This window comes from Myotis yumanensis, unplaced genomic scaffold (genome assembly GCF_028538775.1).
Source record: "Myotis yumanensis isolate MYYU_CA2020_CCGP unplaced genomic scaffold, mMyoYum1.0.hap1 SCAF_7, whole genome shotgun sequence".
NCBI lineage: Eukaryota > Metazoa > Chordata > Mammalia > Chiroptera > Vespertilionidae > Myotis > Myotis yumanensis.
Genome location: NW_027223758.1, coordinates 2,500,997 through 2,638,205, shown reverse-complemented (window position 1 = coordinate 2,638,205; position 137,209 = coordinate 2,500,997). Strand labels below are relative to the sequence as shown.

The 137,209-nt window shown below is 57.1% G+C and overlaps 4 protein-coding genes across 23 annotated transcripts; 2 read left to right on the top strand and 2 right to left on the bottom strand.

The window, feature by feature from the left end:
- Positions 1-24,651: 24,651 nt before the first annotated feature.
- YTHDF1 (YTH N6-methyladenosine RNA binding protein F1) lies at positions 24,652-36,991 on the bottom strand. Of its 2 annotated transcripts, none has more exons than XM_070419623.1 (5): positions 36,733-36,991; positions 36,480-36,504; positions 35,480-35,559; positions 28,608-30,137; positions 24,652-25,918 (listed from the first exon to the last, which is right to left on the bottom strand). In XM_070419623.1, the coding sequence occupies exons 1-5, from the start codon at positions 36,757-36,759 to the stop codon at positions 25,892-25,894; spliced, it is 1,689 nt and encodes a 562-aa protein (XP_070275724.1). In that variant the 5' UTR covers positions 36,760-36,991; the 3' UTR covers positions 24,652-25,891. The 2 variants fall into 2 exon arrangements, with proteins under 2 accessions (XP_070275724.1, XP_070275725.1); XM_070419624.1 differs by having other exon boundaries at positions 28,617-30,137.
- A 31,867-nt stretch (positions 36,992-68,858) lies between these two features.
- Positions 68,859-81,246, top strand: ARFGAP1 (ARF GTPase activating protein 1). Of its 6 annotated transcripts, XM_070419616.1 has the most exons (14): positions 68,859-68,999; positions 72,673-72,736; positions 72,945-73,054; positions 73,234-73,405; positions 73,850-73,950; positions 74,621-74,707; positions 74,973-75,069; positions 76,371-76,427; positions 77,039-77,071; positions 77,948-77,977; positions 78,805-78,861; positions 79,288-79,347; positions 79,861-79,937; positions 80,618-81,246. In XM_070419616.1, the coding sequence occupies exons 2-14, from the start codon at positions 72,677-72,679 to the stop codon at positions 80,958-80,960; spliced, it is 1,284 nt and encodes a 427-aa protein (XP_070275717.1). In that variant the 5' UTR covers positions 68,859-68,999; positions 72,673-72,676; the 3' UTR covers positions 80,961-81,246. The 6 variants fall into 6 exon arrangements, with proteins under 6 accessions (XP_070275717.1, XP_070275719.1, XP_070275721.1 ...); XM_070419618.1 differs by lacking the exon at positions 77,948-77,977; XM_070419620.1 differs by lacking the exon at positions 79,288-79,347 and having other exon boundaries at positions 79,867-79,937.
- Positions 81,247-82,869: 1,623 nt separating this feature from the next.
- On the top strand, positions 82,870-112,366 carry COL20A1 (collagen type XX alpha 1 chain). Of its 8 annotated transcripts, XM_070419608.1 has the most exons (39): positions 82,870-82,906; positions 83,745-83,836; positions 85,711-85,821; positions 88,945-89,088; positions 89,391-89,555; positions 89,799-89,915; positions 90,862-91,020; positions 91,339-91,458; positions 92,188-92,352; positions 92,795-92,959; positions 93,200-93,369; positions 93,672-93,801; positions 94,449-94,594; positions 94,680-94,803; positions 94,976-95,115; positions 95,568-95,697; positions 95,916-96,058; positions 96,201-96,336; positions 96,739-96,881; positions 97,058-97,187; positions 98,173-98,211; positions 99,285-99,423; positions 99,716-99,858; positions 100,056-100,165; positions 100,611-100,769; positions 100,875-100,952; positions 101,367-101,453; positions 101,996-102,049; positions 102,748-102,843; positions 102,943-102,996; positions 103,082-103,135; positions 103,416-103,469; positions 104,086-104,157; positions 104,774-104,809; positions 104,921-104,987; positions 105,182-105,301; positions 105,903-106,013; positions 108,425-110,545; positions 110,822-112,366. In XM_070419608.1, the coding sequence occupies exons 2-38, from the start codon at positions 83,755-83,757 to the stop codon at positions 108,466-108,468; spliced, it is 4,137 nt and encodes a 1,378-aa protein (XP_070275709.1). In that variant the 5' UTR covers positions 82,870-82,906; positions 83,745-83,754; the 3' UTR covers positions 108,469-110,545; positions 110,822-112,366. The 8 variants fall into 8 exon arrangements, with proteins under 8 accessions (XP_070275709.1, XP_070275704.1, XP_070275702.1 ...); XM_070419603.1 differs by lacking the exons at positions 82,870-82,906; positions 83,745-83,836; positions 85,711-85,821; positions 88,945-89,088 and having other exon boundaries at positions 89,423-89,555; positions 97,034-97,187; positions 100,059-100,165; XM_070419601.1 differs by lacking the exons at positions 82,870-82,906; positions 83,745-83,836; positions 85,711-85,821; positions 88,945-89,088 and having other exon boundaries at positions 89,423-89,555; positions 97,034-97,187; positions 101,370-101,453.
- CHRNA4 (cholinergic receptor nicotinic alpha 4 subunit) lies at positions 107,442-122,506 on the bottom strand. Of its 7 annotated transcripts, none has more exons than XM_070419611.1 (6): positions 122,295-122,506; positions 120,916-121,067; positions 118,406-118,450; positions 118,218-118,351; positions 114,752-116,129; positions 107,442-113,102 (listed from the first exon to the last, which is right to left on the bottom strand). In XM_070419611.1, the coding sequence occupies exons 1-6, from the start codon at positions 122,362-122,364 to the stop codon at positions 112,977-112,979; spliced, it is 1,905 nt and encodes a 634-aa protein (XP_070275712.1). In that variant the 5' UTR covers positions 122,365-122,506; the 3' UTR covers positions 107,442-112,976. The 7 variants fall into 7 exon arrangements, with proteins under 7 accessions (XP_070275712.1, XP_070275713.1, XP_070275710.1 ...); XM_070419612.1 differs by having other exon boundaries at positions 118,218-118,327; XM_070419609.1 differs by having other exon boundaries at positions 118,218-118,450.
- Positions 122,507-137,209: the final 14,703 nt, after the last annotated feature.

The window sequence follows — 137,209 nt, the reverse complement described above, 5'->3', positions numbered from 1 at the left end:
TCCGCTAGGCCCGGCACTTCTCTGCCGCTCCAAATGCTGCGAAGTACTTGGAAGAGTGTGAACTCTGCCCTTGTTTGGTGAATGTTCTATTCCCGTTGATCAGGTCAGTGTCGGTAACAACTTGTTACCTATATCGTTGCTGTCGTCTGCTTGCTCTACCCAAGCGTGAGAGACAGAAGGTGTGCGTCTCCATGGTGACTGCGGACTAGCCTGCTTCTCCGATAGTCACGCGGCTCTGCCTCACACGCTCGGAGCTCTGTTATCGGCGCTCCATGCTGGCGACATGTGTTGCGGACGAAGCGAGCTCTTTCCAGCCTATCTCTGGCGATGCTCCCTGTTCGGTGTTGGTGTAGCCACATCAGCTCTCTCATGCTCATTGTTTGCCTGCAAACGCTTCCCATCCTGTTCCCTCCAGCCTCTTGGGACCTGACCCAGAAAGCAGGCAGGGCAAACCTGGCCCTCCCCTCTGGCCACTCCCCAGGGACTCAGCCCTGCTCTGCCTGCGGCTGGGCCTGGACGCCCGTCTCCTAGGCTGTGTCCACTTCCCAGTGGGAGCTGCTCCTTCTAGGTGGGACACGAGCCCCGCCCACCACTGTGTTCTGAGATGCATTTGAGAAAGTCTGGTCTGTTTGATGAAAGAATGGGCGACGTTAACTGGGGACCTACTATGTGCCACATATCCAACCTCGTCTCCCCGACTCACGGCTCACTTGTCAGATGAGGAGACCAAGGTGGCGAGGTTACATCATTGCTTCCAGGTCCCGCAGCTGTCAGGCGTACGAGGAAACACCCCAGGCAGTGGCCCTGAGCCAGTGGCAGCTGCCCACGGCCTCATTCCTCCCGGTTAACCTGAGCTTCCCACTTTGCGTCTGAAACACGGCTGGGTGCCCTCCCCGCCCCTGCTCTCCCTGCTCCCAATGTCTCCAGGTCTAGGCCCACCAGGCAGCCGCTCCAGCTGCTGCTGAAGCAGGTTTTAAACTAGCACCTGGACCCACCTGGGTGTGGCTAGCCCCAAGCACACCTGAGGGAATGCAGGGGAGCCTCCAGCGGGGTGGGCCATGGCCAGATCGCCTGTGCCCGGCCAGCCACACCCCATCTGACCAAGATTCCAGGGCAGAACCATGATTCCTGGGGGATCCTGCAGCACCCCACTCTCCAGGCCTCTGATGCTCCAGCCGGCTTCTGAGAGCCACACGCTCAGCAGGAGAGATGGATGGGATCCCGTGTGCTTGGCCTCGATGGCCCGAGGGAGGCCTTGACGTGCTGGGAGGTGGGCGTGGCAGCCTGGTCAGGTCTGCCCCGGCCAGAACAACAGCACAGCACCGCGCCAGGGACGTGATGTGAGGGCAAGTGTACAGAGACATTCTAGAGCGTGCTTCTAACTCAGATCCTGGGGACGCAGGTGAACTGCAATAAAAACAGTGCGGTCCTCCAGCACAGCCAACTTGGCAAAGCATCCCTTTTTCAGAAGTAAAGTGCAAAATGATTGTTTTGCAATAACAGTAACTATGAGACTTCAGAGGTCAATTAGATGGGCTGAGGGGCACCCTCAATGGAAAATGACTAACACACCCCCAGGCTCCTCCAGAATTCCTTTCCCAGGACACTGTCGGGAGGCCTCTGCTGAGCACAGAATGGATTCCTCTTAGAAGATTTCTATGCACTCTCTCACTGGGTCCCTCTGGCTGCGGGATTTTTCAGTGCCGTCACCGTTAACAGGGATTAACCGGCATTCCGTGTGACCTGAACGTGTTTGGGCTGCAGACTGTGGCAAAACAAGGAAAGCTAATCACAACCACAGCAGGAAGTGCCCAGCTAAGACACTGATGCACAGAGAGGCTAAGGGACTTGTCCGACGTCCCGCAGCAAGTGTGTGGGTAACTCGTCCAGGATGGAAAACAGGCTGAGGCTGAGAGGTAGCGGAGCCCACCGTCTCCTCTGCCCCCTGGGAGAAGGTGTGCTGGCGGCAGGGGGGCGGGGGGGTGGGGACCACACTTGCTGTGTGACCTTGGGCACGATCCTCAGCCTCTCTGTGCCTCAGTCTCCTGTCTGCAAGTGAGGAAACCGTAGGTCACCCAGAGAACTGTTTGCAGGTGAGCTCACGTGACACCAAGCGCGGGAAGCTGGTGCTGCAGGATGTCCCCGACCCTGCCCGGGGGCCACCATGACCTTCGCCCAGGAAGGAAGGCCAGGCAGACTCGGCCCGCTCTGGAGGCCGGTGTTTTCAGGCCCGAATTTAGTCAGGATGGGAATCCCATTTTGCTAGTGGCTAAAACTTTGTCTCGTTTTTATTAATGGTTAAAATAAGTTTATTGCTCATTTGCCCTCTGTCCTGCTGGGACTTGGATCACAAAGTGATTTCCATAGACAATGATCAAGATGCCACTCATGCTGGGCCGGCCACTTACCTGCCAGTGGAGGCGAGGCCGCTGGAGGCCGTGCGACTGGAGTTCGCCTCTAGTGACGATACACTAATACCGGTTTCAGACACTCCCATTTACCGAGTGCGGTTATAATTGGTGACCTATTTTAAGCGATTTAATTTCCCCGTGACCTGTTTTCTAAATTGACGTGGTAATAAAGGCGGAGGGGGCAGAGGGCCCTGGGAGGTGCGAGGCCTATGCCTGCGTTAAAGGTGACTCCCCCGTTCTCGTGTGGGGAGGCGCTGGGTTACGTAAAGGCTCTGTCACAGCCAACTCGTCCCACATCTTCAATCCATCAAAGAAAATGAGCAAGGACAGCGTGAGGATCTGTGACGTCACTATCGCACCCTCCCCTGCGGAGGGCCCATCCCCTCAGCAGGCGAATGCCCTCTTGCCGAGATCCAGTTGTCCTAACAGGCTCCTCTGGCACCCGTGGGGGTGGGGGGCCTGCACAGCCACAGCCGGGGACACACTGCCCAAGGCTGTTCCCTCCTGCAGCTGGACCACGAAGGATGGGGGAGACCAGTGGGGAGGGAAGGAGAGGAAGGAGGACGGGGGGTCGGGGGAGAAGCGTGTGGGAAGAGGCTGTCCCCCCTCGTGTCTGCCCTCTGGCTGGCAGGACCGCACGTGTCTAGGCTGTGGGTGGCCATGGGGAAGAGCTGGCTGAGACCGTGGCTCTTGGGGTGGCTGGAAGATGCAGGGCTCGGGGGGACGTGGCCTCGTCTGTGGCTGCAGCACCTCCGCGTGCTGCCTGCACAGGGAGGAGTGGGGGTCCCATGGCTTCAGGTGAGGATACCTGTGACCCCCACCCTTACCTGCAGCCCACCCTCTTCTCTAGTCTCCCTTCCCCCTTCTGACCCCAAGGCCTCTTCAGCATCTCCCTCCCCACCCACCCCCAGTGCCTGCTGCACGTTGGCTGCAGCTCTTGGGCCCTATTTACAGAATGTCAGGGCTCTGGCCTCCCAGCTGGCCACTGTGAGCCCTGGTCCCCTTGACCTTGGGCACTGTTCTCTGAAGGGATGTCGGGATAGTCTCGCTCGGAGCTGGATTGATTTCCAAGGACAAAGCCTGCCGTTTCCGGGTGCTATCTGTGTGCTGTCGGCCCCAGGGGAGCAGGAGGGGTTACAAGAGGACCACAGGGATCACTGACTCTACCCTCCACCCTGCTGGCTGCCAGGCCGGCTGGCTGCCCCCAGGCACATGCCTCCCGGAGCCCAGACCAAAGTGAGCACCCAGCCGTGCCCCCCTCGGCAGGAAAGGCTGCAGCCCTCTCCTGGGTCCCTTCGGGGGGTTCGGAACTTCTGTGCCTTGGTGGCTTACAGGACCATGGAGGACTCCGCCCAGAGCTCGCCCAGACCTGTCAGCTGTGGGCACCTCTGGGGGCGGCGCGGGGCTCCGGGACCCCAGGCTTCGGGGGGAGGGGGGCTCCTGCCCCAAGAAGGTTTGTCTGGCTGGAGAAAGAGCACCCCCTGTGCTAACAATACACTCCGTCCAGACAGGGTGGATACCTAGGTTTCTCTTCCGAACACACCTCGTTCCCATGGTAACTGCCTCTTTCCCTCAGTTTCCACATCACACCACTGGGGCCTGGCCAGGCACAGCACACGAGACAGACTGAAGTGGCCGCCAGCTGGGCCTCCCCTCCCAGAGGGCTGGCCACCCTGAACTCACCAGCCATGTGGGGTGGGGCCTAAACCCCAGGCAGGGGTCCCTCCCAGGCACCACAAGGGTCCACCCTGGTCCTGGGTGCCCCTCCCCCCCTGGAGGCCTTTGGAGAACCGGACACTCTAGGTGACCAGCTGGCCCTCTGCAGCCGCCTGTCCTCCTCCTTTTTTAAAACGAATGTTTTCTATTGATTTCAGAGAGAGAGGAAGCGGGAGAGGAAGAGAGAGAGAAACACCCATTGACTGCGATTGAGCTCACAACCTGAGACTGAACCTGTGACCTTTCGCACAGGACGACGCTCAACCGAGTCACACCCGCCAGGACCTGTCCCCCTCTTGGGGGTTGGCCAGCTGCTGGCCCCTGAGGGGGGCTCTGTGCCTCAGGAGGAGGGGAAGATGGCCAGGCCCTCTTGGGGGCTACTAACCCAGGCTCCCACCACGCGTGTCTCCATGGCGCCCAGCTTCCTTCCACCCAGCTCCTTCCTCACACCTGGACCTGGCACCTGGCCATGCTGTGCTGACTGGCCAGAAACCCCCTCTCCGGCTGCCCCTGCGCCCTGGGGGGGTGGGGTCTGGAAAGACATTGGGAGGACGAGGCACTGGACCAGGAACTGACCAGGGCTCCCTCCTGCCCCAAGAAGGTGCCACGCTACTCAATCAGCGTGGAGGGGGGTGCTCCCCACCCCACCCCTGCACCCCGGCTTCACGTCCAGAACAGCTGCGCTCCGGCCCCGGGCCCCGGGGGGGCTGACTCCCTCCCCAGCCATTGATGGAGATGAAGTCAGAGCAGCTTTTCACTGGAGATGCCGCCTGTTGAACGGGGAGGTGGACGGGGATCGATGCAGGCTCAGGATTTGGCTTCTGCTGGTCACCAATGTGCCATATCGGTTCTTCGCTATCCTGAAATAAAGGAAATGTAAGGAACCCCATGGTGTGGGCTGCAGTTTCTCACCCACCCCCTGCCAGGAGAAAAATAGCTACCCTCCCCACTTCTTTTTGAAAACGAGAACCAGCCGCCCACCAGCATTGTCCGTGGTCAGGAGCCCCTGGTCAGTGGGCTGCCCGCTCAGGCCCTGCTCTCCTGGCCTGTCCTAGGCAGAGCAAATGGGAGCCCTCGTCCCCGATGACCTGCCTGCCGCCTGTATTGGTCCTCTCCCAGACATGGGTGTCGCCATGTCAGGGACCGGGGGACGGTGCTGGTGGCCAGGCACCTCATCCCACATCCTGGAGGTCGCCCAGAACAAGCCGCTGGGTGGCCTCCGAGGGCAGTGGGCGCCCGGCTTGCCTCTGCAACCCGGGGTCTGGACTCGGAGGTGCCATTGCTAGCTTCCCTGGTTTGAACTGTGCCTTAAACCTTTTCTAAGCAAAAAATAAGTGGAAATACCAAGGCCACCACTTTCTTCCCAAGGGGCTAGTCCAGTGGTCGGCAAACTCATTAGTCAACAAAGCCAAATATCAACAGTACAAAGATTGAAATTTCTTTTGAGAGCCAAATTTTTTAAACTTAAACTATATAGGTAGGTACATTGTTATGAACTTAATTAGGGTACTCCTAAGGCTTAGGAAGAGCCACACTCAAGGGGCCAAAAAGCCGCATGTGGCCAGCGAGCCGCAGTTTGCCAACCACGGGGCTAGTCCCTCAATGGCACTAGGTGCACCTCCTCTGGGATTAGCCGAGCCAAGCAGGTGCTTCTGATGCCACCAGGCGACGGGCACCAGCACCTTCACGCACCCTAGCGCCGTGAGCCTGACACGCTGGTCTGAGGCCTGTACAACCACTGGGCAGAGCCAGGCGTCGGCCTCCTTCCTTCCCCAGTGAGGAGCGGGGCCTGAAGGTCTGCCTGGTGCTGCCTGCCTGTGGGGGTGCGGGTGGGGGTGGTGCTGGTGGGGGATGCAGCAGGCACCCAAGGACATCCCCCTGGGCCAGCAGCCCATGTCCCCTCCGTTCTCCCAAGCAAAGGGTGCACTCAGACAGTTTGGGCAGGCGAGCCAGGGCAGTTTGGGGCACAGAAGCACCCCGAGTCCCTGGATTCTGCTGGGGGAGAGACATCCCCTCCCAGCTCTTTCTTTGCACACACGTCCACAGGTAACTGTACCCGTGTGTGTGAACACCCACCGTGCGCACACGCACGCCATGGCACATTTTCCACCCTATGGATTTTTGGCTTGAGCTTTAGGGGAAAAAAGAAGAAAGGGAAGAATTGCTAGGCAACCAGCCAGGGGTTGCTATGGCATTTCTGAGAACAGCTGGGCCAATCAGAGCAGAGTGTGGGCTACTGTCAGTCAGCGCAGGAGGAGGGGTGTGAGGCAGGCATCAGCTCCTGGTGGCAAGCTGCGGATCAAAGCAGATGAGGACAGCACACCTCATGAATATTCATTAGGCTGATTGAGGCAAAGCCAATTAACAACTTGGAGGCTCGATTTTTCCCGGATTTGTTCACTGTTTTTCTTTCTTTAAAAAAAAATATATCTATTTTTTTATTGATTTCAGAGAGGAAGGGAGAGGGAGAGAGCGACATCAATGATGAGAGAGAATCATTGATTGGCTGTTGCCTGCATGCCCCACATGGAGATGGAGCCTGTGTCCTGACTGGAATCTAACAATGACCTCCTGGTTCATAAGTCGACGCTCAACCTCTGAGCCACACCAGCTGGGCTCATTCAGCATTTTTAACGTTGGCCCGGGGCAGGCATGCTGCTCCCACCGTGCTGGGAGTGCTCTACACCAAGCAGGTCAAACTCAAAGGCTAGCACAAGCCAAATAAACGAGGCATGCGGCCCTCGGGCCGAGCATTTGACACGCTTGCTCTACACGATTAGACTCCTTGCTCCTGCCAGTCCCAGCCCGGACCCAGGGTGTCCCCACCACCCTGCAGTTGGCCCCCTGGTCCCCCCACAGGACTCAAATTCCCACCAGGAGCCAAGCACTGGCGCAGTGGGGTTCCCATCGGACACATCCAACCACTCACTCCCTCCCTGGCTCTTCGCTCAGACAGGGGAGGTGGCAGAGCAGTGACAGGCCTTAGCCAGCCGCACCAATGTCACCGTCTTCCCAGAGCCCCAGCTCCTGTCTCAGCCCAGCCCCCAGAAAGCAGGTCTGAGGCAAGGGTCACACGCCCCAGGAGCAGGGACCAGCAATGGGCAGGCCAAGGAGAGCCCCTGCAGGAAGTTTTCTAAGAAGAGCAGGTCCTCGGTGGCCCACCGAGGACAGGGCTCCTCGCCTGGTCCCTCCAGCCTCCCTTTCCCTTGGGTCCAGGTACACTTTGACGTGTGCCCCCGGGGGCCACTCGGGAGCCGGCTCCTTCCCTGTGGTGTGGCACTCCATCCTTGTCTGGAGGTGGCCAGGTGAGCTGCTGACCAGGAGAGGGGGGAGGGCGCAGGGGCCCAGGCTGAATCGCCCAGCACCTCACAGCCCTTTGCATGTTCAACACTAGATATGTCCGTTCAACTGTTCCATCCAGGCCTGATCCCCAGCCCCAGCTCCACTCTCCAGGGGGAGGGGCCTGACACGTCTGTCACCGCCATGCTGGGGCCCTGGCACATGGATGTTCAGCCCTGTCACCTGGGCAGCACCTCGACAGCTCCCAGACAGAGCCCCAGCCCACCCACACAGGGCAGAGTGCTGGGTGCACCTTCAGGGGTCCCCGTGCCCCTCCTGAGCCGGGGGGGCCACCAGCATCTTGGTTCACCCGGTGACCCAGGGTGTCCTGTCAGGGGCAGGAGTGGGAGAAAGCAGCAGCCACCCCATGCCCCGCACCCTGTCCTCATGTCCCGCACCCCTGTCCTCACGTCCCGCACCCCTGTCCTCACGTCCTGTATCCCTGTCCTCACATCCTGTATCCCTGTCCTCACGTCCCGCACCCCTGTCCTCACGTCCTGTATCCCTGTCCTCACGTCCCGCACCCCTATCCTCACGTCCTGTATCCCTGTCCTCACGTCCCGCACCCCTGTCCCCACGTCCCGTACCCCTGTCCCCACGTCCCGTACCCCTGTCCACACGTCCCGTACCCCTGTCCTCACGTCCCGTATCCCTATCCTCACGTCCCGTATCCCTGTCCTCACGTCCCGCACCCCTGTCCTCACGTCCCGTATCCTTGTCCTCACGTCCCGCACCCCTGTCCTCACGTCCCGTATCCCTGTCCTCACGTCCCGCACCCCTGTCCTCACGTCCCGTATCCCTGTCCTCACGTCCCGTACCCCTGTCCTCACGTCCCGTATCCCTGTCCTCACGTCCCGTATCCCTGTCCTCACGTCCCGCACCCCTGTCCTCACGTCCCGTATCCCTGTCCTCACGTCCCGCACCCCTGTCCTCACGTCCCGTACCCCTGTCCTCACGTCCCGTATCCCTGTCCTCACGTCCCGCACCCCTGTCCTCACATCCCGTATCCCTGTCCTCACGTCCCGTACCCCTGTCCTCACATCCCGTATCCCTGTCCTCACGTCCCGCACCCCTGTCCTCACGTCCCGTATCCCTGTCCTCACATCCCGTATCCCTGTCCTCACGTCCCGTACCCCTGTCCCCACGTCCCGCACTCCTGTCCTCACGTCCCGTATCCCTGTCCTCACATCCCGTACCCCTGTCCCCACGTCCCGTACCCCTGTCCTCACGTCCCGTACCCCTGTCCCCACGTCCCGTACCCCTGTCCTCACGTCCCGTATCCCTGTCCTCACGTCCCGTATCCCTGTCCTCACGTCCCGCACCCCTGTCCTCACGTCCCGTATCCTTGTCCTCACGTCCCGCACCCCTGTCCTCACGTCCCGTATCCCTGTCCTCACGTCCCGCACCCCTGTCCTCACGTCCCGTATCCCTGTCCTCACGTCCCGTACCCCTGTCCTCACGTCCCGTATCCCTGTCCTCACGTCCCGCACCCCTGTCCTCACGTTCCGTACCCCTGTCCTCACGTCCCGTATCCCTGTCCTCACGTCCCGCACCCCTGTCCTCACGTCCCGCACCCCTGTCCTCACGTCCCGTACCCCTGTCCTCACGTCCCGTATCCCTGTCCTCACGTCCCGTATCCCTGTCCTCACGTCCCGCACCCCTGTCCTCACGTCCCGTATCCCTGTCCTCACGTCCCGCACCCCTGTCCTCACGTCCCGTACCCCTGTCCTCACGTCCCGTATCCCTGTCCTCACGTCCCGCACCCCTGTCCTCACGTCCCGTACCCCTGTCCTCACGTCCCGTATCCCTGTCCTCACGTCCCGCACCCCTGTCCTCACGTCCCGTACCCCTGTCCTCACGTCCCGTATCCCTGTCCTCACGTCCCGCACCCCTGTCCTCACGTCCCGTATCCCTGTCCTCACGTCCCGTATCCCTGTCCTCACGTCCCGCACCCCTGTCCTCACGTCCCGTATCCCTGTCCTCACGTCCCGCACCCCTGTCCTCACATCCCGCACCCCTGTCCTCACGTCCCGTATCCCTGTCCTCACGTCCCGCACCCCTGTCCTCACGTCCCGCACCCCTGTCCTCACGTCCCGTATCCCTGTCCTCACGTCCCGCACCCCTGTCCTCACGTCCCATATCCCTGTCCTCACGTCCCGCACCCCTGTCCTCACGTCCCGTATCCCTGTCCTCACGTCCCGTACCCCTGTCCCCACGTCCCGTATCCCTGTCCCCACGTCCCGTATCCCTGTCCTCACGTCCCGTATCCCTGTCCTCACATCCCGTACCCCTGTCCCCACGTCCTGAAGCTGCCAGGCCACCCCGTTGGCTCAATTGGGGCACCTCCTTCGTCCTTGTCCCTCACCCAGTCCTGGTGAACACCCAGACTCTTACATAAGTGGGGCCCCTCAAGGTGGGAGGGAATGCGGTTCTGAGTGAACAAAGCTTCCCAAGTGTCCATTTTCATGAAAATCTTACTTTCACAGAAACGGCGGCAAGTCCGTCCTCCCTTTCCGCTCCGCAGGGACCAGGTGCTGCTCCGTCAGAGGCGCACTCTCCGGTCTGGCTCCCGGGACCCACACTCAGGCCACAGGACACTGGCTGGGTTTAAGGGCAGCAAAGGTGACAGAGGCTGTCCCCAGGGAGAAACGCAGCCCCACTGCCCCCCTGCTGGAGGCCACACCCCTCTCAGTTGGCCAAATTCCAGGGGAGTGAAGAGCAAGACCAGGCCCCTGCAGGAAGGACCCCGGGGCGGGCGAGCAAAAGGTATCAGGGGAGTAAAGTGACAGCAGAGGGAGGGGCCGGGGAGGACGGGGAGAGTGGGGAGAGGCAGGAGCCCCTCCCAGCAGGACCTTCCACTTTCAAGAATGGTTCACCAGTACAAGGAGGCAGCAGTGCAGGGTGTCCTCCTGTCTGGGCATTAGCAGTCATTGGAGCTGATGGTTCACTAATCTTAGTAACATTAGCCTGGCCCTGCCAGCAGCCCGGTGCTCTCTGAGAGCCCTGTCCCTGTGGGGGTCTGGGCACAGTGGCGGGACGCCGGGCGTGGTGTGGCCTGCTCTGCGTCACCTCTGGGTGGAGGACAGAGGGGGTGTGGTTAGAGTTGTGTGGGGTCCCACAGGGCCTTGTCCAGGTCTGGCAGCCAAGGGGACCCGGGCAAACTCGGCCCATCAGTGCAGAGAGCACAGCCTTGTGCCCTCCCTGCTGCTGCCCGCCCACCTCTGACCTATTCTCAGGGACGTGGGAGCCTATGCAGTCCTGCTCCCTGTAACCAGGGGTGCAAGGGCTGTGGCGTGGCCTGGGAGGGGCCTGGGCCTGGCCTGGGGCCGGGGCAGCTCCATGGGGCCAGGTCAGGGGAGACAAGCAGGATGACCATGTGGTTTCTCGCCTTTGGAAAGAGAGAAAATGGTCACCCAAGGTGGCCCTGAAGGAGACAGTGTCCAGGAGACAGGACATGGGCCAGGAGCCCTCCACCCTCTTCAAGGCAAAGCCACAGTGTCAGTGGCTGGCAGAGGCTCTGCTCGCCCAGACAGCAGTCTCAGTGCCCCCGAGCCCCTGGCCTGCCCCCACTCCCCAGGAGCTGGTTCCAGACACCGAATGGGGAGCAATTTGACTCCCTTCCAGGCACAGCCAGGCAGTGCAGCTGGGCCTCAGCCCTCAGCCCTGAGCACCCTCGTCCTTCTCCCCGACTCCCCACCTCGCAGATGGGGTGTGGGCTGGGGAGCTGGCTCTTCGGATTAGGGATTACTTAGCTGTCATTACTGCCCCCTGCCCCGAGGGTGGGCTGGACGGGAGAGGAGCTGGCAGGCACAGGGGTCCCCTCCCTGCATGTCTGGGTCAGCTCTGAGCTTCCACAGTCACCATCAGCATGGCGGGGTGTCCAGATGGGGTGCTCAGCCCCAGCCACCCTCCCCCTGCAGCACCGCACTCCCACCCGGAGGCCCAGCCAACCCTGTCAGATGGGGCTTAGGAAGGACCAGAGGCAGCGGGGTTCCTCCCCACTTCAGCCACCACCCACTCCCTCCTGGGGCTCCCCAAGCTTGCTCCCATGGTACCCCCTTTCCTCCCATCCTTTCTGAGCATCAGGCTCATCTCTCCCTCCTGGTCATGGGGGCGGGGGTCTAGGGGTCTGGGAGGCCTCTCGGGGCCCAGAGTCTCTTGCTCTGGTTTGGGGGCAGGAAAGCCTGTCATTCATTCCGTCCTTCCCAGTGAAGCCCATTGGAACCCTGGAGGCGAGTAATGCATCCTGCAAGGCGGAGGAGGCGACACTAACTCCCTCCTCCTGCAGGTCTGCAGGCACCTCCCACTGCCAAAGCCAAGGGCAGTCCGAGGCACAGAGCCCACAGAGGGAGCATGTCACAGCCGACTGCAGCATAGAGAGGAAGCTGATGGCTGCACACTGGAGGGAAACAGCAAATATTGACAGTCATTCACACCTTAGTGAGAATTGGTATCTGAGACACTTTCCAAAGGAAGTGGTAGGAGAGGCCGAAAAGCAGAGCTCTATGAAGTAGTCCCAGAGGCCAAAGGGGTGGTGACCGGTGCCCAGCAGATACATTCAACTCCATGTCCCTGTCCCTGTCCCTACAAGCAGACAAGTCTCAGAAGCTCCTGGGGCCTCTCCAAGGACCCCCCCCCCTTTCCTTTTCCTGTTGGAATCACCCAGAAGCAGATGGCAAGGACCCTGGAGGAAGGTGTGGGTTAGGGAGCCAGAGGCTCTCAGAGGTGGAGGAAGGTGGAGGGGAGAGAAGCAGAGATGGGGTGGGAGGAGGGAGGAGAAAGGGAAGGAGAAATGGGCCAGTAGGAGAAAGCCAAGGAGTGAGAGACAGTGGTGTGGAGATGAGCTGTGGGAGAAAATCCTGAACTGGAAAAGCAGGAGGAATTAGCCCAGAGGCAGAGGTGGCGGACCAGATGGAGCAGTTGCACCTCTGGGGATGTTGGACCCTGAGTCATCTGTCCCTCCTTGCGGGGTCGGGCTAGGCCTGGCTAGGCCGGGGTAGGCAGGGAGGAGGGAGCAAGGGGTCTTGACAACCTCATTTCCCTGCAGAACCCCCTGTCCTCTGAGCGCAGGGTCTTGAGGCCAAGAGCCAGCGGTTCCCAGATGTGTCCATGGCCCCGCCCCTATTTGGAGGAATGACAAGTCTGGTGCCCAGGAGGGAGCAGCGGTGTGACTAGGAAGCAGGAGCAGAAAGGGCGGGGGCTCTTCACGGGTTTCTGTGCCTTAGTTTCACCCCACGCTACTCACTATACACTATTCACTATACACTATACACTATTCACTACTCGCCGGCTTTCACGCTGGAGGGAGGGAGGGGTGGGGTCCCGGACAAGTCCCTCCCTTCCTTCTCTCCACCCCGCTCCAGGGAGCCACCTGACCTGTACCCAGGTTGCTGGCCTGCACGAAGGGCTTTGTGCACACGGAGGCCGCTGCCTGGAACTGGGAGCCCTGAGCCGCCAGTTCCTGCGCCTTTCACTCAAGCCAGGAGTCCCCTCCCCACATGCTGGGAGCCGGCAAATAAATAAACCCACAAACACAGACTCCCAGTGTGCTGGGAAGAAGGCCAGCGGGTGACGCTGGGTGCCCCCTGAGCCCACCAGAGCGGTCACTCGCTGGGCCTGCAGCAGGAAGTTGACCTTTATGGCACCTACAGATGCTCCAGGGCCACCGGGAGGCGCCCAGCTGGCACAGAGGGCGGACAGGCTGAGGCTGGCGGTGGCCCCCTTTCCCATGCAGCACCCACAGTCAGCTCCACCCCCAGGCCCAGGGCAGCTCTTTGTCCCCGGGGCCAGGGGAAGCGTTGGGGCTGAGGGTCGCTGGGATTGGAAGGGGTGAGCTCTGGCCCCATTGATGCCAAGACTCTGAGAGGTAAAAATGGGGAAAGAAAATGCCTACAGGCCGGGCTGGGGATGTGCACAAAGCTGGTCTGGTCCAGGGGAGGCGTGCCCACTCCTGCCCGCCTGTGGAGGGGGCTGCCGGTGGTGAGGGAGGCAGAGTGTAGGTGCTGGGCCAGGAGAGGGAACAGGTCTGTGAAGACCTTCCCGTGGCCCCAGGAAAGGGCATCTGAAGAGAGACTGGGGGTCTGTAAACCTGAGGAGACCTCCCCTTCGAATGCAAACCAGATCCAGGGAGCTGGAAGCCAGAGCAGGCCTGACCCTCTCCGGGGGGAGGGAGCATCTGCCCCGCTCCACCGAGACCCTGGCCCTTCAAGGGACAGGACTGGGCAACGAGTCCAGCGGGAGGTGGGAGAAAAATGAGACTGGGGTTCAAGGTTGGGTTTCAACACCATGGACAGCGGACCCACTGTCTGGGGACCCTCCCACATCCACCTCCCCTCCTGGGCAGAGGCAGATAGGAACACACTCTGATGAAGCTGGAACTGGGCTGCCCAGTGTCCCCTGCCCTCCACCCCCACCAGTGCCAGCATCCGGCCTGTGTGAGGCTGTGGCTGCCAACCCTGCAGGCTGGGGGTCGCTTCCCAGGCTCTGGCCTGAGAGTGGGTGGTGATTTCGCTTCTGTGCCGAGGAGTGGGGGGCCTGCAAATCCCCTGCCAGAGAAAAGGGCATGCCTGACACCGGCAGGGAATGTGGGCTGGTAGGGTCAGACCGAAGCCCACCAAAGGGGGAGGGGTTTCCACGGCAGAGTCCCAGCCTCGCCCAGCGGCGCTCTTCGGGGTCCCAGGGGCTGGAGAGCTGAAAAGGAAGGAAGCAGGCTGGTGCGCCCACTGGAGGAGGGAGGGTCAGCAGGCTCCACTCAGAGGGCAGATGGTGCAGGGTCTGGCGGCCTGAAGGGAAGGCGGGAGGCAGAGGCCTGCTGGCCGGGCCTGGGCCTGCAGCTCCTTCCGTCTGCGCGGAACAAAAGCCGATGGAGACGTGAGGTGGGTAGCTCAGGGAAACTGCAAATCCTTGGCCCTCGAGGGCCCAATCGGGGTCAGTCCTCAGAGGGCACACTGTCTGGGCAGCCAGGCCACCAGGTGTGGCCGTGCTTCCTTGATATCCGGGCAAGAACTCCTACCCCAGTCAACACAAAGAAACGGGGGAGCAGTGTTTCACTGGGTCACGTCTCCCTCCTCGGTGTCACCACCAGGGCAGGGCCTACAGCGGGGAGGCCTGGGCAGGAGCGATGTGCTTTCTCTGCAGGTCCCTTCCTGGGGCCAGAGGCGCCTGGGGAGTGACCCGGAGCTCAGCGGGGGTGTGATGGGGTAGGTACAGCCTGAGTGTGGAGGTGTCCTCGGTGGAGCCAGGCCTGCTGCCGGCCTGGTGTGGCTGTGGGTGCCGATGGGCTCCCGGAGGGGCTGTCGCTGGTGGGCGGCAGGAGCCGCATTCTCGTGGGCGCGGGTGGGACTCAGGAGGGCTCCAGTGTGTGTGAGAGAAACAGGCATTTCCATGGCCGTATGTGCGGGCGCAGGGCACCGGGCTCGGTCCTGGGCGCTCAGGGTGTCCGTGTGAGCAGAGGAGCACCCAGGGTGGGACGCGCGAGGGTGCGAGGGAGGCGCCCGCGCAGTGCGTGTGTGCGCGTGTGTGCGCGTGCGCGCGTGTGCACGGCCCTCCGCAGTTCTCAAGGACACCTCGAGAGGCGGCGGCAGAGCGGTGTCCGGTGACGTCACCGCGCGCCCCAGTGATAATCTCTCCGTGCCCGAGCCGCGCTCGGAAACGCACGGAGGCAGCTGCGGCGGCGGAGGCGGCGGGGGACAGCGGCGCCCCGGGGCCGGCGAGCAGGAGCCGGGTGCTGAAGCCGTGACTCCAAGGACTCGCCCTGCTCCTTTGGCGGCGTCCCCCGCCCTCCTCCACCCGGGGCAGTGGCGTCCGGGAGGCTCATGGGCACCGAGGAGGCGGCGGAACGGGCTGCGCTAGGAGCGGAGGCAGCGCTGGGAGCGGAGGCGGCGGCGACAGCTCCCGCCCGCGACGGGTAACTGTTCGGGCCCGGCTGGGGCGAGCCCGGGAGCGGTTCCTCCGGGTCTCCCCGTCTTTCTCACCACCTACAGCTCGAGCGCCTTCTTGCCGCCCCGTGCACGGGGAGGGCGAGCTCGCTGGGTTGTGAAAAGACACCGGTTTTCATCTGTGAGCATCGAAATTCTTTCCTTACCGCATTGGCTGCGCGCTCGTGGGTCGGGTGGAGAGGGGCGCCGCAGGGGGGCGCTCGCGCTGCCCGAGGAGCAGGCTCTGCACCTCGGGGCGGCCGCACACGCCCGCTCACCCCTCCCTCGCCCACCTCGGCTCCGGCGCCTCCTCGCCGCGATGCCGCAGGGCGCCGGGCCGCCGGGCCGCCTGGAGGGGCTTGCTGGGCCCCTCCCCGATGCGAAGGGGGCGAGGACGGGGTCCTCAGAGTTGGGGGCGGGCCCGGGCTGGAGGCCGAGCAGCACCGTCGGCGTGGCGCAGCGCCCCGCCCCGCCCGCCCGCGGCGAAGACGCCGGAGCGTTGGCGCCCTTCGCGCGAGGACTCCACGCGAGCCGGAGTCACGGCCGCAGCCCCGACCCGGCCCGCCCGGTCGCCCGCCGCAGCCCTGAGGGCCCCTCTGCGTGTTCACAGCGGACCTTGATTTAATGTCCATACAATTAAGGCACGCGGTGAATGCCAAGAGAGGCGCCTCGCCGCTTCTTTCTCATGGAAATGGCCCGCGAGGCCAGCCCGCGGCGCCCCTCCCGCGGGAGGAAAGCGAGCCTGGCCCCCGGCGGCCCCTTGCGCGCCGCGGACAAATCCGGCGAACAATGCGTCCTCCCGGAGGGCGGCCCAGCTGCGGGCCGGGGACCTGGCCGCGGGACACAAAGGCGTCGCAGGCGGGCGGGGGCGACGGAGAGGGAAGCCTGCGGCCACCCGGCCTCGGCCCTCGGCCACGTGGGTCTGCAGCACCGAGCGCTGAAGAGCCTGCAGCGGGCGCCGGAGACCGGGAGGGCGTCCGGGAAAGCGCGGGGACCGGGAAACAAAGGGAGGGTCCGCGGGGAGCAGCGGAGCGGTGGTGGGAGCCGCCGGGGGCTGGGGGCGCCATGTGCTGGGTAAGGGGTGGCTGGGAGGCTGGGTTTGGGCAGGTCCGGCCACCTTGCTGGCGGGTCCGGGAGCTGACCGCGGTGCTGGCGGTGGAGCGGCCTCACAGGACAGGAGCACAACGGGCGCGAGGCCAATTGTGCCCCGAGGGCCACTTGCCCAAACCGCAGGACTGTTGCTATGACAACGAGGAAGGGAGTAGGGTCTGAGGTCACTGCAAAGTCTGTCCTCCCTCAGTGGGCTGGGCCGCGGGGTGGGGGTGGCCCTCACTGAGACCCCGCAACTGCCGTGAGCCTGGAGGACGAGGTTCAACTGGGGAGGGGGGAGGACAAGTCTACACGTGTCCAGGGTGCAAACAAGGGCAGGTCCATGCGCCTGAGCGCATCGCGCCCCAGGCCTGGCTCTGGACTATGCGGGACTCAGGCACGTGAGGCTCCGCAGCGAGGGGGAAGGTGTCAAACCCCTCCTCCGCCCTCAGCAGCCGCAGTGACACCCACTCGGGTTTGCTGCAGGCATTTTTTTCTGTCCTGGGGAGCCAGCGCCACCTGCTGGTAACGTGGCACGCGCTCTGCCCGCTGGCTCCTGCCTCCCTGCCCCCATCCAGTTCCCTGACTGCTCCTGGGGTCCGTCACTGGGCGAAGATCAGTGGCAAAGGCACAGGAAGGTGCCCACCCTCCCCCTCCAGCAAGTCCTCAACCCTGCTTTGCAGTTGTGCAGTTTTTCCTCTTAATGGCAGCTGGGATGAGCCCCTCTGGCCAAGTAGGGCCTTGAGCAGGGCCTTGGTTCCCTCCAAATTCCCCAGCCCCTGAACTCCAGGCCTGGAACAGAAAACCAGCACAGAGAGGACCACTTAGGTGTCAGGCCTGGCCTCTTCCCCTCCTAAAGCCTCCCCACTCCTCAGCCCAGACCTCCAGCCCCCCTCCCTGAGACAGCTGCAGGCATGAGCAGAAGCCAGGGCCCCCATGTTCCTGTGCCCACCCTGAGCCAGGCCCCTGTCCCTCCATCTCCTGCCCCCGTGGAGCACAGGGAAGTGGCAAGGATGCCCCAGCAAGCCTGGGCCTGACCATGGAGAGGCAGAGCTGGCCCCCCAGCACTGGCCTTGGGCATGATGGCCTCTCCCCACTCCTTCCTCTGTGAGGGGTGTGAACAGCACCCACAGAGGCACCTCCGGTCCGGTGTGTGGAGGGAGACTGGGGGAAGCCCTGGGCCTGATGTCCCTGCTGGTGTGGAAGGAGCCAGGCTTTTGTCCAGTCTGAGCTTTCTCTTGGGGCTGCTCAGAACCTCCCTGAACCCCATTATGGACCCTCCCTCTGAGGGAAGCTGGCCCCTGCTCCCCTGGCTCTCTGGGCTTCATGCTTGCCCACCTCCCTTCATGGGGCTTGGCTCCTGACCAGATGAGCCTTCTGAGTGGTTAGCCAGGCAGGAGGAGGACACCTGGAACTGAGGGCCCCGGGCACTGTCCTGGGCTGGTTGGTCTCTGATTAGGGTTCCCCCTGGAACAAATTTGGGAACACCCTCCTCCTAGAACCCTCCCCCAAGGAAGGCCTAAAGTCACTGCACCCTGCCCCAGGGTTCCTGGGCCTCCCCTGAGCAGGCCTCGCTGGATAACTGCCGCAGTGCGGGCAGGGCTACAAGCCCAGACCTCATGGCTGAGCCCAGGACCTGCGCTCAGTACCCAATGCAGCCCTGCGTGTCCATGCTCAGCCTCCCTCCCTCCTGCAGTCACATGCTCCACACACACCCATGCTCAGACCACTGACCCCCTCCAGAGGCACCTGACCAGGGCCTGGTCCACCAGACACACCCTGCAGAGGTGTGGGAGGCATGCTGAGGGCAGCAAACTTGGACGAGTATGCCGAACATCCCTGAACTCCAGCTGCTCACTGACCTGAGGCCCAGCCCAGGGCTGTCCAGAAGGGGGCCACCTCCAGTGTGGGGCCAGGGAGGGAGACACAAGTAGATGACTATGCCCCCCATCTTGACCCTGCCCAGGGCCTCTCTGCTCTGAATAAAACCTAATAAACAGTCAAGGCTGGAGCCAGCTGCCCATAGCCTCCTCCACAACTCCTCCAGGTGTCCCCTGGACACAGCAGCAGAGAAGGAGATGCTACAGGGCCAGGTAGGGGTCAGCCAGCACCAGGCAGCCACACATCCCACCCTCCTGGCTCACCTTCCAGACCAGGCCCCTCAAGTCCAGGCCACAGGCTGGGAGCTGGGCTCTCCAGGCTGTCTGCCCCAGCAACCTGATTAGGGATATAAGCCTGGACACTGGTGGTGGGTGACCCTGAGAAATCAGACCCTTGCAGCCCAACCTGCACCTCTGGGCTCCCAGCAGCTAGTGGGGTAAGAATGTTTGGAGGTAACTCAAACTGAAGAAATAAAAATGGTGAGGTGCTGTTCCCCAGCTCATCAGAGGGAGAAAGGACGGCCAGTATTTCACCTGGAGGTGACGAAGGAAGGGAGAGGTGCACACTTGTGCACCTCCTCACCCCTGTAGCGAGGCATAGAACTGGCTGTGGAATCTGGGAAGCAGGAGCCACCTTCCTCACCCCCTCCCTGCCCTTGGGCCAGGAGCTGCATGTCCGCACCCCACCTGGATACTGGCCCACCTCCCTTCTCAGCATCCCAGTCCCTGTGGAACTTGTTTCTCTGCACAGAGGAAGGAAAGCAAACCCGTGCAGCTCCCAGGGGTGGGCAAGAGAGGCTGCCCAAGTGAGCAGAGTCCAGGGCTGACCGCCCTGGGGCACGTGTCAGGAAGAGCCCGGAAAGGACACATTTGCATGGACACCTCACCTACATTCCTATAGCTGTCCTTGTCCCCGCAGAGGTGACATGTACAGACCACCAAGGTTCCCTTGTGGGGAGTCAGCAGCAGCCAAGACAAGAATGGCTACAGAGATGGGCACACACCTGCTCTTTCCAGGTCTACTCCCACCCCAGCTGGCCAGGCTGATCCCCACACCCCCCACCACCCAGAGAGCTCACAGCAGGAAGGCAGGGCAGGAATCACACCTGTACTGGGGAATGGGAGCCAGAAATGATTCAGAAGAGGCCCCTCTACAAGCCATTGCTGCAGACACTGATGGGGGTGGGTCCTGAGAGAAGCCAATGGCCACTGAGCCACTCCCCGGGGCTGAGTAGGAAACTGAGCAAGATGGAAAGGCACAGCCCCTCTAATAGAGAGCAGGGCTCTGCGCATGGGCTGCAGGTTGGTCAGGCTGCCCTAAGATGCCTGTGGTCCCTGCAGCTCCTCCTTTCCACGACTCCCTCCCCCAGGGAACACAGTCTCCTGGCAGGACCTGACCCCAGGATCACACGCAGTGGGGACACCACTCTGGCCCCAGAGTCCAGCGACCTCAGCAGGCTTGCACCTCCACACGGGTTTATGCCAGGGCCTCCAGGCTTGGGCGAGCACCTGGCTGTGTGTGTGTGTGTGTGTGTAATTTATTTCAGTGAAGAAGGGAGGGGGGAGAGAGAGAGAAACATCTGTGTTGAGAGAGAATCATTGATCGGCTGCCTCCTGCATGCCCACCACTAGGGATCCAGCCTGCAGCCCACCTGGCTGTTCTCGTGTGGCAGCTCTGGAACCTCCTGAGAGCCCCAACCTGGGACCAAGCCCGGGAAGTAGGCCCTGTGAGCTCTCTGCACCCACAGGAATGGATAAGCAACAAGACCAGGCCAGGACACTCCCTGCCCCGGCTGTGCGCTGCCATAGTCAAAATGTGCAAATGGTCAACAGTCTGCAGCAGGTGTTGTCTGCGTGGGGTCAGGATGGGCTGCTCCACAAAGCACACACACCAAGCTCAGGTGGAGTCTGAGTACAGCCAGCCCACAGACCCTCCCTTCAGGCTCATCTGTGAAGACCTGACTCTGCACCCGCCTCCTGCAGGTGCCAGTGCTCACCAGACGAGGGTGCCTCCAAGCCACTGCAGGATTGTGCACCTGGACAGGACCAGTGGGGACCTGAGCACTGGAGGGACAGCAGAGGCAGACCCCCTCCTCCTGGGAGACTGCCCACTGCCCTGACTCCGAGGGAAGGAGGGACACCCAGGCCCACACAAGAGGCCCCTGCACACCTAAATGCTCTTCATTCATTCAACAAATATTTCTGAGTCTCTCACAGGGACCAGGCCACAAGTGCCACTGAGGTCAGGGCAAGCCTGCTGGGGATGAGACCCTGATGGGCAGAGAGGGTAACATAGGTTCCTGCATTCTGCCCAGGGACCCGGCTGGAACTGAGTCTGGGACAGAGCAGGTGCCTCTTGACAACAGCAGGCAGAAGGTACCCTCCTCCCTCAAGCCATTGGGCCTCAGCTCCCTGCGCCTTGGTTTCCTCATCTCGGGCTGCAGAGTGAGTTAAGACATGTTCATTCAGTACATGTGAGCAGTTATCATCACCATCTCTACCATCATCATCATAATCACCACCACCACCATCATCATTACCATCACCATCAACACCGTCATTACCATCACCGTCAACACCATCACTCTCACCGGATGGGGACCTATTTTCAGTTACTTGAAGCGGAATGGAAGATGCAGACCCACTGGAACTGTGGTCATTCAGAAGACCCATGTGCTCCTAAGAAGGTGGCCGCATGCTGAAGGCGCAGGAAAGGCAGAGATGAGAGTTTAGTGAAGTGTGGGGTGCTCAGTAACAGATAGCTGGGGTGTGATATCAGGTCCCCAACCCCACATGAGGAGAGCTCTCTCCAAGCCATCAGTATCTAAGAAGCCCCAGTCCCAGCCGACACTTGGGCAGTCTCCAGTTTCCCCACAATCCTCCAAAATGTCAGGGAGACCAGTCTCGGCACCTCACATCTCCAAACCACTTCACACCAGAGCTGTGCAGAAACCCTAGGGCAGGGGTGGGCAAGCCCTGGCACACGTGCCAAACATGGCACGCCAGTAACTTTTGCTGGCACATGAAACCCTCTCTTATAATCTTCCATTTACAATTTTTTTCTTAATATCGACTTTTTTATTTTTCAGATAAATTCAGTGTAGGTGCATCTTAGATAAATAAATAATTTACATAACAAGTAATCTTAAAGACCATAGACATGGATTGACGAGAGAGGGGAAGAGCAATTTCTATGCCTCTGCCTTAACTCTCCCTGCCTTCCTAGATCCAACCAGTGTTTTGGTTTCATCCACATACGCTTGTGAATCTTTGTTCTCAGTGATGAATTTTGTTAAGTCTCGTAATAGGAGTAGCCTGACGGATGATAGTAGTAGCTTGTGCATATCTCTGAAGGTCACGAAATATAAACCTGATGTAAAATCTCTGTCATCAGTGATGCAGCAGCAAAAGTCCCACTGATAATATCAAACGGAGTCATAAAGTTTTCTGTTGGACTATCAGTGTACATGTATACATTAAAAAATAAACGTATTTTTTCATCATCATATACTGTGTTTTTGTCGCTCGAATGAATTTTATTATTTCTTCAAGGTTCTTCACATACGTACACCTTAAGAGATACCAAGTAGAGTAACATGTTCTCAAAAAATTAGGGTTGGCACACAGAAGAATTTTGAGTCAGAGATTTTGCTGGTTTTGGCACGCACTCACAACAAGGTTGCCCACCCCTGCCCTAGGGGCAAGCCATTCTGCTTCCTGTTTAGAAGGCACCGTCTCCCTTCATCCAGACCCTCTTCTTGGGTCCTTCCCAGTAAATAAAGATGAACTCTGAGAAGAAACAGTCTACTGGGTGTTCTTTTAGCACAAAAATTTCACCATGTGACTCTCATCCACAGAATGATTACAGTAAAACTGTGGTACAGGATAGCTGTGCAAATGCCTTTTCTAACATGTTGCTTTTGAAAAAATAACTCAACTCACAAATCGCAAAAGCAACTGCAGGCTGCAGAGAAGGGATTGTGTGGGGTATGGGGCTCATGCATGGAGGGCATAGGGGCGGGAGGGGGCGTAGGAAGGTGCAGGGAGGGGACAGGGAGCATAGGAGGGCTCGTCCAGAGGAGGTGCAGGGAGCGCATGTAGGGGGGACAGTGCTGGGAGTGCAGGAGTAAGTCAGGGCACTTGCTGCTGTAAAACAAAACTGCTGCTGGTCCCTGGCTACTGACAGGCACAGTGAGGACCAGATGAGAGCCAGGACAGAGGCGAGTGACCTGCCTCCATCCTATGAGTAAAAACTCCTCAATCCTGGATGGCAAGAAACCTGAGGGACAGGATCCTGGCTGAAAAGCCAGCCGCTGAGCCAGTTCCTTCCCATGGTTCCCTGCCACAGACACAGGGACCTGTGAGCTGGGCCAGCAACAGTGACACACCAGACGGCCTGCAAGGATGCTGCCTGTGCCCCTATCGTCAGACCCTGCGAGGAAATCCTGAGCCAGAGGGACTGAGAGCACTCGTGGTGGAACTGGGAGTCCGCGCAGGGCGTGCTTGGGGTGGGACACGGGAAAGGCCCACCCAGTTTGCTTTGGAGGCATGTGCTACTGGCAGCATCTGGTACACATGAACATGACATCCCTCGAACCCTCCACACCAGGCCCGGCACCCTGGAGTGCCAGGAATGCTGCGAGGCAGCTCCAAGGGTTTGGAGGAAGCCTTCAGAGCGGGTGACTTTTAAGGACTCAACACACAGCCAGTCAGTAACTGATCCTGTCGGACCGAGGTGTTGTCAAGGTCTGTGCTCCCTAGTCACCAGCCACACAGTCTCCTCCCACGCCCACCCCGGAAGCCCCCAACACAGAGGGCCACATCACTGCAACTGCAGCACCCCCAGCGCACCACTTCACAAGTCAGGGACCACATCATGTGCACTGACCAAACCGACAAACGGCAGGCGAGGAGGCTGACACTCCAGGTCTAACTCTTCCCAAAATAAAGCCAGAGAAGCAACTGAGCAAAGGCAAAGCTACACGTCTCCTGGCAGATCAGTCCTCAGGCGGGGGACACCCTCCAAGTGGCATGTCCTGGACGTTCCGCATCCCCTTCCACCCAGGACTGTCCCTGCCTGGGTGCAGGGGAGGGGTTCTCTGGGATGACACTGATGCTCTGGCTTGGTCATGCTTGTCAAGGCTGTAACCAAGAGGAAACCTGGCGAACTCGACTGTACACCAAGTTCTCTAGAGGGCACCCCTTCTGCAGTTGGACAGGAGGGATTGAGGGGGAGAGACCTGTCAGCAGCTAAGTGCTGGAGGGGCAGTGGGCCCAGGCCTCACAGCATAATCCCTGTACTTCTGCTTTTCTCAAAGGCTTACGGCAAAATGAAGGGAACTGTTCGTTCTGAGTTAGAACTGGGTCTTTCAAGTTCCTCTACATCCAACAGACTAACAAGGGTGAGGAAGGACTTAGGGGGTCATCAGCTCCCCGACAGACCTGTGGGCTTTAGGGCAGTGGGTGACCCTTTAACTGGCTTTGCAGCTAAAGGGTGTCCCAAAATTCACACAAGAAGTAATTTTGATAGAAAACACAGGTTTATAATTAAAAATTGTAAATTTTTTTATTGATTCATAAAGTATACAGTATAGGGTTATGTATGGAATAGCATATAGGGTAAATGGCCTCCACGGCTTTGCTGGCACCTACGCATGATCTGGGCAGCCAATTCTGATCACCAAAACGGGAAATTACACGACCAGGAAATGACTCATGCAGTAATTGAATTGTTTCTAGGGCTGTATGGCATGTGGCACCATCTTGTTGAAACCACATGTCGTCCACATCCATATCTTGCAATTTAGGCACCAAAAAATGGATTATCATGTCACGATAGCAAGCACCATTAACTGTTATTGCCTAAGCAGCCGCATTTTCAAAGAAGAATGGTCCGATGATGCCTCCAGCCCAAAATCCGCACCAAACAGTGACACGTTGTGGATGCATTTGTTTCTCAACAATCACTCGTGGATTTTCTGAGCCCCAAATGTGACAATTTTGTCGATTAACCAAGCCATCAAGATGAAAATGAGCCTCATCGAAATTCAGCCACATTTATGCAAAACGGTCATGGAAAATTTCAACAAGTGTGTGTATGTGCCAGCAAAGCTGTGGAGGCCATTTACTCGATATGCTATTCCATACATAACCCTATACTGTATACTTTGTGAATCAATAAAAAATTTACAATTTTTAATTATAAACCTGTGTTTTCTATCAAAATTACTTCTTGCGTGAATTTTGGGACAGCCTTTAAAAGCCCGTCAAGCAGGGTGAAGAATGAGAGGACACCAGGCGTGCTAATAGGATTGTTTATTAAGGCTTGTACTTTTCTCAAGGTAACAGTGTCCCACGTTGTCCATGACTCCATCCAAGCGGTAACAGTTCAGAGAAAGGGACACATTCTAAACACAAGTCTAAAGAATACAGCCTACCTACACTTGAACTCAGAGGGCCATTCAGAGTAAATAGTTTTTAGATCTGCTCTCTACACGGCAAGTCCTCTAGGGGGCACGTGTAGATGCGTGTGCGAGCGAGCGTGGCGGGCACGAGCACCATTTCCATGCTTCAACTCCAGGTGACAGTGAGGGCAACAGCCCTCACTCCACAAAACATGACCGAACACTCAGTGTCTAAAGTTTTTTTGTTTTCTTTTAAAAAACCAATTGACGGGAAAAAGAAAAGTAGCCACGCGGTGAGATTTACAGTGGGCAGCACCATCCATGACACTGTCTGCCACCAGAGCAGAGCAATACAAGCTCAGCATTACTGGTATAAAAACGTAAGATGGAATCAGGATTCTCAAGAGAAGATAAAGGGTTACAATGAGTTGCACACACTGAGGGTGCCTGAACCCTGGACCCTAACCTCCGCACGCCGGGTCCTGCTGTCACCCCGCTGGACAGTGCTATTCCAGTGCGGGGTTGGAGAGGGTGGGCGGCCCAAGGAAACACAGCCGTAACCAAATCTGGAAAACTAAAATTTATCTTTCTCTAGTAAAAAACAGATGGCAGAGTAGCCTCTTAGACAGGTAACTGATCATAAAATGGCAAACCAGCCCAACCAGGTGATTGCTCACTTGCACTTTGAAGAGAGTATTTAACACAAACGCTACATGACAAAACAACTCATGGTTCGATACATTCAAGACGAGGCAACAGGGGTGAGAAATAATCTCAAAGAAAGATGTTAGATGACTTTGAATATAAGAACAAGCACATAATTTCTGCCAAAAAAAAAATTCTTTGGGGGTGCATTAGGTTGTTTTTTTTAAAGATATTTATATTTCGCATTAGGTCAATCTGATTGATAAGCTGACGAAAACTTTATTAGTGAGTTCTACAATACTATAATACACAGAAAAAATACACATGAGTGAAGAGCCACCTGGGCAAAAACAAACGACAGAGAACGCAGAGAGGCAGCACGAGGCCTGCACAGGAAGACGGCTGGGCTGACCCAGGCACAGCACCAAGCACACGTTCTGAAACTCGGCTTTTCAATCAAACATTAGATCATAACAGAAACTGGCTCATCCTTATTGTTTGCTCCGATTCTGCCGTTCCTGTAAAAAAGAAAAGAGGAAACAAGTTTAACACCTGGGGTGAACATGTGCACCAACTCCCTCAAAACTGAGTCCCAGGCTGCCCTGGGGGCTGCAGCCACAGATCTGGACCCGAGCTCCACTGGGACTGGCCAGACCAGACCAGCACTGGATACTCCCCTCCACCAGCAGCTCCAGGCTTCAGGGTTCCAGCTGTGCAGACCAGGCCTGCCAACCACTTCGCCTGGCATCCACCTGTTCCAGGCAAAGCCCCTGGGGTTGGTGTGTCCCAGGGGGTGTGACAAGCTGTGACTCCCAGGGGAGCCTCCCCACTCGCTGGGTCCCGGTAGCAGGGGTCCTCACAAGGCTGTGACTATGCTTAGCTCGAGACATGGGGACGTGCCCAAGAGGAGCACCTGCCCCTGCACCCCGGTGCCGCCCTGCTTGCCCACTTCATCCTGCCCCGTCCGGTAGTGAGGACAAAGCTCCTGAAGGACACTTGATATGTGGAGCTGGTCGTGACAGAGTCCCCAACAGACAGGGTTACTAGACACTGAAAGGGTTACGAAACAAGATGAACCCCTTTTGCTAAAAATGAATTGAATGTGTCTTCAGGTTAACAACACACCTCAATTCTCTCCCCACATCCACCTCATCACCCAGGGCAGGGAGCTTGTCAGAGGCCCTGCGCTACTTTCTAACAAGCAACTGGCCCTGAAAGATGCACTGCTCTAGCACCAGCACCTCCTCCCTGCCGACTCGGAACCTGAGCGTCCCTGGTTCTCTTAACAAGGACCACCATCATAAACCATGCCCGGCTCGCCTGGTGCTCTGAAAGCCCTTGGGCTTTTGAGGCTGGCTGGCTGTGATGGGAGGAGCCGGGCCCTAGAAGCTGTCCTCACAGGAGATCTTTAGCAGCAAAACGGAAGGGCAGGCTCTCCCGGGGACTGACACTCACCTACAGGACCAGGTTTGATGCAGCTCGTGAGTTACTGCTCCTTAAGGAATCAGTGAGTCTCCAAATTTTAGCTTAGATGGGACGGCACAGCAGTCCTGCCAAACATCACCTGCAACTTACTGGCAAAAGACACCTCGATTCCTAGGAGTCCTGAGAGCCAGGCAGCCTAAGCACAAGCCTGGGTCTGAAGAACCCAAACACCTCTCAGTCCGTCTGTTCTTCAGAGCCCAGCGTCCGACCCCTGACGACCAGGGAACCCAGAGTGCCCTGCGGGAGGTGCTGGGGAGCAGGCAAGAACCACCCAGTCTAAGGCACAGTGAGCACGAATGTTAACCAGTCAGCCCCCGCCTGCCCCTCCATCGTGTAAGTTAAAAGTGGCGCTGACGCATGTGAGCTGGTGAGCGCCAGGTCTGGGAGGCATCTGCGGAGCATTCCGGGGATGCCCAGAGCAGCAACAGAAGCCACATTTGTGTCCCAGTGGAATTTCACAGGCCTGTCGGGCTGGCTGGGGGAAGGGCTCAAAGCTGAGTGCCCAGGTCTGACTGCAAGCTTCCACTTCCCAACACCCAACTCACTGACAGACATCTGAGGGTTTAGCTGCTACATTGCAAGTTTTAAGGCACTAGCACGTTCTAAACACCACACAGGTGAGGGGCAGAAATCTATTCCTCCGCTCACCACCTTTAGAAACTCATGATGTTTAGGGAAATCATCACAGTATTTAAGACGAACTGCACACACAGCAAGAACCAGCTGCAAGCCGCCTAAGGCCCTCAAATTGCATAACCAATGAGCTCTGTTCTGTCGCTGTGAATTCAGCAATTTTACTTATTTAGGTATTTTATGCTATACCTAAAAGAGCTAAAATACAGCATTTCAGTAACTGGAAATAAATGACAAACCTTTCTATTTTCTGCACAAGAGACAATGAGAGACCAACTTATTTTCCAAGTGCACTCACCGAGCTGACACCTTTAAGTATAAACTTTCACCACCACCAATGATAGGCCCAGTTTGCCGCCTTTCTGCTAAATGCTTTGGGACATTTGAAGCTCACAGGTGGGTGATGCTTTAACATGGACAACCAAAAAAGATTGAAAATGCATCGGATTACCAACTGACATTTCATGAAAGAAGGACATTTTAAAAACAAAGACACAGGAGAGAATCTCAGGGCAAAGTTGCCTCAGAATGTTTTGCTGCCCTCGTGCCCCCACTTTGGGGCCAGCCTGTGGGCACCTGCGTGTTCTCTCCAGAGCAGGCTCCACTGCAGCGGGCTCCAGGTGTCTCCGCATAATGGGAAGCTGGACCCTCAGAGACCCATCTCCAGGCCTGCTGGCTTGGGCTGTTCTGACATGTCTGAACCCAGTCTCCTCCCCCGCCATTCTCTCATCCACAGAGAGCTGGGTCAACTTTCCAAAACTGCAAGATACTGGGTTTTTGAGAAAAAAATAAACAACAACCTGCAGATCAGTGTCCTTCCCTCAGTGAGTGGGGCCTCGCAGCCCAGCAGCCTCGCTTTGGCCCCAATGCCCAAGAACAGAGCGTCCCTGACTCAACAAAGACTAGAAAGACCATGACTCAGAGAGGAAAGTGAGTCACCCTCAAGTCCTTCCCAGCAGAACTGTGCACTGTGGTCCCAATCACTGTTTCTTAAAAACTGGAAAAGGATCAAGTTATATCTGGCCGTTGTCCACTCTAACGTCACCAGGCTTTACGCTGGTGAGGTAAGGGCCCCGGACCCCAACTCACCCAACTCACCTTGCGCACCACCTCCTCTTCCTCCTGTCGCTTCTCATAGTGAGAAAAGTCATCAAAGATGGAAGTGGTGTGCTTGTAGGAGGCGATGATTTTCAGCACTTGCTTTGCTTTTTCTAAGGGCACCTCCTGGGTGTCGCGGGAGTTTGTGACCGGCTTGTTGTCATTGTTCTCCAGTCGGATGTGCCGGAGCTGGTTGTTGGGCACGTCCTTGACAAAAATCCACTTCACGTCAAACTTGCCCTTCCACTTGTCCTGAGACCAGACCCCAGCACTTGTGCCGTAGTCCACGGGCGACTTCATCTCCGCCACCCCACAGAAGTGGCCGCTGCCGTTGACGCTGAAGAGCAGGTAGACAGGTCCTTTGCTGCCGACGGAGCGGAAGGCACCATCCAGGCGCTTGTTACCATGCTCGGTGCTGCACCAGATGGAGTACTTGATGGAGCGGTGCACGTCATCCTCCGAGTAGCTCTTTATTATGAACACGCGGCCACTCCGCAGGTTCCAGTCAAACTCCTTAGGGTTGTAGCTGTGGGCAGCCTTCAGTTTCTCAAGGACTGGATGGGATTCTGCGCTCAGGGCAGAACCAGACTGGGTGCTTCCGGGGGAGTGACTGTTACCCCCAGTCCCCGAGCTCTGCCCAAACGCTGCATTCCTGTTGCGGGGGGCAACCCAGCGGGTTTGGGGCAACGGCTGAGAACTCTGATACTGTGGTTGGGCCAAAGGGGGGGGCTGAACTGACAGAGGCTGCACAACCGGTTGAGGCTGGGGGGCAGATTGGGGAGCCGGCACCTGCTGTGGGGCCAGGGCCTTGGGCACGGGCCCCTTGTTATCCCAGGTGCCAATGTCCATGTTATGCTTTATAGGCGGAGGGGGCAGTGCGGCCCCGATGACAGGTCCGCCCTTGGCTTTCATTTTCGGCTGCGGCTTTGCTGGCTTGCTGGCGATGGCAGCCCATGAAGTCGGCTTCGAAACCGGCATGTTTACATTTGTCCCACCATTGCCAGAAAGCACACCAGTCATTGCCACACTGCTGACAACTGAGCCCACTGTCTTGACTGCAGAGGTGGTGACATCTCCGATCTTCAGGCCCACCATGCCCTGCTCCAGGCTGTTCATCCCGGGGGCCTTGTTGAGGGTGTCGCTGTGAAAGCCCGTCTGCCCGTCCACAATCGTGCCACCCAGGGAGCTCGGTGGGTAGGTGTAGCTGCTCCCATAAGCAGAACTCTGGGCCTGCTGTCCCTGAGACCCACTTGTCCCCCAGGCTGAGAAGGCAGGGTTTTCAGGGAAAAAATTAAACCTGTGCTGATAGATGTTGTTCCCCAGGCCCCCAGGCTGTCCAAACACGGCGTCATGCATGAAGTGATGATCGCCATTGCTGAGCTGTCCGTAGGTGGTGAGGTACGGGATGGGAGGGTCCCCTCCAGTTGACCACGGTGCCTCATTAAGGGAGTAAGGGAATCCAATGGACGGCGGGTAATAGCTGGACAGGTAGGGGTCGGCCATGGAGGGGTAACTGTTACTCTGTGGAAACAACAGGGGATAATGAGTCAGACTATTCTCGGGGCTGGAGGAGACACAGAGAACGCCGACGGTTGGAATGAGACTGCAAAGCACCGGCCACACCAGCAGGACACAGCAGGTTCACTCAACAAGCTATTTGGAATAAGTCATCCTGAGCAGAAAGAAACCTGGAGATGTCAACCCCATGTGAAATTGAATGGGCTGCAGGTTAGGCTGCCATCCACACCACAGCTTCCAGCCTTGCCCTGTGAGGGAGGTAGTTCCTAAACTTAGAGAACTGACACTAGTGGACTGCAACCCACCAATGAAAACGCAGACATGGAGGGCTCATAGCTGACGTCCTCCCTGTGCCCTGGTCATGAGCTCCCCACACAGGATGTGACAAGAAGTGCTCCAGCCCAAACCCGCCTCAGCTTAGCCTCTGTACAGCCAACAAGCTGTCCCTTGGTCAACTGTACACCTGAGGTGGTGACCTGGAGTCCATTCACCAGGGACATGGTGCATAAACCAAAGGAGAACATATTCTTAGTGCATGACACCTGTGAGTAGGCGTCTTCTTCTAGAACAGTGATGGCGAACCTTTTGAGCTCGGCGTGTCAGCATTTTGAAAAACCCTAACTTAACTCTGGTGCCATATTACATATAGAAATTTTTTTATCTTTGCAACCATAGTAAAACAAAGACTTATATTTTTGATTATTTATTTTATACTAGGGGCCCAGTGCACAAAAATTTGTGCACTCAAGGGGGGTGGGGGGGTCCCTCAGCCCGGCCTGTGCCCTCTCGCAGTCTGGGACCCCTCAGGAGATAACGACCTGCTGGCTTAGGCCTGCTCCCGGGTGGCAGAGGGCAGGCCCAATCCCTAGGTGCAGCCCCTGGTCGGGCTCAGAGCAGTGCTGATTGGGGAGTTGGGGCACCGCTCCCTGTCATGCACAGAGCAGGGCAGATTGGGAGGTTGCGATGCCACCCTCAGTCACGCTCAGGGTAGGGCCGATTGGGGGGTTGGGTCACCGCCCCCTGTCACACTCAAGGCAGGGTCGATGGGGAGGTTGCGGCGCCACCCCGTCACGCACAGAGCAGGGCCGATCAGGGGGTTGGGGCGCTGCCTCCTGTCACGCACAGAGCAGGGCCCATCAGGGGGGTTGGGGCTCCGTACCCTGTCACGCACAGAGCAGGGCCCATCAGGGGGTTGGGGAGCTCCCCCCTGTCATGCACAGAGTAGGGCCCATTAGGGGGTTGAGGAGCTCTCTCCTGTCACTCACAGAGTAGGGCCTATAGGGGAGTTGGGGCACCGCCCCCTGTCACACACAGAGCAGGGCGGATCAGGGGATTGGGGCGCCGCCACTCTCACACTCAGGGCAGGGCCAATGGGGAGGTTATCGCTCTACCCTTCACACACAGAGCAGGGCCTGTGGGGGGGGGGGGGGGAGGGTTGGGGCGCTGCACCCTGTCACACACAGAGCAGGGCGATCAGGGGGTTTGGGCACTGGCCCCTGTCACGCTGATCAGGTGCCAAGAGGCCTCGTGGCTCCGCTGATCCCGGTGCTGGGAGGCATATTACCCTTTTACTATATAGGATAGAGGCCTGGGGGCTGGCTGGTTTGCCCTGAAGGGTGTCCTGGATCAGGGTGGGAGTCCCCACTGGGGTGCCTGGCCAGCCTGGATGAGGGGATGATGGCTGTTTGCAGCTGGTCACACACCCTTCAGGGTGGGGGTCCCCACTGGGGTGCCTGGCCAGTCTGGGTGAGGAGCTGAGGGCTGCTTTCAGGCTGGCGGGTGACTGAAGCTCCCAACCGCTCCTTTTTTTCTTTCTTTTTTTTTTTATTCTGGGCCAGCTTTAGCTCTGGCTCTAGCTCTGAGGCTTCCGCTGCTGAAAGCAGGTATCTGGTTTGTTTGCGTTCTATAATCGAAACAATGTATAACTCTAGCTCTGAGATCCCGGCTGGCTGAAAGCTGGTTTCTGGGGTTTTGTTTAGCTTCTATATTTGTTACAAAGTTTCAAACTGCCAGCTCAGAAGCCGGCAGCGCAGGCGGGGAACGTTGGAGTCCTCCTTCACTGCAGCAAGCAAGCCTCATGTTCGCTTTAAACTGCCTGGCTGCTGGCCGCCATCTTGGCTGGCAGTTAATTTGCATATCGCCCTGATTAGCCAATGGGAAGGGTAGCGGTCGTACGCTAATTACCATGTTTCTCTTTTATTAGTGTAGATATTTAAGTGCCATTTAACAAAGAAAAATCAACCAAAAAAATGAGTTCACATGTCACCTCTGACACGCATGTCATAGGTTCGCCATCACTGTTCTAGAAGGTAAAACCACCACACTTGGCACTTTCCCAGGAGGGACTGCCACTCAGGCCACACCCACTGACAGTGGTCAAGGCAAAACCAGCCTTCTGACTTAGAGAAGGAGCCCCAGGCGCTGAACTCAGTAGGGCATCTGGTGACTAAGTCAAAACTGTAAACAAATGGGCACGCCAAAGAAACAAATTCAAATAGTCAGTGACTATCCCTGGATCGTTTTCTTTGGGAAAACAAACAGTAAAACACAACAAAGCTTTAAATCTATTCTGGAATTAAAAGTTTTCAGCCCAGCCTGTGTGGCTCAGTGGTTGAGCATATACCTATGAACCAGGAGGTCACAGTTCGATTCTCAGACAGGACTCATGCCCTGCCTGGGTTGCCAGTTCGATCCCCAGTGAGGGGTATGCAGGAGGCAGTTAATCAATGATTCTCTCATCATGGATGTTTCTATCTCTCTCTCCCTCTCCCTTCCTCTCTGAAATCAATAAAAATATTTTTTTAAAGTTTTTCATATTTACAAAAATTTAACCACATTTTAAAAAAAACACTTCTCATTCTGAATGACCAGGTAAGTTTATTTTAAAGTTGAAATATCTGCTTCCTATATCCTTTTTTCTGAGAAGGAAGGAATTCTGAAATTACTCAAATGCTTTACGCGTTTCACAAACAATAACGTGACTCAGCCATCAGTGACCAAGAGAAGAAACTAGAGAGAAAACAAGGACCCTTCAGAAGCCCGGGGAACAGAACACTATGCCGAGAAGCATTTACTTTAAAAGGAAACAAAAGAAACTTGAATAAATTATGTAAAAAGAAAAGCATCAAGGGCAATTATGAAAACAGTGACAAAGTGACTGGACTCGCAGGAAACCAGCTCTGCCCCTTCCTTGGGCTCAGAGCTGTGACTTCAGCCTCCGAGCTCATATGGAGATGGCAGCTTGGCAGCCACAGAATTTCTGCATTTGCTTCCTGCCTGGAGGAGGAGGTTTGAGCACCTTGACAATGAGGGTTAATTCCTCTGGATCCTGCCAGCTGTGCTCAGGATGGCCAGCCTCTGCTACAGGCCCCACCCAGGGCAATGATTCCACTGCCAAGGCTCCCGACCACAGGCAGGCCTTGCAATGTCCTCCACGTCACCCAGTGTCAAGGCCATACAAGATAAAAGTAGCCTCTGACGGCGACAGCAAACATCTGGGTTAAAAGAAAAGCACCACAGGGCAAGGTGTGCATGTGCACAAGGGAAAGGCCTCCTAGAACTGCGCCTGCGCAGCTAGTCACACGTCCAGCTCACGGGTGCCACCACCGGGACTGAGCTCATTGCTCAGCCACTCCAATCTCTGTTTCTCCCTCACTAGCACCTGGCGGCTGGACACCCAGCACTTGCTCAGTGAGAATTGGGAACCAAGACGCAAAGAGCACTTTCCTAACAGGGTAACAGGAGTCTGCCTGCCAGCAGGGTCCACATGGCCAGGTTGCTGAGTCCTGACTGCAGGGCAGCTGGGCCCCATGGCCCTGAAAGATAGTGACCACAGACACAGGGACAGAGGAGAGGGGCCTGGCTCTGCACTGCCGAGCTCGACTGACTGCCTCTGCTCTTTGGTTTCTCCACCTGCAAGACCAAGAGCCCTCCTCTCCCTTCTCCCCGCTCCCTATCATCCAAACAGCTGGTGTTTCTGTGAAAACCAGAGCCTGGATTTACTGTTAAGCAAAGGCTGAAAAGTGCGTCTCTTAACAATCAAGACAAAGGGGCCGTTTTCAGGCTGTTCACACGGAGCTTCAACTACGAGGGTCTTTCCACACGGCTTCCCCAGAGCGACACAGAGCTGTGACCACTCCACTGACACCAGAAACCTAGTCCATTTTAACAAATCCTGAAGTAACATGAAAGCTCCGCTTCCTAGAATAAATTTCAAGCATAGTGAAGCACCCCTCCTTTTGGTTAAAATTACCACACAATATTTGCATAGTATTTAAATCACCTAAGAACAAATAAGACAATCAGAAAAATAAGCCCATTAACTTCTTGCTGTCACCACCGGAGGAACCGCCGAGGCTCCTGGTCCCCCAGAGGCAGGGCAGATTCTCGGGCCCAGCTGCCCACCTGTAGCACAGTAGGAGGAGGGCGGAGGGGAGGAGAAGTCCTGAGACACTTTAGAGAAGGGCAGGCTGGCTCTAGTTCACCACAGGGAAGAGGCAAAGCGTGCTTTTATTCTAAAGCAAACGAGCACAGTGTGTTTTAAAAGTGGGAGATATTATATTTATATGTTAAACCTTAACTCCAATTATCCCAAGTGGCTTTAACCAGGGCAATTTACCCCCAGGAGACACTTGGCTGTCACACTGGTGGTGGTGGTTGAGGCAGTTACTAATGGCATCTCATGGATGAATGCCAGGCAGGCTGCTAAACACCCTACAACACACAACACAAATTTCAGTCCTAAATGTCCACAGTGCCAAGGCCAAGAAACCTGAAAACCCTAAGCACACCAGGTGGCTACAACTCACTGGGCCCTGTATCGGCCCCGTCTCTGAGCTCCCTGCTCCAGCTCATGTCACCCCCGTCACTTCTGTGAGGCACCCACCACTGTCTGCTTATAGAAAAGGAAACAGGCGCAGGAGGCAAGCCATTTGAGGGAGCAGCAGTCAGTGGTGGGGCTGGGATTCTAACCCAAGGAAGGAGTTGGGCCCCAGAGCGGGGCTCCTAGCTGCTCTCCTGGACCACACTGCCCATCACCTGAGAACATCAGAGAACTTCTCACGCCTCCAACTGGTCCAAGGCAGCACGTTGCTGACCAAGGCCGAGGCCAGCTAGAAGTCAGCTCATGCCAGCCCCGGCGGGACTGCACGTCCTTAGAGAAATCCAGTGTCACTGCACTTTCAACCCCAGCTCGTCCTCATCAGCAGTCTTCCTATTACTTCCATACGCCACAGTCTGCTTCTTTGTCGTTTAAAATAATACAGCCGACAATATAGCAGTAAAGGCACATCACATAACGCAGTCAAAACTAATGTAGAAATACATGCTAAAAAACATAAACTCACCTGATTTGACTGTCCAGAAAGGTAGGGCTCAAAGTCATTGTCATGAACTGTATCCTTCTGATGCAAAGAACCATTTTGTACTAGAATAGCAGAAACAAATATTGTGTTTGCATTTTTAAAAATTACTTGTAAGTATGGAAATTAAAGGTAATAAAGTCTATGCACATCAATTTCAGTAGAAATTGCTTTTACTTAGAAATGGACATAAATAGCATGAAACTAATATTTATACAACTAGTTAGAACTTCCAGTCGCTGAGGTTATGCTTTCTGGATAAAGACTTCATCTTTATTTGATAGATGTGGACAAAACAGAGGCGCACACAAGATAGCGCCAGCACCCCGGAGCCAGGTTTTAATGAAGATGAAGTGGTCTAAGGTGTCAGTCAAGCCCAACAGCCTGCACGGGGCAGCGGACCTGGCCCCGGTCAGCACAGTTGCAGCTGGGAAACAGCCTGTGACTGAAAGATGTTTCTCAGCTTATTACCTGGCTCTGCGTATTTCCCACAGTCACTCGGCCCAACCAGAAAAGGAAAGAAAATGTAAGTAAAGTGCTGGGCCTTTTCCAACTGAAAACTCGAGGAGCCCTATTTGGTTCCACCGGAGTCACACACACACTGGTTAAAAGTGTCACTCGCGGGCTCTCGCAGTTAATTCTGGGGGTTTGCCCCGGGCCAGAAAGAACATGGCGAGGACCAGGGACGTGGGAGACAAGGGCTGGAAGTGCGCGCGGAGCGAGTCCCAGGGCCCAGGCGCTTCGCCCGTGGCGGCCCCTGACACCCGGCCGGGCTCGGGCTTCCGGCCCCTCGCCCCCCCACACCCCCACACCTTGCGACTCCTCTCACCACCCGCGGAGGTCCCCGCTCCCACCTGCCCAGTCCCCCGGCACCACAGCCCAGATGGAGTGCTCTCCCCGGAGCCGGGCAGTGCCCTCTCGGCGCGCTTCCCGGCCTCTCCCCACGGCCCTCACTCCGGCCTGCCCGGCCCCCGACTCCGCTTACCTTTATTGTCTTGTCCTTTGCTTCTCTGCACCGCCGCAGGCCGGGACGTACCAGCGGACAAACCCGAAGGAAAGGGAAACAAAAGTTATTTACCAGAACCGCTCGCGGGCGGCGGCGCGCTCCGGCGCGGACGGAATCGGCGGTCACACGCGACTCTGCCAGGGGCCCCGACCCCAGACCCCGTTCCCGCGACCCCAGGCCCTGCCCGCGAGACCCAAGCCCCCAACTCCGCGACCCCGGCCCGGCCCGCTACCTGAGGGTCCACGCTGGTGGCCGACATGCTTCATGAACAGCCGGCGCGGGGCGGGAGCGCCCGCCGCCTCGGCCTCCCGCGAGGCCGGGCCTGTCACCCGCACTCTCGCGGTCCCGGGCCCGCCGCCCCCTTCCCGGGCGCCGGCCGGGAGGCCGCGGCGGCGGCTGATGGGCGCGCGGGCCGCTCGCGGGACACGACGCAGCGCGGTAAGCAGGGACGGAACACACGGACGAGGGGCCGATTCCAATGGCGGCGTCGGTGGCAGCGACGGCGACGGCGCGGACGAGGCTGCGCGACGTCAGCGCGCGCGGGGCAGGCCGGGACGCCGACGAGCCGCCACGCGCCGCGCCTGCGCAGCGCAGCCCGGCGGGAGGGATCTCGCGCCTGGGTCCTAGCCTCGCGCTGCAGAGGCCGGGCCTGGGGCGGGGCGACCCCGGAAGGTGCTTGGGCTGCGGCGGGTAGTGCAGTCCCTCTGAGGCTCGTGCCGGTGCACGTCCCGGCCCCGATGGCACCCCGGGCTTATCCCCGCGATGTGAAGAAGCGGAGCCAGCGAGTGCGGCCACCGACTTAAAGCCACTTCCACAAGCTGGAGTCCAGTCTACCCTGCAGCTCGCTCCACACGCTCCACCAGCCTGCCTCGGAGCAGTGCCCAGGGTGTGAGCTTTGACATTCCAGTGATACGTTAGTCCTGGTTTCCTGAATTTTGTTCGTGGCCTCCCGCGTCCCTGAGGTTGCTGCTTTCTGGGCTCCCCAGTTTATACCCAGTTTGCATGTTAGGTTCTTGACCTGGAATTTGGCTCCAGGGGAGGATCCTTTGCGCCTCTCAGCTGCTGGTGGCCCCAGGCGTTTCCGGTGTTCCTTGGCTCTGTCTCGTTCGCCACCTGGCCTGTTTCCTTTATTGGGTTTGGGGTCCACCCTAATCCAGTGTGACCTCTTTTTAACATCATTCTATCTGCAAAGATCCTAATTTCAAATAAGGTCCTATTCACAGCTACACAATTTTGGGGGACACTAGTTAGCCCAGGGCAAGGATCACAGGTGATGTCAAATGGGAAGTTTGGAGAGCATCCAGGGGTTGAGCTGGATTCCACCCACAGTGTGGAAGGAGTGGCCCCCAAAAACCAGAGGGCTGAGGAGGCCCAGTCACGCAGGCTGCTTGTTAGGGAAGTGTAGGCAGGATCTGATAGTCAGCCCTCAGGCCACCAGAGCAGGGGGGGCAGGATGGGTCCTAGCCAGCAGCAAACCTATGAGTCCCAAAGCAACTTGAATGCGTGGACTGTGCATGGGCCCCGTGAAAGGGATGGGAAAACCTGCCCCAGTCTTGCCCTCCCAGGCCAGCTCCTCCAGGACAAGGAGGACTGGGCCCTGCAGGCTGGGAACAGAGCAGCTCCTGGCACAGAGAGGGTGTGTGGAGGCCTCAAGTGACCCTGACCAGCTCAGGCTTTGGAAGACCACAGGAACCTGAGGGGCAGGGGTGACCTGCCGGAAGCCGGTCCATCCTTGCTGCTTGACACAGTCGCTGCAGGAAAGAAACATCTGCACAGCATATGTTGCAAGGGACCTGGCATATATAGCATATTGTTCTTAATGTGTTTGCTCTCCTTAGCGCCATGTGTTTTAACCAAGGTCACCTCTCCGAGAAAGGTTGTTTCCCCAGGTGAGGATTTTTCCCTGAGGTTAGGGAGGGGATACAACCCCTTAACTAAGTGCCAGGTGGGTAGTTAGTCACTTTAACTACAAACAATCACGCTTAAGCTACATAATCTTTACTCCCTGGAATGGAGATAAGAAACGCCCTAACCTTTGGAATAGAGATTGGTAGGATTGGAATCAACTGGTATAAATACAGATGTAACAAGACAACAGGACACAGAACCTAGGGAGAGAACATGGCAAAAGATCCTGGACAGAACATGGCTACAGAATCTGGTGGGAGAACCTTGCTATGCTGATCAACTGAATGCAGCCTCCATGTCCTTCATTCGTTGCCTACTCCGTCCACACCTTTGGGGACCCTTGGACCTGCTGGGGTTGGACCCCAGCAGTGACCCAGCCCGGGGTCTGTGCTGGGACCAGTGGCCTCTCACCACTACCTGGGACACTACTTCTGCCCTCTCCACCTGACCCCTGTTCATCCTTTTGGCCTCAGGGGGAGCTGAGTCCATGCAGACGTGGCACAGGGGGTCTCCAGCTGTGCATGTCCAACAGCAGAGAGAGCCCACCCCATCCTGGGTCCGCCACCCTCGGACAGGCACCCCTCCTTGCCATATCGCTGCTGTACTCAGCCGGAACGGGATTTTTCTGAACATTGCCAGGATGAAAGGTTTGATTTTCTATTTATCTCAAGGAGTACAGGTACTTGGTTAAAAACCTCACCTTTGCCCTGGCCGGTGTGGACCACAAAAGGGCCACATGCCAACCTCACTAGCTCAGGGAAGGCCTGTGTGGCAGTTTTGCAAACTCAAACACCTAAAGTAACCACAAAGGATGGTCTGAAATTAAAACTTTAACTAAAAGCAGTTTATAGTGGATAGTCATGTCCCAGGCCAGTATCTTCCCTGACAAAGGTCAATCTTTACCTTAACTGAGCCTATTGTCTGTTTGCATCTATGATAACATATCACTGGAATGTAAAAGTAATTTCCCTTTTTCCGGACCCCTCAAAGCACAGGCATCACTCAGCAGAGATCATAAATCCCCTCATTGTTACTGTGTTAATTGTGGACTGTTAACTATCCTGCACCCACCTAAGTAAAAGAAGTGTATGTCTATCATTTTACTCTTTATCCAATCGCAGAGGTTTCCCCGCTTTGCTTTCTCCTGCCCCACCTAATCTATCACCAAGGGATTTCTTATGTCTCCTCCTTTGATTGGAATGTATAAAACAAGGTTAAAAACTGCCGTTCTCCACAGCATTATCGCAATACATTGAGATTCTGCTTTCCGGCAATTGTCAACAGTTTGGCTCAAATAAACTCACAAAAACTCTTTACAGGTTTCAGTGTTTTTATGTTTACACCGGTGTGGCTCAGTGGTTGAGTGTCGACCCATGAACCAAGAGGTCACCATTTGATTCCCGGTCAGGGCACATGCTCAGGTTGTGGGCTCGTTCCCCAGCAGGGGCATGCTGGAGGCAGCCAAACAATGGGTCTCTCTCTCATAGATGTTTCTTTCTCTCCCTCTCCCTTCCTCTCTCTCTAAAATCAATTATTTAAAAATTTAAAAAAAACACATCAACACCCCAGCTTTGAACTTAAAGGTACAAGGTGGGTGGCAGAAGGCACTACCCCCATCTACAGTCCCACTCCTGAGGGAGCTAGGGTTCTCGGTACCCTCTGCCCCAACTGCACGTGTAAGCACGGAGTGTTCCCCATTCCATTGTCTGGCCAGCATGTGGTTCTAAGTCTCACTGAATGCCTACTGCCCACTCCCCATGTCCCTCCCGTGGTCATTCCCAGGCTATTCAGGTTCCAGCCTCACTGTAGTGAGTGTCCTGGCCCTGATGAATGTGTACACCTGTGCAAGGACACTTGGCGGGAGGTTCCTGCAGGTGGGGTCACTGGGTCAAAGAGCACTCACCTTGGCCACCAATGATAGATCTGGCAGATCACCACCAACAGAGACTGGGCCCATGAGCCAGCTGGGAGACAGGCCTTCATTGAGCAGGGGTAGGGGGTTGTTTCTGAGTTCAGGTGACAACCCGACTGGAGCAAATCCCCCCTATGTGTTGGACACAGCTCAGCCAACAGCTGGCCACTGGGGACCTGCAAATAAAAATACCCATCTACCCAATAGTGATGAAGATGCCCACTCAGCACGGCCTACTCCAGGTCACCTCGGCTAAACTCTGGCTCATGCCTAATCCAGAAGCCCCTCCCTGTGCATTCTGAGAGCTGCTTGGTCCCCAACAAACCTTGCTCATGTTCTCAGGGCTCCTGCTGCTCCCCCTCCAGAGAAACCCTGCCTTGCTTTTATGAGTCACAGCACTTTACAGCTGTGAAAGTTCCTCTCTTTAAATATCTGATTGGGACAACTAAAATACAGAACAACCATCATTCAGACCACCTGCAACCTGAATGGAAATTCTACAACTAGAGAAGTAAAGAAGAAAGCACATCAAGACTGGTAGGAGGGGTAGAGGCGCAGAACAGGCTGGCCCGACACCCACATGTGGTGTTTTTTTTTTTTTAAATCTTTATTGTTGAAAGTATTACATATGTTTCCCTCCCCCCCCCCATTGACCCCTTCTAGCCCACCCCTGGCCTTCAGCACCCTGTTGTCTGTGTCCATGGGTTATGCATATATGCATCCAAGTTCTTTGGCTGATCACTTCCCACCCATCCATTTTCGCTCTGAGATTCCACAGTCTGTTCTATGCTTCCATGTCTTTGGATCTATTTTGTTCATCAGTTCATTTTGTTCATTAGATTCCACATATGAGTGACATCATGTGATACTTGTCTTTCTCTGACTTATTTCACTTAGCATAATACTCTCTAGGTCCCTCCATGCTGTCTCAAAGGGTAAGAGATCCTTCATATAGTACATATCCTATCTAATAATAGAGAAACATAGTAATTAGCCGTACCTCCGCTACCCTTCCAATTGGCTAATCAGGGCGATATGCAAATTAACTGCCAACCAAGATGGCGGCCGGCAGCCAGGCAGCTGAAGTGAACAGGAGGCTTGCTTGCTTCAGTGACGGAGGAAGCCAACATTCCCCGCCTGCCTTGCCGGCCTCTGAGCTTGCAGTTTAAGAAACATTGTTACAAATATAGAAGCTAAACAAAACCCCAGAAACCTGCTTTCAGCCAGCCTGGCTTCAGCCAGCAGGACCGCAACATTGTTCCAATTATAGAACAAACACAGATCCCTGCTTTCAGCCAGCCGGGATCTCAGACCTGGAGTGAGCAGGACCGCAACAGTGTTACAATTATAGAACCCAAACAAACCAGATACCTGCTTTCAGCAGCCGAGGCCTCAGAGCTGGAGCCAAGCCTCAGAGCTAAAGCTGGCCCAGAATATAAAAAAAAAAGAAAAAAAGGACAGGTTGGGAGCTTCAGTCACCTGCCAGCCTGAAAACGGCCCTCAGCCCCTCACCCAGACTGGCCAGGCACCCCAGTGGGGACCCCCACACTGATCCAGGACACCCTTCAGGGCAAACCAGCCAGCCCCCACCGGTGCACCAGGCCTCTATCCTATATAGTAAAAGGGTAATATGCCTCCCAGCACCGGAATCAGCGGAGCAGCGAGGCCTCCCGGCACCAGGATCAGCGTGACAGGGGGCAGCAACCAAACCCCCTGATCGCCCTGTAGCTCTGTGTGTGACAGGAGGCGGGGCCACAACCTCCCTATCCGCCCTGCTCTGTTCCTGACAGGGGAAGGAGCCCCAACCCCCTGATCAGCCCTGCTCTGTGCCTGATGGGGGGAGCTCCCCAACTCCCTGATCGCCCTGCAGCTCTGTGTGTGACAGGGTGCAGCGCCCCAACCCCCTGATTGGCCCTGCTCTGTGTGTGACAGGGTGCGGCACCCCAACCCCCCGCCCCACGGGCCCTTTTCTGTGTGTGACGGGGTAGAGCCACAACCTCTCCATCGGCCCTGCCCTGAGTGTGACAGTGGCGGCGCCCCAACCCCCTGATCAGCCCTGCTCTGTGGGTGATAGAGGCGGTGCCCCAAACCCCTGATCCGCCCTGCTCTGTGTGTGACAGGGGGTGGTGCCCCAACTCCTCTATCAGCCCTACTCTGTGAGTGACAGGGGGCAGCGCCCCAACCCCCTGATCAGCCCTGCTCTGTGCGTGACAGGGGGCAGCGCCCCAACCCCCTGATCAGCCCTGCTCTGTGCCTGATAGGGGGGAGCTCCCCAACTCCCTGATCGCCTTGCGGCTCTGTGTGTGACAGGGTGCGGCGCCCCAACCCCCCGCCCCACGGGCCCTTTTCTGTGTGTGACAGGGTAGAGCCACAACCTCTCCATCGGCCCTGCCCTGAGTGTGACAGTGGCAGCGCCCCAACCCCCTGATCAGCCCTGCTCTGTGGGTGATAGAGGCAGTGCCCCAACCCCCTGATCCACCCTGCTCTGTGTGTGACAGGGGGTGGTGCCCCAACTCCTCTATCAGCCCTACTCTGTGAGTGACAGGGGGGAGCTCCTCAACCCCCTGATCGGCCCTGCTCTGTGCATGACAGGGGGTGGTGCCGCAACCTCCCTATCAACCCTGCCTTGAGTGTGACAGAGGGCGGTGCCCCAACCCCCCAATCAACCCTACCCTGAGCGTGACTAGGGGTGGCATCGCAACCTCCCGATCCGCCCTGCTCTGTGCATGACAGGGGGCGGCGCCCCAACTCCCCAATCGGCCCTGCTCTGAGCCCGACCAGGGGCTGCACCTAGGGATTGGGCCTGCCCTCTGCCACCCAGGAGCAAACCTAAGCCAGCAGGTCATTATCTCCCGAGGGGTCCCAGACTGCGAGAGGGCACAGGCTGGTCTGAGGGACCCCCCCCCCCCCCGAGAGCACAGATTTTTGTGCACTGGGCCTCTAGTCCTATATAATAAAAGCCTAACATGCTAAGTGTCCAGTCGGCCAGTTGGCCGTTCAACCAATCAAAGCGTAATATGCTAATGATATGCTAAGGTCGCTCAACTGCTTGCTATGATGTGCACTGACCACCAGGGGGCAGACAGTTGACCTGTTGACCAGTTGCTATTTTTTTTTTTTAATATATTTTATTGAATCTTTACAGAGAAGAAGGGAGAGGGACAGAGAGTTAGAAACATCAATGAGAGAAATCGATCAGCTGCCTCCTGCACAGCCCCCAGTAGGGATGTGCTCGCAACCAAGGTACATGCCCTTGACCGGAATCGAACCTGGGACCTCTGAGTCCACAGGCCGACGCTCTATCCACTGAGCCAAACCGGTTTGGCGACCAGTTGCTATTATATACACTGATCACCAGGGGTCAGGCGCTCCAACCGGTAGGTTAGCTGACTGCTGGGGTCCAGCTGATCGGGACTGAACAAGACAGGCCGGATATGCCCTGGAGCCCTCCCGCAGTCCCTCCCAGGCTGGCCAACCTCCCACATCTCTCCCCGGCTCCAATTGTACAGTGGTGGGGTGCCTCAGCCTGGCCCAGCCGTGGGCAAACTACAGCCCTCGGGCCTGATCTGGCCCGTTTGAAATGAATAAAACTAAAAAAAAAAAGACCGTACCCTTTTATGTAATGATGTTTACTTTGAATTTATATTAGTTCACACAAACACTCCATCCATGCTTTTGTTCCGGCCCTCCGGTCCAGTTTAAGAACCCATTGTGGCCCTCGAGTCAAAAAGTTTGCCCACCCCTGGCCTGGCCTGTGCCCTCTCACATTCGGCCTGATGGTGGAATGACCAGTCGCTAGGACATGCACTGACTACCAGGGGACAGACGCTCAACGCAGGAGCTATCCCCTGGTAGTCAGTGCACTCCCACAGGGGGAGCGCCACTCAGCCAGAAGCTGGGCTCACAGCTGGTGAGTGCAGCGACGGTGACGGGAGCCTCTCCCACCTCCGCGGCAGTCGGACATCCCCCAAGGGCTCCTGGACTGCGAGAGGGCGCAGGCTGGGCTGAGGGACCACACCCCTGAGTGCACGAATTTCATGCACCAGGCCTCTAGTACATATATATTATTATATATACATATTATTGATTTCTGAGAGGAAGGGAAAGGGAGAGAGAGATAGAAACGTCAATGATGAGAGAGAATCATTGATAACTCCTGCATGCCCCACACTGGGGATGGAGCCCACAACCTGAGCATTGCCTTTGCTGGGAATTGAACTATGACTCCTGTTTCACGGGTCCATGCTCAACAACTGAGCCATGCTGACTGGGCGAGATCCTTCATTTTTATTGCTGAATAGTATTCCATGGTCTAACTGTACCACAGCTTTTTTATCCACTCATTTACTGATGGGCACTTGGGCTGTTTCCAGATCTTAGCTATTGTAAATTGTGCTGCTGTGAGCATAGGGGTGCATACATCCTTTTTGATTGGTGTTTCGGGTTCCTTAGGATATATTCCTAGAAGTGGGATCACTGGGTCAAATGGCAGATCCATATTTAATTTCTTGAGGAAACTCCATGCTGTTTTCCATAATGGCTGCACCAGTCTGCATTCCCACCAGCAGTGCACTAGGGTTCGCTTTTCTCCACAGCCTCGCCAGCACTTGTCGTTTGTTGATTTGTTGATGGTAGCTGTTCTGACAGGTGTGAGATGATACCTCATTGTCATTTTAATTTGCATCTCTCTGATGATCCGTGACTTTGAGCATTTTTTTCCAAATGCTTCTTGGCCTTCTCTATGTCCACTTTGACGAAGTGTCTATTTAGATCCTTTACCCATTTTTTAATTGGATTGTTTGTCTTCCTTTTGTTAAGTTGTATGAGTTCCTTATATATTTTGGAAATTAACCCTTTATCAGATGTATCATTGCCAAATATGTTCTCCCATACAGTTCCCTTTTCATTTTGTTGATGGTTTCTTTAGCTGTGCAGAAGCTTTTTTAAAATTTTGATGTAATCCCATTTGTTTATTTTCTCCTTAGTTTCCTTTAACCTAGGAGACATATCTATAACATATTGCTACAAGAGATGTCTGAGATTTTGCTGCCTATGGTTTCTTCTAGGATTTTTTATGGTTTCATGACTTACATTTAGGTCTTTTATCCATTTTGAGTTTATTCTTATGTATGGTGTAAATTGGTGGTCTAGTTTCTTTCTTTCTTTCTTTCTTTTTTTTTTTTTTGCATGTATCTGACCAATTTTCCCAGCACCATTTATTGAAGAGACTGGCCTAAATCCATTGTATTCTCTTGCCTCCTTTGTCAAATATCAATTATGCATAATGGCTTGGGTCCATTTCTGGGGTCTCTATTCTGTTCCATTGATCTATATGCCTGTTCTTGTGCCAGTACCAGGCTGTTTTGATTACAGTGGCTTTGTAGTATAATTTGAAATCTGGTATTGTGATCCCTCAAACTTTGTTCTTCTTTCTCAAGATTGCTGCAGCTATCCGGAGTCTTCTTTTATTCCATATAAATTTTTGGAGTATTTGTTCTATATCTGTGAAATTTGCTGTTGGTATTTTAATAGGGATTGCATTGAATCTGTAGATTGCTTTGGGTAGTGTGGACATTTTAAAGATATTAATTCTACCAATCCATCAACACGGTTTATCCTTCCATTTGTTTACATCTTCTTCTATCTCTTTTTTCAACATCTATAGTTTTCTGATTATAGGTCTTTTGCCTCCTTGGTTAAGTTTATTCTTAAGTATTTTAATTTTTTGTTGCAATGGTAAATGGGATTGCTTGTTTAGTTTCTCTTTCTGAGAATTCAGTATCCTATCTAATAAAAGAGAAACATGGTAATTAGTCGTACGGCCGCTACCCTTCCCATTGGCTAATCATTGAGATATGCAAATTAACTGCCAACCAAGATGGCGGCCGGCAGCCAGGCAGCTTGAAGCGAACAGGGAGGCTTGCTTGCTCCAGTGAAGGAGGAAGCCAGGTTCCCCGCCTGCCTTGCCGGCCTCTCAGCTGCTCTCTAAGAAACAATGTAACAAATATAGAAGCTAAACAAAACCCCAGAAACCTCCTTTCAGTCAGCCAGGCTTCAGCCAGCAGGACCGCAACATTGTATCAAATACAGAAGGTAAACAAAGGCCAGAAACCTGCTTTCAGCAGCCGAGGTCTCCTCAGAGCTAAAGCTGGCCCAGAATAAAAAAGAAAAAAGAAAAAAAGGAGCGATTGGGAGCTTCAGTCAGCCGCCAGCCTGAAAACGACCCTCAGCCCCTCACCCAGACTGTCCAGGCACCCCAGTGGGGACCCCCACCCTGATCCAGGACACCCTTCAGGGCAAACCAGCCAGCCCCCACCCGTGCACCAGGCCTCTATTCTATATAGTAAAAGGGTAATATGCCTCCCGGCACCAGGATCAGCAGAGCAGCGAGGCCTTCCGGCACCGGGATCAGCGTGACAGGGGGCAGCAACCAAACCCCCTGATCGCCCTGCAGCTCTGTGTGTGACAGGAGGCGGGGCCACAACCTCCCTATCCGCCCTGCTCTGTTCCTGACAGGGGGGAGCTCCTCAACCCCCTGATCGCCCTGCAGCTCTGTGTATGACAGGGTGCAGCGCCCCAACCCCCTGATTGGCCCTGCTCTGTGGGTGATAGAGGGTGGCGTCCCCAACCACCCCCCCCATGGGCCCTTTTCTGTGTGTGACAGGGTAGAGCCATAACCTCCCCATCGACCCTGCCCTGAGTGTGACAGGGTGCGGTGCCCCAACTCCCCCCCCCCCCCCCCCCCGCCATGGGCCCTGCTCTGTATGTGACGGAATAGAGCCATAACCTTCCCATCGGCCCTGCCCTGAGTGTGACAGTGGTGGCACCCCAATCCCCTGGTTGACCCTGCTCTGTGGGTGATAGAGGGTGGCACCCCAACCCCCTGATCCGCCCTGCTCTGTGTGTGACAGGGGGCGGTGCCCCAACTCCCCTATCGGCCCTACTCTGTGAGTGACAGGGGGGAGCTCCTCAACCCCCTGATGGGCCTTGCTCTGTGTGTGACAGGGGGGAGCTCCCCAACCCCCTGATGGGCCCTGCTCTGTGCGTGACAGGGTATGGAGCCCCAACCCTCCTGATGGGCCTTGCTCTGTGCATGACAGGGGGCAGCGCCCCAACCCCCGGATCCGCCCTGCTCTGTGTGTGACAGGGGGTGGTGCCCCAACTCCCCTATCGGCCCTACTCTGTGAGTGACAGGGGGGAGCTCCTCAACCCCCTGATGGGCCTTGCTCTGTGTGTGACAGGAGGGAGCTCCCCAACCCCCTGATGGGCCCTGCTCTGTGCGTGACAGGGTACAGAGCCCCAACCCTCCTGATGGGCCTTGCTCTATGCATGACAGGGGGCAGCGCCCCAACCCCCGGATCCGCCCTGCTCTGTGTGTGACAGGGGGTGGTGCCCCAACTCCCCTTTTGGCCCTACTCTGTGAGTGACAGGGGGGAGCTCCTCAACCCCCTGATCAGCCCTGCTCTGTGTGTGACAGGGTATGGAGCCCCAACCCCCCTGATGGGCCCTGCTCTGTGCGTGACAGGGGGTGGCACCGCAACTTCCCTATCGACCCTGCCTTGAGTTTGACAGGGGGTGGTGCCCCAACCCCCCAATCGGCCATACCCTGAGCATGACTGGGGGTGGCATTGCAACCTCCCGATCCACCCTGCTCTGTGAATGACAGGGGGCGGCGCCCCAACTCCCCAATCGGCCCTGCTCTGAGCCTGACCAGGGGCTGCACCTAGGGATTGGGCCTGCCCTCTGCCACCTGGGAGCAGGCCTAAGCCAGCAGGTCGTTATCTCCTGAGGGGTCCCAGACTACGAGAGGGCACAGGCCGGGCTTAGGGACCCCCCCTCCCACCTGAGTGCACAAATTTTTGTGCACCGGGCCTCTAGTTGGTGTATAAAAAAAGCCATCAACTTCTGGGTGTTGATTTTGTATCCTGCTACACTGCCAAATTCATTTATTAAATCTAGTAGTGTTTTGATAGAGTCTTTAGGGTTTTCTATGTACAATATCATGTCATCTGTGAATAATGAGAGTTTTACTTCCTCCTTTCCAATTTGGATGCCTTTTATTTATTTATTTATTTTTAAAATATATTTTATTTATTTTTTACAGAGAGGAAGGGAGAGAGATAGAGAGCTAGAAACATCGATGAGAGAGAAACATCGATCAGCTGCCTTCTGCACATCTCCCACTGGGGATGTGCCCGCAACCCAGGTACATGCCCTTGACCGGAATCGAACCCGGGACCTTTCAGTCCGCAGGCCGACGCTCCATCCACTGAGCCAAACCAGTTTCGGCTGCCTTTTATTTCTTCTTGTCTGATTGCTGTGGCTAGGATTTCTAGTACTATGTTGAATAAGAGTGGTGAAATCGGACATCCCTGTCTTGTTCCTGTTCTTAGGGGAAATGGTTTTAGTTTTTGCCCATTGAGTGTGATGTTGGCTATAGATTTGTCACATATGGCCTTTATCATGTTGAGATATTCTCCCTCTGTTCCCACTTTGCTAAGAGTTTTTATCAAAAATTGGCATTGGATTTGTAGAATAATTTTTCTGCTTCTATTGATATGATCAGGTGAGTTTTATCTTTTAATTTATGTGATGTATCACATTATTGATTTGCAAATATTATACCAGCCTTGCATCCCTGGAATAAATCCCACTTGGTCACGGTGTAGGATCTTTTTAATATATTGCTGGATGCGATTTGCTAATAATTAGTTGAGGATTCTAGCATCTATGTTCATCAGGAATATTGGCCTGTAATTCTCTTTCTTGGTAGTGTCTTTATCTGGTTTTGGATTGGGATAATGCTGGCCTCATAAAAAGAGCTTGGAGGTGTTCCTCCCTCTTGGATGTTTTCAATTAGTTTGAGGAGGATAGGTGTTAGCTCTTCTTTGAATGTTTGGTAAAACTCCCCTGTGAAACCATCCAAACTCAGGCTTTTTGCCCCGATCTGCAGGGCACGCATCGTGGGTATTCCACACCAAATCCTGCAAAGGAATGAGAGGATAGGAGACGTGAAGAAATGGAGGCAAGACAAAGTTCTGATAAAGCCTCAGTTTTATTTTTACAGCGGGTGGTATTTATGTTGTTTCTAGAGGAGGGGGGTGGGCAAAGGAAGTCGTTAAGGATGTAACAGGCTTTGGAATGTCGCAGCTTATCAGCGGAGATGTAGCTTGCTTTGTGCTTAGGGTGAGGGTATGTTATTTTTTAACTCCAGGCTAAATCGCAAGGTTAACTTTTAACTCCAGGCCAAACCGGGAGTTGGTTTGGAGGAGCCAGAAACCTATTGTTGTAAGCTGGAGATGTATATGTGATTTATAATGGCTCCCAACAATTCCTCCCTTACCATTTAGTTAAGGGTGGGCATTAACCGACTGGGGGAGTAGTGACCTGGTTCCTCCCATGAGATCGGCAGATCTCACCTCTGGTGGCTCTTGGTATCTTTTGGGGAGGAGAGGCAGAGCCAACAATTATATATGTATGGATACCAACCTCTATGCAAACCAGGTGTGCTCACAGAGAAATCCAGAGGCGGTCGAGAAAATTTTGATTTTCTGTTTTGACCTTCCCTTGCAGTGCTTTGCCCTGCGCCCAGACGGTACCCATACCATACCTCTATATAAAGTGTAGGTAAGCATTCCTCTGGCTTTATGCTGTCCCCGTGGGGAGGGAGCTCTGGCAATCACAATCACATTCTCGGTCTATAGTAGTTAAACGGTGGTAGTGAACCTGAATGGGTTTGGCCAGGATGCTATCAATTTGCTGTTTGACAAAACTTGTCAGTTTCTTAAAAGCCCATGGACCAAAGGTTAAAATTAACAGTAAGCTGACAAGGGGGCCAAGTGCAGGAAGCAGGTAGGGGAGTAGGCCATTGAGTCCGCTCCAAAGGGGGTTTTCGAACAGCTTTCTTCGCCTTTTCACCAGGTCTTCCTGGAGTTTTCTTATCTTGTCTCAGACGATTCCAGATTTGTTGGCATAAAAACAGCAGCGTTCCTGTAGGGCTAAACATATTCCTCCCTGCTCTGCTATAAGTAAATCTAATCCTCTTCTATTTTGTAAAACTACTTCTGCTAGGGAGTCAATTTGGTCTTGGAGATCATTGATAGTACCTGAAAGAGCCTGAACATCAATTAACTGATTAGATAATTTATTATAGGTATGTAATGCGGTTCCTAATCCAGCTGTGCCAGTGGCCACAGCTCCAGAGACTCCCAGTCCTATAAGTAAAGGAATAAATTGGACAGCCCGCTTACTGCGTCCAGCAATGTAATCAAGGCTGGGTAGGGGGACAGGTTCTCCCCCTGGAATAATATCAATGTCAGGGAGAATACTAGCCTGAACACATAATCCTGTCCAGTTTAAAGGTAGAGTTGTATGGGCCATATTACCTCCACATACAAACACTCGTCCAGGAGCGGGGCAAAGGGAGGAACTGTGATTGTGAACGGGAGAGCAGTTAACAAAGCTAACGAAGCCTACATCTAGATCATAACTATTATTCTGGGGGAGTTTTTGTAGACATGAGGAAAAGTTGAATGCAACAGGTTGAGTTCTAAAGGGCAAACTGAGGGTACAATTATTATTAGAAGTGATGTTACTGATGTCATCTGGAATGACAAGGGGCATAGGTGTACCTAGGGTCATGCATAGCCAACAGTTTTCTGCAAGGGATGGATTGGAGGCATTTAAAGCACAGAGTGTGGCTTCTAAGATATCAGAGGTTTGGGTGTCTAAATCTACTCCTCGTGATTTAGGTAAGGCTAAAGGGTGATAGTGGAGGGGAGGATACATGTTTCTAATGAATTCTTCAATTTGGTTCTGAACTAGGGCTTCCCTGACTCTGTCAGAATTTATAGTATGATAGGCAGCTTTCTCATTTGATGACCCATCAGTAAAAACAGTTAAAGCTCCAGGAATTGGTTCCTGCGTAGTATTTTTTGGTATAATGATGGAGATCTTATATAAAAATTGTAAAAGTTTATCTTTTAATAGGTGACAACTAAGTTCCCCTGAATATCCATTTAACCCAATTTGCCAATTTTAAGTCAGTTTGAAATAGCATTTATTCTTTTAACTTTACTTGTCCTAAGTTATGGACAGTAAATGACCTTAATTAAATTTCTGGTATTAGTTTTTGGGTAAATTTACATAAACTTTGTTTAAGGAGACAAAACACAAATTATTTAATTTAGCTTTTGAGGCCCAATATATTGATTTTTAATTTTAGTTAGGCATCTGAAGGAAACTTTTTTATTTCCTTCCAGACAGCTTTCTTTCTCACACAAGCAACAAATGTAAGAAACATGGTTGCCTTTTGAGATTTTAACAAATACTGTCGCAAAGCTATATTTTTCAAGTGATTATTTTAAAAAGGCAAAGCGAAGCAAGTAAATTTAGTATTTAGTAAACTTTTGATTCACAAGGGAGAAATGCTGCCCCACCTCCAGCCTAATTTAAAATGCAGCGGCGAGGAGCTTTTGTTATTTCAAATTACATCTTAAAATTCCACTGCTGTATTTTAAGAAATATTAAACAAAATTACTTGTTTTGCCCTTTCTCAGAGGCAAAAACTTAAAATATATTTATTAATTTATATTTGATAAAGCTTTCCATGTGATTTCAAGTATATTAAATTGGCTTTATTAAAAAACCTTTAAGAAGAGAGAATAAACTTTTGAAAACATTTCAGGGCCCATGAAATGTCCCAAAGTCATTCCTTGGTTATAGTTTTGAAATCTAACTTGGAAGACCATCAAATATATATGTGTATATATGATTTAAAGATTACATACCTTTTATAATTATTAAGAGATATCAATTAAATTTAAACTGATCTTTATATTTAAAAATTTTGGTTGGGATTACAAAATTTATCCTCTTTTTTCAATTAGACAAATGTTGAAATTTTACTATAATTATATGATTTCTCCCAATTTATTTAACCAGAACTTTAAACTCTTAGCTGGCAAGTTAAATATTTAGCATTTCTCAATCAGTAACATTTTTAGGAATAAACTTCAAAAAATGCAGGACATAATCAACCAACAGATTTAATTCTGTTCTGTGGACGAAAGGGGCCACATGCTGACCTGACAAGCTCAGGAGAGGCCTGCATGGCAGTTCTGCAGACTCGGAGACCTAAAGTAACCACAAAGGATGGTCTGAAATTAAACTTTAACTAAAAGCAGTTATGGTGGGCAGTTATGTCCTAGGCCAGTATCTTCACTGACAAGGTCAACTTTGATCCTTACTGAGCCCATTTGCCTGCCCTTTTTTAAATAATAATAATTCGACCTTAAATGCCATCTAAGGTTATGGTCTTGCCCCATTCCCAGTGGTCCACCTGTTCAGCAAGACATGCTGACACTGAGACATCCTAGGAATGAGCCTTCCTAGCAACGTGGGACTCCATTATCCAACCAAAAGGTTGGTCATCAATGCATCCTTTGGATTGATTTATGACCAAAAGGGGGATGTGTGGACGAAAGGGGCCACATGCTGACCTGACAAGCTCAGGAGAGGCCTGCATGGCAGTTCTGCAGACTCGGAGACCTAAAGTAACCACAAAGGATGGTCTGAAATTAAACTTTAACTAAAAGCAGTTATGGTGGGCAGTTATGTCCTAGGCCAGTATCTTCACTGACAAGATCAACTTTGATCCTTACTGAGCCCATTTGCCTTTTTGCCTCTAAGATAACATACCCTTTGAAATGTCTGGGTAACTTGTAACTTCCCTTTTTCCTGGAACCCCTGGGGCACAACCAAATGTTCCGGCGCCAGGACAAATACTACAAATTCCTTCATTGTTATCATGCAAATTGTTGACTGTTAACTGTCTTACATCTACCTGGGTAAAAGAAGCATGTATCCATCATTTTACTTTTATCCTATCACAGAGGTTTCCCCGCTTCGCTTAATCCCACCTCCTTAAATCTGTCACCAATGAATTTCATGTATAAATACGGATGTAACCCTGTCATTCTCCGGAGCACTATCTCAATTCGTTGAGGTTCTGCTTCCCGGCATATGTCGACAGTTTGGCTCAAATAAACTCACAAAAATTCTTTACAGGTTTCAATGGTTTTTACGTTGACAGTTCTTTAGATTTTGTACGAAGTACACTTAGATCTTATTTAATTCAGTATTATGTCACTTCAAGATACCTAGGTATAAACTCCAAGGTCTTAAATTTCACAGCAGATTTGGAAAACCACACTTGAGGCTGGCAAGGCAGGCCTGGCCCCAGCCTTTGATTTTAAAACGACCATAATTTTTCCTCTGGGGAAAGCCAACAAACAAGGTTGTAGATACATTGCTTCCTGCCCCTTGCTAGTCGGTGGGAAGTTTCAATATTGGCCTGGGGGAGGAAGGGGGGGGCTGTTTTCCCTGGAAGAACAGGTTTGGCCTAGCTTGGATTAATCAGATGTAAATTGACCACATTCTTTAAGAATTTGCTACAGGTGGGAAGCAACTAGCCCCTTTTCTCATTAGAAATGTTTTGGCCAGCCTTTTCAATTAACAAAGGGCCGGTTTTTTACCGGGCTACTTAGATTTTTATAATTAATATAGATCAATAATTCTTGAGATTCAAATCTAGATTATTATTTTAAGGCAGTTATTTTGGTAACTTTTCTATAACAGACAATTTTACTAAATTTCTTTGAGGCTTTTAAGATTAACTTTGGAACAGGCTTTATTAACATTTCAAAAAATCACTCTTTATTATGGAAATATACCAATCTTATTGCTAGAACCAGCCTGCATTTCTTCCCTGGCTCAAATATGCCATTTTTCTTAGGAAATAATCAGTCTTGGGTTTTATTCTGTACATTTTTTTTTAAATATTTTTTATTGATTTTTTACAGAGAGGAAGGGAGAGGGACAGAGAGTTAGAAACATCGATCAGCTGCCTCCTGCACACCCCCCATTGGGGATGTGCCCGCAACCAAGGTACGTGCCCTTGACCGGAATCGAACCTGGGACCCTTCAGGCTGCAGGCCGATGCTCTATCCGCTGAGCCAAACCGGTTAGGGCTATTCTGTACATTTTTAAAGAGATTTTTAGCTCAAAACTCTATCTAAATGTCCAAAATCGGATGATGCACGCTTTTAGTTCCAAGCCAGTTTTTCTCTTTACACGTGAACAGAAATCCCAGACGCATTTTCTAAATTTTGAAAAACTTTTTTAATTACGAGAAGGAGATTTTAAATTTGAATACTGGGGAGGAGGCGTCCATATAGGATCGCCATGTGTTCCTTTTTCCTTTCCCCTACTCATCCTGCTTTGGGGGAAGTTTTAGCAAATGACTCAGATGGCGTATTTGTTCCCAAAGTCATGCTTAATAGAAAAAGACATTTTAAATTTTTTCCTATTTTGCTTTCTAAAGTCATGGTTAACACCCAAGGTAATCTTAGCCAAAGTTTGGTTGTCATAAGATGTTCTCCAGTAATTTTTAAATAAAACACCAAGTAATCTCATTGCAGGAGAGCCCACAGCTCTGCCCTCTCCTGCCATCTCTGAATCTCTCCGAACCAGAGAGAGATTCGGCAGCGGGGTTTCATTTCTTAAAAGTAAAGAAGCTTTTTAAATCTTTCTTTTTAACCCTAAATCTTTGCGCCTTGAGGGACTCCCTGAGTCCTTCAAGAAGCCTTTTAAATCTTTCTTTTTAACCCTAAATCTTCGTGCTCTGAGGGACTCCTGAGTCCTTCAAGAAGCCTTTTGAATCTTTCTTTTTAACCCTAAATCTTCGCGCCTTGAGGGACTCCCTGAGTCCTTTAAGAAACAGGTCATGAGAACTCAGAGCCTGACCCATGTCTTAGCCTCTTCCACGTAAGCCTCCGGGACGTATAAACCCCGTGCCACGTCAGCCCAGGAGTCGACAAGGAGACGAACCAGCGAGGAAGATGCCAACCGTCACCTCAAAAAAGAGGCCCCTGTCCACATGTCATAGGTCTGGATGTTGAAATTCTCTGCTGAGACTACTTCAGTCCTGTTTATGCCACAGGTGTGTTTTCCTACGTAAGCAACCGGTTGGTATAATCCGCCAACTCGGGCCCCTGAATCAGAGCTCCCCAGATCGAAACTTGTTTTCAAGTGCCTTCCTCGGAGCTGCTTCTGCAGCTCGCTCCTCCTACATAAACAGCCGGTTGGTATAACCCACCCACTCGGACCCTTGTGAGGCAGGTAACCTGCTAGGACCCTCAGGCATTCACCAGTCGGGAGTCAGGCACCCCATGAGTGCTCACAAGGTGGACGGCTTACGTTTTAAAGTAGGCAAGGAGTTTTCCCGGAGTAACAGTGACGCAAGTTCTTACTGGTTTACTTCTAATTTTGGGTGGACGGTTTAAGCTTTAAAGTAGGCAAAAACACTTACTTCAGAGTCTCAGCTGGAGTCCCCATTTTCTCAGAAAGACCACTAAGACAAGGTGAACGCAGGGTTTTTGGAAGGAGTCAACCACGTGGAACGAAACCAAGGGACAAGCCTGAGTGATTCGGAGTTCTCTCCGCCGAAATCGGGTACCTTTCACTCTTCCCCAAACAACAAGAGAGTGCTCAAAGTGGACCAGAGGCAGGAGACAAGGGGGGAGGCAATGAGGGAAGAGAATGCCTATCCAAAATGAATGCGTTCACTTACCAAAGCAACAGGTCTGACTCGCAAAGTGGGTAAGCAAAGCGGCGGCCAGGAAAAAAGCAGGCTGACTCACAGGGCGATCCCAGTGGCGCCAAAGGGGGTCCGGCCGGACATAAAAAGTGAACGTTCCTGAGGAGGATTGGAGAGCGGAGACCACAGTTGGGCGCCAGTTATGCCCCGGCCTGCAGGGCACGCATCGTGGGTATTCCACACCAAATCCTGCAAAGGAATGAGAGGATAGGAGACGTGAAGAAATGGAGGCAAGACAAAGTTCTGATCAAGCCTCAGTTTTATTTTTACAGCGGGTGGTATTTATGTTGTGTCTAGAGGAGGGGGGTGGGCAAAGGAAGTCGTTAAGGATGTAACAGGCTTTGGAATGTCGCAGCTTATCAGCGGAGATGTAGCTTGCTTTGTGCTTAGGGTGAGGGTATGTTATTTTTTAACTCCAGGCTAAATCGCAAGGTTAACTTTTAACTCCAGGCCAAACCGGGAGTTGGCTTGGAGGAGCCAGAAACCTATTGTTGTAAGCTGGAGATGTATATGTGATTTATAATGGCTCCCAACAGCTTTTGTTTGCTGGGAGTTTTTTGATTGCTGCTTCTATTTCCTCAGTTGTTATTGGCCTATTCGGGTTTTCTGATTCTTCCTGGTTCAGTTTTGGGAGAGTGTATTTTTCTAGGACTTTTTCTATTTCATCCACATTGTCCAGCTTTTTGGCATATAGCTGTTCATGGTATTTTCTTACAATCCTTTTATTTCTGTGGTGTCAGTGGTTACTTCTTTGCTTTAGTTTCTGATTTTATTTATTTGGTTTCTCTTTCTTGTTTCTTGATGAGTCTGACTAATGAAACCAGAAGTCTGACATCCTTTAAGGGTTCCCAGATTGAGAGAGGGTGCAGGCCAAGGGACCCCACTGGTGCACGAATCTGTGCACTGGGCCTCTAGTTGTTTAATAACATGCTCTTTAGCCTCCATGTGTTTGAATGTTTTGGGGTGTTTTTACTGCATTTGATTTCTAATTTCATTTCACTGATCTGAGAAGATGCTTGTTATGTTTTCAATCTTCTTGAATTTATAGAGACTTGTTTTGTGTCCTAACATGTGGTCTATCTTTGTGACTGATCCATGTGCACTTGAGAAGAATGTATATTCTGCTGCGTTGGGGAGAAATGTTCTATAAATGCCAATTAAATCCATCTGATCCAGTGTGTCCTTTTTTTGAAATTAAATCTTTATTGTTCAGATTATTACTTTGGTTCCTCTTTTTTCCCACCATAACTCCCTTCCACCCAGTTCCCACCCCACCCTCCGCCCTCACCCCCCGCCCACCACTGTCCTCATCCATAGGTGCACGATTATTGTCCAATTTCTTCCCGCATCCCTCACACCCCTTCCCCCCCCCAAGAATAGTCAGTCCATTCCCTTTCTATGTCCCCGATTCTATTATAATCACCAGTTCATACTGTTCATCAGATTATTTACTCACTTGATTTTTAGATTCACTTGTTGATAGATGTGTATTTGTTGTTCATAATTTGTATCTTTACCTTTTTCTTCTTCTTCCTCTTCTTAAAGGATACCTTTCAGTATTTCATATAATATTGGTTTGGTGGTGATGAACTTCTTTAGCTTTTTCTTATCTGTGAAGCTCTTTATCTGACCTTCACTTCTGAATGATAGCTTTGCTGGATAAAGTAATCTTGGTTGTAGGTTCTTGGTATTCATCACTTTGAATATTTCTTGCCACTCCCTTCTGGCCTGCAAAGTTTCTGTTGAGAAATCAGCTGACAGTCGTATGGGTACTCCCTTGTAGGTAACTGATTTTCTTTCTCTTGCTGCTTTTAGGATTCTCTCTTTGTCTTTTGCTCTTGGCATTTTAATTATGATGTGTCTTGGTGTGGTCCTCTTTGGATTCCTTTTGTTTGGAGTTCTCTGCGCTTCCTGGACTTGTAAGTCTATTTCTTTCACCAGGTAGGGGAAGTTTTCTGTCATTATTTCTTCAAATAGGTTTTCAATATCTTGCTCTCTCTCTTCTTCTGGCACCCCTATAATTCGGATGTTGGTACGCTTGAAGCTGTCCCAGAGGCTCCTTACACTATCTTCGTATTTTTGGATTCTTTTTTCATTTTGCTTTTCTGGTTGGGTGTTTTTTGCTTCTTCGTATTTCAAATCTTTGACTTGAATCTCACGATCCTCTGGTCTGCTGTTGGGAGTCTGTATAATATTCTTTATTTCAGTCAGTGTATGCTTAATTTCTAGTTGGCCCTTTATCACAACATTGAGGGTCTCACTAGATTTCTTGAGGATCTCACTGCATTTATTGGCATTTTCTAGAAAATTCTTTGAAAACCTAAAAAGTGTGGTTTTGAACTCTATATCCAGTAGTTCGCTTTCCTCCATTTCTGTCATTTGTGTCCTGTTTCTTTGTCTCCGCATTTTTTATGCTTCCCTGTGTTGGTAGAGTGGTTTTGTGTGCTAGGTATCCTATAGGGCCCAGTGGCTCAGCCTTTCCAGTTACCTGAGGTGGACACTCTTGGTGCACCCCCTTGTGGGCTTTGTGCACAGTCTTGTTGTAGTTAAGCCTTGATTGTTGTAGGTAAAACTGGGAGGATTTGACCTCCAGGCCAATTGGCTGTGAGAATCAGCTGTGTCTACGGTGGGAGAACTTCTGTGCTGAAGACACCCTTCTGGGGCAAGACTTGCTTCAGTGGGGCTTGGTGCTCACTGAGTCTGCCCCCTGAGTGTATCCCTTATAGATCTGAGGAGTTGTAATTGGATGGTCCCACTCTGACCACTGGGTACACTGGCTCTTGGATCTAAGGAGGTGCTAATCTAGCCTCTGCCTGAGGCTACCCAGCAGAAGCCAGCTGTAAAGCAATGCAAGTTGCCCTGGGGCCTTGGGGCAGCTGCAGTTTGTTAAGTAATTTTCAGATTACAAAGGGCTGGGCCTTTCATATGCAAAAGCCTCCGTGCATGGCTTGGGCGGGGCGGGGTCCCAGGGGATCAACAGGGCGGGCCGAGCGAGCCAGCAGTATGGCTGCTCTCAGTCTTGCCTTCAGAGATCCTGGCAATCGCCGCGAGTGCCTCTGAGAGAAAGCTGCCCTCGAGTTCCGACCGATGCCAGACAGTCCCGTTTCTCCCATATGAGTCTGGGTCCCCAGAGACTCGCCCAGAACTGGAGCTCAGAGCCTGAGACTCCCTTCCGATTGAAAAAGACAATCGTGTTCTCAGCCACCAGCCCTCTCCACATGCACCTCCGCACCTTTGTATTTACTTCAGCACCACACCTCCTCTGAGTCTCAGTGTGCTTTTCTCTTTCCTTCTAGTTGTAGAATTTCCACTCAGCCAGCCTTCCTGTGGTTCTGGATGATGTCTGTTATGTCTTTTAGTTGTATTTTTGAAGTGGTTGTGCGAGGCAGCAATCTCCGGTGTTTACCTATGCTGCCATCTTGGTTTCTCCAGTGTGTCCTTTAGAGTCACTGTTTCCTTGTTGAGTTTTTGTCAGGAAGATCTGTCCAGTGAAGTCAGCAGGTTGTTAAAATCCCCTACTGTGACTGTATTTGCATGTGGGGAGCCGCTATAGGGTTAAACCTCAGACTGACCTGTAGGCAAAGTCACAAACAAGCCCCAGCTTAGAGGGCACAGTCCTCTTAGCATAATTAGGCTTGAACTTATGACACTCCCTAGATCTTACCTGGGAAGCTAATGGGCTGAGGGAAGTGCAACAAGAACAAAAAACAAGTGAAACTCACAAGAACAGTGTAAACAAGTGAAACTCACAAGAACAGTGTAACTTTGGTAACCACTACCTTGTTTACCTCTGACTATAAAATAAAGGCTCAGTTTGCCTCAGGATCTTTCTCAGTGGCCTCAGCCAGGCACAGGAAGATCCACGGAGACTAAAGAGAGCTAGAGAGTTCTGAACACTGTCTCCGTGTAAAACATTCTTCGCCCACTCCGTCCACACCTTTGGGAACCTCTGGACTCCCGAGGCTGGACCCCGGCACGTATTGTTGTCTATTTCTCCCTTAAAGTCCTCTAGAAGTTTTTTTTAAATATATTTAGGTGCTCCTATATTGGGTGCATATGTTTACCAGGGTTATATCTTCTTGTTGGATCGATCCCTTTAGTATTATGTAGTGACCTTTGTTGTCTCTTGTGATGGCCTTCGTTTTGAAGTCTATTTTGTCAGGTATGAGTGTTGCTACTCCAGCTTTATTTTCTTTTCCATTTGCATGGAACATTTTTTTCCATCCCTTCACTTTCATCCTGTGTGTCTTTTGTTCTGAGGTGGGTCTCTTGTAGCAGCATATAGTTGGGTCATGTTTTCATATCCATTCAGTTACCTTATTCCTTTTGAGTGAGCATTAATCCATTTACATTTAAGGTTATTATTGATAGGTGCTTATTTACTGCCATTTAAAATTCTGTATTTTTCTCTCTTTATTTCTCTCTCTATTTCTTTCCTTACAGCAGTCCTTTTAGCATTTCTTGTAATGCTGGCCTGGTGGTGATGTACTCCTTTAGCCTTTTTTTGTCTGGGAAGCTCTTTACCTGACTAACTATTTTGAATGATAGCCTTGCTGGATATAGTAATCATAGTTTCAGATCCTTGCTGTCCACTACCTTGAGTACTTCATGCCATTCCCTTTTGGCCTGTAGAGTTTCTAATGAGAAATCAGGTTTCAGCCTTATGGGAGCTCCTTTGTAGGTAACAGTTTACTTTTCTCTTGCTGCCTTTCAGATTCTCTCTTTGTCTTTAATTCTTGGCATTTTAATTATGATGTGTCTGGGCGTGGGCCTGTTTGGGTTTTTCTTGCTTGGTGCTCTCTGTGCCTCCCGAACTTGTGTGACTTTTTCCTTTACCAAGTTAGGGAAGTTTTCTTCAAACATGTTCTCTGTCCCTTTCTCCCTTTCTGCCTCTTCTAGCACACCTGCTATTTGAATGTCACATTTCCCCTTGTCCATCAGCTCCCTTAAGCTGTCCTCCTGTTTTTTAATTGTTTTTTTCTTTTTGGTTTTCTGATTGAGTGATTTTTTTTCAATCCTATCTTCTAATTCACTGGTTTGATACTCAGCTTCCCCTAATCTGCTGTGTATTCCTTCCAATGTGTTCTTTTTCTGTGCTGGGCCATTCTTTATTTCTGTTTTTATAGTTACTATATCTTTTCTTATGCTGTTGAGCACCTTTACCATCATTACTATGAACTCTGTATCAGATAAATTTCTTATCTCCATTTCATTTATCTCTTCTGGAGAATTCTGTTGTCCTTTCATTTGGGGGCTGTTTCTTTGCCTCCTCTTTTTGGCTGCCTGATTAGGTTTATGACTATGTATGAGGTACATCTACTACACTTCTCAATCTCTAGTGCAGGACAGTGTCAAACGCTGTTTCTGACTAATTAGATCAGGCAAAGAGTCAAAGCCTCCAGAGACTGCCTCTATCTACTAGTACAGACTGATAAGATTTTGTCTTGAATTGCTCTCAGGCAATCGTCCACAGGTATGGGAAGAGTTTTTTTCAACAGGGTGGGGCAATTGCTTCTGCCTGGAGGCTAATTGTCATTCTCAATTTCTTAATGGGCCTCAGCTACTTAGCTCAGTGGGGTAAGGGGTTTTCCAATAGGGTGGTGTCTTTCCCCAGCCAAGGTTACCTGTATAGCAAATATCTGCATGAGAAAGATGACCAGTGTGAGGGAATGACTTAGCACAGGAAACTGGGGTGTCTGCCTTCCAGGCTCTAACCTCAGAGCCCCTGACCCTGGCTTTTTCTGACACAGTTTTAGTCCACTCTGCCTTACCATATGCTCGAGTACAAGGTGAGGGGCTTGACAGGCAATTTTGTGTGTTGGTCCTTTAAGAGGATGCCTGAATTTCCAGCTCTCTCTCCCTGGCAGACAGTAACTCTGCAGCTTTTCACAGCCAGATGTTTTGTGGGTACACTTCTCAGTTCTGGTGCTCTCTGGGACCAACAGCTCTCAGTGGCAAACCCCCACAACTGAGATATCTCTCCAGAACCTCAGTTGCTGTCTGTCAGAGCCCGGGCAGCCTTTCACACTCCCACTCTCTTACCAGTCTCTATGCGGTCTCCATTTTCTGTTCTCGGTTATCAGGGTTCTCTCCAGTGAGTTTTCCGTTGACTATTCAGGAAGCTTTCTGTATTTTAGTTGCAATTCCAGTTTGGTCCTGTGAGCATGTCCATGCAGCATCCACTTACTCTGCCGCCATTTTAAATCTCTGGGCAATATTCTAGAGCTGTTGGATCAAGCCTCACCTCAAAGCCAGCTAACCATTGGACTTTTCATCACATGAATCAATGGTTTAAACATTTAGGGTTGGATTTTCTGTCCCTAGCAACCAGTCTGGAAAGATTCCTGACTAAGATAGGCATGGGAGGGGCTAAGGCAGGGGTGGGTATCGTGTGGCCCATGAAAACATTTGGTCTGGCCCTGCCAAGGCATTAGGGGTGAGTTCATTAAATGTTTGAATATAGGCTAAGTTTTAAGTTGATAATTTGGCATGGCTCGTGAATGATGTTATACATATCCGAATGGTCTTGGGCAGAAACAAGGGTCCCACCTTGGGCTAAGGCCCTGGGTGTGTGGATCCTTAACTGTCATAGCCCCAGGATCTGAACCGTCAGGCTGGCAATCTGAGAAGCTGGTCCACTCTTAACATATTCTTAGCCTTGACTCCTTAGCCTGTGTGACCGAGTGTCCTCCAGCACAGCTGGTAGCTCCTGGGTATTCTGGGATAGAATGATAGCTCAGATTTTCAGGGACAGTTGCATTTTTGTGGGATGTGTGGTCTCTCAAATTAACAGGGCCATGTGTTCCGACATTCTTCTATTTCCTTCTGTCCTGGTCCCCAGTTCTTCCTGTGCATCAGGCAGAGCAGCAGGGGGTCACATGCTGAGTCCCAGCAGCCAGCAGGCCAGAGACCAGAAGTGGGGCACCGGGCTGGGCAGACCTGAACCAAACCCATGCTCTTCTCTCCAGATGCAAGACGAAGCTGCTTCAGGAAGGACCTGGTGGTGGAAGGTGATCAGTGGAAGACAATGGGCAGAGGGCAAACACAGGGGCCTCAGGAGGGCCGCACACTGTCCTGTGCACGTGTGCTCGGCCCACCACCATTAAGGACATGAAAACTACTACAGCAATGACGAGCAACTTGGTAATTCCCAGCCAGGGAGAGGCCATAGGAATAGCCATATGCACTCAGGGCCTTTGGTACACCAAGGTTTTGGGAGCAATTTAATCAAATCAATCAGAATTTACCCAGTATTCTCACTTCTAGATGTCTACGTCCTGACATACTCATGTGAGTGTAGAGAGACCATTGTACTCAATTGTGGTGAAGCAAAATAATGACAATAGTGACAACAGGGCCCCAGTCTGCCACAGGGGCCAGTAGAGAAACCGTAACATGCACCTGCACTTAGGAAATCAAGATTCCATTGTAGAGACTGACGGGAAGCCCTAGCCAGTTTGGCTCAATGGATAGAGTGTCGGCCTTCGGACTGAACGGTCCCAGGTTCGATTCCAGCCAAGGGCACATATCTGGGTTGTGGGCTTGATCCCCAGTGGGGGGCGTGCAGAAGGCAGTCGATCAATGATTCTCTCTCATCATTGATGTTTCTATCTCTCTCTCCCTCTTCCTTCCTCTCTGAAATCAATAAAGAAATATATTTAAAAAAAAAAAAAAAGACTGACGGGAAGAAGTGCCTGCCCAGCAAGGTGCTGAGTGGTGGGGAAAATGTGGAACCACCTGTGTGTTTATTTGGGAGAACCAGTATGGGCAGGTCCAGCCCTGTGTAGTCCCAACTATTTCTTTGGGCTCTGCCACCCCTGTCCAAACCAGCTGGCCAGGCTGTAGGGCCCATGGAGCCACTCACAACCAGTGCTCAAGCTCACAGCCATTTTTTTCGATACTTGCATGTGTTTAGGACAAAACTGCTGTGGTTCTGGCTCTGAGACTGGTGCTGGGTTTCCCGACCAGAGAACTTGATAACTCCCTCCCCGTCCCCTTCCTGTGCCCTAGCTCCACACGCCCTCCTGCTCTGAGGACAGTGCAAAAGCTGGGTGCAAACCTCAGCTCCCATTACTTATGACCCTTTGACCTCAGGCAAATTACTTCATTGCTGTGGGCCTCGGTCTCTTCACATGAACAGTGGTTTCATGTCAGAGTGTGCAGGGTTCTCGTGTGGTTTCAAGGAGATCATCTTTTTTTAAAATTTAATTTTGTTTTATTTCTTAAAGTATTACAAAGAGTATTACACATGTCTCCTTTTTCCCCCCCTTGACATTACCCTGGCCTCCCCCACCCCCCAGTGTCTTGTGTCCATTGGTTATTCTTATATGTATGCATACAAGTCCTTCGGTTGATCTCCTATCCCCCCGCCCCCCGAACCCTCCCCAGGCTTCCCACTGTAGTTTGACAGTCTGCTCAATGCTGCTCTGCCTCTGTATCCATTTTTGTTCGTCAGTCTATAATGGTCCTTATTATCCATAAATGAGTGGGATCATGTGGTATTTCTCTCAGCTTCCCAGGGGCCGTCTCAGCCTCACAGGGGCCATCTCAACCTCACTGGGCCGTCTCAACCTCACTGGGGCTGTCGCAACCTCACCAGGGCCGTTGCAACCTCACCGGGGCCGTCTTAGCCTCACTGGGGCCGTCTCAGCCTCACCGGGGCCGATTCAACCTCACTGGGGCCGTTTCAGCTTCATTGGGGCCGTCTGGGGGCCATCCCAGCCTCACGGGGGCCGCCTCAGCTCTACAGGGGCTGCCTCAACCTCACAGGGGCCGTTTCAATCTCACGGGGGCCGTCTCGGCCTTATGGGGGCCGTCTCAGTGACATGAAGTTTGACATTCTGTCCTTTGTTGGGTGGCTCCTCGCTGGACAAAATCTCCAGGTGTTCCTGGTGGCTGAATATCTGATATGCTTGTTTGGATTTAGTTTTCTACCAAGTGCACAGACTGCCTGTCTACTGTCTCCCAGCGTCCCATGTGAGACTGGATCTCCTGGACCTGCCTGTGCGTTTGCTGGTACAGCGGTTCCACGTTGCTGGCCCAGCCGGGTCTGGCTCCGGCTTCCTCCAAACCTGACTCCGCTTCTTGAGTATGTCCCTTATGTATGCGAGGAGTTGAAATCTGCAGTCTGCTGGGCTGGGCTGCAAAAGTGCACGTGGTTCCCTTTGTGCCACTGGCACAGCTTGGGTGGGGATGTAGATTGAGTAGGGCGGGTTCTCAGAGAATCACCAGGGCGGAGCAAGGGGCAATGGCGTTTCCTAGACTCCTTGCCTCTCTGCGACTCCGCGTCTCGCGTCCCCGAGAGCTGGTGAGCAGCTCCGCGAGACAGCCACTCTCGCTCTCCAGCCCGTTGCAAGGCCGTCCTGCCTCTCCCCGCAGGGGTCTGGGACCTCAGGATCCTGCCCCAAACAAGCTCAGTGGATTCAAGAGTCTGCATCCCCTTCCGATTGAAAAAAACCGCGCATCCAGTTGCAGCCCGCCTGGTGCGAGACTCCGCATCTCTGTTCTTGGCAAATCACCAGGGCGGGGCCAAGGGCAATGGTGTCTCCGCGACTCCTCGCCTCTCCGAGACTCCACGTCCCCACGTCTCTGAGCGCCAGTGGGCAGCTCCGCGAGCAAGTCACCCTCACTCTTCGACCCGTTGCATGGCCATCCCACCTCTGAGGGGTCTGGGACCTCAGAATCCCGCCCCAAACAAGCTCAGTGGACTGGAGAGTCTGCAGCCTCTTCCGATTGAAAAAAACTGCACATCCAGTTGCTGCCTGCCTGACGCACGACTCTGTACCTCCGTTCTTGGAGCCTCTGCACAACCTACTCAGTCTCAATGCTCTTCTTTCTTTCCTTCCAGTTGTAGAGCTTCCACTGGGCCAGCTTTCCCATGGTTCTGAATGGTAGCTGTTTGTCTTATAGTTGGTAGTCTCGATGTTGTTGTGGGAGGCAGCACACACAGGTCTGTACCTTACGCCGCCATCTTGGTTCTCCCAATGAGATTGTCTTTATCGAGCCCAAGACCTGACTTATGGCAGGTGCTCAGGAGTGTGGGCCCCTGGCCTGAAAGGGGAGTGGACACCTCTTTTCAGGGATGGGGAAACTGAGTCCAGGAAAAAGTAGAGATTTTCACCAGTCCCACAGCGACTTTACAGATCTCAGCTGCTACCTGGCTTGTGGGGGCTTCCTCTCTGCTCACTTTGTGTGGCCCCTGGTGTCAGGAGCCTTCAGCTCTGCACAGCCAGTGGCTCTGAGGCTTTCCTTTCCTTTCCCTTGAATTTCCTTCACATCGAGAACTTTCAGAGCCCAGGGGAGGAAACCACAAAGATGTTCACATTACTGTAACGGAGAAGTAATGAATCACTGGCAGTTTTAAGACAAAAACACATTGTCTACATATTTCAGGTGGATTAATAAAATGCTTCCAGTTTGCAGTTGCAAACTGCAACTCTCACTGCTCTCACTTTATTGCCCAGCCTCTGCCTTTGTCAGGGAGTGTCTCATCCTCTGTGACGCAGTCATCGTACCATCGTAGGGTCACAGAGAGAGGCAGAGGCTGGAGTGGCAGGCTTGCTCTGTCCTTGGAAGGGCCACCCTTCTGGCTCTGGGAACATGGGCCTCGCTCTGGGGGTGAATGTGGCCCCAGACCTCCCATAGTCCGGCGTGGAGTGCAAGGTTAACTTTTGCTTTATGATCAGAAAATGAAAAATTCAGCCTCTGCTGGTTATTTGGTCTTGCCAGTGTCCAATGTTGGCTACAGCTGTGCTCTTTCCAGGAACACCTTCCTTTTTTCTCTCTTTCTCTTCCATGTCTCACCCTTCACAGCTTGCCTCCTCCAGGAAGCCTGCTGTAATTGACCAGCACTCACCTCTGACTCTCTCAACTCATGGAGCCTACACAGGCCCAACCACAGGATCTGAAATCTACAGTCTCATATTACCACCTGTACAGACCCCATTGGTGCCTTGTCCACATCACCTCAGCCCTCCTCATTCCTGTGAATGCCACTGGCTTCTACTGCAGAAACTGGTGACTCTTCCCTGAGGGTGGCTCCCACTGAAGGAGGGTGGCTCGTGCTCAGCTGGGCACAGGGCAGGCTGGTAATGCCCAGGAGTCAAGACAAGCACTTAGGGCATCACTCAACCAACAGTGCAGGGAAAGGCAAATTAAACTGCAACGAGATACCACTTTGTATACTAGGGTGGCTGCAATAAAAAGACCGACAACATCGAGTGTTGACAAATATGTGGAGCAACTGGAACTCTCAGGCTTCTGGGGGAAGTATAAGATGGTGGAAGACTGCCAAGTTCTTGTAAGGTTCAACATATACCTACCCCATCACCCAGCAATTTTACTCCTAAGTAATTAAACAAGAGAAATAAAACATATGCCCACAAAAAGAGTTGTACATGAGCTTCAGGGCAGCTTTATTCATCATCACCAAATTCAGAAATGACTCCCATGTCCATTATGTAAATGGATAAACAAAGTGGTATATTCATTTAATGGAATACCATTCACCAATAAAAAGGAATGAAGGGCCCTGATTCATGCTACAACATAGATGAGCCTTGAAAACATGAAGCTCAGCAAAAGAGCCACACACAAAAGGTCACTTATTGTAGGACTCCATTTATATGAAGTTCTCGAACAGACAAAACTAAGGCCTGATAATAGAACTGAGAACGGTGGTTGCCTCTGGTGGAGGTTACAGTGGGGTATGCATTTGTCAAAACTTACTGAACATTTTATTTTTAAAAATCTTTTTAAAAAACTGTGTTTTTATTGATTTTAGAGCAAGAGGGAGAGGGAGAGAGAAAGAAAAACAAACATTGACGTGAGAGAGAAATGTGGATTGGCTGCCGCACTGGATGATGCTCCAACCAACTGAGCCACACCAGCCAGGACTGAACTGTACGTTTTATTGAATATAAATTGTACCTCAGTAATAATGTTTATACTTAATTACTCCAAAAGTTACATAGATGAGTGAAAATGTGGAATGCACAGAAAAGCACAAAATCAAAACAAAACAAATCACTTGCAATTATCTCCCCCCCCCCCCCCCCCCCCCCCCCCGCAATCATCATTGTGAACAGTTCCCTTTCCACAGTCACATGCTCACATACTTGGGATCCTACTACCCACACTGCTTTGTAGCTGGCTCACAATGCCTGTCATGAGATGTGCCTGCTCTGTCTCTCTCCAGTTGCTCCACACCCCCTCCCACCCTCTCCACCTCCCCCTGCACTGTAGGGCCTACAGCAATGGGCTCGGCCAACCGGAGGCAAAATCAGATCAGAGGGCGAGAGGTCAGGTATTTATTCTTCGAGCTTCTCCTGCTGGCCACTTTGTGCTGGCAATGAGGAGGCAGCGGTCCTACAGACCCTCCTTCCAGGGTGGGGAACCTCTACTCCCCCTTTCCTGGGAGCCACTGACGTCACCGGCCAGGCTTCCTGCACGATTCCTGTAGTTCCCTAAATCCATCCACACCGCTCTAATTAGTCCCTTTATAAATAAACCGCCTCAGATCACCCTAATTTGAGCAGGCCAACAGTTTCTCGCTCAGAGCCTGATCGCGCGTGAACGCATTTCCGTGTCCGCGTTACGGAGGCAGGCGGTCCCCAAGCCCCGGCGGATCCGCAGGACCTTCCTTTCCGACACAGGCCGCTGGCCCCGCCCCGCCCCGCCTGGCGCAGCGGCGTCCGGGGTCTACAGGGCGCGGCGGAGCGGCGCGGAGAGGACCGGGAGTACGGTCCCCGAGCCGTCCGCGCGGGTCTCCAGCTCCCTTGCACGACGCGTCCCCAAGGCGACAGTGGCTGGGCGGTGCTTCCGGCCCGGCGGGCAGAAGCGGAAGTCCCGCCCCTGCCAGCAGCCCCCGGTTTCCCGTGACACCATGCGAGGAGCAACGTAGCCGGAAGCTGGTGGCGGCGGGGTCGGAGACCGGCGAGAGTCCTCCGTGCTGCTCGCGGCCCGACCCGGCCCGGACCCCGCCGACCCCGCCTGATCCCCGTGCGCAGATCGAGCCCGCCTGGTAAGCGCGCGGCCCGAGCCCCCGGCGCCCGCCCGCCCGCCCGGCTCCATGACGCCCCCGGCCCGCCATCCTCTCCTCTGCAGCTGCCCCCAGGCCCCTACCCCTGCGGCCATGGGCCCTGCCCTTCACCCCCGCCCTGAGCCCTGTCGGCCCGGCCCCTGCTCCCTCCCTCGGACCCAGGACCTGGCTTGAACACCTCGTCCAGTCCTGCGGAGCCCCCAGGGGGTGTCGGGGGCCTGGCTAGTCTGAGCGGCGGCCTGAGCGCTTTCGTTCCCTTCTCTTGCCCTTTGCGGTGGGTGATCGCCTGGGGGAGGGGACCAGGAGAGGACTGTCATTTTCCCCGGTTCACGTAGCTTTACGGAGACTTGTGCTCCTTGTCTGTCTGGCCTGGTAGCCTCTTTGTAAACCACCAATTGAGAAATAACTGTGTTCGTTTACTGCAGCTCTGCTATTTCTGCCTGCCGCTTGTGATGGCGCGAGTGGGCTCGAGGACCGGCTCCTGGGTTGGTTTTGGCGCCTCTTTCCGAGCAATAGCCCCCTGGGATGAGAGGGCTGTTCTCGGAGGGAGCCGCTGTGGGTGCCTCTGCCTGCCGCCTGTGCAGCGGTGGCCTTGAGTCATCCCTGGTGATCTCAGCTGGTGAGAAAGTCCGAACATAAGGCCAGACGTTCTGCAGTCCGACAAATGGCTTCATGAACTGGGAAAACGGTCCTCACTGTGTTCAGCTTACACTCAGTTGCAGAAAGCGTTCCATTGGACCATCCTGGTTTCAAGGGTTAAAATAGGAGTTCTTGGGTCATCTTTCAAGATAAATAACAGTTAAGGTGTTTTTTAAAAGATGTTTTTATTGATTTCAGAGGGAGGAAGGAGAGGGAGAGAGAAACATCAGTGATGAGAATCATCTAACAGTTGTCTCCTGCACACCCTCCACTGGGGATTGAGCCTGCAGCCCAGACATGTGCCCTGGCCAGAATCTAACTGAGACCCCCTGGTTAATAGGAAGATGCTCAACCACTGAGCCACACCAGCCAGGCCATAGTTAAGGTTTTAAAAGCGAGGAGGTGTTTATGCTAAATAGCATTTCAGGTTGGCCCGTGTGATTGAGTGGTTAGAGCGTTGGTTTGCACATCCAAGGGTCGTGGGTTTGATTACTGGTCAAGGGCATGTACCTGGGTTGCAGGTTCAGTCCTCAGCCCTAGTCTGGGTGGATGTCGGAGGCAACCAATCAATTTGCCTCTCACATCGATGTTTCTCTCTCTCTCCCTTCCACTGCCTCTAAAAATCAATGGGGAAAATCTCCAGTGAGAATTAACAAAAAAACAACACTACCTTAGCATTTCAGAGAAATCGGGATTCTCACATCCCAAACCAGTTGCCAATGGGAGGTTCCTTTTAAATTGAAGCTAAGTAATTTACTTTTCACGTATTTTCCCTTTAGTGGTTGTGCAAATGTTCACTCCACTTTATTTGACACAGTGAGAATTCAGAGCAGGCTCCCCCCAGTTCTGACTTCTGTTGCCCATGTTCTGTTGACCAGACGTGAGGGCAGGCACAGTTGTGTGGGGACCTGTGTTGTCAGGTGTGCGGGTCAGCCCTGCACACCACCCCACACAGGGCTCTCCTGTGGCTGCCATGAGACCAGAGTCTGCAGAGGGCTTTGTAAATTCAAACCCACCAGCACATCTCTCCAAGAGTGTCTTAGCCCGTTTCTGCCTTTCCCACTGTGGTGACAACATTCTACCGGAGGCATTCAGTCTGGGGGCCGGTCCTGGGCAGGACTGTGCTTTGGTGTGTTTGCCCTCAAGATCTGCTCATTTCTGGGGAAAATCACACGCAGCACAGAGAACTCTAGGGCAGAAAGGAGTATTGGGTGAATTCTGGTTTGTTTCCATCAATTACAGAAAACAGATCTCTATTTCTTAACGGATCTGGCCTGGAGTGGACTCTGAGGAACATCAGAGTCAGGGACTTCCAGGCTTAGGTTTGGTTGTGTGAGACTCAGGGTTCCCCTCACTGAGTAATTTAAGATTAAAGATGGAATTTGGACGGAGATTCTTCTGGTCTTGTTTTTACCTGCACCTCAACATGAAGCTCCATAACACTGTTAACGGAGAGCTGGTCTGAGCAGTCAGTCACGTGCCTGCAGCAGTGAGGGGCAGAGAGGTGGAGGTGTGAAGCGTCCAGCAGCAGAGCGGGTGTGCGGCACTGCTAGTCACACTGCTCACACTGACAGCCCTCAGGTGTTCTCCAAAGGCTGTGCGTTGCCATGTGAGTTAGAGGGGCAGCTCACAGGTTCCACTCACAGTCGAGAGAAGGCCACACACTTTCAGGTGGAGATGACCTGAAATCCAGGTCCAACCCGAGGTGGTGGACACAGAACCTGTGGGGATCACTAATGTCCAAAACTGTGCGTGGCCCCCACCTTATGCCTCCAGCTTGAATCTTTTTATCATTTTGATTTTCCTGGTCATGAAGTCAGTGGGCCACCAGTGGAGGTTGAACTTTGCCAAAGCTAGGAGGGCTACAAAGAAATAAATGGCTGGCCCTGGCCGGTGTAGCTCAGTTGGTTGAGCATCACCCTGTGCACCAGAAGGCAGCCTGCACAGTTCCCCGTCTAGGCACGTGCCTGGGTTGTAGGCTCGAGCCCCAGCAGGTGGTATGTGGGAAGCAGCCAATAGATGTATTGCTCACATAGATGTTTCTCCCTCTCCCTTCTTCTCTTTCTAAAAATTAATTTAAAAAAACGTAAAAAAAGAAAAAGGGTGGGTGAGATGGAGGGGGCCAATGGGATAGAGGGGACACCCGTAATACCTTTCAACAATAAAGATTAAAAAAATAAAGCAAAGAAATGCCTTTCTAGTCGAGGTATTGGACTGTTGTTCCCCAGCAGTGTCCTTGTGAGGTGTGGTGACCGGTCTGCCCTACTGTGGCCATGCTGTCACCTTGATCCCTCATCTCATGATGGCCCCGAAGAGAACCTACCTAGAGACCCTCTTGCGAACCAGCTTCTTCACATGTCAGGGCCACTGTTCTGCGGCCCCCACAGGCTGGGAACCTCCCTGCACCACGTGGGGCAGGTGGGGAGAGAACTCGGGTTCCCTGTCTCTGAAGGCTGTCAGCCCAAGTGTGGTATGTCGGTCTTTAGTGAGCAATTCAGGACTCCATATAAATTACCCAGTCGTGGTGGTACATGGTGGTTAAGCAAAGTGCAAGCCCATATTGCTTCTGATAATGCAGCGGTTCTCAACCTGTGGGTCGTGATCCCTTTGGGGGTCGAACGACCCTTTCACAGGGGTCGCCAAGACCATCCTGCATATCAGATATTTGCATTACGATTCATAACAGTAGCAACATTACAGTTATGAAGTAGCAACGAAAATAATTTTATGGTTGGGTCACAACATGAGGAACTGTATTTAAAGGGCCAGAAGGTGGAGAACCACTGTGATAATGGATTGCCTTGGCCAGGCCATCTAGCTGTTCTTGGTCTTTCTTAGAGTGGAGACAGCTCTGGAAGTGGCCCCTCTGCCTGCGGAGCAGGGGTCTCACCCGTAGCTCCTGAGAAGCTTGTGGAATTTCTCGGAAGTTCTGCTTTATAATGTTTTGCACTGACAGTGGATTTTTTGTGAAGTGACCTATTCGTAAGTTTTAAAAGTTTGTTTTTCTTCTTCGCAGCATCATGGCCAGCCCCAGGACCAGGAAGGTGCTCAAGGAAGTCAGGGTGCAGGAGGACAACAACGTGAGCCTGTGTTTCTGTGGTGCTGTGGTTCGGGCTCCTGGCTTCCCGGAAGTGGCTGCAGCCTTAGAGCTCGCCCTCCCTGTCTGTCGGCTTCCCAGTCAGCCTCTCCTCTGCTCCCTCTTGGGGCCACCCATTGGGTCTTTGGGGTCCCTGGGCTCTGGGGTCGCCCTGAGCCACCTGGGCGAGTCGCACCTGACCCTCTCCACAGGTGTGTTTTGAGTGTGGTGCGTTCAACCCTCAGTGGGTGAGTGTGACCTACGGAATCTGGATCTGCCTGGAGTGCTCGGGGAAGCACCGCGGGCTCGGAGTGCACCTCAGGTCAGTGCCTGCTCCCGCTGCAGCGCGGCTCCCAGAGGGCGCAGCACCTCTCAGGAGCTCCGCGTGCCCTCGGAGCCTGTGGCTGCGCTTCTATCACAGGAAGCACACGTGTCTAATCCACAGTTTGGGGGCTCTTCAATGCCAAGCACTTGATAACTAGTTCGATCCTCGGCCTGTAGCTTCGTGCGCTCTGTCACTATGGACAAGTGGAAGGACATTGAGCTTGAGAAGATGAAAGCTGGTGGGAATGCTAAGTTCAGACAGTTCCTGGCGTCTCAAGAGGACTATGACCCCTGCTGGTCCCTGCAGGACAAGTACAACAGCAAAGCGGCCGCCCTCTTCAGGGACAGGGTGAGGCCACAAGCGGGCCCAGGCTGCTCCCATTAGGACTTTAGTGACTCCAGTCCACATACAGAAGGGCATGTGGCCCTGTCTGGTCCACGCCCTTCCCTTCCCCCCTCTCTCCAGGGAGGCAGGTGGCCTGTGGTTAGTAGGGGTGAAGGATGAGCCTTCCTCGCCACCCCTGGGAAACTGGCATCCACACACCTCTGTCCATCTTGGTTAAGATACTCCTGAGGACAGTGGAGCCTGTGGGGGACAGAGAGGTGACCAAGAACTCACCCACACCATTGCAGAGGGAGACCTGGTCTCAGTGTTCACGTAAGGCAGAGACCCTTGCCCATGGCCACTGAGCCCGGGAGGGCTGCATGGGGGGCACAGTAGAGTCCACTGGAGCCAGCACCACCTAGGGTGGCCCTGACAGGCCTGTACTCTAACCCCCTGTTCCCTCGGCAGGTGGCAGCTCTGGCCGAAGGCAGAGAATGGTCTTTGGAGTCATCGCCTGCACAGAACTGGACCCCGCCGCAGTCCAAGACGCTGCCATCCACTGCCTACCGGTAGCCGCTCCCCTGGCCGCTGCTCTCGGCTGTCCCTGACCTTAGCTCGGGGTCCTTGTGCTGTCCTGGTAACAGCTACCGAGTGCACTCTTCCCAAAAGCAGTGGGGAAAACAACCTTTTAGATTGTAAAACAATATAAGCTTTTTTTGTCAACCAGGGAAGATGTGTCTGGAAGAAAACCTGCCCTCTACACTGCTCAGGCACCAGCCCAGTGCAGATCCTTCTAGAATGTGCCCATGACATGCATGCAGTTCTGTAGGACATGTGTCTCCTGTCCTTTGTGAGGGTCACCCACCCCCCCAGACTGCAGGCACACTGTGGGTGAGCTGGCCTCATGGTGCTCATCTTGCATCTCAGACATCAGAGGCTGGTGTTCGGTGTGACTGGTCTCAGAAGGCTCCCCACTCACCCCAGGGGTGCCAGGGTCCTCCCTACCTGTTGCCCCTATTGTTAGGCCCTATCCATAAGGCTGCACCGTCTCCCCCGCTTCTTGTTGGCTTCATGAGCTACCTTCCGGATAGAGCTGGAGTCCAGCTCGGCCTCGTGCTGTTCTTAGAGGCGCCCAGCTGTGACCAGGTGGTCCTGACAGTACCTCCCAAAGGCCCCTGTGGTGGCCAGCAGGCATCTGCTGCCCTCTGGTGGCCGCACCAACCGTCAGCTCCATTTCAGGGCCTCTGGCCAGCCGCAGAGCTCGACTGCCTCCTCGGACAAGGCCTTTGAAGACTGGCTGAACGAAGACCTCAGCTCCTACCAAGGGTGAGGCCCAGGGCGCTGGGAGCTGGAGGTCTGGTCACTCAGGCGAGGACTGCCAGCCCCGCTCGGAATGGGGTCTGGAGCGGGTGGAGTCTAATACTTAGGGGAAGAACACGCTTCTGTCCCGGGCCCTGCCTGGCCTGTTGCGGGTTGTCCTGGAGCCATCAACTTGCAGTGTTGGCTTGGCCTTGCCATGTGGGCTCCTCAGCCGGACGCAGCAGGAAGGGCTTCAGTGGGCAGTGCGGTGGCTGCTGTGTTTCCCTGTCAGGGCCCCGGAGAGTCGCTACGTGGGGTTTGGAAACACGGTGCCGCCTCCGAAGAAGGAGGATGACTTCCTCAACAGCGCCATGTCGTCCCTGTACTCGGTGAGTGCGCCCAGCAGGGGGCGCCGGCCCAGGCAGCCTGCGCGGCCCTCCTTCACCATGCCTCGTGTGTCGTTCAGATCCAGAAGTTTTCACTCATTTACTTACTTTGGCAACAAGCATACATTTCAAGTTAGCAAGGAGCATTTCCTCCAAAGAATGAACATTCTGTGTGGATCTGGCACCGCCCGGCCCGGCCCATGTTGGTCCTCATGCTGCTCTGCTGGCCAGTCTGGGGGAGATGAGGTTTGGTGGCAGAGTCTCTAAGCTGCCCGGCTCTAGCACCCTCTGGGGATGGCACCTTCAGCCATGCATGGCCCCTACCTGCTGAGGCTGCTTCCGGTTGAACCAGTGTATTCCAAGGAAGTAGCCACTGTTTTTTTAAAAAATGGGTGTTGCTCCATCAAAGCATTGATGTGTTAGGAACACTTGCAGACACCTGAGGGCCATGCTGGGAGGAGAGGGCTCCTCTGCTGGTGGGACAGGCTCTGAAAAGGGCCAAGCGAAGGACGCACAGGCGGACATGGGACCACAAGGCCACCGGGGCCGTGTGTGCTCAGAGCTGGAGGAAGCTCTCGGAAGCTGCCCCTTCCCGGCCGTTTCTGTAGGATCCTGTCTCAGGCGTGGCAGGAGGCTCACTCTGCCACTTCACACCCCCTTGCCCCGTGCACTTACTCCAGAGAGGAATGAGCTGCTCAGTAAGTTATTTAAAACCACCTGTCGCCAGTCTCAGCTGGGTCTCGGGGCAGGAGGCAGGTCTGTAGTGACACCTACTGGGCAGGAATTTCTTTGGAGAAAGGTGCCCGCCCTCAGAATGTCCTGTTTCGTGTCTTCGTTGTCCCGGCACCCGCAGGGGTTTGTCTCCTTATCTGATGAGTACGTCTCCTGCGCACAAGCCCTCTGCGTTGCTTCGGGAACGAAAGGCTGTGGCGGATTTAAGTCAGATATTTCTGTTCCTAAATAGTTTCAGTTGGTTTTGGAGGCTTAGGTGGAAACTTGAACTCAGTCAAAAGAGAAGAGGTTGTAGCGCCCCACCCGCCCCAGGACTGGTCTGTCTGCAGTGGCACCAGGCTCTCCCCTCAGGGCAGGTGGGGGCATCGAGAGCTGTAGGAGGAGCTAAGGCAGGGGCTTGGGCGGGGCCCATGGTGCCACCCTGTGGTCCAGGCCTGGCTCTTCGGTCATTAACATCACCCTGACGGGGCCCCAAAGTGACCAGAGATGGTCAGGCCTCCTCTGGAGGTGGATGGTGCGGTGCGACCTGGGCAGCCGCGTGTGGCCTTGACGTGGCCTCTGCTTCCTTCCAGGGCTGGAGCAGCCTCACCACCGGAGCCAGCAGGTTTGCCTCAGCAGCTAAAGAGGGTGTAAGTGCCATCCCAGCGTCCCCGGGCCCGACCCGCACAGTCTGGCCGGCCTGCAGGGGAGGGAGGAGTCGTGAATGGGAGGGGGGAGGCCCTGAGAGGAGCCCGGCGTTGAGGGGCTCCAGCCCCTTCCAGCCCCCGTGGCACGATGCCCTCCCCACCCCCACTGGCACCACCACTTTGTCGTGTGGTCCAGCTGGCTCTCAGGAGGGCTGTGCCTGGGAGGTCCGAGCACCTTTCAGCAGAATGTGTGGCCAGGCTTTCCTTCCTTTCCTGTTATAATAGTGACTGGGGACTGGGCATCCAGAGGGGATGGCACCAGCTGGGTTGTGGAAAAGCACATAAAGGTGGGGTTGGGGTGGCACCAGTGGGGGCCCGGTGTCCCGGAGAGCAAGTAGGACAGTTGGCCCAGTGACTGCATGGGTGCCCCTGCCCCCCGCCAGCCTCCCTCCAGTGGGGGCTGGTGTGCTGGGCAGCCTGGCTGGGCCCTTGGAGCCACTGCAGGGGAGCACTGGTGCCTAGTGGCATCGGCAGGCCTGGGACAGCGCCTGTGAGCCCAGCAGAAATGCGGCGGCATCATTCAGGACAGTGTCAGCCTTCTGTTTCCTTTCCAGGCTACAAGGTTTGGATCCCAGGCAACTCAGAAGGTAACAGGAAGGCTGCGCCCTGTGTTCTGTTACACTCCTCGTCTGTCGGGGTCTGGCACGCCCGGGGGTGCCCTCGGGCCCGTGCTCCAGGCAGGGGCAGTGCTGTGTGCAGCCTGGCCTGTGTGTGGGTGTCTCCCAAGTTCACGTCCGCCGTGCTCCTTCAGGTGCCCGCGGGTTTGGCAGGCAGGGTAAGAGGCTGCACCTGCGTAGGCCTGTGGGGCTGGAAAGTCACCCTGTCCATCGCAGCCTGGGTGCTGGGCAGCCACGCGGCCACCGGCAGAGCCCCCGCATCAAGAAGGAGCAGGCGGCAGGCGGCTCCACTGGGTGGAGGAGGCTCAGCGTCACTGAGGCGAGGCTGTGTCTGCGAGCCAGCCTCCGTGGGCCCCTGGGGCTGGTGTCTGTCCTGTGTCCCTGGTCAGTGCCTTCTTTTCCTGTAGGCAGGGGTCTCGGCTGCAGCCTTCTCTTTTTTCAAATCCTGGTTAGTGGTCCCTGCAGTCCCCCGGAGGTGCCAGGGCTCTGGGCTGGCCTGTCCTCCCAGGGCTTGGGGTTAGGACTCATGAGGCAGCGGCCATGGGGCTGTCCCAGGCCCCAAGTGAGGGAGGGGTGACTTCTCCCCCGCTGCTGGGGGCCCCTGCTCTGCTTCTCTGAGCCCCTACTCTTTCAGCCCCTGAACCCCTCGCTCACATGGTTCTGGATGGTGGTTAGTGGGAGTGGAAAGCAGGGTTCAGCGACAGTGAAGGGGGTTCCAAAGTCACTCTGGGGCCCCGTCAGGGTGATATAGTGATGCGACTCGAGGTGCTTTTGGGGGTGCCCATGCTGCTCTACTGCCTTGCTCTCTCCTCTTTCCCCACTCGATCCCTGTGCCGCTGGGTAAAGTTCTGGGGTTCCAGGCAGCAGCCGGAGCTGGTAAGGCGCCGCGTCCGCGTGTCACCCTCAGCACGCCCTCATCTTCGGGGCCTGTGCTGGGTTCCGCTGTCGCCTGCTGTGGCCTGTCCTGTGTCTGTGCTTACGTGTGCTCACGCTCAGAACTTCTCACTGGCCTGATTGGCTCCTGTTTGGCCCATGCAAGCTGCTTGGGGACCCGCACTTCCTTTGTGACCCAGAATGCAATGGGCACTGATGGCCTGGGATCCACGGGAGCTACTTGGCAAGACTTGCATGGAGTAATTTTCTTGAACCAAACACTCCAAAGGTGTCTTATCCCAGGAGTGAGGTCCTGGCACCCATCCTGAGGCCTTGCTCACAGTCCCTGTCATCCCACTCCTGCCCCCACCTCATCATCTCCCAGCTCTGTCCCCTCCCCTCAGCCAGCTCCTGATGCTCGCTCTCCGTGGCTGCGGGGGCTCACGCTGGGCTGCTGAGGTTGCGCCCCTACACCCTGGGGAGCATGTGAGGTGACCTGCTACTGGCCGGGCTGTCTTCACCAGGCAGGATCCACTGGGCCCTGAGGGGAGACCCTGGAGGCGAAGGCTGGGCAGGGCGGACCCCAGGGCTTGTGCTGTCCCCGGGCCCCTGCCCGTAAGACTGCGTAGCAGGGGCAGCGGGTCTGGCCTCTGTGTGGTCAGGGTGCTCGGGGCCACTTCTGCGCAGCTGCTGTGAGTCCCGTATGCCAGGGGACTGCTTGCTGTCTCTGCCCGAAAAACTGGCAGCCGCTGTGCTGACCCTCGTCCTGGGGTGAACATGGTGCCAGGAGCTCCCTGACTTCCCTCTCATGGCGTCTGTCCTTCATGCAGGCATCAGAGCTGGGCCACAGTCTGAACGAGAATGTCCTCAAACCTGCCCAGGAGAAGGTAACACCCACTCCGCATGCCATGCTCTTCTGTCTCCCATGGGCCTTGTCCCCAGGGCAGCTGGTGCAGTGGGCAGGCTGTGTGCCTTGTGTCCCCTGATGTGCTCCCCATGTGCTCCCCATGTCCCCATGCACTCCCTGTGTTTCCCTGTGTGCTCCCCATGCTCCTCCTCGTGTCCCCGCCCCAAGGGGCTGGTAGCACAAAGGAGGCCCAGACTGCGCAGGAGAAGATTTCGGTGGCTGGGGGTTTAGGGGCAGTGCCCCGTCCTCAGGAGGTGGTGGGAGATGCTGCAGTGTTAGCCTGGCGTGGGGTTGGGGTCAGCTGCTATGGGGGGGTGCTGTCCTTCGTTAGGAACGGTGCTGGGCTCTGTCTGTCCGCCCCTCCTCCCCCCCACCTCCTCGGTAACGACACTGCTGGTCCACGCAGGTGAAGGAGGGAAAGATTTTTGATGATGTGTCCAGTGGGGTGTCTCAGCTGGCGTCCAAGGTAGGGTGCCCGTCTACACGTGGGCACAGCTGGAGCCGGTCTCCACATTCTGGCGCTGGCACGGGTGCTTCTGCGCCACTTCTGCGGCCGGGGCCCTGGCCGCTGCTGCCTGTAAGCCGGCTCCGTGCCGGCGAGAGGAATGTGGAGACAGCTTCATGGGCGGCACAGGCGCTAACCTGTCGCTTCTCTTCCTTCTATCCTTTTGCTGCGCTGACCGTCCCCTGGTGAGTGTGGCCCCTCTGGGCATGCTGGGACGCCTGTCTCCACCTCCCCGAGGGGGTGGAGCGTGCGTGTGGGTGCGGCCCCATCTCCTGTGCCTGCAGCGAGTTTCCCTTGCTCCTGAGGGCCCAGCCCTCACTGTCCCCCAGCGGCCTGCCTGCCGGCAGACCCTGTTGGGGCGAACAGTAGTGACAGCAGGGATGGCTCTGTGGCTGCCTTTCGGAGCTTGGCCGGGTCGTTGGGCAGAAGGCCGTCGTGGGCTCCGTGTCTGAGCTGTGTCCCATCCCCTTCCAGGTCCAGGGAGTTGGCAGCAAGGGGTGGCGGGACGTCACCACCTTTTTTTCGGGGAGAGCAGAGGACCCCTCGGACAGGTATGCCAGGTCTCCTGTCCTGAGGTGGCCCCTTCCCTGGGCCTTTTCCTCCAGGGTCTCGGAGGCAGTCGGCACCCTCATGGGTCCAGGGCGCTGAGGGCACCAGTGCAGGAGGCCCAGAGGTGCAGCGGCTGGTTGGTGCCCCTCACCCCTCGCTCCGACGTTCTCCCCTCGACCCGGAGGAACTGCTGCTGCCCAGGGCTGGGGGGAGTCTCACCCCATCCCTGGGGGACGGGCCAAGGCGGGCCGGAGGCCTTCCTGCTTGAGCCCAGTGTGCCGCCCTTCTCTTTCTCTGGCCCTTGGGGGGATCCTGAGGATCTGGTGAAGAGATGGCCGTGCTGGGCCTGGTGGTCAATGCCAGTCCACCCCGATGGGATGCGTTTCCCAGGCCCCGGAGCAGGAAGCCACTGCTTTCTTGCCCAGGTGCTGTGGTGTTCCATTGGTGTGGCTGTGGGGGGTGGGGGGGCAGCCTTCGGCCTGAGCAGTCGTCTGGACAGTGGGGGTCTCCGCATTTTGGGTTTTCATTCCCGTTCCCTCAAGGCACCCTCTCGGCTCCAGCGGGAGGCCTGTCTGAGCCGCACTGAGCCCAGGCTTCCCTGGGGGTCCCCGTTCTCAGGGGAGGTGCCAAGGGAAGGCCAGGCGCTTGGGAAATTGTTGTTCAGAGCCCCCCTCTTTCCAAGGCCCCTGGAGGACCAGAGCTACCAGAACAGCGGAGGGGACAACTCCCAGAACAGCGCCATCGACCAGAGCTTCTGGGAGGCCTTCGGGAGCACTGACCCCGCCAAGGCCCACAGGTCCCCGAGCAGCGACAGCTGGACGTGCGCTGATGCCTCGGCCGAGAAGCGGAGCTCAGACAGCTGGGACGTCTGGGGCTCGGCCTCCACGTCCAACCATAAGAACAGTGACAACAGCGACGGCGGGGAGGCCTGGGGGGGCCGTGGGGAGGGCCGGCCCAAGGCCACCAGGAAGGCAGCCCCGAAGGCCGCTCAGGTGGACGAGGGCTGGGACAACCACAACTGGTAGGCGTGCTGTGCCCGGCCCCGACCGCCGGCAGCCACTGTGTCTGCACTTTGCCCTCTTCCAGCACCTTCCACTTGAGCAGAAACCCGGCCGCAGTGTGGAGACAGGGCCTTGGGCGGGACTCTGGGACTCCATGGCTGCAGGGGTTAGAGGCCGGCTGCTGTCCTGCTCTGACCTCCCCATCTCCCCCTCCTGCGTTCCGGGTGCCATGGCGGGCAGGAGCTGGCTGCTGTGGGAGCCGCCACACGCACTAATAAACCCTCCGGGGCTGCCTGGGGTCGTGAGTGCTGCTCTGGGTCTAACTTCCTGCCTGCGTTCGCTGCAGTTCTCTCTTTTCAGAGAAAATGCCCAAGGTTTTAGAGACAAATGCCAAAAGCAGCACCAGCGGTCCTGTTGCTGTCTGCCCCCAACACAAGGGCTCTGCCCAGCCCCAACCCGACCCCGAGCCCTGTCAGTGCTTGGACTTGGACTGGCCCTCTGAGCCAAGGTGGCCCCGCCCAGGACACCCTAGTGAGCTCGGGCACAGGCAGCGGTTCTCAACCTGTGGGTCGCGACCCCTTTGGCGGTCAAATGACCCTTTCACAGGGGTCGCCTAAGACCATCCTGCATATCAGATATTTACATTACAATTCATAACAGTAGCAACATTACAGTTATGAAGTAGCAACGAAAATAATTTTATGGTTGGGGGTCACCACAACATGAGGAACTGTATTAAAGGGTCGTGGCATTAGGAAGGTTGAGAACCACTGAATTAGAGTGTGCTCAGGGAGGAAGGCAGGCCTAATGCCCCAGCCCGGGCCCATCCCCGCAAGGCCAGGAGCAGAATGGGGCCTCGCCTGGGCAACCAGTAACCATTTTGCCTGATGGCCAGGCCTTCCTAGCAGCTGGGAGCCGGGGGGAGTGGGCGCATCTGGCCCATCCCCCCCACTGACCCTGTGGCATTTGGGGGCACTTGTCTCCTTGCACTGTTGACTGGGTCTCCCCCTCCACCTGGAACTCCTGTCTTTGAGCTGCTGCAGGCTGGTTTGTCCCCAAGGTTGGCACTAGAGCGGTGCCTGTGTGCTCCCCGTTTGCACCAACCTCGCCTGTGCTTGATTGAGGCTTCAGTGCTCTGGGACCATGGGCAAGGTAGGGGTCTGGGGAGGGCCAGCCCTGCCCATAGCCCACCGCCCCCCCCGCCCCATGTGCCCCAGCTTCCAGCGAATCTCACTTCCTCTAACCCGAGGACCTGTGCTTTCTGTGCCTGCTCCCCCCAAAATACCTCTGCCTGCAACAGCTGAGCCCAGAGAGGCCTGAGAGCACCCAGAGGTCAGGCCTGCCCATCTCAACTACCTGGGCTGGGGTGGGGATGAGGGCTGGGGTGGGCACCCCATCTAGGTGCTGATTCCTGGGATCAGGTCTGCCAGGCTGTGGGACCATCGGGGTTGGCTGGGAGGGCATGGCTGAGGCTGCAGACTGCGGAGGGTGCTAGAGAGGCGGCCTGTGCAGATGGGGCTCCCCAGGAGGGTGGGTGTAGGCCTGGGCACTGGGACCACAGCATAGACCCAGGGGCTTGAGGTCCTGACCTGGGAGTGATGCTGGAGGACTGGCGAGGGGGGTTGGCTGGCGTGCCTTTGGGGTCCACGCTGCCAGAGAAACCCAATGCCCATCCCCCCATCTTGCTGTCCAGGGCCATCTGTGGTGGCCTTTGTTCCTGAGCCCCTCTTTGGGGCAGACCCTGTGGAGTGAGGGATAAAGGTGTGGGGTCTCCGCCACACCATGAGATGGGGTCCTTTACCCTGGGATCTCTGCCCCACTTAGAGAAAGGTCCTGGGCAGCCGATGGGAAGGGTGGAGAGCCAGGGGCGGGAGGAGGCTGAGCGCTGGGCGGGGCAGTGACGTTGGAGGAAGGGCCTTCATAAGCCCTGGCCTCCCTGTGGCTGCAAAGGACCTGAGCAGACGGAGCAGGTTGGTGACTGGCCTGAGCCACTGGGCTGGGTGGATGAGCTTCGGTCTGAGGGTGACCTGGACTTTTCAGAGAAGCTGGAGGAGCTGAGCTCCAGAGGTGGGCGGAGGGCTCTGCCCCTGGAAGGGGTCCAGCTGAGTCAGGCCAGGTTTCTGGGGAGAGAAGGATCTGCCTCAGATTGCGGGTCAGGAGGGCCCAGGCACCCAGAGCAACCACATAGCCCCCGGTCCCTTCACAGCCTGAGGAGCCCAAGAGCTCAGCCACCCCTGCCCTGGGTGAGGCTGGGCGAGGGTGGCCAAGGGCCTGAGTGTCCTCTCTGCACTGTCAGCAGAGGCATCTTGGGAGGGAGGGGTACCCCCAGAGGGCTCCCCCATGACCCAACCCCACCTCCCCAGGCCTCCCCTCTCCACTGAGAGGCCTGCTCTCCCCAGAGGTTCTGCGCAAACTTGGGTCCTACCCCAGCCGCCTGTTCCTCCCTAGGCCCCTCGGCGCTGACAGCGCCATCCCAGTCTGGTCTAGCGATGAGTGAGTGAGTGCAGCCATGGGTCAGGGCTGAGCTGGCCAGCTGGCCGTGGGCGTCCTGAGGACGGGACGGGGGCCCAGCTGCGGCTGAACCAGCGTCGGGGGCAGGGTGGCTGGCAGAGGGGCAGCTGACCTCTCGCTCAGAAAGCTCTTGTGGGACCTGCAGACGGGGCCACAGTGGGTGGGGCGAGCGGCTGAGGGTGCAGCGTCCAGGGACGTCTGGAGGGGGCACAGTCCCCGCTGTGGATGGAGAAGCTCTGGCTTTGCCATCAGGAGGGGACAGATGGACAGAAGGCTGAGCGGCCTCTCCTTCCCCAGGCTGAGCACCATGGGTGCCCACGTGCACCCCCACTTAGGGGTCTGCCTCTGGCTGTGGCTGGGTGTCACCCTGGGACTTGGCCAGGAACAAGGTAAGGACAAGGGGTGGGGAATTTCTGGGGACTGAGCCCCCGCCTGCTCTGGCCCCCAGTGGTGGCTGTCCCAGTGGAATTGGTGCTTGACGGCCCAAGGGGTCATCTGTGCTCCTTTGCCAAGTCTAGGCTCCAGCTGGCTGCTTCACCTTTGGCCTTGTGACCTTTCACCTCGCCTTGGGGAGGCTTCTGTTTTCTGGTTAATTTTTTAAAAACAGGTATTAATACCCTGCAGTAATTCTCTCATATTAATGTTCTGTTATTAATTATTCCATGAACACCTTCTTACAAACAGTACAGACCTGCAGTAAGGTGAGCCCTCACAACACGGGCGTTGCTTCTAGACCCTCCCTGCTTGTCTAGGCGCGTGGGGTGTTACATTCACAGCAGCCTCTCCCTCAGCCCTTCACGTGGCCTGGCTCTGACCACATCTTATAGGGCATTTATTCCATTTCCCTTTAGGGGTAAACGTCCATTGCAGGGTTGTTTGTGATGCCCCAAAAGGGTCGCACCTTGACTGAGTTTGTCCCAGGAAAGCTGGGTGAGTGGGCTCTGGGATGGCCGCTGCATCCGGGGACTGAGGCTCTGGAGCCGGCTTGGCCCAGAGTGCAGCCCCTGGGGAGTGAGGGCAGGGCCGCCTCCCACTGTCCCAGCTCACCCCGTGGGTCACGGCTGGGACTGCTCTGCTCAGGGTGCGGCTCAGGCAGGCCAAGGGGAGCCGACCTGCTTATTTTTGTGGCAGGACTTCTGTTTGGTTTTGCACTAGGTTGGCGACTGCGCCTGGGGGGGCCCCTCAGTCCGGGGGCTCTGACAGGACCACACCAGGGTGGGGTCGGGTCACTAAGTGCCCCCAGGACAGTGAGTTCAGGACTCTGCTGGGCAGCCCCTCACCAGGTCCCTGCAGGATTCTGGCAGACGCTGGGGTGGCAGCCCTTCCCTGAGGATGGCCCTGTGGAGGGGGCGCTGTCTGCACAGCATCCTGTGTAGACCCCCACCATCGGGACCCGAGAGGCAGCATGGGGTGCCTCCCCAGCGTGTCAGAGGCACAGGGACACACAGAGGCTCTTCATGAGCCCGAGCTGGGCCCCTGCTCACAAGTGGCTTTTCAAAGCCCCAGACATTCCTGTCTTTCAGCCTGGAGTTGCAGGGAGCAGCGCCCCCACCCCACCCCTCCCACCGGAGGCAGGCTCAGCTGCTCCTGCTCTGAAGCGTCATTGTGTCTGCACGGGTGCCCCCAGCCCCTGCCCTCTTCCCCGAGCACCCGGCTCTCAGGGGGCGGCCAGAAGAAGCCCATCTCTGTCCCCATTTTCCAAAAATAGCTGCTCTCACAGTGGACCTCCCGGAAGCTTGCCTGGGAGGTCAGAATATGCCCGGGCTCAGGCCACCACTGCTCCCTGTCCTCCAAGCTGCACCCTCACGGCACCCTCACATTCCAGGGCACCCACCCCATGGGGCTGTGTGAACCTCACTGTAACCTCAGCAGCTGGGGGTCTGCAGTAGCCACACAGCTGCCTCTCCCACCGCCCACCCCCACCCATACTTGGCGGGGAATCCAGGGAGGTGTAGCTGCCTCGTTGGCTCAGTGCCTGCTGTAGCCTGCGGGGCAGTATGGCGTCTCCGGGATGCTAGCCCAGGCCTCGCTCAGCCTCAGCCCAGGCAGGGGGACACCCCTCAGAGAGCCAGTGGGGGTGGTCCTGGCACCTTGGACCCTTAGGAGGCCCCGGTCCCCCTCCAGCCCTGGGCTGGGCTTCATTTTCTCAAGGTCCCCGCAGTGAGGCCAAGGCCTCCTCACACCAGACAGGTCCCTTGGCCCCCCACAGCTGTTGGGGTGGCTCCTGGGGGTCAGTCCTGACCACCCTGTCCTGTCTCCCCAGCAAATGGCCGCCTGAAGCTAGCTGTGCTGCCCGAGGACCAGCTGCAGATCAAGTGGACGGAGTCGGAGGGGGGTGGCCTTGGCTACCTGGTGCAGGTGAAGCCCATGGCAGGTATGGCCCTGCACCTCCCCACCCGCTGTGAGGATGGAAGGCGGCTGTGCACGGCTGTCACTGTGCCGACTCTGCGTCTCAGCATCCACGTGGCTGTGTGATTCTGCCCTCCTTGCTGGGGCAGGGCGTGTAGTAGGAGAATCTTACGTTTCCCATGTGACCCCATGCCTGGCACATGCAGAAGGCGCCCAGCCACTGGCTTTTGAAGAAACAGTGGATCCCTGCTGAGCTAGAGCCCTTTCAGGATCCTGCATGTTAGTGGCTGGGAGGGCCTCCTGGAGCAAGAGGGAGGCCGAGGGGTCCTGGAGGCCGGCACAGGCTGGCCACAGAGTCCGCAGACATGGCCGACGGAGAGCCCATGGACAAGAGTGTCATCACAGGGACGGGCGGAAAGTGATGCGGGGCCTGAGCTCGCCCCTGGGGGGAAGGGGCCGTCCTGGGCCCACAGTCCCACCCCGTCCCACCTGCCCTCTGCTCCCAGGAATAACCCCTTGACTTGGGTGTAGTTTTCTAATATTTTCATGAAGCCAAATTCATCTTCCTCATTTTCCAAATCGTTTATACCTTTCCCAGTTTTAGTGAGAAGTAACTGACATACCTGAGCATATCAGCGCAGCTACAGGGGGGTTGGTTCACATGTGCTGTGAAAGGACTGCAGTAGCTGCCTCTCACAGTGATCCTTTCTCCAAGATACAGCAAAGTGATAGGATGAAAACAGGATTCACTCTCTGAACCTCCTCCCTGTGTATCCTAGACCAGCATCAGCCATAGTCAGTTTGGTACATTACAACCCTCGACTGACTTATACCTGGGAGTTTGTCCCCTCCCGAGCCCTCCACCTCTGGCAGCCACAGTCCCATCTCCTTCTCTATGAGCTTCTAGGTTCCGCGTATAAGTGAGATTGTACAATATTTGTCTTAGACCTATTTTTCTTAGCATAATGCTTCCATGGTCCATCCATGTTCTTAAAGTGGTAAGATTTCCTCATTTCTGTGATTGAGTAATATTCCATGTGTGTCCATCACAGTCCCATAGCCATTCGTCCATGGTGTGAACAGTGTGAATGACGTCAGCTGTGTGAGCAGCGCTCACTGGACATGGCGCTGTGCCCGCTGGAGACAGTGATCTAGTTTCCTTCGCATGGACACTCAGAAGTGGGATTGATGGGCCTAAAGGCAGTTCCATTTATTTTATTTTATCAATCAGCTTGTTCTGTAGATTCTGTTTATTTTTGCTAATCCCCACCTAAGGATATTTTTCCATTCATTTTTAGAGAGAGAGTAAGGGAGGAGGAGAGACAGAGGAGAGAGAGAAACATCAATATGAGAGAAATACATCGATTGGTTGCCTCCTGCACGCGCCCTGACCAGGCTTGGGGATCAAGCTTGCAACCGAGGTACATGCGTACATGCCCTTGCCCAGAATCAAACCCGGGACCCTCAGTCCACGGGCTGACACTTTATCCATGAGCCACACCGGCTTGGGGAAGACAGTTCCATTTTAAGTGTTGTTGTTTTTTTTTGTTTTTTTAAATAGGTTTTTATTGACTTTTGGAGAAGAAGGGAGAGGAAAAGAGAGATGGAAACATCGATGAGAAACATCATCCATCGGCTGCCTCCTGTCCCTACTGGGGATCGAGTCTGCAACCCGGGCATGTGCTCTGACCAATCAAACTGTGACCTCCTGTTCATTGGTTGATGCTCAACCACAGAGCCATACTGGCCGGGCCATTTTTAATTTTTTTATGAACCTCCATACTGTTTTCCACAGTCTGCATTCCCACCAGCAATGCACAAAGCTTCCCTTTTCTCCGCATTCTTGCCAGCACTTGTTTGTTGATTTGTTGATGGTAGCCATCCTGACAGGTGTGAGGTGATAGCTCATTGTCGTTTTAATTTGCATCTCTCTGATGATCAGTGACTTTGAGCATCTTTTCATGTACCTGTATGTACTCTTTGGAGAAATGTTTATTCAGGTTTTTGTCCATTTTTGAATTGGATGATTTGGGGTTTTTGCTATTGATTTGTACGAGTTCTTCATATATTTTGGACACTAGCCCCTTACCAGATATGATTTGCCAATATGTTTCCTGTTCAGTAGGGTGTCTTTACATCTGCTGATGATTCTTTTATATCCTCCCTGGTTTTTAGTCCACTCATCCATAAACCCCCTACTGTGGTCGTAGGTGCGTCTTTCTCTGTTGCCTCACCTTTGTTGCTTTGTATGTTGAGGCTGTTATAGGGGCACCATTTAAATCATGTCTTCCTGGCAGACGGCCCTAAACCACGGAGCTTCCTCCTGCTCGCTGGTGGTGTTCTCACTGAGGTTCTCCCTTCTGTGCCATCGTGTTGGTCCAGGGAGATCTCTTGTTCACTTATCTTAGGTGCATCTTCCAAGGAGCGCAGAGCTGGTGATGCTTTCACACAGTGAGACAGACGTGGCCTTTTCATTGAAACTTTTTTTCCAATTTCTATTCCATTGAATGACCCGCAGATTTGGGTTTAAATATTCATCTTCCTACTTTTGTTTTTGTTACACTCATTCCACCTTTGTCCTGTCCTTTCTTCCCACTCTTCACAGCCTTGTTGGGTTTCGTAACTCAGCAGCAGGGCGCCTGCTGAGCTGAGCCTGGCGCTGCCCAGCGTGCAGCCCGAGCTGGTGTGGAACTGCAGGCAAAGGCAGTGCTTGCTGAGCTGCTGTGTGAATGCTGCTCGCATGGGCTCTGTGCCATGCTCTCCCTGGGAAAGGCGCTCGGCTCCTGTAGGAGTGCGCGGGGAACAGGGAGCGGACTTTGTTCTCATGTCCAAGGTTCAGACTGCATGAAGTCTGCGTCTAGCACATAGCAGGTGGGGTGCAGCTGGGGGACGGGTCGGGTTGGAGGAAAGAATGACAGACCTCTGGGCCAGAGTGAGTGTGAGAACAGCTGGTACTAACACACCAGGACCCCAGAGTCCCCAAGGCCGGGTGTGGCGTGGGCGCCCGAGCAGGGCAGTGTGTGTGCGGAATGAGGAGGAGCCTGGACACACATGCACACACACATATACACACATGGGATACCCATGTGGGCACACACATAAACACGCACTTTGCTGGCCTCACCAGCTCTTTCCAACCCCATCCCAGGGGACGTGGAGCAGGAGGTGATGCTGACCACCAAGACCCCCAAGGCCACAGTGGGAGGCCTGAGCCCCTCCAAGAGGTACACCTTGCAGATCTTTGAGCTCACCGGCTCAGGGAACGTCCTGCTGGCTCAGAGGGAGTTTGTGAGTAAGTCCACTGTCCCAACACGGGTTCCTGTCTCTGGGGGTGAGTTTGTGGCAAGGAGGCTGCAGCTGAGCCCTGGCAATGCTTCTGGGCTGGCAGCCTAGGCCTGCGTTTGAGCTCCGCTCCTCATGAGGCCGCCAAGGAGCCTCAATTATAACTCCTGACCCCCCACCTGTCTCCTATGGGACCGGGGTCCCACGGAGCCCGGGATGTGCCCTTGCTGGGAGGGTTGTGTGGACAGGCCCACGGCCCCCCGAGGCCTCTGCTCCCTGGTAGGGTCCTGACAGCCACTTGCATCTCTGCAGTCGAGGATCTGAGCAGTCACTCTGCGAGCAGAAGCAGCCGGAGGCCCCTGGGGGCAGCTCTGGGGCCCACACCTTCCCACATGGGGAGCCCGGACCCTGACCCCCGAGTCATCTTGGCCCCAAGCCAAGACCCGCCCGCTCTGGGTGGGTCCAGGTGGGGTGAGGGTAAGTTTCTGGGAGGAGCGGAGTCCAGCGTCTCATGTTTTCTCTGCACGTGGCCAGAACTTTCTTCCTGATATTTGACCTCATGCTCTCTAGCCACTCTCTGAGGCTCACTCAAACCCACGGGGCAGGTCATTCCCTGGGGTGTTCCCAGGGCCCCAGTGCCTGGTCCCATCATCCCGACCCCCCAGGTATCCCCCAGGATGAGTGTTTTAGGTGAGAAGTGACAGCTGTGATCTCCCCCAGGATTTCCTGGCAAGGATCAACGCTCCCCCAGAGGCCCCGGGGGAAAGGCCCGTGCTCAGCTCAGCCCAGAAAGGCCCAGCCGCCCCAAGACGTCTGTGAGAAACAGAGAGACGCCAGGTAAGAAGGCCAGGGCACCAGCGTCCGTGGCTTGCAGGGGCAGGGGCGGTGTGACCTGGAGCAGGTGTGCCGTTTCCTGCACAAGGTCCTGAACGCAGGGCTGTGTCTCCCTCATCAGATGGTCTCACTGCACCTGCCTTCTCAGGAGCCTCCACATGGCTCTGACCCTGACTCTGGGCTCAGCCTGGAGGTGCTGTCTCTGTGCTAAACTCAGGGGGCCCCAAACCCAAGACAGGGGTGACAAGGCTTTGTCTCCAGAGCTCCTGGGTCCTCAGGACAAGCCCTCAGGCCAGAGGTGAGACCTCAGCCCAGAGCAGGTGGATGGAGCTGTCCGTGGTACTGACCACACCCACTCCAGTCGGTTGACCTGCCTTGGAGCCTCTGGGTGTCAGCCTCTGTATGTGTGCGCGAGTGTATGATTGTGCGTGCATGCGTGTGTGAGTGTGTGCGTGTGAGTGTGTGTGGTGTGTGTGCACGAATGTATGAGTGTGCGTGCGTGAGTGTGTGCGTGTGTGAGTGTGTGTGCGCGAGTGTATGAGTGTGTGTGTGTGAGTGTGAGTGTGTGTGCGTGTGTGTGTGCGTGTGGTGGGGGGCTGATCTCGAATAGTAGCCCTCACATAGACAAGCACACAGTGGCCAGCCCTGCCAAGGGTCCTGGAGGGCAGAGCTGCTGGGGCTCCATTAGCCTTCTTTGACGGGCTTGGAGGAGCTGGCCCCATGGCCCAAGGTCCACACAGGGTTTCCTGAGTCTGGTGAGATCAAAGCACCTCTGGAACCTGTCCCCCAAGACTCACCAAGGCTCAGCCGGAGGCCGAAGCCCTGTGGCCCCAGCCCCTCCACTAACCCAGAGAAGGAGATCCTGGTGGCTGGAGCCCAGCGCAGAGCAGCTTGGAGTCCTGCAGTGGCAGTGGGCTTCGCCCACACCTCTCCTTCCTTGCCCACCCAGCTGGCCTCCAGTTCCATTGCATGCCTCCCACACCCGCCGACATGATCTTCCTAGTGGACGGGTCTTGGAGTATTGGCCACAGTCACTTCCAGCAGGTCAAAGACTTCCTGGCCAGCATCATCGAGCCCTTTGAAATTGGGCCGGATAAAGTCCAAGTAGGTGGGTTCTGGCCCCATGCCCTGAGGCCCCACCCGGTGGTCCTTACAGTCTCTCCCTGGGTCCCATGCAGGCGTGAAGTGGGCCAGGGGCGGGAGGAGACCTTTTTGCTGACTTGTGTGGCCTGCAGCACCAGGCCAGGTGGGGTCCCCAGCTGTACTGATGGGACAACTGGCTCCTGGGGGACATTCTGGTAAATCCTGTGTGGAAAGCAAGGGCTTTGCAAGCATGTGCTCTCCCTAGTGACCCCGGGCGGCCAGGCTGTGTGCATCCTGCCTCCACCCAGCACTCCAGCAGCCATGCCCGCACCCGTCTTTTCAGGCCTGACTCAGTACAGTGGAGACCCCCAGACCGAGTGGGACCTGAACACCTTCAGCACCAAGGAGGAGGTGCTGGCAGCCGTGCACAGCCTCCACTACAGAGGGGGAAACACATTCACAGGTCTGCCCCTGCCGCCCTCCCCGCATGCTGCCCTGCGCGCAGCCTCCCTTTACATCCCTCCCAGACTTGCAGGTTTGTGCATAAAACAAGCCCAGTGCCGGGCAGAGCTGGCCCCCACTCTCACCTTTGTAAATGACAAATCACCCTCATTTATTTTTTAAAGTTTTCTTTTTTATTAACTTCAGAGAGAGGAAAGGAGAGGGAGATAGAAACATCTATAATGAGAGGAAATCATCAATGGGCTGCCTCTTGCATGCCCCCTACTGGGGATGGAGCCTGAAACCCAGGCATGTGCCCTGACGGGGAATTGAGTCTTGACCTCCTGGTTCATAGGTTGATGCTCAACCACTGAGTTCACCAGCTGGGCTCACCCTCATTTCTTTCTGGTCAAAATGTGGTTTCTGGTGGGTGGTTTTGCTGAAAGTGAGTGGCTCCTCTGGTAGACAGAAGCTTCTGGAAGGGGCCACCAGTGGGTGTGGGCATGGCCTTGCTGGAAGCAACTCCTTGGGGGTGTCCCCACAGCACAGTCTCCTCCCTGTTCCCCACACTGGGGGCCTCCATGCCTTTGAGGGTAGGGGAGGAGGTGTCCCTGCCCTGCAGATTCCCCAGCCTGGAGGGTCCAGGACTGACACGGTGGGCAGAGCGTGGGGCCAATGGCTGGAGGAGGTTTGGGCAGGAGGGTGGGAATGGGTGGTGGAGGCCCTGCACTCGATCCCCGTTGCTCCCAAGGCCTGGCCCTGACCCACGTGCTGGAGCAGAACCTGAGGCCTGCAGCAGGTCCCCGCCCAGAGGCAGCCAAGGTGGTGATTCTCGTGACGGATGGCAAGTCCCAGGACGATGCCTGTGCTGCTGGCCGCATCCTCAAGAGCCTGGATGTCGACATCTTTGCTGTGGGTGAGCAGCCGGATCTCTGCAGAGTTCTCACAGCCGTGCAGGTGGGAATTTGCATGCCTGCTCCGCCCCCTCTGGGGCTGGAGGGCCCCTGGCCTCTCAGCCTTAGCCCTGAGTTTGCAAAATGGGAGGACCCATCCCTGCTCTGGGGGCTGTGATGGTGCCCACGCCAGGCTCTGAGCACCGCGGGCACCTGCAGGGAGGCTGCAGTCACTGCAGTGGGACATGGGCCAGTTTGCATGTCTATAAACATATCCCCGCCCAGCCTCACCTCTGCACCAGCCCCAGCTGCCATCTCTCCCGGGGCCCTGTTAGATGACCCGGTCCTGGGTCCTGTGGAGTCTTGGGTACCAGGATGGCTTCCCAACCCGATGGGTGACTCCGATTGTAAGCGGTGACAAGGCTCCACGGGGGCCCCTTCCCATTCTCTGGGCCCCGTGGGCAGGTGTGAAGAATGCTGATGAGGCTGAGCTGAGGCTCCTGGCGTCCCCACCACTGGACATCACCGTCCACCATGTGCAGGACTTCCCCCAGCTCAGCACACTGGCCGGCCTGCTCAGCCGCCTAGTTTGCCAGCAGGTCCAGGGCAGAAGCCCACGTCCCGGCCCAGGTGAGCTGTCAGATGGGGACTCCAGGGCAGGTCACCTATGCTTGAAGCCTGGCCAGGCCCTGCCCTCCCGGTAAGGACTCCCCAAAACCTCTCCCACCCCTTTCCCCTGGCCCTGCGTGGGTCTGCAGCTCCCACCTGGGGAACACCTGTTCTTCCTAGAAGTGGCCACCAGGGGGAGCAGGAAGAGTCTCTATGCCAGCTGCCTGCTGGGGCGCTGACCATCTGCCCTTCTTCCCTCAGTTAAACCGGCAGCAGCTCCTCCAACCCTGGACCCCCTCTCCGCTCCCACCAGCCTAGTCCTGACCCAGGTGACCTCCTCCAGCGTCCACCTGTCCTGGACTCCAGCCCTGCAGCCGCCACTCAAGTACCTGGTGGTGTGGCGGCCTTCTAGGGGTGGTGCCCCCCAGGAGGTGAGAGTGGCCTTCCTGCTGTCCATGCAAAGTCGGGGCTGGAATGGAGACCCAGGGAGGATGAAATCAATGTGGGGAAAGGGTAGAGTGCAGGTGGCCCTGCCACAGCCCGAGTCCTCAGGCCACTCAGGTGGCCAGTGAGCAGCTGTGGCAGATGTGGCTGCTCCTGCCTCCCGTGACTGCTTGGTGCCCGGGAGCTGCTCTGCTCCAGGAGCCCTGGATGGAGCTGGCAGGAAACCAGGACTGACCCCGCCCTGCCCATGTCCACTCGGCCGGCTCCACCCAGGCTCCTCCTGTTGCAGGTGGAGGTGGATGGGCCCAGCACGTCCACGGAGCTGCATGGCCTGGCCTCCGGCACAGAGTACCTGCTGTCCGTGTTCCCTGTGTATGAGGCAGGGGTGGGTGAGGGCCTACGGGGCCTGGTGACCACAGGTGGGTGGGGCCGCTGGCTGCTATGGGTTTTAGTCTTAATCCGGGGTGGGGCACCACTCCCAACTTGCCGTGTGACCGAGGCAGAGTCACTGGACCTCCCTGACCCTCAGTGTCCTCTACTGAGTACCAGTGATGTCATTTGTGCCATCACCACAACCAGAACAGTACTGTTACTGTTCACATGTTTCTGGAGCCCCAGGCCCCTGCTGGGCCGCAGTGGGGCGCCTGCCCTGAGCTCTTCACCACGCGGTGAGGCGTCCCACGGCTCCGCACTGGAAGTGCACAGCAGTGGCATTCTGTGTCCACGGAGTCATGCACTGTCCCCACTGTCAACTTTAGAACAGAAACCCTGCGCCCTTAGCTCTCCCCCGTGCAGCCCCACGCTGCTCCATCATTGCCATTTCAAGGCACGCAGCATGTGGCCAGCTGCCTCTGGCTCCCTCATGGGCTGTTTACCCCTTGGGGGCCATGGCTCTCCCACCCCAAACAGCGACCCACGGGTGGCTTTCCCCAGAGCTGTGAGCTGGAGACCTGGCCCAGGGTGAAGTTTGGGGAAGAGACTCAGAGTCGTCGTGGGTGCCCGCAGGGCTGTCCTCCAGCCTGTGTCCCTGATCTGTGATGCTTTCTCCTGTGGTGCCCCCTTCTAGTGCCTCTGCCTCCGCCTCAGGCACTCGCCCTGGCCACAGTGACGCCCAGGACCATCCACCTCACCTGGCAGCCCTCGGCGGGGGCCACCCAATACCTGGTGCGGTACTCGCTGGCCTCCCCCAAGGGCGAGGAGGAGGGCAGAGAGGTGCGTGACAGAGGGTGTAGGAGGCAGCTGGGGCCAATGGGGTGGGGAGCAAGGTGAGCAGGGGCTAATGGAAGTGTCCCCCCAGGTGCAGGTTGGGCAGCCGGAGGTGCTGCTGGGTAGCCTGGAGCCGGGCAGGGACTATGACATCTGGGTGCAGAGCCTGCAAGGCGCACAGGCCAGTGAGGCCCGGGGCATCCGCGCCAGGACCTGTGAGTGCCCACCTCCCCAGTCTGCCACCCACCAGTGGGAAGAGGCCTTCCATGGGGTGAGGTCCCCGTCTGGTGGCCCCACTGGCCTGGCCATCGCCCATGCTTCCCCCATTCACTCGGGGGGGGGGGGGGGGAGTGGCTGCTGGTCCCTGAAGCTTTGCTGTGTCCACAGCTCCCCTGGCTCCCCCCACACCCTTGATCTTCTCAGACGTGAGCCATGACTCGGCCCGTGTGTCCTGGGAGGGCACCCTGAGGCCGGTGCAGCTGTTCAGGGTCAGCTACTTGTCCAGCAAGGGCAGCCACTCAGGGCAGGTGAGAGCAGGCTGATGTCCTGTGGGGGAACTGGCGTCCAGGGTGCTGAAGCGTCCACGGGGCCCAGCACCCCAGCTGCCCGCCCTGTATTCACAGAGCACTGACACCGTCCCTGCCCTTGGGGGCCCCAATCTGGCAGGGGTTGGGGGGACATGTGTGAAGCAAAGAATGACGGTGAATGACAGCCCCGATGAGGCTTGGGGTACGGAGTGCTGTCAGGGGTGAAATCCAGCTGTTGGGCTGTTTGGGGGATGGGGAAGCCCCAGGAGGCCCTGCCATCATGTGGGAGACCTGCGTTCCTCTTCCCCACTCGGGGCGAGGCCATGGCGTTCTGTGTCCATGGGCTGTCCTGGGCAGTGGGCCGGGGCCTGGTCTCCATCTAGGCAGGGGATGCCTGCTCCCAGTGTGAAGGGTCAGCTCCAGGCCCCGCTCGTATGGCCCCCACCTCACAGATAGAGGCTCCTGGCAATGCCACCTCGGTCACCCTGGGCCCCCTCTCCTCCTCCACTACCTACACTGTGCGCGTCACCCGCCTCTACCCTGGGGGCGGCTCCTCCACCACGATCGGCCGCCTGACCACACGTGAGTCCTCCGGAGCCACCAGTGTGCAGCCGGGGCCCAGTCCGAGGAGGATGGGAGTGTGGGCACAGCCTCCACATAGAAAATGGGGGTCCCCTCGGCCCCCAAGTGTGACTCGAGCCAGCAAAACCTCTTTAACAGGCAGTGAGGCCCTTCTGATGAGTCACCCCAGGGGGTGGCACAGGCCCTGCCGTCCAGCCTGTCTCCCTGCCCTCTTCCAGGGAAAGTCCCCGGCCCGAGCCAGCTGTCCGTGACAGAGCTCCCTGGGGATGCGGTCCGGCTGGCGTGGGCGGCCGCAGTGGCATCCGGGGTGCTGGCCTACCAGATCAAGTGGACGCCTCTGGGGGACGGGAAGGCCCATGAGGTATGTGAGAGAGAAGACCCCTGCCCATCCCCAGCTCCTAGGCTTCCACCCAGTGTGGCATCTCGGGACCTGCCTGCCCAGCCCAGCCAGCCCCGTGGGAGCCACCACTCGCAGAGTGGACACCTGCCCCTCCTCTCCACAGATCTCCGTCCCCGGGAGCCTGTGCACGGCCGTCCTGCCCGGCCTGGGGGGGCCCTTGGAGCACGAGATCACCATCCTGGCCTCCTACAGGGACGGGGCCCACAGCGACCCCGTGTCCTTCCACTACAGCCCCCGAGGTGACCCCTCAGCTACAGGGGGCAGCGCCGCCCCAGGGCCCCAGACCGCCTCAGCCCCACACTCCCAGGGGCACCCACAGGCAGTTCCCCAAGGCCCCGGCCTTCCAGGCAGGTGTCCCAGGGTGGCCGAGGGTCCGAGTCACCTGGTGGGCACAGTGCTCACGGTGGTGTCAGAGCTGACCGGGGGCCTGTCTGCCCGAGGTCGCAGGGCTGCAGGTGTGGTACCGGTGTGGGGGGTGGGGGGTGGGAGGGAGGGTCATGGGGTGTTGGGAAGGTGAGGGTGGTGGGGCTATGGGGTAGGGGGTGGCGTGGGTGGGGGTGTGGCAGGGCGTGCCACAGAGCGTGCTGAAGCATGTGGCTGCCTTTTGGCCCAGCCCTTGCTGACCCCCCACTGCCCTTCAGTCAGCTGGAGCCCACCCTCCAACCTGACCCTGGCTTCTGAGTCACCAAACAGCCTACGGGTCAGCTGGACGCCCCCCACTGGCCACGTCCTCCACTATCGGCTCACGTATATGCTGGCTTCAGGCTCCGGACCAGAGAAATCAGTGAGTCTTGGTAATCAGGGAGCCATTGCCCCTCGTGGGACTGGGGCCTGGTGGCGGGGGGAGGCGTGGCCACCTGTCTGCCGCGTGCTTCCTCCGCGAGACACAGACGAAGGAGCGGAGGTGCCTAAGCGAGCAGAGGCGCTTGGTGGCAGGTGGCTCAGCGGCTGTGCCCCCAGGTCTCTGTTCCAGGACCCAGGAGCCATGCGATGCTCCCTGACCTGCTGGCAGCCACCACGTACAGGGTCCTGGTCTCAGCAGTGTACGGAGCAGGAGAGAGTGTGGCAGTGACTGCCACAGGCCAAACGGGTGAGTGGGCATGAAACCCCAGGCCCCAGGCAGCCCCCAGCGCCCAGAACTGTGGGGCCACTCAACCGGGGCCCTCCCGCCGGTGGTAGGCCCTGTTGCTGCCAGCACACAGCCAGCGCTGCTGTCGAGCAGAAGGGAATCGGGTTTTTGCGTGAAGACTTCGCTGTAGAGACAGCTGAGACCAGCAAAGCTCCCGCTGGTTGGCCAGGCCCCTCGTCCGCAAGGCCCAAAGCTGGGGACTGTGTCCTTGCCCTCTATCTGTGCCGAGGTCAGGGCAGCCATGCAGCCCACAGGGCCGCTCGCAGTCAGGCAGGCGGGCGTGCGGGCGCACAGGCCATGGCAGATGACCAGGAGAGGCGCCCAGCACCTGGCCATGGTGTCAGTGTTCCCGGGCCCTGCCCCTGCAGGCCAGGCCCACGCGGAGGGACCACTGTGCTGTCTGTGCTGGTGCTGTGGACAGGCCCAGACACTGGGAGCCGAAGGCCCTCAGGCGCCAGCCAGCCTGGTCACCTCAGCTTCCCTCTGTGTCCCCTCCATGGTCCTGTAGTTTTGGCTTGAATGCCTCTAGGGTTGGGGGCCTCACTGCTCAGTGGACAGCTGCTGCACTCAGTGCCCTTCACACCCCAGAACACCCTGAGCTCCTGGCGGTGGACCACGCCGGCACAGCCCTGGACGGCGTGCGTCCCGGGGGGCGTGTCCGCACACCCTGGCATCTCCCTGGCCCTGCCATTTGGGACACATCAGGGTGGCCGATACCCTGTCAGTGGAAGCACCATGGGGAGTGCTGCCTTCCAGGGGTGGAAGTAAAGACCCTGCGATGATGGGACACCACCCCATCCCTCCCCGTCCCTGAGGCACGGGGGCAACAGGCCCAAGGACCTGCGAGAGGGGAGGCAGCAGTTGGGCTCCAGCCCATCTCCAGCCACAGGAGGCCCACTGCCCAGGGGCTCCTCCCCACTGACCCTGACCTTCTGTCGCCTCTCAGCAGCCTGCCCAGCCCTCCACCCAGATGGCTCCCTTGCAGGTGGGTCCTGTCCTGAGGCAGGTGCTCTCGATCCCCACCCCCACCTGTCCCCCCTCCTCTCGGGCCCCTAGGAAAGGGCCTGGGGACAGTACAGGGCATCAGGGAGGCAGGCTCACACCTTTACAGGAGGCACCTCAAGGTTCACAGTCTATGTTACTGAGGCTTGTGCAAGGTCACTGTCCAAGGCAGGGGTGGGCAAACTTTTTGACTCGAGGGCCACAATGGGTTCTTAAACTGGACCGGAGGGCCGGAACAAAAGCATGGATGGAGTGTTTGTGTGAACGAATATAAATTCAAAGTGAACATCATTACATAAAAGGGTACGGTCTTTTTTTTTTTTTAGTTTTATTCATTTCAATCGGGCCGGATTCGGCCCGCGGGCCGTAGTTTGCCCACGGCTGGTCCAAGGCCATAGCTAGGACTCAGTGGGGCAGAGGCCAAGCAGGAGCCCTGGGCCCTGTGCAGCCCCCCTGAGCCACTGCTGACCAAGCTCTGGGCGGGGAGAGGGGCCACCCAGTCACCTGGCGAGTGTGAGACCCTCCCACGGCTGACACGTGGCCGCAGCTGTGGCCAGGCGGCTCTGCCGAGCGGGGTGGTGAGGTGGTGTCAGCAGGTACAGGGAGGGGAGCCCGTCCTGTCCTGATGGCTGAGTCTCTCTGGGGTCTCCCGGGAGTGAGCAATGAGGTTGCGCCGTTCAGACCCCGAAGCAGGGCAGGCCCACCTGTGACCGGAAGTGGGGCCAGGCGGGCTGTCACTCCTATCCGCTCCCACCCGGGCGCTGAGCACCCAGTGGGGAGAGCTGCACGCTCACTGGGTACGCTCAGCACTGGAAGAGTGGCAGGTGCTCTGAGTGGCTAAGTCCGGTGGGTGGTGAGACTGCTGGGCATCCGTGACTGCGGGCCGGGTCAGACAGCGCCCCGGGGCGGCCGAGTCAGCAGCAGGAGGAAGGTGGGCACTGAGCTCTCGGCCCTGGGTGTCCTCTATGGCTCCCTGCCCTGCACCCTGACACCTGCTTTTCTCTCTCTTCGCCTCCTACCTGTCTGTCCCTGGGTCTCCCCACCGTGGTCCTGCAGGCTTTGACCTCATGGCGGCCTTTGGGCTTGTGGAGCGGGAGTATGCCTCCATCCGAGGGGTGGCCATGGAGCCCTCTGCGTTTGGCTCGACCAGGACCTTCACACTCTTCAGGGACGCTCAGCTGACACGCCGAGCCAGGTGGGCGAGCAGGCGGTGGGCTGAGACCTGGGTGTGGGCACAGCATCGTGACACTGGCTGGGATGGAACGGCCTTCGGTCCTGGGCGGGGCTGAGCCTCGCCCTCAGAGCGCCTCTGGTTGAATCTCCCCACAGCCCCGGAGGGAGTTCTGTCCCTTACACCCGGTTATGCGTGGGGAAACTGAGGCAGGAAAGATCTTGGTCCATGGGTCTGGGCCCTAGGGAATAGCTGTGGCCCCCTCCAGACCCCATCCCTCTCAGGCCTGTGGTGACCCCAACCTGTGCCCCAACAGCGACATCCACCCAGCCGCCCTCCCGCCTGAGCACACAGTCGTCTTCCTCCTGCGACTCCTCCCCGAAACGCCCCGCGAGGCCTTTGCGCTGTGGCAGATGACAGCCGAGGACTTCCGACCTGTCCTCGGGGTCCTGCTGGACGGTCAGTTGGGAGGGCGAGTGGGGGGGGGCAGGCTGTCCTTAGAAGCCTCACTGGCTGATGACCCTGAGCAGATCCTCCAGACTAGGCCGAGGGCGCTGATGCCCCATCAGGAGGCAGGGCTGCTTTCCACACTGGCCTTGGGCCCCCCCCCCACGTGGGTGGGTGGGGTCTCACTCGCTCCTCACCCTGCCCCGCAGCAGGCAGAAAGTCCCTGACCTACTTCAGCCATGACCCCAGGGCGGCCTTGCAGGAGGTGACCTTTGACCTGCCCGAAGTGAGGAGGATATTCTTCGGGAGCTTCCACAAGGTCCTGGAAGGTTCCAGATAGACCAAAGCCTCTGCCTCACCTGCCTGAGAGCCTTCAATGCCCCCCATGTTCTGGAACAGACTCCCCTGGGCTGTGCAGGATGTGCCCCAGCCCCAGCAGCAGCCTCCGTGGCCACGCTGGAGCTCTCCTTGCTGGGGGCCACCTTGGCCCGTCCGGCCTCTGCCCCTGCGGTCCTCTCTGCCCCAGCATCCTGTGGGGCCCCATCCTTAATTTGGGTTGAAGAGCATCCCAGCCCTTTTCTCTGCTCCTGCAAATCCTAGAAGGGCCCGAGCGGGTACATTTCGTCCATTTCACAGAGGGGAAACTGAGGCCCAGGAGGGGGTGGGGTCCCAGAGACTTGGGGTGGGGTGAGGTGGGGCCCCCAGTGATGGGTACTTCCTCCCACCTGGCCAGGGCTGTGGGGAAACTCTGTGGTGTCTCGCAGGTGCACGTGGCCGTGGGACACTCCAAGGTCCAGCTCTACGTGGACTGTAGGAAGGTGGCCGAGAGGCCCATTGGGGAGGCGGGCAGCCCTCCCGCCACCGGCTTCATCACGCTGGGGAGGCTGGCCAAGGCCCGGGGCCCCCGGAGCAGCTCGGCTGCGGTGAGCCTCGGCTTCGTCCTGCCTGGCCACTCAGGGGCCGGCAGATCCCCAGCCCCTCCTGCCTGAGCCACATCTGGCCAACCGAGCTCCTGCCCTGACTTGTAGCTGCAGCTCCAGATGCTGCAGATCGTGTGCAGTGACACCTGGGCGGAGGAGGACAGGTGCTGCGAGCTCCCTGCGTCGGTAGGTGGGCAAGTGCCACAGGGTCTGGGGGTAGGCTGGCTGTCCCGGTCATCGTGGTGCTGGGAGAGATCTGGGCAGGCTTCCTGAAGGAGGTGGCTTCTGGGGAGCATCTTGGAGGCCCTGGGGACAAAGCAGGCTGGAGCTGGCCAGGAAGGTCCCAGCTGCAGGGTGGTCAAAACCCAGCACTCAGGGCCACGCCCCTTTTCTGTCACTTCCCCATGTACCATGCCGGGCTTGGCCATGCTGGGGCCTGCGTGGCAGTGAGAGAGGGTGTCCTGCCCTGGGGTGTGTGCTGGGCAGCCTGGGGTCAGCCCCCAGGATCAGGTCCCCCCCCCCCCCCCCCCCCCCAGCCTCCCAGGTGTCAGACAAGATCTGGGAGAGGGTCCATTCAACGATGGGTCTCCTTTCTTCTAGAAGAATGGAGAGACCTGTCCTGCCTTCCCTCCCGCCTGCACCTGCTCCTCGCAGATACCTGGGCCCCCGGGACCCCAAGGGCCTCCAGTGAGTCCAGCGGCCCCTCCCCGGCAACATCTGCTGCCACTGGCAGATGAAGGTGGCTCCTGCCGCGCCCCTTAGCTGGGAGCCTGGACCGAGCAGCCTTCCCCAGGCCTGCCGCACCCTGAAATGCTGCCTGTCACCCCCAACCCATGGGGCCCCTCCTGGCAAGCCCCTTCCTTCCCCTGGTCCCTCTTCCCAGCCAACCCCCCTCCTCTGGTGTGGGACCTAGCATGTCCCATCTTTCCTGACTGGGGTGGAGTTTCAGGACCATCCCGCCTGCAGCAGGGTCGTGACCCCCACCTGGGGCAGGTCCAGCCCCTCTGCACCCCCTGAGGGAGGCTCCAGGGCCGGCTGCAGTGGGAAGGCAGGTCTGTGAGCACTGGCTCTGTGCTCTTGGTGCAGCCCTCCCCAGGGAGGCTGCCTGCCCCGAGGCTGCACAGTGGCCAGCGGCATGGAGGCCGCACCCGGAAGCCCCTTCCCTTTACCCGAGGGCAGGACTGGAACCCAGGGCCATGCTGGGCTCAGCCCTGCCTATGCCCCTGCAGGGCCTCCCTGGCAGGAATGGAGCCTCAGGACAGCAGGGCTTCCCAGGACCCAGGGTAAGTCCTGGGGAGTCCTGGGGGGGCCTGGATCCTACCTTCCTGGGGAGGACCCCCAGCACATTCACAAGAGCACAGGGGGGAGCCCACGTGGTCCACCAGCCAGGGGGCTCCCCCCAGGAGCGAGGTGCCTCCCCAGGAGGGCCCAGCTCCCCATCCAGGGTCTTGGCGGTCAGTGTGACAGGGAAGGTGGCCCACATTGTACTCGGCTTGGGAGTGACTGTTTTATGAAAATGGCGCGTCCCTGGGGTCGCTGGTTTGCTGATTTTCACACTCACACTCAGAAAATTTGTTTTTTTCTTCATGGAGTTTGGTGCATTGATATGCTTAATTCACAAAGAATGATTTCAAAGCATTTTTCCACGCGGTCTCAGTTTAAACAGTGTTGGTGCCGCCCACCCCTTAGAGGCTTGGTTTGCGGTGTAGTGAGGTGACCGGTGTTTGGGGTTTCTTTACTCCCCATCTCTGGGACCTGGAGAGGCGGCCCAGGCCCAGTTCCTGGCTCTGGAGTAGGGTCGCAGCAGGAACCCCCCAGGGGTGGCTGTGGGTTGAAGACCTCTGTGAACCTGGTCTGGATGCCACAGGCCGGCTAGAGGCAGGGTGCTACGGGACCGGGGAGGGGGGGTGGGGGGGGGACTGCAGGAGCGGCCTGGTGCCTTCTCAACACCCCCCCCCCACCCCCGCACCCGTGTCTCCAGGGAGAGCCCGGGCCACCTGGACAGACCGGACCCAGAGGTCCTGGAGGTCATCAGGGGTCACCAGGGACTCAGGGTCGAACTGTCCAGGGACCTGTGGTAGGTGTTGCCTCCCTTCCCTCCTCCACTGCCACACCCCCACTGCCCCCCGGGCCCCTCAGTCTTCGCCCTCGGGCTCAGTCTATATTTCCCCTCCAGGGTCCACCAGGGGTCAAAGGAGAGAAGGGGGACCATGGACTCCCGGGCCTGCAGGTAGTGGGTGGGAGGGTCTCGGGGACAGGGCCTGCTCTGGGTCCGACTTGGACCCAGCCTCGCCAGCACCTCTGCTCTCTTCCAGGGCGACCCCGGCCACCAGGGCGACCCCGGGGAGGCGGGCCTCCAGGGTCCGAAGGTGGGAGAGAGGCCCGCTGGGGAGGGTTTCGAGATGGAGGCTGTGGGGTGGGGTTTCCCCTCTCTCTCACCCCACTCCCATCCATCCTGCCCCCACCTGTGGCCTGGCCAGGGGGGAGGGGAATGCCAGCCCATGCAGGGTGGGGTCAGGCCCTGAACTTGGCCAGCTCACTGCTCTCAAAGTGAGGCACAGGGGTGCACCCCTTCCCAGGTGTGGGCTGCTGTGGGAGGAATGTGTGGGGTCTGAGCCCCCCTCCAACCCGCCCTTCCTTGGCCATCAGGGCATGAGAGGCCTGGAGGGCACCGCTGGCCTGCCCGGACCCCCTGGACCTAGGGTAGGCACCACCTCCCCTGTGAGCCCAACCCTGCCCATCCCTACCCACACCCCCTGAGGTTCCTTGGGGCTGAACTGAGCGTGGTCACCCCCACAAGGTGACCTGGGAGTCCTCACTCTGCTGGGCCAGCCCTTCCTGGGCCCTGCCGGGCATGCAGTGTCCTGTGCCCTGGAGGGCTGCTGGAGAGGGGCTTTCTCACCCCGCTGGGCAGCCCCGGTCACGCCTGCACTCCAATTCCACATCGCAGGGAGATGCCAGGGCTCCCAGTGGGCCTGGCTGGGGATGCGGCCCCAGGCCCTTCTCCCTGCCTACCGGAGGGCTGGGGACCCTCCTCACTCAGAAGCACCTTCCCTCCCAAGCTGGCCATTCCTGGGGTCCCTGCTGAGCTCAGTGCCTGGGAGCTGCTCTGAGCAGGGGTCCTGGGCTGCGTGCCCAAGCTCCCATCGGGGTGGACGTGAGGCACGGCCTGCAGGAACAACAGGCCTGTGGAGCTGGGGACAAGCCATGGGATCTGGTCTGGGTTCAGGACAGGGGACCGAATGACCAGGCCAGGGCTAGAGGGAGGAGGGGCCAGACTTGCTGGGGGCTGCAGTCTGCGACCTCTGCGTCTCAGCAGGGCTACCCGGGCATGGCGGGAGCCAGGGGGACCAGTGGGGAGCGAGGACCCCCAGGGACTGTGGGGCCCACGGTAAGTCCTCTCCACACCTGGACAGCCCAACAGACGGTGGGGGGAGGGGCACACATGTGCAAAGTCAGCGTCGCTGATGCTCAGGGGCACCCTGCGCCCACACATGTGTGAGGTGAGGCCTGTGCAGGCAGTGACGCTGGGGCTGGTCTGCAGCAGGGAAAGTGGGGGGGCCCTGCCAGGCCCAAGACAGGCAGGTGGGGGGCAGGTGATAGGCCTGTGGGCTCCAGGGGGCGGGGAGGGATGGGGTCCCAGCAGGTTCCTGGAAGCCAGAAAGATGGAGGCAGGGGCGGCAGGCGAGCAGGGACAGGGATGTGCTGTGTGCAGGCCTGGCTGGCTCAGGCCGCGGGGGCTGTTCTGGGGGGCGGGGGGTGGGTCCCAGCTGTGGGCACCGAACCCATCTGAGAGGCAGGTCTTTTGCCCGCTGGGGATTCATGCCTCCGAGCCTCCAAGGAGCAGAAATTGTGCCCACCCTGTGGGGGTTTGAATGCCTGGTCTCCCTCCCCAGGGACCGAGCCCCAGGCTGCGAGGGGTCAGGGCTGCCGGGGTCAGGAGCGGGAGGGAGAGGCCAGCCCGGGCTCCTCCCTGCTTACTTCCCTCTCCTTTTCCTCTGACTCAGGGTCTGCCCGGGTCCAAGGGGGAGCGAGGAGAGAAGGTAAGTGTGCCAGTGTTGGGGGCCCAGGCACTTCCTGTGCATGGGGACAACAGCGCCACCCTGCCCTGGCCGGCAGCGTGGTCACTGCACTGTGGCCCGTCTTCCTCATAGGGGGAGCCACAGTCCTGGGCCGCCATCTACCAGCTTGTGAGCCAGGCCTGCGAGTCCATCATCCAGAGTGAGGACCCCGAGCCTCCAGTTACCCCGCAGGCCCTGCCCCCCCACCCCCCGCCCCTGTCTCTGTCCCCACCCAATCTCAGCGACCAGCCTGGCCTGGCCACTCTTCTGCGCAGGCACCAGGGAGCCCTGGGGAGGCAGGGTCTTCCACACCCCCACAGCCCGCTCATCCCCCCCCCCCCCCCCCGCCCGCAGCGCATGTGCAGAAGTTGGACTCCTTCCCCCAAAAGAGTGCCCGGCCCCCCATGCCCATCTTGGAGGCCCCTGGGCTCCCTGGAGAAGGGGGAAATGGTGGCTCCCGCCCTGAGGACAGAGGTACTGGCTCCCCCTCCCCCAGTGTCCTGGGGCTGGCTGGGTGGGGAGACACAGGACCTGCCTGGCTTCCTGGAGTCCTCAAAGCGGCCCCTCCCCCATTCTCCCAGGAAGTCTGAGCTCAGGGCCACCGCTGCCCTTCCATCCCCTCTCCTCTCCTGCACCCTCCCACCTCCTCGGGCTGGGGCTGTGGAACCTGATGGCTCAGATGCTGAGGTGGACGGAGAGGCTGATTGAGGGACTGAGCAGACAGAGCTCGGAGCCTCAACGGGGAGAATGGGGAGGGTTGTGGGGAACAGCACGTCACTGTGGGTGGGGGAGAGGGAAGGGGAGGGGCCCTGCCTGTGGGAAGCCCTGCCCACCAGGGCCCAGACCAGGCTGGCAGGTGCTCTCATGAAGACCCCACCCCATGCCTCCCCCTCCACCCCCACCTCACTCTGAACTTCAGCCACTGAGCCCACAATCGGGGCCTGTTGGGACTCAGGGACCCCCACCCCAAGCTTTCACCCTTGCCAGGCACTCACCTTCCTCTGGGTCAGAATAGGGTCCAGAGAAAGATAGTGTTGCCATCTGCTGCCCTGTCTCAGCCGCCCCTCCTTCTCAGGTGCACCCGCAGCCCTGGCTCAGGTGGGCAGCCCTCAGCCACAGGGGAGCAAGATTCCAGGATCCTTGGGAGGAGCAGGGGGACCTGGCCTGGGGAGAGGAGGTACCGGAGGTGCGTGGGGGCTTTAGGGGAGCCTGCCTAGTGGGAGCCCAGGGAGGCCCTGCCAGGGGCTGCACTCAGAGAGGGGGGCAGTGTGCACCAGGGAGGACACCTGGGCCAGGCAGGCACAGTGGGGGCCCAGGGAGCACTGGCCGAGGGGCAGGGTCCTGCAGAGGGCTCCCCTTGTTTCTGCCCTGCTCACGGCCCAGTGGGGGCTCGCCGGACAGTGGGGCTGGGCCGGCTGACCGGGGTCAGCTGTCCCTTGCACCCCCAGACCTGCTGGTCTCCTCTCCCCTCCTGCCAGGCCGTTCTCCCTGCTGCCTGGAGTGACCTGCACCTCTTTCCTGGAGTCTCAGAGGAGCTGGAGAGTGTGGGAGGAGCTGGAGGCGGGCGGATGGGCAGCGAGGGCGGCACCGCTCCTCTGTACCGTTCCCTCCGCCCCATAAACCTCATCATGGAGTCAGACTCCCACCTTCAATCCCACAGTCTACCTGCTGCGTTGGGGCTCCCCACCTTCCCTCGAGGCAGGCAGCCCCATCTGAGCCGCCAGAGCTCAGTACTGCCAGGCCAGGGCCCTCAGTCTAAGTCACACGCTGGGTCACTGGGTGGGGGTGGGCTTTAAAAACAGCGCCCAGCCCACCCTCAGAGGCCCATGTGTCTCAGCCCCGCCCCCGCAGCCTCCGGTCCACACCTGCTCCCCTGGGACTCTCATCGCTGTGGGCCTGACCGATTCCACACCAAGTCCTTTCCTAACCACCAGCAGGATCTGGGGTGGGGGTTCCTTCATGCACAGTGGCCAAGGGCTTCTACGGAGACAGTGGAGCAGAGGCAGGAGCCCAGCGGGGCGTGAAGGTGGTAGGAGGCTCCAGCAGGGGCGCAGCCCCGAGAGGCCGGAGGCTGGGCCAGCCAGGCAGGACCCGGCATGGCAGGAGGGCCGAGCCCAGGGCGCGGGGAGGTCTGGGTTCTTCCGAGGAGCACTGGGAGCCACGGGCTCCTGAGCGGGAGCTGCTGTGACCGCCTGAGAGCCAGCTTGGGGACCTCACCTGCTGTCCACTGAGATGGAGCTGGCTGGGCTGTGGGGAAGCAGGTTTGGGGCTGGCTGCTGGCTAGGCCACTGGTTGGGGGAGGGGGGGGGGCCCAAGAACAGCCCTGGGCTGGAGAGCAGGTTCCAGGTGCCTTCAGTAGCCAGGTGTTGAAGAGCAGGTGGGTGGGTTGGTGAGTCTGGTGTTCACGGGGGCAGAAGTGTGGGCACCACCATCTGGGAGGCGAGTGGAAGCCAGGGGTTGGCTTCCCTGGGGGTGAAGGCAGCCTGGCTCGTCCCGGGACTGAGTCCCAGGCTCATCTCCGAGGCCGGAGGGTGTGGGTGCAGAGACCACCTGTTGGGACACTCCAGAGAGAGCAAGGCCAGAAGACCCTGGGCCAGTGGGGTGTTTGGTCAAGGAGCCAGCAAGTGAGGAAGACACCTCTTTTTATTTAATCACCTGAGGATATTTTTTGCATTGCTTTTCAGAAAGAGTAGAAGGGAAGGAAAGGGGGGGAGAGAGAGAGAGACATCGATTGGTTCCCTCTCTCACGCCCTGGACTGGGGTTGGGGGTCGAACCTGCAACCCAGGTACATGCCCTTGACCAGGAATTGAACCCGAGACCCTTTGGTGCTGGGACTGATGCTCTAACCACTGGGGACACCGGCCAGGGCTGGAGATGCCTCTTGGTCAACACAGGGATGAGCTCCCATCCTGGGAACGAGGCTGGAGTGGGCGGAGGACCTCTGCTGCCGCCCCGGGCACAGGATCCCCACCTGCTGGCCCAAATGGAGTACGGCCTGGGCTGAGAAAGACACGAGCCTGCCTGCCTCTCGACCCTCGACCTGAGCTGTGGGCTGCTGCACAGGGGTCCACGTGAAGCCATCACAGCACAAACCTGCACACGCACACACACTTTCCCATACACACCCGCCGCTGCTAACACGCACATGTGTGCACATGCCTCATCGTGCGCAGTGCTCCTGTAAGGTCGGGGAGAGGACTTCTGGGGAAGGTGTGACACCTGGGAGCTGAGCAGGAGAGGAGGCCGGTCCCCACGGTCCCAAACTGAACACTGCGGCGTCTTCACGGAGGGAGGGTGGGCATTAACGGCATGAAAAGGTCAGGAAAAGGCAACGGGAAATGTGTGCAGAAAACACACCGGGAGAACACCAGCAGGGTGGGCGGGGCAACCAGGACCCAGGGAACGCAGCTGAAGGTCAGGCAGGGCCGCCCGGAGGCGCAGAGGACCACGACCCAGGCCGGCTCCCTGGTTAGAGGGCCAGCGAGCGCGGTGGGAGTGCTGAAAAGTGGTTTTTTTAAGATTTGAGAATTAGAGGAAGTTTTGGTCTCAGATCAAAAGGCTCAGAGTGCCAAACATGGTTGATTTTTTAAATGTAGATTCATTCACACGAAGCATACGACAGAGGAAACCGTCTGAATGAGAGCCACTGGACGGCAGAGGCGGGAGGCAATGACCTCCACGTGTTGAAGGAAAAGCGCACAGATTTTACCCCATAAAATCCTCACTGAGTGAACAGGCCCTGAGTCTAAGGAGCGGCACGAGGCAGACCCCGTGGGAAGCGAGGTGCATTCCGCAGGACGGACGGACGGAGTCACACGTGACCCGACACACAGGAAGTGCAGGGCTGCTCGAAGAGCCTCGCCCTCCGCAGACCGTCGCCTAGAATTCTAGATTGTTCCCGGGCCGCGGGACCCTGAGTGCAGGCGCTAGTTCTGTTGGGGGCCTGTGAGGGTCTCTGTCAACTCCTGCAGCTCTGGAGAAGCACAGGCTCCGGCCGCAGGTCTGAGCAGCCTCGGGGGAAGCGCGCTCCTGTGCGGGGCCTGTGGGCCAGGCAGGGGCGAGCTGCTCTACGCGCAGGGGTCACGGCACATCTGACCCGGGAGGTGAGCTCTCCCTGCGTCAGAAGACAGGACACACTTCCTGCTCCCGCGGCCAGAGGAACCAACACTCCAGGAACCAGGAAGCAGGAGATCAGGGGCCACGTTGCCAGGCATCTTACTGGGGAAGGACCGTGTTTTCAACAAATGGTTCAAAACTGCTAGAGGTTCGAATCAGAAACATTGATGCTCTGCCCTTGTCTACACCAGGCACAAAACTTAATTAGAAAAACATGGTAGCCCTGGCTAGCGTGCTCAGTGGTTAGAGCATCAGCCTGCAAACCAAAGGGTCTCAGGTTCCATTCCCGGTCAAGGGCAGGTTTGATCCCTGGCCCCAGGCGGGGTGCATGTGGAAAGCAACCAATGGATGTGTCTCTCTCACATCATTGCTCTCTCTTCTACCCCCGTCCTTTCCACTTTCTCTCTAAAAAAAAAATCAACGGGGTGAGGATTAACAAAAAAAGAAAAACACGGTAACCCTAAAGACGAGAAAGCTGTAAGCATTCTAGGTGACAGAAGGCAGGGGAGGGGCGCATTCCTAAGCCCAGGGCGGCCAGGAGCTCTCACACAGGATCCATAAAGCAGCAGCCACAGAAAGAAAAACGAAGACATGGCCCCTCATCAGAACGAAAAGCTTTTCTGGGAAAGATGCGGTTGGGGAAAAGTATCATCACGCACAGGGAAGGAAGTCTCCCACAGGAGGACGGACAAAAGCCTTGGGCCCCAGCACACAGGTGGCTCACACCCTCTAAACGCCACGCCACCAATAATGAGCAAACGTCCAGCCAACACCAACCGCAGAGCTTCTGGGGGGGCGGGTGTCCACTTGGGAAGGCTCGGCATCCCGTGACCAGTGACCCCACACAGGTGTGTACCTGGGAGTACTCTGGGCCCCATCATGACTTCTTTTTTTTTCTTCCATTGATTTTAGAGAGAGTGGAAGGAGGGAGGGAAGGGGAGAAAGATAAACACGGACGTGAGAGAAACACATCAACTGGTTGCCTCCCACACGCACCCGACGGACCAAGGATTGAACCTGCAACCGAGGTACACGCCCTTGACCAGAATGAAACCTGCTAACCTTGGGTGTGCGGGCCAACGCTCTAACAACTGAGCAACACGGGCCAGGGCCATCATGACTTACGAAGGTGACCGGGGGATGTCCCGAAGGGGCCAATGCCGTTAAGAAGAGAACCCATTACTTAATTTCCGGAGAGAAGGGCTATGTCACACTGTGTGGGGAGCACGGACCTCGGTCGGGAGACAGGGGGCGGGGGAGGGCCAGGCAGGGCAGGCACAAAGCTCAGGAGTGCCGAGCTGGACATCCCGCGGCCCCGGGCCCTGGGCAGTCCCTCCTTGTCTGGGCCCCAGCCGTCGAGGAGGGGAAACACTGGCCCAGTGTGTGAGTGAGATGAGGCGTGGGGGCAGGGCCCTGGACACAAGGACATGAGGCATGAGGACATCCCCGAAGACCTCACAGCATGTCACAGCGCGTGAGTCGTGACGGCGAAACCCGGAGACCACGTTCTTCAAGGGGGACGAGACAGCGAGCTCCGTTGATTCAGGCGAAGAACTCTGCTCACAGTTGAAACAGGACTGTCCGAGGACGAGACAGGACCAGTGAGTCTCAACACACTAGGAAGGAGGCAGCAATGGAGGCCCGACCCCCTGAGGGGCAGGGGGAGGGTGGCGTCTTGTGTGTGGAATGGTGCCCTAGGACCTTGGTGTCAAATTTTAGTAAAACTCACTCACTCGAGGGCTTAGATCATGCGTTTTTCCCTATTAAATTTACATTAAAGAAACCACACTGGAGGCAGACGGAGGCTGGGTTAGTTTGCTGTGGTGGGAATATGACCACTTGGTTATTTCTGTGCATTTCCTGACACTTTTTTCCAGTTCCGGAAGCTTCGTACGAGGTCTCCCTGGTGACCCAGAAAAACATCTCAGTGGGCCCGGCGCCTGGCTGCTCCTGGCAGATGCCTGCGCATCCGGTGGCCGAATCTGCTTATGTAAGGACCGAGGTGCTTACATCCGAAATCTACCTCCCTGATGCCCTGGGGCTGGTGTCCCCGATCAGCCTCGCTTGTCCTGGGTGAGCGGCCCCAGCGCCTGGGACTGATACCGACGCCCCCGGGAAGCAGGTGCAGAGCAGAGCTGGGCAGCAGGCCCCCCGTGGCCCAGGGGCCAGGAGGAGAGGACACCGGCGTCTGCACCCTCTCGGGCACGAGGACCCCTGGGCCCAGGTCAGGTCCCGTCTCAGTGCCTGGGCGAGGGGTGCAGCCCCTCCAGCTCCTGCACGGCACCGCTGCCTGGCTGCGACCAGGGAGTCTGACCTCTGCCACAACGAGGCCCACTCGACTCCAAACTTCACTGAATTGTTCACTCACTTCTCCCAAGTCCCTGGTGACTCCGGCACTGGCCAGGAGGGACACCTTGCCCGTGGCTGCCCCGCCCGTGGTTGCCTGGCGTGGCTGCCATGCCCAAGGCTGCCCTGGCCGTGGCTGCCCTGCGGAAGGGACTTTGACCATGGACAGCAGGAACAGCTTCCTCCTCCTGCCTCCACCCAATGTCACTCCCTGGGAGGGGACATGGTGTCCTTGCCACCTCCACTTGGAGACTGAGGATTCCAAATCATCACAGCACGCAGGGCCATGGTGCCCGGGTCAGGGAGACATGGGGTGGCACCCAGCACTCTGCCCTGGGGGTGATCCTAGGCCCCCAGGACCGTCCCTCCGGGGCGTCCCCTACACCTCTGGCCAGAGGGCCCTTGCATTGTGGGTGAGAGAGGCCCTTTGGCTGAACTGGCCTCCCACAGATGAGTCCAAGGGCAGGAGGCCTGTGGAGGTTCACCTCGGCCTCCTCAGGGCCCCACCCCAGTGCCACACTCCGAGGGCCCGGAGCAGGCCCTGGGCAGCTGTCCTCACAGCCTCCCAGTGCCCACGGGGACCTATGACCCCGCACAGAGCTGCCCGGGAGCCCCCAGGGCCCTTGGAAGGCCATCATCTGAACTCCCCAAGCCCAAAGGTCCCTCCCTCATGGGGTCCTGCCCCCCAATCTCTTCCAAGCGGGACCAGGTTTAACAGCTCCACTCCCCAAGGACCCCTGGGCACAAAACTTAGGTTTTCACGAATTCATCAAAACAAATCAAAAAGCCCTGGCCGGTTTGGCTCAGTGGACAGAGTGTCGGCCTGCAGACTAAAGGGTCCAGGGTTCAATTCCGGTCAAGGGCACATGCCCGGGTTGCAGGCTCCATTCCCAGTGGGGGGCGTGCAGGAGGAAGCCAGTTAATGATTCTCTCTCATCATTGATGTTTCTCTCTCTCCCTCTACCTTCCTCTCTGAAATCAATAAAAATATATTTTAAAAATAAAATAAATATGCCAAAACCAGTTTGGCTCAGTGGATAGAGCGTCAGCCTGCGGACTGAGGGGTTCCAGGTTCGATTCCGGTCAAGGGCATGTACCTGGGTTGCGGGCACATCCCCAGTAGGAGATGTGCAGGAGGCGGCTGATTGATGTTTCTGGCTCTCTGTCTCTCTCCCTTCTTCTCTGTAAACAATCAATAAAATATATTTAAAAAATAAAATAAAATAAAATAAATAAAACCCCTGCTTAGGCCCACCCGGCAAGTGAGACTCGCATGGTTGTGACTGGCCTCTGTGGGGTCAAAGAGAGCAGGCCCGAGGACCAAGGGTAAGGGTGGCGTCCCCACGCTCGGGGCTGGACAGGCAGGGGCCTCGGGATCCCACAGGGAGGAGGGGACAGGGGCTGAGAGGAGCTGAGGGCTTGGCCCCAGGACGTGGGGACGGCTGGGACCTGTGAGGAGAGAGAAGCCCTGCTCGGGGTGCACTTCAGTGGCTCAGGCGGCGATGCCACCTGCAGTGAGAACAAGCCTTTCCCAGCGGGCTGCCTCCTGGGCAGGTCCCAGCCGCCGGAGCCGCACCGGCTTCCCCAGGAGGAGCAGACGGAAGGCGGGGGACAATCTGGCAGGTGGCGTGGCCCCGTACATTTTCTGCTCTGATTTTTTAAGTAATCCGTACGGTGCTTTGGCCCCTAGATCATGCCGGCCAGCCAGGGCGGCAGGAAGAGGCCGGCGGTCCCCAGCAGGCAGACGATGACGAACACCCAGAGGAAGATGCGGTCGATGACCATGGCCACGTACTTCCAGTCCTCCTTCACCTGCAACACAGACATCACCTCACAGGCGGCAAGAACCTCTGGAACCCGGCGCTTTGCGTGACAGGTTCTGTTTCCATCCTCGCCACCGAGGCTGCCAGGGCCGCAGGCACACCTGCCGGGGGGCCGAGTGGGGCGGGTGCAGAGAAGCCACATGTCCGCTGAAGTTGGGTTCAGAGGGGGCAACACCCTCGAACTGAACATCCCGGCTGCCGTGGGGGACGGGTCTGGTGCTGTGCCTGGCAGGGTGCCTGAGCCCAGAGGCGGTGGGGGGGGGGGGGGGGGGGACAGGGGGGGGACTCTTTGGAGGAACACCAGGGTCCAGGCTGCTTCACAATGGAATTTGCTCCAGGTTTGCTAAAGCTGAGGGGGTGCCATGGAGGCCATCCAGTGCACCCCCATTTTTCAAATGGACCAACTGAGCTCAGAAAGGGCCACTGGCACCCCCTGGCCGCAGGACAAGGGCCAGGAGCACCCTGGGTGACAAGGCCTGACCTCTAACAGGAGCCCCCAGGGGCCTAGTGTCTGAGTAACAGCTGAGGCCTGACTGCCCTCTCCTCCTGGGCGGGTGCTCAGGGGTCAGCTGCCCAGGGGGCCCGAGGCCCCTCAGGGATCAATGGAGTCTCTCAGCTCTGTCCCTTAAGCCCGAGGGGGTGGGGCACAGCCAGGTGCTGTGAGCAGAAGGAGGAGGGAGGGGCCAGGGCTCAGGGGGAATCCCAAATGCTGAGGCCAGCGGGCGGCCATGGACGCAAACACGCAAGCATGCGGAGCACGTCACCTGCGTGAGGGGCCGGTGAGGAAGGAGGCAGTATTGTCTTGTCTAGATGGGGACACTGAGGCACAGAGTGGCTATGGAGGGGAGCGCAGACCCCAGCCCCACCCGGCTGCTCTGAGGTCCTGGCTCCTCACCCCACCTTTGGCCTTTGCCTTACAGTGGGTCCCGGGTGGGTGGCCTGCTGGCGCCTGAGGGACTGGGAGGAAGCAGCGTCAGGGCATAGTGGGTCAGACAGCCCGGGGCGAGGGCAGGGCTCAGTGCCCATCTTGGAGCGTCGAGGAAAAATGGGTTCTTCGTTGCCATTTTCTGCTCTGATTTTTAAAGTAATCCTGACAGTTTTAAACCAAACCTAAAAGGAACTGTTTATTCACAGGAAACCTGAGCGCAAACAGGGTCACTTATAAATAACAAGCCCGCCAGGGACCCTGCTGCGTGGAGGCACGCTGTTCCCTGCCTTTCGCCCGCTGTTGCCCCGTCCTGAGGATGAAAGGCCAGCGCAGACCAAAGCCACCAAGGCCTGCCAGTCGCTCAGGCGACTAGTGAAGTCATGTCACTCCCCAGAGCCAGTGACGCAGGGAGCGCACTGCGGACGGACACGGGGCAGCTGACCAGCCACAGAGGGGCCAGCGGCCCCTCCCGTCGGCTCCTCGGTCCTGAAGCCCAGAGGGGTGTCCCTGAGATCTGCTCCACAAAGCTACTCTGGGCCACCTGCCCCAGCTCCACCCCAGGGACCTGGCCAGTCCGAGGGCTCAGGGAGGAGGGAGTGGGCCAGGGTGGGGGCTGTTTCCTGATTTTGTCACCAGTCACTCCCTCCTTCAGTGTCTGCTTGTCCCACAAGGGCCAGGGGCACCTCCCGGCGCCGGGGGCAGGGCCTTACCGAGAAGTCGGTGTCTTCCGCCTTCAGGTGGGCTGCAATGTGCCGGACATCCTCGGCAGCCCGCGTCAGGGCGGGCGGCGGCAGGGGCGGGCGGCGGGGCGGTGCTTTGGTGTTGAGGGCTTTGAACGCTGTGTTTGAGGACCCTGTGGACTGCTCCTTGCACTTACATTTGCAGGGAGAGGCCTGGTCTGCAGGTGGGAGCTCAGTCCAGGGAGCCTGCAAGGAGGGAGGGGAGCTGGCCACAGGGCCACTGGCCTGGGAGGTGGCCTCGTCTTGAGGAACGCAGTACTGGATGCTTTGAGACCGGCACCGGATGCCGCCCTCCGGTGCTTTGTTGGGGCTGGACATGTGCTGGATGCTCAGAGACTGGGCTTTGGCAAGCCCCGGGTCCCAGGTGCTGGTGGTTGGGCGGCTGGGGCTGGACGACGGGCAGGGGCTGGCTTCCTCGGCCTCTGCTGGCTGCAGAGTGGGCGCCTGGTCTGAGGGCGACGTGCAGGCCGGCTGGGGCTTGCCTGGCGCATCCAGGGGAGCACAGAAGGACGGGGTGGGCGAGGGGCCCTGGCTCTGGACTTTGCTCATGAAGTTGGGCTCCTCCTCAGACTCCGGCCAGAAGCGAGGGGCACTGGCCATCCTGTGCATGGATTCGATGAGCCGCCGGCAGCTGCCCTTGATCACGGGCGGCCGCTCCATGAAGAGCAGCCGCGGTACGATGTCCAGGAAGACGCGGCGCACCCAGGCGGGCATGGAGTGGGTGCGCGGGGAGCGGTGGTGCACGTTGAGCACGAAGACGGTGATGATGATGGAGAGCGTGACGAAGATCATGGTGAACAGCAGGTACTCGCCGATGAGCGGGATGACCAGGGAGGTGGAGGGGATGATCTCGGTGATGAGCAGCAGGAAGACGGTGAGCGACAGCAGCACGGAGATGCACAGCGTGACCTTCTCGCCGCACTGGGAGGGCAGGTAGAAGACCAGCACCGTGAGGCAGGAGAGGAGCAGGCAGGGGATGAGGAGGTTGACGGTGTAGAAGAGCGGCAGGCGCCGGATGATGAAGGCGTAGGTGATGTCGGGGTACACCTCAGCGCAGCACTCGTACTTCCTGGTGTTGTAGGTGCCCACGGCGTCCACGAGGACCCACTCGCCGCTCTCCCAGAAGCCCAGCCGGTCCACGTGGCTGTGCATGCTCACCAGGTCGACCTTGGCCTTGTCGTAGGTCCAGGACCCAAACTTCATGGTGCAGTTCTGCTGGTCGAAGGGGAAGGAGGTGACGTCGATGCTGCAGGAGCTCTTGTAGATGGCAGGCGGCGTCCACTGCACCCGCCCGTCGTGGAACAGGTGGGCCTTAGTCAGGTGGGTGACGGCGAAGTCCCCGTCCGCGCTGGGCAGGGAGAGAGGGGTGAGACCCGGGAACAGGTGGCCCTGACGCCTGGCCCCCGAGGCGCCTGCCATGCACACACCTGGTCGTGAGTCTAGGCCCCGGGCAGGTGCCACCTGGCTATGCCACTCTCTCAGCCTCAGTTTCTCCACTCTGACCTGGTGTGGCCCACACACAGGAGGAGGCAGCAGCCATTCCGCAAGCCCCTCGGACAGCCCTGCCACCTTCGGCTCTGAAATGCTCACGGGAAATCTCTCCTCGGCCCTGCGAAACCCGCACTGACCGTGCCGCCTGCCTCCTGCTGGTCTCAGCAGCAGGTGAGCCCAGCCTTGCAAGGCCCCGCTCTGCACGTGGGGCCCGCCACCCCGTGGGGCAGCAGGGGCAAGGCTGTGACCCCCACGGCAAGGCTGGGCCCCTCCCCGTTGGCTCCTCTGTGCCTGGCAGAGGCGAACATGGCCGGCAGTTTCTGGTCCCTCCCACCCCCGCAGGGTGTGGCATCGGGGTTGGCCGTGAGTCCGGAGCCCTTCTAGGGGGGGCTTGCTGTGTGGGGCTGCCGCTGGTCCAGGTTCCTGCTCTGGGCCCTGAGATGCCCCAGGACTGTGACACCATCTGCCCCAAAGGGACCACGTGGAAAAGCCTCGGGTGGACAGCACAGCCTCACGTGCATGACTTCCAACCAGGGCGCCCCAAAGCCATCAGAAAAGCGGGGCCCTGCTCTCCCGTCCCCTCACCTATCAGCTCAGCCTGGACACACAGCCATGCTCAGGTGCACATGTCTGGCCAGCAGCCACCACTGCCCCTGGAAATAGGCCTCTTCAGTGGCTGTGGCCCGGCCAGCATCAGCCACCAGCTCCTCGCCCTCCCTCCAGGCCGTGTCCAGAGTCTGGGCACTGACCACAGCCCCACAGAGAAGCTGGTGTCCACCCGTTACCTCCCACGGGTCCTGGCAGGGAGGAGAGGGTGGAGGGTTGGGGTGGCAGCTCCCACTCTCCTGGGCTGCAGCCTGGGGGGCGTGCACAGGTCCCAGAGCACATGGGAGGTTTCTACCTCTCCCGGGAACATGACGCTCCCCTGGGTCCCAGAACGCTGAGCTGATGCATATTCTCTGGATCAAAGGTCCTGGGGGTGTGTGTCTTGGGGAGTTGAGCATGGACCCCAGGTGGCTGGGTGGCTGGAGGACTCGGACGTGGTTCAGACCAGTGGCTTTCGGAGAGCAGAGAGCTTGCCCGCCCGCTCCCCTCCCCGACCCCACTAATGCATCCTGAAACCATCTCCCAGGTGCCTCACATGCCGCCATCACTGCAATCAATTGCGTTGGAAGAGGAGCGAAGTCGTTCTTAACCAAAGAGCAACCCTTTGTAGGTCAGGCCCAGCGCCCGGGGCAGGAGGGGCTGTGTGCAGGGCTGTGGGGAGGTGGGGTTGCGTTCAGATAGGGGAAGGGGCGATGGGGAGGGGAGCTAAGTGCTTCTCTTTGTGAGCATGTCCAGAGCCTGGCCCCAGGCGTGGATCCAGCGATGACAGAGCAGAGGCCAGGGACTTGGGAGGATGGCAGACTGCCCAGGGACAGAAACCCTGGTCAGAGTCCCGGGAGAGTCAAGTCTGAGCCCAGTGCCGGCCACAGCTGTGCCTGGAAACCCTGGCTCCAGCACAGAACACTGCCCACCCATCAGATTTCGCTGGGCTGTTCGCGCGGGAGTGTGAGGAGCGGGCCTGGGGCCTGCGGTGGGGGCTGTGGTGATGAAGGGGGGACCAGGCCCGAGAGCTGGCCCGGGCGGGCCCTGAGAGGAGCCTGCACATCTAGGCTTCTGGAACAAAGAGCAGCGAGTGGGGCAGGGGACAGGCTCTGAAAATGACTCCAGGTTGCATGGGAGCAGCTCGGGGCCTGCAGTCAGGGGGCAGTGCCAGCCCCTTTTCCCGGCTCCTGGGGAGAGAGGCCAAGGAGGAGCCAGGAGGTGGCCACCCCGGGCGCCCAGGCCGCACCCAGGCCCCCGCTCTCCTAGCTGCTCTAGGTGAGATCCAGACACGGCCGCCTCTGGCTCACCAGCCTCGGTGGAGCTGCCACCGCCCCCGGAGCCCCGCCCTCCGGCTCACTTGTTGTAGAGCACGATGTCTGGCCGCCAGATGAGCTCGGAGGGGATGCGGATGGAAGTCACGTTCTCGTAGTCCCTGGGGTCCCAGCGCAGCTTATAGTCCCGCCACTCCTGCACGGGCAGGAGAACACTCAGCTGAGAGGGACGGGCAGGGCTGGGGGCGGTGGCCGCGGCGCCCCTCCCACTCACCTGCTTCACCCACACATTGGTTGTCATCATCTGGTTCTTCTCGTCCTAGGACAGAAACGAGGAACGGAGTCACGGTGCCTGCAGTGCGGGCCATGGCTCTCCGGCCCGGAATGTTCTCCCCACAGGCCAGGCCCGGGCTGAACAGGGGAGAGTGAGCACCTCATCGGCTGCGGCGGTGGCCCCGCCCAGGAAGGGAGGCCAGACGGCACTTCGGGGTATGGCGGCAAGGCCCCAACCTTTCCAGAAGCAAAGTGAGAACAAGGTTTGGCCAACTGTATAGGCAGCTGGGGCTGGCCCTCCCCCAGCTGTGGGTGGGTGTGTGGGGAAGGGGGCACCCCAGCTGTGGGTGGGTGTGTGGGGAAGGGGGCACCCCAGCTGTGGGTGGGTGTGTGGGGAAGGGGGCACCCCAGCTGTGGGTGGGTGGGGGGAACAGGGGCACCAAAGGCGACCTGCATTGCTCTGTCACAGCTGGGCAGCCCCTCTGCATATGGGCCCCAGGTGAGCAGGCACCCGCCCCTCCTGCTGCCTCCAAATCCACCTTGGTGTGCACCGGGCGCCTCGCTACCAGACTCTGGTCAGGGTGGGCCTTGCTCCTCCAGGGGACAAGCCCCCAGGCCCCTGTTTGGGGAGAACAGATCATGTCCCCAGGCATTGCCCTTGGTCCGGCTCTCCTGCAGGACCGCCTGGGACAGGCCCTCAGCTGACCCAATGGGACCCCCCCTCCCCCCCCGAAAAGGGTGCTGAGGAGTATGTGACCTCAGGAGAGCCAGGAAGCGATGGCTGCCCGTCCTGCCTCCCCTCGGGGTGGACAGCCTGCCCCTGGAGGCCCCATCCCCGACCACAGGCTCCAGACCCTTCAGGGGACAGCCTGCCTCCCTCCCAGCGGCCTGCCCAGCCCACGCGTGCAGCGTCAGCCCAGGGCCTGGAAAGCACCGGTGCCTTGGGCTCCTCTGCAGGCGGGAGCTCACACACGCGAGCACTGGGGCCAATACAGACTGGCAGCAAATGATGAGCCCCAGGGGGATGGGCGAGGAGGCCCTTGCACCCACCACCTGGCCCCGGGCCTCCGCAAAGACGGTTCCTCAGCACCTCTGAAGGTGTGTCCTCAGTCAGCCCCAGAGCCACAGCGGAGCCGGGAGCTGGCCCCACCCTGCCTGGTGCTGCCCCGGGCCTGGAGTCTCGGGGATAGTGCTCCCTCCCTCTGGCCTTGGACTCTCCTGGACAAAGTGGGGAGATGGGTGATGTGGGGAGAGAGGAGCCCCAAGGAGCTGGCAGGAGGCCAGGCCTTGGTGCAGCCGGAATCTTGAGTGGCAGCCAGCGGCCACCTCCACCAGCCACCACTTTGAACTGCCCTGGATGGTGAGGGCAGAAGGGTGGTGGGGACAGAAGGGTGGTGAGGGCAGAAGGGTGGTGGGGGCAGAAGGGTGGTGGGGGCAGAAGGGGTGGTGGGGGCAGGACGGTGGGGGCAGAAGGGTGGTTGGGGCAGAAGGGTGGTGGGGGCAGAAGGGTGGTTGGGGCAGAAGGGTGGTGGGGGCAGAAGGGTGGTGAGGGCAGAAGGGCAGAAGGGTGGTAGGGGCAGAAGGGTGGTGGGGGCAGAAGCCTGACATGGCTGGGGACAGGGCACACTGAGGGGGTCTCCCTGCTAACGGGGCCCCTGCTGGCCCTGTCTGCCCCAGGGGGGATGGGCAGAGTAGGCTACGGCCTCTCCCGCCTCCCAAATATTGCCCAAGTTGGCAATGCTGTGCTCATCCTATCTCACAGGGAAAAGATAGGCAGGCAGCCTGGCACCAGGTCCCCCACACACCTCCCTGAGCCGACCAATGGTAAGGTCCTGGCAGGGGCAGGGATGGGCATCTGGGAATATCTGTAGCCCCTATAGCTGTACAAACCAGGCTCCCAGAGGCCCCTCCTTGCCAGGCTGGACAGACCCACACTCCAAGGCCCTCAGGAGCCCAACCCAGGTGGTGTGCCCATCACCCAGTCAGATCACACCCGCAGGATGAACCCTAAGCCCAGAGCAGCAGTCATTCAAAGGCTGGATCCTCCTAGGAACCCCTGTGGCCCCTAACCACGAAGATAAACACCCCTCAGACCTATCCGAGACTCCCCCAAAGCCCGCATTCCAGACCTGTAGGTAATGGGGGCTCCTGAACCAGCTTGAGGACAGGTATTGCCCCATCAGGTGCACAATTCACACAAAAGCCCCACAACTTGACCTGGCACCGTTCCCCCCCTTCCCCCCCCCCCCCGACAGAGACATCTTCTGCCCTTGGCCTCTGAGGCTGGCAGCCTGGCCCACTGCTGACCACCTGGCACTGTGTGTCCCCATGCGGGGCAGAGAAGGACCAGGCCTGGGGCAGGTGTGCACAGCATCTGCCTCTCCTCCAGACCCCACCACAGAAGTGCACTTGCTGGACTCAGGCAGGGGGCCGTGCAGGCTCCTCAGCCCGGCACCACCTCCAGGACCGTGTGTGACAGCCAAGGCCCAGAGCGCCTGCCCTTGCACCTACCACGTCAATGAGCTGGGCGATGGACAGGCCAAAGTGGACAAGGACCACGTCCGAGATGTTGGCCACGGGCCGGGACCACTTGTTGTAGCCAGAGAAGAGTTTCCTCAGCAGCCGCTCCTCTGCGTGAACCCGAGTCGCCACGTGGCCGCTCACTGAGGACAGGCAGGCGTGTGGCTCAGAAGCAGGGTCCAGTGGCCCCCAGGCTGCCCCTCCAGCCTCATGCCAGGCTGTGCTCAGCCACCCTGCTTTCTTCCATCTCTCCTGGCACATGCTACTCACCTAAGGACCTTTGCACAGCTGCCCTACTCCCCACTTCCTTACGGAAGCCTTTCCACCCCCTCAGTCCTTCCTAGCACGGGCACCTCACCACAGAAGTGTTCAGCTGTCCCCACCAGCACTGATTTGGATGAGTCCCTCTTGGGGGCTGTATCTCCAGCCACCAGCAGAGCCGTGAGAACCTTGCTTCAAAGCACAGGTGGGGAGTGAGGGTCCAGCCACCCAGAGCCGCTTTCAGGGGTTGCCAACAAGCCCAAGGCTAGCCCCGGAGTTACCATCTCCACAGGGACATCTCAGTGCTGACTCTGACAACCGGCCCAGCACCCTGTGTTCTTGGATGGACACACAGACTGCCCTCCAAGAGGCTGGAGTGAGCCCCCAGTGGGGAGGTCCAGTCTGTGGTCTCATGGCCTCCCTGCCTCCCTGGCACCTGCATCACAAGGGGGACTGGGAGACCCCCTGCCCCTGCTTCTCTCAACTTGCCCTGCTCACTTGCGAGTCATCTACAGGATATGAGGAGGGCTGTGCACCCCTGGGGTCGGTCCTGGACCCAGACCCTGCCCTCTCAGCCCACAGCTTGGATCTTGCCCCCTGGTGCCTTTGACCAGGAAGGTGTAGCCACCCCTCAGTGGGGAGGCCAGGGGTTCAATTCCCTCAACCCCTCTGAATAGCAAGGTGGTTGCTCAGGGCAGGGGAGGTGGAGGGGGCTGGAACTCCCCCGCAGAGGCCACCTCCCTGATCCCCCAAACCAGGAGCAGGCGTGGGGGCAGGGTCTGCAGGTTAATTTGGCTGGATGGGTGCGGGGGAGGGGTGGTGAGATGGGGCCTCTTCTCTCCACCCAAGTCGGAGCTTCTGGGTCCATTTCCTCAAATAGCAGCCCCTACCCACCCAAACCCCTCTCCCCACATTCGGGCGGGTTCACTCCATTCTCGCCCTGCTCAGCGGCGCCGAAGGGCAGCCTCTGCGCCTCAGGGCCGGGGAGCTTCCGCGGCTGCCCGGTTGCGCGCACCCGCCGCTTGGGAGCCCCCCTCCCTCTGGCTCCGGAGATCCTGGGCCGCCCTGAAAGGGGCGAAAGCGGACCCCTCCAGCTCCCCGAAACTTACCGGGCAGGAGGCCGGCCCCCAGCAGCAGCAGCAGCGGCAGCGTCGGCGCCCCCGGGCCCCCGAGCTCCATGGCGCACCGAGCGGGCTCTAGGCACGGGCGTCTCCGCACTCCGCCGCGCCCCCTCTCCGTGGCCCGCGTGCGCCCAACTTCATGCCTTCCCGCCGCGCGGGCGGCTCGGTTCCCCGGCCTGGCTGGCGGTTCCTCCCGCGGGCCCGGTGCGCGGGGCTGTGGGCCCAGCGGAGCGGCCCCGCCCCCTGCCCGCCTCCGGCGCGGGGAGAGGGGAGGAGGGAAGAGGGGGAGGAGAAGGAGGCGGCGGAGGGGGAAGGTGACGAGGGGGAGGCGGGGGACCAGGGACAGGGGGAGGAGGGAGAGGAGAGGGAGAGGAGAGGGAGGCTGCCGGAGGCCGGGCAAGGACGGGAGGGGAGGACGCGGTGCCTGGCCCGCGCGGGGGTAAAGTTTCCCTCGTCCTCCCGGGGCTGGAGACGTGCCCGAACCACGGGTGGGGGCAGTAGTCACTGCGTGCGACCCGGGAATCCTGGCGCCGGTCGGGCTGCCACCCGAGTCCCAGCTCTGCCGCCTGAAGGGCAGCCGCGCGCCCAGCGGCCCCAGGCGCGAGGCGGGCGCCCTGCACGCGTCTGGTTAACTCCACCGCCTCCGCCTGGCTTTGCAGTTGGAAATGACACGTCCCTGTCGCCTGGCCAGCGAGGCGTCCGGGAAAGAACCCACCCCCCTCTGCCTGTCCCCCGGAGCCCGGGGTCGTGGGCGGGGCGCCCGGCCCCACCTCCGCGCCCTGCGAGCCCGGGTGCTGTGAGGTGTGAGGACAGCCCCACCGCACTCGCTGCGGGCAGTGGCCGCCGGCTGACCGGAGGGCTTGGGGCCCAGGTGCCGGGAGAACAGACCCGCTTGCCCCTGACTGTCTTCAACTCTCGGGGCCAGACTCGAGGTGCTCCGCCCTCCGACAGGTCCCGGCGGCCCGCAGAGCAGCAGGCGCCAAAGGAGCGGCGGGCAGGGGCCGCTTTGTGCCGGAGGCGAGGGCGCGCCCAGAAACGTGAGGCCCCATTTCCGCGCCGGCTCTGCGAGGGACCAAGATCCCCAAACGGAAACTTGGGGCCCGGAGTGGGGGCAGAGAAAGGGGCTGGCGAGCCTCTGCGCTCCTCCCCGCGGGCGCCCCACCCCCGAAAAGCCAGACTGTCCGAGGTCCTCCTGGGTCTCCCCACCCAGGCCCAGGTGCTCTGGGAACCGCAGGCTTCTGGCCGCAGCCCCGCCCTCTCCCCATGCCCGCAGCCGTCTGCCTGTCGCTCTGAGCCGGGACAACAGTTCCACATGCTGGGCCTGAGCGCGCAGACTCAGCAGGATGGCCTCACTGTCCACAGGCTTCCGGGTGCTGGCCGGCCCTTGAGACCCGCCCACACTCCTAGGCTTATCCCTGCAAATGGGCGAGGAAATGGCGAAGAGGAGAAGCCACGGGCCCGGGGGCACACAGTCAGGAGTGGGATTCCAAACCAGGCCACCTGTCTTCAGGGTCTACGCTCTGGCCTCCGTCCAGCCACGGGCACAGCCTGTCCCAGGGCCCCTGATGAAACCATGTCCTGGTGGCACCCATGGTCTATCCTCCCTGGAGCCCAAGGAGCCTGCCCTGGGGAAGCCTCGGGGTCAGCCGACCCATCTCCCTCCCCCGCACCACCCACAGACCCTGAGCCTGGTCTGGTCTCTGTCCTGTTTTGAAAGGCAGGCCAAAGTCCCCCCATGGAGGGCCCCTCGCCCCTCCTCCTCCTCAGCCACCCGAGCCCCACAGGCAGGGCCAGACCTAGATTCCTCTGGCATCTCTTTGCCCCATCAAGAGCCAGCTCTGTGCCAGGAACTGGAATGTTCTCCAAGCTGCTTGGAGAGTTGGACTGAACCAGGAGCTGGTGAACAGGCCCTGGCTGGGTGCCAGGGAGGGGAGGAGGGCCCTGAACCACTCCCACCCCCCACCCCACCCCCGCCCCGCCTTGTGGCAGGCAAACCCCAGGGTTAGACCAGCCGGAGCCCCACTCCCAGGGAGGGTGGCGAGTGCTAGTGACTCCCGAGTGGGAGAGCGTGCTCAGCCCCTTCGTTTCCCATCTTGGCGAGAAGTCCCCTACTCTACACTGTCACAGAACAAGCTGAAGGGACAGCGCCGGAGGTCACAGTTTGCAGATCCCATTTCTCAATCTTTTATTAGTGGAAGAGCCAACTGCGCTCCCAGCGGGATCTCTTCCAACAATGTCAGAATGCCTGTGACGCAGAGGCCATCACCACACGCAGCTGGCAGTCTGGAAGGTGGGGCACAGTGGGGCTTGTCACTGGCTGAGAAGTGGGGCTTGTCATCACCCTGCGGCACACTTTCCAGGTGAGGCTGCTCCCTGGGCCTCTGCGTTTCGGCTCATCCTACTGGGCCTGTGAACCTCGGTGCTCCCATGAGTGTTAGGCTGGAGGCAGGGAAGAGACAGGTGCATGATGAGCTGGGCCAAGCTCTGAAGGCTTCCTGGAGGAAGGGGCACACAGGAACGTAGCCCCAGGGAACATGGGCAGTTACTCAGGCAGGTGCCAGGGGCGTTTGCTTAAGTTCCAGGTTCTGGCCTCTCACCTTCAGAGACTATTCAGCCGGGACGATGGTCTCCAAACCTGTCATTATGACAACTGTCTTCAGGCAGCTCCGATGCAGGAAGCCTCAGACTTAGAGCTGATGTGGCCCAAGGACTCAGCAGTCAGGCTGGACCCACCCCTGGCCTGGTGGGTGCTGGGATTGCCCTGGGCTGGAGTCTGCACAGGGAGGGGCTGCGGCAGCCACAGGCGGCCGCACTGAGCTGTTTCCCTTCACTTTGGCTCGAGCAGTCGAGATGGTGGCTCTCCTGGCCATTCCCACAGGTGAGTTCAGCCAGAGGGCCTGGCGAGGCCAGCAGGCCCACTGTTCCTGGCGCCAGCAGACACAGGACTGCCTGCATGTGCACGCACACACTTCTGCCCAACCTCACGTGGGTTTGCTGATGCAGCTAGATTCATTGGCCTAGCTCAGTGATGGTGAACCTTTTGAGCTCGGCCTGTCAGCATTTTGAAAAACCCTAACTTAACTCTGGTGCCGTGTCACATATAGAAATTTTTTGATATTTGCAACCATAGTAAAACAAAGACTTATATTTTTGATATTTATTTTATATATTTAAATGCCATTTAACAAAGAACAATCAACCAAAAAAATGAGTTTGCGTGTCACCTCTGACACGCGTGTCATAGGTTTGCCATCACTGGCCTAGCTCATCAATTTGTACGGCCTTTCTCCCCACCTGTGCCCCTGGAAATCACTGGTTTGGGGAACCTTGTAATCATCAAAGCCTCTGAATTAGTCTTACTCCAGACCTCAAGGCCCCTCCCCCTGGCTGCTCCTGAAACCGTTTCTCAGGACAGGAAACCCTGGTTCACAGACAAATGAGACCAACTCTGGAGCGTGGGCACCTCCACCCCCCAGCCTCCGGCCTTTGTGGCCGGACGTGTCCTCTGAGGGTGATCATGGGAGTGGGGCTAGGGAGGCAGCACCTCCAAGGCCCCTCCCAATGCACCCCCAGCCAATGCCAGCCCCTCTGGAGTGGAAAGTGTCTCTGCAGGAAAAATCCCCCACCCCCACCCCCCACTGCTGCCCTCTCCACCCTCTCCCTGTCCCAAGGACATTTCCATGGTAACAGCTCTTGACATAAACAGGGATTTGAATTAAAGGTGGGAGCTTTGGCTGGGTGCCCAGTCCAAGCCGCACAGAGTGTGGGGGAAGCATGTGAGGACCACGGGAGGCTGGCCTGGGAGGGAGGAGAGCGGCCAGCAGCACCAGGACCAGTGGGGCTTCTGTGATGCTGGGAGGCAGGGTCCTGCGTGTCCTTTCACCTTTCACCCAGGCCTCAGCTACAGGACAGGGATGTCCCTCCCTGGCCCGCCCAAACCTTCGTCCCACCAACGACACTGCCATCGAGGCTCTTTCATTTCTTCCCTGGGTCAGCCACAGCCCTTCAAAGCCCAAATACCCCCAAGAGAGGACAGGCAAGGCGTGGGGCTCCCTCAGAACTGAGCTTTCCAGATGTGTTGTCTCTAGCCCCTCACTTCTGCCCTATCACCCCCTTTCCTCTCCCTTCCCGGACTCTTCACCCCCGACATCATACTGCCTGTCTTCCAGGGGCCTCCCCCCGCCCCCACCAGGAATGTGAGTTCATGAGGGCTCCACACAGGGTGCCTGGCTCTCGGCCGTGGCTGTGCACATGTGTTTAGTGAGAGAATGTGCGTGGGTGGGTGGAGGGGTGGCTGGGTGACTGGTGGGTGGAGGGATGAATAGAGGCCTGCCAAGCGGGCACCAGGGAGGCCAAGCTCACTTGGGCCCCCGCGCGTCCACCCCACGCTGGCCCGGACCCGTCCACTCGGCCGAGAGGACCCAGGTGTCTGGGCTGCCCCTGCACTTGCAGCGGGTGAGACCCCAGGAGGGAAAGGGATGACCACAGTGGGTCAGGCAGGAGCGAGGGTGCTGGGAATTGGGAGGGGTCAGAGCCATCGTGCTCACCACGGCGACCGTCCTGTCACCTGTCAGAAATGGAGCAGGAGGGAATTCAGTGGCTCTCGCCTCATTGGCCTGGCGAGGCCACCCTGCCCTCCCTCCGGTTGGGGTCACCGACCAGGCTGTCCCTGAAGCAGTCTCCTCAACCAGTCCTGCCTGTGGGACCCTCCCCGGCACAGAGGGGACCCCGCCCAGCACAGCCCTAGGCTGGGCCTGGGCTCCTTCTCTCCGACTATTAGGGGGACCTGGCCTGGCCTTGGGGTCTGATCCCACGGCAGGAGCCCTTGTCCAGCACACAGTCCCGTGAGACCTTGTGGGAAGGGTGCTGTGTCCAGCCCCCAGGCCACCCTGACCACTCGGGGAAACAAGTGTCCTCCTGGGCCAGAAGCCTCCACCTGCCACCACACCCCTCAGGCCCTGCCCTCAGCACCACGGACAGCGCCCCACCCAGCTGTCTGTATCCCCCACCACCACCCCGCCCCCCACTCTCGCCAGAGGGAGAGGCCAGCTCTGCGCCATCTTGGCCCGTTTCTGGTAGCACGAGTTCTGAAAGCCACATGCTGCAGAAATGTGACATCGGACCATGTCCCCCCTTCGGACCGCACTCCCTTCCACACACCCATTAGTGACCCAGTGGTTCTCAACCTTCCTAATGCCACGACCCTTTAATACAGTTCCTCATGTAGTGGTGACCCTCCAACCATAAAATCATTTTCGTTGCTACTTCATAGCTGTAATGTTGCTACTGTTGTGAATTGCAATGTAAATATCTGATATGCAGGATATATTTTCATTGTTCGCGACCCACAGGTTGAGAACCGCTGCAGATACTGTGCCTGTCTCCTGGAGGCCGCACAGGCGCTGTGACCAGTGGGAGGAGAGAGGTGGCTGCTTCCCAGCTTGGAATCTAAAAAGCACCAGTGTCTCCCTTGCAGGGGGAGTGGACAGCAGCCCAAAGGCGGCGCTCTCCCACGATCTGGGTTTAAGCTGGGAAACACCCGTGGGAGCCAGGCAGGGCCTGCTGCCCAGCAGACCACACCTAGCCCAGCGTCCTTCGCTTCCCACAGCCCTGGGGGCAGGGGCGGGGGATGTGCTCCATGCTGGAGTCTCCATCTCCATGCAGGTCTCCTCTCCCTGGAAGACCTTCGACCTTCAAGTGCAGCTGGTACCCTACAGCGGAACCAGCTACAGGCTCTTTGTATCTGGGCATCGGTATTGATCCCCCACTGGCTGGGCTCCCAGTCCCAGCTCTAAGTGTCCCTGCCGCCACCCCATGCCCCCTGCCTGCCCCCTGCTAAGCAGTTAATTTCTGCTGGACACACTCCAGAGGAGGCCCGGCCTCCAGGTGGAACACTGCAGAGTGACGACTTGCTTGTAATAAGGAAGAATGATGAGCGCTGGGTCTGTCTCCAGGCTCGCCATTGACCCAGCAAGCAAGCGAGTGAGGGTTAGACGGGAGCATAAGGGCTGGCACCTCTGAGCCTGTTTCCTCAGCTGCGAGGGGCCTGTCGTGAGGAGGGACTTGGCACCGGCTGGGTGTCTGGAGTTGCTGAATTGTCACTGCCACTAAGTCACCTGGCAATTACTCCTCTGCTCCTTCAAGGGGAGGTCCCTGTGCCCACAGCTAAGGGGTCCCTGCAGCACCCCAGCTCAAGGGCCTTCAGAGCTCATGGGCCAGGCTCCGGCTGCCGGGCGGCTTGTCTGGGGCTCCATCCCGGCAGCCGAACCCAAACCAGAACCTGAACCTGAACAACAGGTCTCTGACACCTGCTGCCCCTCAAGCCAGCGGCACAGCCAAGCCCTCGGGCGCTGCCCCTGGCCTTCAGCTCCCTGTGAATAAAGGAGAATGTCCCGACAGGCCAGAGGCACAGCCAAGCCCTTGTCCCGGCCAGCTGGCCGCCTGCCGGAGCCTCCCATGCAGCGCCCTCGAAGGAAGGGCCAGGACAGGAGGAGGAGGGAGGGCCAGGTCTTCATTACTCTGCTATGGATGGAGCTGCTGAGCGGATCAGAGGCCACTGTGGCGGAGGGCAGGCCTGGGTGGGGGAGAAGGCCTAAGTGACCCTCCAGGAGCTTCCAGTCCTCCTTCCAATCCTCCTCCTCCTCCTTCAACTCTGAGCCACCTTGTGCTCTCAGCCCCAAACCTGGCACCAGTAGAGATGGACTCCGCCTAGGAGAACCCATCTGTGTCCATGAGATCTGTCCCCAGGACTGAGGCCATGAGACCCCCAAGGCCGGGCCCCTCTGAGGCAATGCAAGAGCACATCAGGATTTGGCCACAGTCCCTCATGCTTGGAGAGGTCTGAGCCCCCAACTAATGGGCCATTTGGAGTCTCATCACATCTTATTGGGCCCCGCCCTCTGGCGTGCACCCTGCCCAGACCAGGCTTGGCTGCTGCCCATGAAGTCCCCACACCACAGGCCCCGGGCCTCCGATGGAGGGAGGAGCCCCTCCTGGGTTGGAAATCGGGACCTGCCCCCTGCTGGCCCCTGGGCCCGACCACGCCCTGAGCAAGGAGGGCCGAGCTAAGGCCCCTCTCCAGGTTGTGCCCTGGGGCCCCCGCTTTCGGGAGGCACGTGTGACCCACAAGACCCCCAGCTGGGAAGTTCCAGCCCCGGACCCTCTGCCACAGGATCTCAGGCCAGGCTCAGCCTCCCACCCCCGACCCTGGGCTTGGTGAGCAGGGATGTCCTCACCAGGGGATCGAGCGCAGCCGACTCAGAAAGCTCCTCCTACTGCTGACACCAGGCGGGGGTCTGCGGCTTCCCGGGAGCAATGGCCTTGAGGTGATGCTCAGGCCAGGTGAACCCTCCCTGCAGCACCTTCGGGACCAGTTTCCAGGGGCCTGAGTTCCCACAAACATGGGCTGGAGACGGTGAGGGTGGGGGTGCCCGGCAACGCAACGGCGGCGGCTGTGGACGTCTGCCGGCAGGGACACGCCAGAGGCTGGGGAGGCTGCATGGCTCTGGGTCTGAGCTGCTGAGGCCAGTGGAAGAGGTGGGAGAGGAAGTGCTTCGACCCCCAGCCCAAGCCAGTGGGACGGCTGTGGGCCCAGAGGCCATTTCCGGGGCAAGTTTGCCCAGCGAAGGAGTGTTCCCAACAAGGGGCGTGGGGCCTGACCTGCCCCGCATTTCCACCCCTATCTCCATGCCCAGCTCTCCTGCCTGGGTGGGGGAGCTCCTGCAGGGAAGGCAGGTCCCCAACATCCACAGCCTGCCGACTCCAGGGGCGTCCACACCATCCCATCTCCAGAACTAGGGGCTAATTCCAGAGGCAGAGGCGCCCCCGTGCCAGGGACCGGATCTTCAAATCAGCACATTCGGGGGCGGGCAGGGCTCTCGTACTCCAGTCCTCTGACCAGCACTGACGGGCATCCGAGCTCCCTGAGGCTGCCATGAGAGTGGTTGCGATACACCCACCCCAGGTCCCCAGGTCCCCAGGTCCCTGGCCCACGGTGGGTCCTGGGCCATCTGGTCTCCTTGTCCCTGCTGCTCCTGTCCCAGGCTCATGGGGGCAATGAGGTCCAGTGAGCCCTCTCGGTCTTGGTCCCTTATGGGGAGGGAACACTGGGCATTCAGCCTCCACACGGGAGCCAGGAGTCAGGACCAGTGCGGTGCCTGTAGAAGGGGACGCAGACCTTGTCGATTAGGTCCTATTGATTAGCGTATTGAGTAGACACAGCCGGACACGTCCCCTGAACTAGCGTCACTCGTGTAGAGTGAGTCCCGCCAGGAGGGGCAGCTGTGCCCCCTGCCTGTGAGGCAGCGTGGCCCCGTTTCATCACCAGCACGTTCTACGTGGATGGCCAAAAGCACCTGGGCGGGTTATCATTTTGTTACTTTCATCCTGACGAAGCCGAGGCCATCGGCTCAGGAGAGGGCCCGACGCCACCGACACCACAGCTCCTGTCCTGGCAGGGACCCGACCTCCTGCTGCCCCACCCACCGTGCTCCCAGCTGAGCCCGGAGCTGTCTCTCCATAAACCCAGCTCTGCTCCTTGTTGACAAAGACACATCTGCAATAGCTCTTCATGCTCCAAAGCCAGGAGCCAGGAGCCAGCAGCCAGCGCCAGGGGCCTGCTGCTGGGACAGCAAGGGAGCAAGCTCGCGGCCCTCAGGCGCCTTCCTGATTCTGCCATTAAGCCACCAAACTTTCCGCTGTGAGAATAAACAAGTCACCTTTTCTGTCAAAGAACAGTTTAGCTGCCGCCATGTTGGGCTGAGTGACTTGGCAGCCGCTATGTTGACCGTGTGACCTGCAGCTCCCTGGGGGCCACCATCTTGAAATGGCAAAGGCCCACCCCTCCCTTTGAATTAGCCAATCATGAAAGACTGTGAGCCTGAGCTCCAATCAGGAGTGAGGGACAGGTCACGTGCATCAGATTAAAAAGCTGAGCGGACACCCTATTGGGTGCACATGCTTCCAGACCATGTGTGTGCACCTTTCCACTTGGAAGTAAAGATGTTTGCCTGCTGCCTGGCTCCCAGTGTGCTTTGTGTTCTACCAGGACCCCTGACTTGGGGGGCTCACCTTATTTCTTACAGTTTGGGGGTGCATCCAGGATCCCGTTTGTCATCACAGGGGGAAATTGGACCCCTCTCCTGAGGAGGTGTGCCCTGCTGCCAAGTTGCAGCGGCCTCGGTGAGGAGGGACAGCCATCACCCCTGGGAGGACTCTGAGCTCAGGATCAAGAGTCAGCCAGCAATGCAGGAAGGGCCCAAGCAAGACCCACGTCAATCAGGTGACCTCATGCATGAGCCAAGGTGGGAATTGGACTAAGAACTACTTTGGTGATTGGGTGTCCTCGGAGGTCGGGCATATGTGACTGGGATGTGTCTTGGACATAAAGTGAGTGTGGAGTTCTGATCTGTGGTTCCGTTCTCCTGCAAGGGAAGCGGCAGAGAGGGACGAAGCAGATCTCAGGGAGTACGAGAAACCTCCAACAGGGGGGGTTGAGTACATAGTCACAAGGGACCTGCCAAGGATGGGAAGCAGAAATTCTAGGCCAAGGGAATACATTCCCCCTAAATAGTCCATTGGGAGAATGCTGAGGTTCTGGGGAGGCAAGTTCCCAAACCAGGAACAGAAGACATCGCTCTGCTTTAATGGCTCTTAATACAGGGCATTCTGTGGTGTAAACTTTTAGTATGTTGCACATTCCTGTATTAGAGTGTTCCTGTTGATGTTTTATATCTCTTTGTTGTTTGTTTAATTTTTTAAAAATGGGGCAAGTCCCGCTTTGGGGAAGCCCAGTTATGTGTGGTGAGGCTGAACACGTGACAGAGATGGCAGGAACGTCCCAGCAGCTGCCAAGAATTCTTAATCTTGGGGATTCATCCTGCTCTCCCTGGCAGGGTGTTAGCCACCAGAAACTCTTAGCTAGTGAGATTTCTGTCTGTGTGTCTGTAATGAAATTTTGGCTTTCTATCTTTTATGGACTTTAGTTTACTCTTCCTTGGTTTATGAATATAGGGACAAGGGTAACAGGGGGAAGTAGGGATTACAGGCATGGGGAAGTAAGCTATACAAGCTAGGTTGGGCAACAATCTTAATGTTTCCATGATAATGAGCAGTTCTTGAATGAGGATGGGCCGCATTCCAAGGCTGACTCCCAGGTCCCGGGGGTGTACAACTCCCAGCCAGGTTGGTATGCCCTTTCTTTGAACAGAAAGGGCAATCATGGTTAACAGCATAATTAATGTTTCCCATAACCATAACTAGTCCCCAGTGTTCTATTTTTCCCCATAACACTTGGAGGAACAATCTGGAGAAGTACCCTCTAGCAGTGAAGGGGCAGCGGGAGGGGAGGCGGTGGAGGCATTCCTGCTTTCAAAAGGGAAATAAAATAAAATAGTACTTTCACATTAAAGCCACTGAAGACTAGTGAGTTATCCCTGTTACAAAATTGGTCAAGAAAATGCTTTGGTTAATAGTTGGCTTTAAAATTTCAAAGTTTTTAAGATATAATAAATAGATGTAACTAAAATGAAGGGTTTATGATAAAGCTTTTCAGTAAAAATTATAAACTTGTTAATAATGAAAGTCTTGTCACTCAAGAGGAGACTGACTGTGCTTTGTTGAAGGAAGGGGCCAGTCCTCCTTCCCCTGTAAAGGCAGAGGAGCCTAAAGAGAACAAGGACAGACAGAGAAGGGGATCCCTTGTCCTGCCTTCCCCTCCCTGTGCAACTGAGGGACAATCTGAGGGAACATCCAAGATGGCAATTTACAATTCCAGCCACCCCCTCAGGAGGAGAGCTACCCTGATAAGGTTCCAACCGGCCCTGAGGCCACGACCAGCAGATACCAGCTTTTTTAGGCTGTGAAAGGAGTTGGAGCAGTAAAAAGAAAAAAAAAAGAGTTAAAACCTCTGCTGGAAGACCCACATGGCTTAGCTGACCAGCTAGACCCATTTTGGGGCCCACAAGTGTATACGTAGACCGAGTTAATGTCTATCGTGGGAATACTAGTCTCAGAAAAAGAAAGGGGAATGATTTGAAGGTCGGCTATGGCTATCTGGGAAAGGGAGCACCTGGCTGGCCCTGGTGTGCTTCCAGCAGATGTAAGAATTCCAAACCCGGGAGCCCCAGTGGGACTTTAACTGTTATGCCCAGATTTCAAGATCCCCAAGAAACCACATCAGGGAGCCAGCCAATCTGATGCAAAAGCATAAGAATCTGTATTTCAAGCTAGCTTGAGCTCCCCGTCCACCAGACTCACCGACACAATGGCAAGCCAAGTGGCTGAGAGACAGAACCCCGAGTAGAGATGGGTTTTATAGCTGGGGTTGGAGTAAGGGGAGGAGAAAGGACTGTGCTCTGCCGATTGGCCAGGCGCAAGTCGATGTCTTGTTCCTGGGTGTGGCTAGCAGAGTCTTAGACTTCCGGGAAGAAGCTCCTTGCCAAGCACGTGGCCAAGGTAAGATGGAGGACATAGCCCTTACCCTAGGGCAAGATGGAGGGCGTAGCCATTACCCTGGGGCAAGGTGGAGGGCCTAGCCCTCGCCCTTTCATTAACAACGAGGCCCATATGAGACCCGAGAGATCTTAGGGAACTAATAATTAAAGGGATTAGGGGAGCAGTTCCCTGGTCTCAGAACCTAAATAAAGCCTTTAATATTCAGCAAGGCAAAGAAGGGCTTTCTGAATTGTACCAAGACTAAAAGATTAAATGAGAAAGTACTCTGGGCCAGACCTTGAGGACCCGTTGGGCCAAGGAATATTAAAATTACATTTTGTCACCAATAGTTGGCCTGACATCTCAAGAAAATTGCAAAAGTTAGAGAACTGGAAGGATAGAAGTGTCGAAGAGCTGTTAAAAGAGGCTCAGAAGGACATAGACCTCTGTACAGAAAAGCTAACCACAGAGACTGCTGTTTGGACTGCAGAGCGAGGTTGGACCCATCACACACGGGTTAAGGGCGGACACACCTCAGCTTGGACAGCCATACCAGGACATGTCCCCTTGAAATTGATGCTAAAAACTGTGAGCTGTCTTAATAAGCATCATGTACTGAGTTCTCTTTGCTTTAGGGATCTGGCAAATTGCAGGGGCTTACAATGTGGGCTGGAGAAAGGTATACAATCTGGATCATGCTTACCCAGTTAAGTTATTGATTATAGATCACTTGAATGACTTGGATATTTCAGCCTTTAGGTCAAAAGATTGGCTAGGACTAGATTTAGGAGTAGATGTCACAGGACAAGATCCCCTAGGCCATTGCCACCACCATGCAAATAGAAGTAGGTTATAAGGGAACGAAAGCCTGGGTGGAATGGATTAGATATTCTGTACTCGCCCTAACTAAAAGCGACTGTTACGCTTGCACAGCAGGAAGACTAGAGGCCCAAGTGGTCCCGTTCCCATTCGGATGGATCTCAGACAGTAACGGGATGGAATGTGTGCTTGCCTTGTCCCAGGAGGACACCACCTGGGAAACAATTCCTGTAAGACTCTCGCCCTGTTGTTCCCATTCAACAGAGGTAACGAGCAAGGACCCCCCAAAACTATCCGGCCCCGCCCTCCAACCTAAAATACACCTCCTGCCTCTCAAGGGGGAACAGTGCTCGGAGTTTATGAGAAATGTATCCGGGTGTGTAACTGGCCGAGCATCCTCAGAAGCCCATCGTGCTGCACTGTCGGTACCCATGCTGATGTCTGGTGGTGTCATGGGGACCCTGACTTGGGCCTTGCCCAGCAGTTGGAGTGGACCGTGCGCTCTGATACAATGGCTATTCCTTTCACGTTGGCACATCCTAAACCTTTTTCAATGGACAGACAGACTAGGAAGAGGAGAGAGAGTCCGGGAGGCTCCTTTGATCCCCATATACACACAGATCCCATGGGGGTTCCAGGAGGGGCGCCAAGGAGTTTAAGGCTAGAAGTCAGATTGCCACAGGGTTCAAATCTGTCCTGTGCTGGTGGCCACTGTGAACAAGAATGTGGTGGATTAGTTATATTTTCTAGAACCAGCAAAGGCTTGTTAACTACACTAGAGATGCAGCTAAAGCGAGAGTGAGCAGCTAGAGGCCAGCAGCAGGCTGCCTGGGAGAACAGGCAGAAGGAGGAGGAACAGGTGTCATGTTGGGGCCAGTGCTGCACATTCGTCCCTGACAACACGGCACACGGACGTCGCTGAGCCTAAGGCACCGGCAGCTTTAGTGACGAGTGAGTGGGAGCCTGGGACCGAGGCTCCTTCTCCAATTCCCTGGAGCGATGGTTGGGAAGTGGAAGGCGCGATGGTGCCCACGTCACCCCTTTGATGGGGAGCTGCAGTGATGGGTGTCACAGCATCCCATGTGTGGGGGTCTTATCCAAGGGCTAGTCGGAACCGCATGGACCCAACCGCAGTCAGTCTCCTGGACACTGCAGAGCAGGAAAGTCAATGGATGTCAGCGAGTTCGAAGACAGAGTTTAAATAAAGAAAAGGGGGGAATTGTGAGAATGAACAAGTCACCTTTCCTGCCAAAGAACAGTTTAGACAGCCGCCATGTTGGCCCCATGACCAGCTCCCCGGGGACGCCATATTGTAATGGCAAAGGCCCACCCCTCCCTCTGAATTAGCCAATCGCGGACGGCCATGTGCCTGAGCTCCAATCAGGAGTGAGGACAGGTCACATGCGTCAGGATTAAAAAGGCCAGCGGACAGCCTGCTCAGTGCGCATGCTCCCAGGCCATGTGGCACCCTCCTGCAGGAGGAAAGATGCTGCCAGGCTCCCGGGCATGTTTTGTGTTCTACCGGGACCCCTGGATGGGGGGGCTCTCCTTATTTCTTACACCATCCCTCAGACTCAGCTCCCCACCCCATCTTTCTCTTCCTTCTGCCCTGGGGCCCTGGCAGGTGGGCTGGTCTAGACCTCCCTCTCTGCTCTGGGCCCAGCCGTACCTGTTTGGCTGTCCAGGTGCAGGGACCCGCCTGGTTCACTGTCTATCTCCAAAGCCCCTGACGCGTCCCTGGCCTGTTCTCAGGGTGGCTCTGGGTCTGGTCCCAGTGCTGGGCATGGCGTCCGCTTGCAGTTTAGATGTGTTTTCTCGGCCTTGGACACACAGATTGGGCTGTGGCTGTGTCCTTCTGTGGCTCGGCCCCACTGCGGGCAGTGCTCTACTGTTGAGGGCCAGGCTGCTGCTCAGCGTGGATACCACGCGGTCCAGCTCCCCACTCTTCCACCCGGGGACCTGTGTCCCTTGTGTCCTGTGCTGGCCCGAAAGGGGCTGTTCCTGCACTCCCAAATGGGGTCTGGAGTCTGACTGTCCCCAAGGGCATGGGGCACAGGACACATGCGGACTGGAGGGTGGGTAACTGGGAGTGTGGCCCCCTGGCATCCCGGATGCTCTGCACTTTTCCGAGGACCACGGAAGCATTTGTAGGTTTGGAAGCTGCCTTGGTGGAGGCCCAGCGGTCACTCACAGCAGCTCTGAGCTGTTGAAACTGGACACCAGGGGTCCAGGCTGCCTGTCACTACTTGAGCCAATTAAGCAGGGACAGGGTTGAATAATTTATGAGCATTTATTCCAATACTGCCAGCAGCGTGGGGGAGCAGCACGTCAGCCACGAAAATCTGCTCTGCACCCACCCTCGTTAGCCAGCTGCCTATATGGGGTACAAGTGAAACCGAAATGTGGATGTTGAGTCCGAGTTCATTGGCTCTCAAAATGGAAGAATGAAGTCGCGGACAAAAATGGTTAATGGATCCAGAGTTTATTGAGAGCCTCCAAGTGAACTAAAGCCATAGCCACGCAGGCACAGGGATGAGCTCCCGACCTGAACTCACTGCGTGCGGGGGAGATGGGAGAGAAGGAAGGGCACCTGCTTTTCTGTAGATGTGCTTGTTAGTTCCTGGTTGGTCCTTTTGTTACAGAAGACCAGA

Bases quoted from the DNA above. Each gene is read 5' to 3' on its own strand.
- YTHDF1 (XM_070419623.1), bottom strand. From the start codon at position 36,759: ATGTCGGCCACCAGCGTGGACCCTCAG. The intron at 36,505-36,732 runs GTAGCGGGCCGG...GCGGCGGTGCAG, and splicing joins CCACCAGCGTGGACCCTCAG to AGAAGCAAAGGACAAGACAA. The intron at 25,919-28,607 runs GTGAGTTGGGGT...TCTTTTTTACAG, and splicing joins TGGTGCGCAAGGTGAGTTGG to GAACGGCAGAATCGGAGCAA.
- ARFGAP1 (XM_070419616.1), top strand. From the start codon at position 72,677: ATGGCCAGCCCCAGGACCAGGAAGGTGCTCAAGGAAGTCAGGGTGCAG. The intron at 73,951-74,620 runs GTAGCCGCTCCC...GCTCCATTTCAG, and splicing joins CTGCCATCCACTGCCTACCG to GGCCTCTGGCCAGCCGCAGA. The intron at 75,070-76,370 runs GTGAGTGCGCCC...GCTTCCTTCCAG, and splicing joins CCATGTCGTCCCTGTACTCG to GGCTGGAGCAGCCTCACCAC.
- COL20A1 (XM_070419608.1), top strand. From the start codon at position 83,755: ATGGGTGCCCACGTGCACCCCCACTTAGGGGTCTGCCTCTGGCTGTGG. The intron at 89,089-89,390 runs GTAAGTCCACTG...GCATCTCTGCAG, and splicing joins GGCTCAGAGGGAGTTTGTGA to TCGAGGATCTGAGCAGTCAC. The intron at 89,916-90,861 runs GTAAGAAGGCCA...TTGCCCACCCAG, and splicing joins GAGAAACAGAGAGACGCCAG to CTGGCCTCCAGTTCCATTGC.
- CHRNA4 (XM_070419609.1), bottom strand. From the start codon at position 122,364: ATGGAGCTCGGGGGCCCGGGGGCGCCGACGCTGCCGCTGCTGCTGCTG. The intron at 118,451-120,915 runs GTAGGTGCAAGG...TTTCTGTCCTAG, and splicing joins TCGCCCAGCTCATTGACGTG to GACGAGAAGAACCAGATGAT. The intron at 116,130-118,217 runs GTGAGCCGGAGG...CTCCCTGCCCAG, and splicing joins GACATCGTGCTCTACAACAA to CGCGGACGGGGACTTCGCCG.